At 41.1% G+C, this 144,179-nt stretch overlaps 1 protein-coding gene across 4 annotated transcripts; it reads left to right on the top strand.

The window, feature by feature from the left end:
* Positions 1–10,821: 10,821 nt before the first annotated feature.
* Eea1 (early endosome antigen 1) lies at positions 10,822–108,841 on the top strand. Of its 4 annotated transcripts, none has more exons than XM_038314535.2 (30): positions 10,822–11,065; positions 44,618–44,701; positions 49,370–49,495; positions 52,468–52,595; positions 53,516–53,570; positions 53,661–53,726; positions 57,099–57,138; positions 57,996–58,109; positions 58,678–58,799; positions 59,954–60,109; positions 66,992–67,108; positions 73,328–73,666; positions 74,430–74,579; positions 75,607–75,726; positions 78,084–78,287; positions 79,184–79,384; positions 80,637–80,750; positions 83,568–83,723; positions 85,774–85,913; positions 87,801–88,131; positions 88,298–88,399; positions 89,327–89,521; positions 95,925–96,107; positions 98,926–99,111; positions 99,840–99,971; positions 101,479–101,664; positions 102,502–102,740; positions 103,005–103,125; positions 103,911–104,009; positions 105,020–108,841. In XM_038314535.2, exons 1-30 carry the CDS (start codon positions 11,042–11,044, stop codon positions 105,140–105,142), a joined length of 4,353 nt encoding a protein of 1,450 aa, XP_038170463.1. In that variant the 5' UTR covers positions 10,822–11,041; the 3' UTR covers positions 105,143–108,841. The 4 variants fall into 4 exon arrangements, with proteins under 4 accessions (XP_038170463.1, XP_038170464.1, XP_038170466.1 ...); XM_038314537.2 differs by lacking the exon at positions 10,822–11,065 and adding an exon at positions 43,257–43,310; XM_038314536.2 differs by lacking the exon at positions 49,370–49,495.
* Positions 108,842–144,179: the final 35,338 nt, after the last annotated feature.

The following is a 144,179-nucleotide window of genomic DNA, read 5'->3' on the forward strand; positions in this document are numbered from 1 at the left end:
CAGATTACAGGCCTTTGCTTGGCCCTCATGTGGTAACAGAGGCCACAGACTTCATCTCAGGCCCCCTTGGTTGTTTCATGGCCTCAGCCCAAGACTTGGCTCTTGGCTATAATCACCTTGGACTTGGGCAGCAAGCAGGCCGTTCATGTTGGCCCACACATCTTCAGATCTGTCTCTCACCCGAGTCCATGAACTACTCTCTCTTCCACCTCCCGACTCTGTACTCACCATAATGGGGCCTAACTGTCTGGCAGGTACCAGACAGCCTCCTGGTTGGCATGGAGCTGTAGCTGCAATCTGCTCACAGGCCCGGGGCAGCAAGTGTTCTTAGCCACTGAGCCAACTCTCCAGTCCTCCACGCATGCATTCTTACATTCTCTCCTTGGGTTCAGTTTGCTATAATAAACTCTACTCCTCATCCAGGTCTCTGGTCATTTATCCAAGCATATTGTTTCATCACTATTGGCTTATTGTCTCCTCCCCCTCTGGCTGAGGACCAAATAATTTTTTTTTCTGACAGCTCTTCAGTAAACCCATAGAGCCTCTTGGTTTCCTTACTCTGGTTCTCCTTAAGGCCCCGGCAAGCAGATCTTTACTCAGTAATTTTAGTTAAAGCCATTAATTAGAGAACACACACAGAGATCTTAACACATCAATTACAATTCTTTGAGGTTGTAGCCAATAAAACACAGAAGCAAACAAGTTTGCAGTCTTACGCACAAATCTGGAATGTTAAAGAACACAGTGATCTTCTCGTTTCACCCACGTTTGGAAGACATCAGTTGCTATGTCATGGTGGCCTGCTTCTTTATCTTGTTTTGGGAAGTGTTTTCTATTCCTTGCTTCTGTTGGCGGTAGAATTTGCTAGGGCCAGGTAGGCAGTCTTGAGGAAGAACAGAAGACGAGAATCTGTTAGCTGAAATCCCACCGGATACTTGGCAAAGCCTCCTAGGGAGTCTTGTGTCAGTTGGACTTTCTCTGAGCTCTTCACTTGAAAACCAGCCAGGAAATTTTGTATGATTTTCCAAACTGAGGAGTGAAGTCACTGTTGTTTGGGGTGCTGGGGATTGAAGGCAGGGCCTTGCCCATGCCAATCATTCTATTTCAATCATTCTCCCTCAGCTACTAGAGGCCCCAGGTCTTTCTTACTAGACTTACGTAGATATAGATGAGGGTTTTCCCATTTTCCAAGACTTTAGACTCCACTCCGGTCATGGATAACGATGTGCAAGAATTAACCCATGTTCCAAAGAGGGATACCTTCTGGGCTGCATTTGGATTACTAGAGGAGGCAAGAGAGTCTGGGGAAGAAGTGGGAAAGGATTCCCTGGACTTTAACGGCTCTAGAGAAACTTGAAGAACAGGTTGGAGCTTCTGCTGCTAGGGTGGGACAAGGGGTTGACATGCAGGTCATGCCACCTCCAGGCAGAACAGATGCAGTGGGCTCTGTGGCTCAAGAAGACGTCATAAGGACTGCTGGAATAAATGCAGGCAGTTTCTTTCCTTCATTCTGACCTCTGCCTACGAACTGCAGTAGGAGAACAGAGGAGGACAATGTGAGCTGGGTGAGAAATTAAAGTTTAATTGGGACAGAACAGAAGCGTTCCTCAGCTGAAAGTGAGAGTCTTCTCACAGTGGAGAGCTACACCGCAGTGGAAGGATGGGTCTGAAACACCATCCAGGAGTTCTAAAGGGAGCCCTGCTCGTTAGAAGGAAGACGGGGGAAGAGAAGCGGTGGCTTGTCTGCTCAGGTTCGGCATGTCTAACAAACCAGCACAACTAAGCTGTTAAACTGGCGGTAGTGGCACACACCTTTAATCCCAGCACTCGGGAGGCAGAGGCAGGCGGATCTCTGTGAGTTCGAGGCCAGCCTGGCCTACAAGAGCTAGTTCCAGGACAGGCTCCAAAGCTACAGAGAAACCCTATCTCAAAAAACCAAAACCAACCAACCAAACAAACAACCAAAGAAAAACCCAAAGAACTAGCTGTTAAACCAACCCTAGTCCCAACTTGCCCTCCCCGAAAAGGTGGCAGTAGCTTGAGGCAGCTAGTCACATTGTTGTGTGTAGACTACAAATACACAAGGAACAAACTGGACATAGAGCCAAGGCCAGGCTCTAAACCAGTGGTCCTCAACCTTTCCAATGCCATTAATATAGTTTCTAATGTTGTGGTGACCGCCCTCTCCCCCAACCTAATGTAAATATATGCAGGTGAAAGACTTTGCTAATGGTCCCTCGGAGATGCTATCAGAATAATACAGACTCCGAGATACTCCACAGAGACATGACCAGAGTTCTTAAAAAAAAAAATGAGGTTTATTATAAAGCTAATTCACGATGTCAGATTTAAAAACAAGAGAGAGAGAGTAAACGAAGGAAAAGTATCATTTCTTCTCTCATTCCTGTGATGATGTATCACATGAAACCAATGTATTTGCCTCATAGTTTGAGAAGAGAGATGGTCCATCATAACCTGGCAGGGGATTGAGGCAGTTAGTTACACTGTTGTGTGTAAACAAGAAACAACTATACAAAGAGCAAACTGGAAGTGGAGCCAGGGCCATGCTCTAAACCAGTGGTTCTTATCCTTCCTAAGGCCACTACCCTTTAACACAAGTCTTCATGTTGTGGTGACCCCCAACCATACAATTATTTCCATTGCTACTTAGTAACCGTAATTTTGCTACTGTTATGAGTCATAATGTAAATACCTGATATGCAAATGGTCTTAGGCAACCCTTGTATAAGGGTCATTTGACCAATCAAGGGGTTGTCACCCATAGGTTGAGAACCAATGTTCTAAACACTTACAGCCTTGTGATCCACTTCTGCTGCAGGAGCTCCCTCTGCTCCTTCAGCCAATAGCCTTTAAGATACAAGCCCACTTGGGCGTGGTCTCTTTTGCTTTGCTTCTGCTTCTGGCTGTTAGACTTCATTCCTGATAGCTCAGAGGGCTGTTGTCTGAGACGGTGATCTGTAAGTTTTTCCCCCTTAAATAAATAACCCTTTTATTAATCATAATTCCAAACTGTGGTGGGACTGTTTTGTGACTTACGCCTTCACACTTCCTCCCACAAGGCTTCACTGCTAAAGGGTCCATAATCTTCCAAAACAGTGCCATCCTCCGGGAAACAAGTGTTCAAGTACTGGTGTCTATTGACTCTTACAGCCTACATTACTGTCCTGCCCGGTCCCGCAGCTGTTCAACCTCAAAGAAACACACAGAGGTATACATTAATTATAAACTGGTTGGCCTATTAGCTCAGGCTTCTTATTGACTCTTACAGCCTACATTAACCCATAATTCTTGTCTGTGTTAGCTACATGGCTTAGTACCTTTTATCAGTAAGGCATTCTCATCTTGCTTCTTCTGTGTCTGGGTGAAGCCTGCAGACTGAGTCTTTCCTCTTCCCAGGATTCTCCTGTTCTCATTGCCCTGCCTCTACTTCCTACCTGGTTGTCCAACCTATACTTCCTGCCTGGCTACTAGCCAATCAGTGTTTTATTAAAGCAATACAACTGACAAATCTTTACAGGGCACAAGATCATTGTCCCACAGCAGGAGCCTAGGGGAAACATTTTGCATACAATCACAACTGATGACTTGATGACTTCTATTTTGAAACATATACACCATTTTTTTTATTTGAACAACTCTAATATGATACATTTGCAATAATCAAGGAAAGTTGAAAGTCAAGTGCATTCAAGAGGCAAGCTTGGGCTACACAGTGAGATTCTCTCTCAAACAATTAAAAAAATTCATGAAAAGGAAAGAAAAGTTGAACTTGAATTAGATATTAAATATACTAAAGATCTGTTCATTTTTAGAGGCATGATCTTATTATTGTCATGTTTTCTTCAAATTTGTATGCATTAGAGAAACATTGGATTTTTTATTTATAACTAATAAAATACATCTGGCTTTAAAGAAAACCTCCAGGGCAAAAAAATATAAATTTCAGGGAAGAATTTATGAAAAGAAAATAGCAAAGTGTAAATAATTACTGAAGCAAGACTGCAGGCATATGAATTTTTGTTTTATAATTTTTCTATTTTTCCCTGTGGAAATTGCCACAGTGACAAGTTAAAGAGGCGTGGAAATGGGGAGAGCTGTTCAGATCCTGGATATCTTTGTTTACCTTTTGAGAGAGTTGGGTATGATGCAGCATGACACTGTCAAGCTGTCTTCATCATTTGCCACTTATGTAACCCTAGGAAACTCATCTATTCCATATCTCCAACGGAGCTAGTAACAAGAATGGCTTCCACTGTTATGAGGAGGAGCTCAGGTGACAGGTGGAGATGCTTAGCAAGGCATGTGGCTCAAATACATGAGAGAGCCCATTTGAATCCAACTTTCTTTCCTTTTGCTATTCCCATTTCAAGTAATTATTTTTGATGTCAGTTTGTCTTAAGTTTTAAATCTATAATTCAGAAGGAAAAATATACTGTGTTAAGAATATTACAATTTTGTCAGGTCCATATTTTATAGCCATTTCTCACATTTGCGTGCATCTGTCTTTTGTCTTTTCATAGTTCTTTTAAATACACTGAATTTTTCCTATTCCTGGGAAAGCAAGTGCACCAGCTTTTCCTATGAACATATTTTAATAAGATATGATAAAGAAAATAAAAATCTTAAATATTTGTATACCCACTCTTCCTTTGAAAATAGTTGATAACATTTTAATGAGTCATTAAACAAATGTATCGATGATCAATATATCTTCTGTTGCCTCCTGTTTTCAGAGTCAGATGTCAGGCAGTTTATCACCAGCACATTTGAACACAGTACAATTTGAGGAAAAGTTTCCAGGTAACAATCATTCCCGTTCCAGGTTTCCAGACAATAATCCTTCCCATTTCAGGTGCTCAGCAATACATAGAAACTCCTTCTCAAAGCACATGTGACCACAGAGGTGGGATCAATAGCTAAAAGGCCTAGCATGTCATATGGTCTCTGACTAAGACAGCATAGAGGTCAGCAGGCTATAAAGTCCATGTGACATATTCCCTAAGGATGGGTTCTGTGAACTGAGAGCTAAAGGTCTAGGAAGGGAAGAGACTGGAATAAACATTCTGGGGGATTTGGGTGAGGTCTTCCTTCACAGGTAAGAAAAGGTCATTGGAGCTGGGCGGTGGTGGCGCACGCCTTTAATCCCAGCATTCAGGAGGCAGAGGCAGGTGGATCTCTGAGTTCCATGCCAGAATGCTCTACAAATGCTATTTCCATGACAGGCTCCAAAGCCACAAAGAAGCCCTGTCTTGAAGAGAGAAAAGGTCACTGGGTCACTAATCATATCCACTCCTAGCCTTCTGGGCAGGAAGCCGATATTTCATCTTTTGAGGAGACAACCCTGTGTGACTATCATTCCTGGTTTCTCTAGTGACCTGTGTGATCCTAACAAATCATTCATTTTCTGGGAGGTCACACTATGTCTCATAACCTGTGAAGAAAGGCTCCAAGGAAGAAGGGAAAAGGCAGGCTGCATATCCCAAAGTTGTTCTTTAATTGCTTCCCCAAATTAACGTTTTATTTTATGTCAAATGTCCACCTTACATATTAACCTCAAGCCTGTCAATTAACTGCATTTTTTTGGATCCCATTTTTAGTCAAGTCTTTAATAGAATTTATCCAAAAGGTTTTAAAAATGTATCTAGTGCTATTTTTGACACCTTCCAAATGAATTAATTTTTGTGTGTGTGTGTCAGTCCCAGGAGTGTTTTTTTCCCAAGTCCCAAAAATCTTTGCTGCAAATCTGAGAGACAGTCCAACTGTTTGATTGTGGGTAAAACCTTCGGCTAGAGGCTACTTTTCTGACAAATGAAAAGACCCCAAAATTTTCCTGGTTATTTATAGGTCTGTGTCTCATCATCAGAAATGACGGTGGCTTTCAGTTTAGGCTTGAGGAGCTTGAGGCAATAAAGCATGACCAAGAATGAGTGTGTTTCTGCCTCCTTTCCTTGTGGTACGGGGTTGGGGTTGTTCATAGAATCACCAGTCTGACCACAAAGCAAATTTTAACAAAGGAGAGTCTTTATTCAGATATCGGTGCCAGGACTACAACCTGAGATTTGGGGTTTTCAAGATGTAATCCCAAATCACATTAGTCAGGCGTTTATAAATACGAAGACCACAGGGTTCCATCCTGACTGCCTGTGAGCCACACCTTGCCTAGAGGCAAGCATCCTGTGTATGTAAGCAGGAGCTCAATTTAGCAAACTTGGTTCTCCTGAACAAGAAAAGCTGGTTTACAGAAGTAGCAAGCATTGTGGTTTACAGAATGTGGTAAGCATTGTGATTTGATACCTTGCAAGAACAATAGTTTCTGTTAAAATGTACAAGATCAAGCAACTTTAGGAATAGCCCATAACATTCTGGGACGTTACTTGTTTTTGAGCAAGCTGGCTGAGTACAGACAGGTTCTACAGGCTAGAGGCTGGCAGGTTGGAGGTATTTGTCAAATCTCTTAAGCACAGTAACAAAACATAAAGCCATCACAAACTCTTGACCCTGTGGTGTGTACCTGTTCATATTGGGATCTAATGTACATAGTTAAGACATTACTGATGCATTCAGGCACAAGTAGGAAAGAGTGGATCATAGTCCCAAGTCCACAGTTCACTTAGAGGTCCAGGAGTAGATCTGTGAGCCAGCAGCTCCTTTCATCAGTCTGTTTCTTTAGGGGGCCTTTAAGACTCCCTTTCAGGGTTCAATTAAAGATGCCATGGATAGCTAAAGGGGGACTAGAAATCTGAGGCTAAAGATTTGAGGGGTAAGAAAATCTCAAACAGGAATTGTCCATCCATATTTCTTTATTCTTCTTCCTTCAATCCATCATTTCTCATGGTTCCACCAATTACTTGTTCTCCTTGTTCTTAGTTCTCCATTGTTCTACCTTCTCCTTAGTTCTCCCCATTACAAACACTCCCAGTCATATACACCCTTAAAACCAGTAATTCCCCAGCCCTAGCAGGTTCCAGGTCCGGAGTTCTTTTGCACCATAGGAAATCAGGTAAGAGTTTTCTCTGTCTCTGTGGTAAGAGTTTTCTCTCTCTGTCTCTCTTTCTCATAAGAGTTTTCTCTCTGTCTCTCTCTCACACACACACACACACACACACACACACACACACACACACACACACACAGATCCACAGGAGTAGCTAGTACATGTCCGGTTAACTCCTTAATGGAGAAAGTTAGTTTTAAAAAAGGAATCGAATCATCATGGAATTCTAGAGGGGATGGTTAGTGTGCTACACTTCACCTTTAGGTGGTTAGTAAAGAGCTAAGGAGTTTATTTTCAGTAAAATTATAAATAGGGCATGGATTGTTTAAATCAGAGCACCAATTCTTTTCTCCCAGCATGCACAGGGGCTGTGATATAACTAGGCAACCTAGGGGAAACTGGTGGCTCTTGATCAGATAGCACATGCACTGGACACTGTAATTTCTATGGACCTAGGTCTGGAGTTAGATTTACTGCTCTAAGTAAAGAAGACCCAGGCCTCTAAATGATCAGTTCCAGGCTATGCTGTTATCAGCTGTTCTGATCGTGGGTATTGTGGGGTAAAACCAGAGCAGCAGCTTGGACAGGGAGTAATTCTATATCCTTGGAGATCTTAGATGGGATGCGCTATGCCTGGTCCTTCAGCACTGACCAAATGCCTGCTGATAAAGATAATTACAGGAAGGCGGATCTCTGTGCTTACCTAGGAGAGAGGAACAAGGCCTGGCCAGTGGGAAACTGTTTTCATGAAATAGTTCTGAGCTGTGGGAATCAATCCCCAAATATGTAAAGGTAGTTAGCTACACAGATAACTCTATAGCAAAGGACAGCTACTTTATCTACAAAGAAGTAACGCCAAAAGCTTTGCCTCTTGTTTTAGCCTTTAACAGATCCCTTGGTTCCAAGTTGCTCATGAAAAGATGGCTGAGCAATTACTGTATAATGTTGCGGCTTGCAGCGTGTTTCTTACCCAGTGGCCCATCTGTCTGATTCAAAACTAGGTGGCCTTGTAACCATGAGGGAATTGATGGGAGACCCCTTTTCCCTTTCAGAGTTATCCTGGGCTGGGTGATGCCTGAGCTCAGACCCCATCTGCCTGTATCTACTTGGAGCAATGATGCAGCCTCAGGTCTTTTGGTTTGGTATTCATCTTTCCAATGGCACACTGATCTTTTCTTGGACATTTGTCTCTCCAATGGCAGTCACTTTACAGTGGGCGCATTAATCTTTTCACTGGAGGGTCTTTTTTTGATACCCATGTTTCTCGGCTTCTTTTATAGATGGCTCTTCCTGAAAGGTTGCCACCATTATCTTAGCTAACTTCCTGGTCTGCCTATCCTCTGGGGTATTCCTATTGTACACTTGGGAAGTAATTTCAACTTCAGTCTTCTATTTTTCTAGCTTTCGTCTCCAGATTGATCGGAGTATAAGTCTGAGAAGCTTCCTGAAGGCATTCCAGGAAAGCAGACGGGACTGACTTGAGCCCTGGATCACCTCTTAACCTTACTCAGGAAAATTTGTAGGGCACTCAGTGGCAGCCAGAAGACCTCCCAAGAGTCTGGAGAAAGAGGTTAAGAGACTCCCTACCTTGTACTGGCTTCCAAGAAGGAATTACCTTCTCAACCAGTGCAGGGTTACTGTCGGCCTCCTGTCTTCCCCCAAGACCAGCTTTTGGTCTTCCTGTCGGACTCTCTTCGATGGTGAAGAGGGTCGGAAATAGCGTCTGTCATCTGCCCAAATTGGTTGGTGTGTATAAAACAGCATTTCTACTAGAGATTAAACTCTGTGGCTTCTTTGAGAAAGAGGGGTTCTGGAATCTCCAATTATACAAATGAAGAGTGGAGACTGGAACATAAACCATCACAAATTGAGGTTATTCTTTCTGCCTCTCCTATTCTGGGAGGGCCCCATACTAGGGGCCTCACTCAAGGAGAGAATGCCCAGAGATGAGGCCCCTGAGGAGGATCATGAAGGGGAGGGGGCAGGGAAAGTGTCAGGCACCTTGCAGGAGGCCTGGTGTGCCCTTAGAAGAGGAGCAGGTGGGGATGAGATCTCCATTAGGGAGTCAGAAGGGCGTAGGGGGTCAGAGTCAGGGTGACCAGTTGGTTGGGGTTGGTGAGAGGAGTATCTCCAGTGCCATAAACCATTGCCCCAGATGTACAGGGTGGCAGTATGTCTTCTTCTGAGGGGGACTGCTAGGACCAGAAGCCAAGTTTCATTTACTTCCTCTGAAACAAAAATGGTGGTGTTTGGGAAAGGGTCAGGTCAGCAATTCTTTTTTTAAAATTTTTTCTGGTTTGGGACTCTTCCACTAAGAACCTCCAGATCAGGATGATGGCTAAAGTCTCCATGCTGCACTTAGTGTGGAAGAGAAAGATTTAAGGATGCTTAGGTTGGCAAGCCCATCTGAAATGAAGACCAATCAAGGGAACAAAAACTAGGTAATTTTTTCCATTCTCTGAACCCGTGGGGCTTTTCTTCAGGAAGCCTTAAACTGAGACTTCATCGGGTTCAGGGGCGTTGTTTGGGTAGAATAATTGTGACCCATCGTTTCACTTTTCTCAAGAATGATAAACAATGTGCATAATACAAAAAAGACAAAGTTCTACCATCTGATAGCCACCCAGAATCCTGAGCAAACAGAGACAGCTGCAAGTATCCCTGAAGTGCTAACTCTGAAATTGACACTGTGTTCAGTTTTTTCACAAGTCCCCAGTTTTGTGAGCTACAGAGAAACCCTACCTCCCGAAATAAGATACCTCTTTTTTTGCACAAGCTAGGCATTGGGAACCTGCTGCACGCATGCAACTCTCAGCTCCCAGGTCACCAGGCACCCTCAGGATCCCAAGGCTCCGTCGTGCAAGCTAGGCATTGAGAGCCTCTCTCAGAGACCTCCCAGGCACTGGGATTGGCTGGACTTATAACAACAACCTTGAATGTATATTACAGGGAGTTAAAAGACAAATACAGAAAAGCTATATCCCCCGTTAACAGTTGCATGGGGAAGCAAGCAAGCAGTTTAACAGAAGCCAAGAAACACTGTTAGTGGGGGCATTTGGGCCACAAGTTTCTACAACCCGGTTGGGCGCTTTCCCACCGGAAAGAGTAGAAAAGGGGGTTGGGTCAGTTTCAGTTTAAACCAAAGATGGCTCCAGCTTTAAAAAGATGAAGAAACCTTTGCCCCCTCACAAAAGGGTAAACCCAAACCCTCTAGCTAATTCAAAACCCAGCCTCCTTCCATGCTTTATTGTGGCTCTAGGTGCCATTAGAAGCAGGAAGGATGCTGATAACCTGGGACTGGCAAAGCAGAGGGAAGCCTAACACAGTGAAGGAAGCCTTGGTTTCTCTGACCCACGTTGGCGCTTAGCGATCGAAATCAGCCTTTCCAGCCAAGATCAGGATCCGGCTCCGGGTCAGCACAGTGTCTATTTAGAGCGCAAGCAAACTTCCACCTCAGGCTGGCGCTCGTCCGAAGGTGGCTCTGCAGCCCGTTTCAGCAGCCCCGGGTAGGGACGCCTCCAGGCGGGACGCAGGAATCGCCACCCAGCTCCTCCGTCGGAACTCAGCCCTCTAACGTCCCGAACACGGTCCAGAGCCCGGACGCCCAAGCGCTCTCCGGAAGAAGCCGAGGGCCCAGCTTCCTGCCACCCGTCCGTCACGCTATCCCCGCTCGCAATTGGTCAGAGCTCCGGCCCGGCCCCGCCCACCCCGCCGCTGGCCAGGCCGAGGAGGCGGGGCGGCCGCGACTCCGCCCCCTGGCCACGGGCGGGCCCGCCCAGCTGTCAGTTACGGGGGCGGCCCGGCAGGCGGGCGCTCGCTGGCTGGGTCCTCGCTGGCTCGTGCTCGTCCGCAGCCTCTCGCCGCCCGTGGGGAAGTCGGGGCCGCCAAAGCAGCGTCCACCGCCGCCTCGCCCCCGCCCTCCTCCCGGCTCGGCTGGTGGCCCCCCTCGCGCCCTCCGATCCTGAGTAACCCGCACAGGGCGCGGAGCGTCCCCGCGGCGGCGGCGGCGGCGGCGCCGGCCAAACCATGTTTAGGAGGATCTTGCAGAGGGTAAGAGTGAAAGCGTCCTTCCGGCAGCACGTGAGCGCGAGCGTCCGAGCCCGACCCCGGGCAGCCGAGGCGGGCATGGTGGACTCCGGGCTCCGCTAGGCCCGGGAGTGGCGGCTGCCGAGGCCTGCTTGTCCTGCCGGAGCCGGGCCGCGCGTGGGGCGGGGCGCAGGCTGGAGCCCGGAGCCCTGAGGCCCCGGGGCCGGCTCCGGCTTCGGGCTGTCACCGCGGGCTGGAGGGTGTGGTGTCCGTGCGTCCCACCCGGCTCCTCGCCTATAGCTGCGTGGCTGCGGGGGGTCTGCGGGAGGCTGTGGGGGGACTGTGGGGCCCTTCCCTGTCCCATCGTGCCTCCACCTCCCCACGACACGCACCTGCCTCTCCTTCCTCATCTGCACAGCACAGCCGGGTAGTGGGAGTCCCTGCCTAGCGCGGGGCCCTAGTCCTGAGACTGAAGATGCTTAACTGACAAAGTCAGCGGAGAAGGAAGGAAGATCTTACTCACTGTTGGAAACTTTGAAAGAATTACAAGTGCATTTTCCTCTCCAAGCCCCAGAAAAAAAAAAAAAAGAAGAAGAAGAAAACCAAAAACCTTATTTTAGTTTTCCAAGAATAAATGGATCGAACGGCAAATGCACTCCCGTTTAGTTCCTACCAGCGACATCTCAATTTAAAATCTGGGAAATGTTGAGGGTAAAAAAAGGTTAAGAGCATTGGAAAGCTGTAGGTGTTTTGTTTAGGTACCAGTTCCTAGAATAACATAATTAAAATCTCTTCTAATAAGAGTTGCCTACTCAAGTTTTTTTTGTTTTGGATAGCTTCCATTAGCTGCCTTCTGAGACTAGGACACGTGAAGAGATGTTACTCAGAAGGTAGGAGAAGTAGTTCAAAGGACAAGAACTTAGTGCATTTGTAGAATTTGGTTAAGGAATGTGCCAAAGAGTGTTGAGTCACCCAGTGTACAGGAAGGGAAGGTTCCTGCTTAGACAGCTGCCATCAGAAGTTGAAGTCTTCTGAAACTCCGTCCTCTATTAGAGGAGAAATGGTTAACTCACATTTCTGACCCTCTGTATTGACATTTGATCCGCCCCCCCCAATTGTTTAGTCAGTTTTTTGTTTTTTGTTTTGATTATCGGTGATTTGGCAGCAAGGAAGGTCATGCCCTTTTTGACTCTCCTCATCGGTTGATTGATTCCTTGATTTACTTAAGGGCCTTTTATCAGTCTCGGAGGCACTGATTCCCTCGTGCCTCAGGCTGTATTTTTGTCATAGTTACCCCAGAAACAGGAGTCTGCCTGTGGTTTGCTTTAAAGTTTTATAAACAGCGGTTTCTGATTGGGGAGTTGTTCCTGGCAGCTTCAGTGTGGCTTTGCGAAACTATGGGATGCTTTGCAGTACTCTTGATGCTGTCAAGCACTGGGTTTATGTGAAGGTTGTTTTTACCGCTGTTGTGTGTCTATCTATCCAAGAAGTTTCTGCCAAAACTTAAAGAATGGTATTGACTGCGGCTATTGTTGAGATGTGTTATTGACCCATTGTATTTGAGTAAGTCAGATAACAACTGGGCTTCCCAGCCTTGGACTGAGAGATTCTTGTGAGCAGCCCTACTCTTTGTTGTAGGGGTGCATTTGTCGATGGCTAACATTTTCCCTGGCTTCTAGTGTGTAAATGATAGTCACATTCCTTCCAATATTGTACCTGCTTTGAGGCAACCAAATGTATCTCCAGACTTTACTAAATGTCCTCTAGGAGCTAAATTGCTACTGAATGAGATCCACCATGTGAAATGTATATATATATATATATATATATATATATATATATATATATATATATATATTTTCTTCAATAGAAAATTTTGAAATATGTCTCATACTTACCTTTGTCTACTACAGTTTAAATGTTGAGCTTCAGAAGAATCCAGGCGTTATAGTGGGAGCTGGGATATGGTTTAATAAGATGTGGCCCTCCCTGTAGAACTCAGAACCTGGTTGGGGAGGTGAACATCAAAAAGTAATTGCTGTGCTGCGAACAAGAAGAAGGAGGAGCGCTCCAGGAGCCCCTTCGGAGGGCGTCAGGCAGTCACGATAAGCTTCAGGAAGGAGGGTGTATTTATAGCGTGAGAGGGAAGGACGTGTCAGGCAGAGGGAATAGCCTTTCTGAAAGTATGGAGTCGTAAAAGGAGCAAGTGATGGGGGGGAGATGAAGAGTGAAGTTTAAGAAGTGAGAGGAATTCAGGGAAGGGCGGAAGGTGAAGCTACTCTAGTGGGCAGTGACCTCATGACGAGAGGTCCTGTCTCTCTGAAGGGGTTCAGATGCTTACCATTTCATAGCGGTATTTTGATGAATCTTAAAGTTTGTGATTTATATTACTAATATAGATCCTAGAAAGTATGTTTTTTATTAACTCTACAGGTGGTTTTTGCTAACAGATATAACATGAAGCTTTAAATTATATAAATATCAATTCTTTTATTTATCTTACCCTGACAGCCTTTTTTTTTCTCAGCACTGATATTAAGATATAAAATTAAAACTACTGATTTTTATGTCTTAAAATCTTTAAAAGTGGCTGATTTAGAGGTTTGTTTGGAATGGTCTCCATGCTTTGAGCTATAGTTTACGTCTCTAACATTCTGTTTGTAGAAGATCTTTCATTTTGGCAATTATAATTTTCTTCTGATTCGGTTTGGATAGCATCGTAAGAAAGAAGAAAAGGGCATTGCACGTATACTCAGGTGTAACTCCGTCTTTGAACGTTACCAGCCAGGCTTCAGGACCCTTCACATAATTTTACTCCTCCTCTTCCGTTTCTCTCTACGTTTCCTTCTTATCTTTCTTTAGCTTACTAAAATACAGGTGTCATTGAGACTTAGAAAGGTCTGGGAAGACAATAACTGTAATGAAGGTGCTCTGATATGTATGTATTGAGTGTTTTGTTTTATGGTATTAGCTAGGATCTCATTTACATACAGGTGGTTGTGAGCTGCTGTGTGCTTGCAGTCAGGGCTCTTAGCTGCTGAGCCATCTCTCCAGCACCTAGCTTAGTTACAGTTCTGTTGCTGCGATAAAATACCATGAGCGAGAAAACTTAAAAAAGAAGGCATTTATTTAATTTGGGTCTTACGGTTTCAGAAGTTAGAGTCCACGATGGTGGAGCATGACAGCAGGAACAGCTGAGAACTCAATCTTGATGAACTGTTTGCAGGCGGAGAGGGAGACACTGGGGATGGCTGAGTCTTTTGAAACCTTTAAGCCCAGCCCCAGTGACACACCTCCTCCAACAAGGCCACATCCCAAACAGTTTCATCAGCCAGGGACCAAGTATTCAAACCTATGAGTCTGTGGGGGCATATTCTTATTCAAAGCATCATGGGTACTTTGAGAAATACTTGAACTTAAGGCTCTCAGTGGCCAGAAAGATGATCAGCATTTACGACATTAGGCAGTTTGCAAACTCTGTGCCATTTCTTTCTTAAAGAATATAGAATCATTTAGTAAAAGAGCATTTGATTTTCTTTTACTGATAAATATGAAAACATTTCTAAGGAAACAGTGGATTTAATTCAGAATTGTATAAAAAGAAGGGCTGCCTTGCTGGTGATTGGGTTTATCTCTTTGGTTTTACAAACCAGAAAGTAGAAAGTGAATGAGATGCCGTGATTTCTCTACATCAGTGAAGTTGGTAGATTCCAAAGACTACTAGAGATTAGAACCAAATTTAAAAAAAATATTTACTTTATTTGTATGTATTCTACCTGCATGTATGGCTGAGTACCACATTCACAGCTGGTGCCAGTGGAGGCCAAAACTAGGCAGTGAATCCCCTGGAACTAGAGTTCATAGCCAGTTGTAAGCTGTCTCGTAGGTATAGCAAGAGAACTCTAATCCTGTTTAACATCAGCAAGTGCTCTTAACTACTGAGCCATCTCTCCAGCTCTTATAGCCAAATTTTTCAAGTTCCCAGTCCTTTTCCTGGAACTTTGCTTCCTTCCACTCCTTAGTGCTCATTGGGTATGGTTAGCACTGTGTAAGACACAGGATAAATGTGAGACCCAATCTCTCCTTCAGGGACTGTCGGTGTGAAGTGCTAAAGTAAATGATAGAGTTATTAAGGGCTCTGAAGTAGTACAGAGGAAGGTCACCTTGGAAAACACTGTCTTTAGAGGGCGCCTTGACGAATGCTCATAGGGAGGGAAAGCTTCATGGCAGGAAAGGAGTTAGCACATAAGCAAAGTTTTAGAAAGGGTGACGATTCAATGCCCTCTTGTTGGCATTTCTCCCTCCTACTAATATCTTTTAACACAGTAAGTAGCCGTACTTATAACACATAGACACTCCTCCATCAACTAGCTGTGTCCTAGATACTCAAGGCAGCATCTGTAAGTTGCTTGAAACCAGTTGCTTAGAGATAGAGGTGTATTTAAAGCAGAAAGGTACTGAGAAAGTTGTAATGTAAAACCCAACACTTTGGGTTGACAGCTCAGTACAAATTTGAGTCATTTGTAAGCCAAGATTGGTAGTAGTCATATAAGTTGAAAGTATTCTTTTAAGCTAGTATATTTAAACTATTTTTTCGATGTGTAAACCATATAAAATTAAGATTTTGCATTTTTCATTCTTAAGTCTTTGAAATGTTGTATGTACTTAACTCTAATGGTGTGTTTTAACTTGAACTAACCACATGTCAGCCATTTAGGGGTCTCATGTAGCTAGGGGCACTATTTTGAACAGAACAGGTAGTTGAATGTCTGCATACTACTACTGGAACTAATTTTGAGCTTAGATAAAGCTGGGAGAATAAAGTAATACAAAGAACACTCTTTCATTCTTTGCCCCTGTAGTGGTGTGAATGAGAATGGCCCCCACAAGCTACTCTGTTTGAGTGTTTGGTTCCCAGTTGGTAGAGTGCATGGGAAGGACTAGGGGGTGTGGCCTTTGGAGGAGACATGTCACTGGAGGTGGACTTTGAGGTTTCAGAAGCCAACACCAGGCCCAGGCTCTCTGCTCTCTGCCTGCAGCTTGCTGAACAAATGTAATCTCAGCTATTGCTTTAGTGACTTGCCTACCTGCCTGCTGCTGTACCCCCATCATGATGGTCAGGGACTAGCCCTCTGAAATTGTAAGCAGGCCCCCATGAAATGTTTTTTTTTTTTAAAAAAATAAATTGCATTGGCTGTGGTGTCTCTTCACAGCAATAGAACAGTAACTAAGACAACCTGTATCTGACTGTTGCTGATATTTTACTCTGTTTGCTTGAACATTTGCTTGCTTCTCTTACTTTTTCTTTTCCCTCTATTTTTCTCCTACTGTTTTTTTTTTTTGAGTCAGTTGAGGATCATTCTTGTCTCATTGACTTTTAAAACTTCAGTGAAGAAAATGAATATTTTCTAATATTGATTCTCCTACTCTTGTTACTGAAACTGGAGTTAGATTTTATGTTTTAATGATTTAAAAATTTTGTCACATTACTTTGATCTCTTTTATTTAATTGTTATATTTATTTAGTGTGCCTTCTGTGGAGGCCAGAAGGACAACTTGTGTGGGTCTCAGTGTGGGAACTCAGGTGATTAGGGTTGGTGGCAGGTGTCTTTACTGAACCATCTTTGCTGACTCTACTTTGATTTCTTTTAATCTGGGGTATTTCCACAGTGTTTATTTGTAAAGTGCTTTAAAAACACGTTTCCCCATTTTAGTTGTTTTGTGTTGCTGTAATGAAACAGTTTATTATAAAGAGAAATTTACTGGAAGAAATCCTTAAAGTTCTGTAGACTGGGAACCCAGGATGGAGAGACTCAGCATCTGGTGAGGGCTTGAGTTCTGTGCTGTCCCATGCGGATGTGGAAAAGAAAGAGAATGAAAGAGTGAAGGTGTGTGTGTGTGTGATCATACATTCCCTGGCAGTAATGACATCAGTTCCGTCCATGGAGACAGAGCCCTCCTGATGTATGGCCTCACCTTCAAGGATTGTTGCACTGGGAATGAAGTTTCTTTGTCGCCTTTGGGGAACACATTCAAGCCATAGTACCTTCCTGCATGTTTTTCTTTTCTTTTTTTCCTCTTTAAAACTGGAATGCTTCCGTGTTGCATTTAACGTTTGCTTGTGCTTCCATTAAAGTTTTGCATTCTTGGCAAGGATGTTGTTATGCTAAGGAATGTTATGTCCTTAAGTTATCACATTGGAGGTTCATAATGTCGCTTTGACATTCATAGATGATGCTAAATTCTTTTTTTTTTAAACAAAAGTATTTATTTATTTGATGTTAAGGATTCAACCTAGGGGCAAGTATTTTACTGAGCTACATCTCAGACCTGATTTTTAATTTGGTTTACTTGTCCAAAGTGTTGCTTAGTTTCTCCACTATACAACACGTATTATTTTTTCTTCTTTTGCAACCAATAAGTAGTTTGAGGAGATACTTTAAGACTTTGAAAGTATTCTCCTCCTAATCAGAAAATTTCCTCTAGACTTAGATTGTTGATTCTTGCATAATCTAGTCAAGCGGGTGGCTACAAACTAGTGATTCTCTCCTCCCCAGCTCTCCCACATTTGTCAGCTTCTGCCTCCTTTCCTTCCTTCATCTCCTTCCTCCCTCTTTCCTTCGGGTCTGAACCACTGCACTTAGCATTGTAGCACTTGCTACGCCCTCAGTGTCTGTCTGGGTGTTTGCCCTGCTTTCGATGTGAACATACAGGGTTTCCTTGCAGTGGTCCCTGTGCACCCATAACACATGTTCTGAGTACTATGACTTTGTGGCATAGAAAGTATCACATCTTTCCTGTACCTATATTTTCTGCCTACTGAAATCAGTGCTGTCTCTGAGTATACTTATTTTTGTAAATGGGGACTTTTCTTTGAGTTCAAGGTCTTGAGTTTCTTTGCTTGTTTCTTCCAGCATACAATTCTAACTGAAACCTTCAGCTTCATTCTGCAAGAAGAGGAAGTCAATATCCTAGTAAATGAAAAAGTATACTTGGGATATAGTAGGAAATTAGTAATTGTTGAATAAGCAGTGAGAGAATTATTTTAGGAACATGAACTTGCCAGTGTTGTATATATTTAAAGCTATAGGAAAACAAAGCAGAAAACAGGAGTGATCTCTAGCATTTCAGGCAATAAGTAGTTACCATTGCTTTAGGGTGATCCCTGAAGAGAAGAGGAGAGGTGATGAACGGGGAGGCCTTCATTCAAGTGACGCAGTTTCTGTACATCTACTGTAGACTGCTATGTGTGCCAGACATAGTGATGATTAAAGCAGACACAAACCTTATGGCATTTGTTGTGCACTGGAAGAGAGGGTTGCTTGAAGAATCCCTAGCTGTGATATGACGTACTTGGATAGGTACAAGGAGGGAGCACATGGGGAGCCCTAGGAGTACCCATTTGGGGGAACCATATTTAAAGTGATATACTGGGAGGAGTTTCTCAGGTCCCGTGAGGGCTCAAGTCTGATGAAGTTATTACTAATTTATTGAAGTGAATTTTAAAAAAAGCAATAACTATGGGGTTGTTTTCTTGTGTAGATTTTGGTTTTGTATGTGTACCATGTGGTTGTTCTTTGGCTTTGAGAGAGGGTCTTGGTCTGTGTCTCAGACTGGTCATGGGCTCTTGCTCCTTCCTTACATGTTCCTCCTCCTGCCCCTGCAACTTAACTGCATGATTTGGGGCAAGCAGCTTTTTCACGATTTTTCTGGAGCTCTTTGTAAATATTAACTATTGATAATAAAATAGTTGTTTTGTTGTTGTAATTATACATTCTGGATTTCTTGAGGAACTCTTAAAAAATTCTTCTGTCCATCCCCAAACTCAGTTTGAAATTTGATTCTTGCGGTGTTGGTGTTAGGAGGTGGAGCTTTGGGAGGTGATTCTTGCTGTGTTGGTGTTGGAAGGTGTGGTTTTGGGAGGTGACTCAGTATGTTGGTGTTAGGAGGTGGGGTTTTGGGAGGTGACTCTTAGTATGCTGGTGTTAGGAGGTGGGGTTTTGGGAGGTGACTCTTAGTATGTTGGTGTTAGTAGGTATGATTTTGGGAGGTGACTCTTAGTGTGTTGGTTTTAGGAGGTGGGGTTTTGGGAGGTGACTCTTAGTGTGTTGGTGTTAGGAGGTGGGGCCTTGGAGGATGATTAGGTCACAGGAGTACTGCCACCAGGAGTAGGTAAATGGCTTTCTCAAGAGGCTGGGTTAGGCTGTGCTTGCACACCCAGGTAGGAGGATTGAATTTCAGGTCAGCCTTGGCTAAATACTGAGTTAGAGGATAGCCCTATGTTACCTACCAGAGCACACCTCCAGCAATGTATTTCTGTCAGGTAGGGTCCCCCTCCTGATAGATCATTCAGCTGTCAGTTAATCCATTTATGATGTTAGTGACTTTATAGTTACCTCTAAATACCACCACCAACTGGGGACAAAATTGTCAATACATGCATCTTTTTGCAATATACTTCATATCCCGATCCATAGCATTCTAAAGGAGATGTCTACATTTAGTCTTGGACACAGGACCCTAATGCTCTGGTCCCATCATATCGCTTTGGACCTCTTGACTGTACACGTACAGACCTGACCGTCTCTCACTAATCATGCTTCTCACAGCTTACATGCTTTCTCAGATATTCTTTTTTCCAGTCAAGTAATGCAGGAGTTATTTGCTTTTTGTTTTATTCTCCCAAAGCATCTCATAGTACTTAACTATTATCATGGTAATAATTTAATTTTGGGGTTGCTTCTCATGAGAGTAAGCTTGGTATAAAAGTTCAGACACTCTGATAGCTAGTTCATGTATCTGTGAGCTTGAACATAATATCTACTTACACTTTATGTTGCACTAGATGAAACAGTGTTCATGAAGTGCTCACCACACTGACGGTTTGACAGATGTTAAAGAGTCTTAATTATATTATGTATCTTCAGCAAATACATTTCTCCTTTCACTTTCCTTCTCTCCTTTTCTTCTCCCACACTCCCTTCCTTCTTTCCTGTGCGGTTTATATAGCCGAGTCTGGCTTTCTTCTTCAGGTCTTTCTGCCTCACCTGCTTACGAGCCGGATCAGGGCTCATCCTGGAGCTACTGCACTGTCTTTGCGATCTGTTTATTTCATCTCTCCCTTCCTAGAGTTTGGAGAGCCTCAGTCTGGAGATTTTTCTTTCCGAGTTCACACAGAGTCTAACAGAGTGCTTGACTGTGCGTAGTGGTCCAGTAATATGACGTGAAGATTTGTTGGTTGTGTAGAGAGGATGATTTCGTTAAGGGAAGGCCAGCAAGAATGTTATAATATTTCCTAAAATGGGAATCACTTGTATTCTTAAGAAATTCTTTCCCTTTCCTCTTTCATTTCCTTCCCTACTTCTCTCCATCCCCCCTTCCTGATTTTGTAATTCTAGGATCAAATTTCAGATTTTGTTCATGGTAAGCAAATACTTGCCTACCACTGAGCTATACACTTGCCAAAAGATTCCAGAGTTTCTCCATTGAGTAAGAACTTATGGACTTGTAAGTCTAGTAAGTGATGAGAGCTTTGGATAGAGAAAGATTGACTTTTCAAGAAAATTAAGCAATAGAATTGATAGTGCTTTAATATTGTATTTTATTATTACTTTAATTATATGTATATGTCTGTGTGGGTTTGTTGCTTGTGAGTGCAGTAGTCACACCCAGACCAGGGGAGCATGGAATTGCCCCCTGTAGCTGCTGTTGTGAGCACCCTACATGAGTGCTGAACTCAGGGCCTCTGCAAGAGGAGAACACACTTTTAACCACTGACCCCTCTCTCCAGCCCTGGTAGACTTCTTGACTTGAAAGTAGTTTGAATAATTGAGATGATGGTTGAGTAGGCACAGGTTGAGGTTAAAAAGTAGGGAGAAAGATTTGAGAGGAAGATGAGTGTGAATTAAGTCTAGACATACTTGTGGAAAGATGACCTGTGGACAGCTGGAAATACGTATCTTGCATTTTGGAGACAATTGGAGGCATGAATTAGATGTGTATGAATGTTGAAGAGAAATCAGTAAAGTATTTTTTTAAAGAACTTTAGAAAGAATTTATTTGTATGTGTGTGTATGTGCATACGTGTGTATGATTTGTCCGTGTGAATGTATAAGGCTGTGATCCAGGGGAGGATGTTGGATCTCTTGGATCTGAGTTAACAACTGTTTGTGAACTGCTCAGTATGGGTGCTAGGATCTGAACTCTAGGCTTGGTGATTGAGCAGCTAGTGCACCTCACTGCTGAGACTTTTCTTCTGCCTTTTTATTTTTTATTTACATCTTTGAAAATTTATTTAGAGTGGTGTGTGTGTGTGTGTGTGTGCGCGCGCGCGCACGCACACCTTGCTGTGGTGTGCACATGGAGGGCCGACGACAACCTGGAGTCACTCATCTCCCTCTACCCTATGGGGTCAGGGGATCAAACCCAGGCTGGCTGTTTTGGTGACAAGTGACTTTACCCACTGAGCCTTACTTCTGGCCCACCTTGTTAACAAAAGATTGTTAAGTGTGATGGTTAGTATTGTCAGCTGACACCTAGGAGGCGAGGCTCCCAGCCCAGCTTTGAGGAGCTGTTTGGAATGTCTGTCAGGGACAGTCTTGACTCAGCTAACTGATGCAGGAGGACCGGTCCTGGGCAGGGGCCCCTGGACTGAGTACAATGGAGAAGGGAAGTGGTGCTCTCTAGCATCATGTGTTCATCTCATACGAGCCGTACCGGGAGGCGCAGTTCAGCAGAGTCACACTCTACTCTTTCCTCGTCTCAGATGGAATTTCAGACCGTGGTTCAGTTTTATATAGTATGCAAATGTGTAAAGTCTCCGGCTTCTCCGGTACTTGCTTTGAGCTAAGTATTTAACCTATGAAATATTTTAAGGACTCACAGCTTTATATCATTCTACGCCAAACCACATTTAAGTGGAGATCACATTATTAATTAATTTTGGGGAACAACAATTTTGTAGCCTAAGGAGGCTTGGACCTCACCATGTGGTCTAAGCAGCATCAAGGCTCCCAGCAGTCCTCCTGGCTTGGATGCTGAGGGCTGGGATTACAGTTGTCAGCCCTCATGCTGGTTGCCAAGATTATTTTAAATAATAAATTACAAGAATAAATGATAGGAATCATTGAAAAGCTCAAAAAACTTTAGAAGTAGCGTAGGAGTGTGATGTACAGGATATTTAATGTTTAAAATGCAAACATTGAAGCCAAGTGGAATCTCAACCCTGCTTATTATTACATTTGTGCTCGTTATGTTCCTGGGAGAGTCGATGGATACCTTGCGTCCACCTGTGAGTTACAGTCACCATGTGATTGAACTCAGGTCAGCAAGCTCGGCAGTGTGCATCTGTATCAACTGGGTCACCTCTGGCCCTGTACTTGTGGTCGTAACAGTTGAGTTAGCTTCTCCGGCCCTTTGTCTTTATTTAGCATTGTGAAAATTCATTGCTACCAAAGTATTTGGAATTGTGATTGCTATAAACTTGCTGTGTTAGCTGTTATTATTATTAGTTTAATACAAAATACTCCCTCCAGTCAACTACCTCTGACACTTTAGTGTAAAACTCAGTTTTTTTTTATGTAAATAAGTTCTGAAAATGCAGATGATATAGAGGAAGTTGATATGCTGTGCATTGTAATAAGAATATTGCTTCAAAGTTACTTTGATTTTGTTAAGCTTTGATTTCAGATCTCAGAGAAAGCAGAGTAATCACCAAGTTCTGGTTTTAACCTTGTTACTAATATGATATTAGAAAAATTTTCATCCTTTTTCTTCTTTGAAGGTCCTGCCTAGCAGAGCTCTAAAGTAGTTTTCAGGCTAAAGGTTTTATTTGAAAACCAAGGAAGAACAAGGCTTTTCACAGGTCATTTGCAAAGCTCCCAACATAGAATCTTTTGTATGTTATATATAAAAATCTTGACATGTTTTGTTCTTTTCTGCCTCCTTTACTGAGAAAAGACAACTGTCTTCAGAAAGCAAGGCTTTACTGAAAAAAACCTGATAACTAATGCAAGCTGACTGTCAGTCACCACACTTGTCCCATAGTAAACTCCAGAAGGTATGGGCTCCCCCACCCCAGTCTAGCTCTCTGTGGTACCCCACACAGTAGTGTGACACCCACCTCTCCATTTAGGGTAAAGACACACCCTGGTTGCCCAGAGTTATGGCTGCTAGTGACTCATAACTGTCTCACCCCTTACCCCCAGGGTCTGTCAAAGCAAACGGAAAGCTGCCCTCCCACCCACCCCTACCAAGATCATATCCTCTTTCTTGAAGCAGCCTCCATCTTGTTATTGTCTGATGTGGAGGACGTAGAGGAATATCCCTACTGGATCGTGCAGCAGCTGCCATTGCGGTTCCGTCGCTGGTCAGTACTGCTCAGCCTCTCCCTTCCCCAGTCACACTCGGCCTCTGTGTACACACAGGTGTAGCCCTCAAGATCACGTCCCCACTAACTTCCTGCGTGTAGAGTTTACTCCAACTCTGTTCCCCTGGGAACTGGAATTGTGACAGCCACCTACAATTTGGGTAGATGTTGATTTTATTGAGTTTTTTGTTTTACTTTTTGAGTTTTGTCTTTTTTTTTAATTGGCGATCAGGAATTGCCCAGGCGTCATGGATTTGCAGAGGGTGTTCCGCCACTGAGCACCTCACTCCTTTGTTGAAACTGATGGTCTGTGTGTCTTTATACAGGGTCTACAGCCAGTAGATTGGAATTTGTTAGTTATAAAGCATTGCATAATAGTTTTCCAGTTCTGCTCACGGGGACTTTAAACAGACACACGCATGTTGTGTTCTGAAATTTTTATTGTCAGGATCTTTCTCGGTTTAGTCCCTTATATTTCTGAAAAGTATTTAGACAGGATCTTACAGAGGAATCGAGGTTAACCTGGGACTTATGAGTGCTGGTGGTATGCACCACTTGCCTGAGCCTTAGTACATTGAAGGCTTTTTAAAAACGAGGTCTCTCAGAACTGGACTCTGAGTCCTTATTTTGGCTGCTGTGTGTCAGTCTCTACATACTTGCCTGCTTCGTTTACTGCACAACACTGAGTAGGTAATTGCTCTCCTGTAACTCTTAATAACCACTAACTTGTTTTAAAGATTTGAAAATGACACTAAGAAACTAAGCCTGAATAGAGACTGGGCATATATTTAGACTTAGCTTCTGTGAGCATATGTGTAAATTAACTAAGAGCTCAAACGAGTCCTGAAATGAGGCTTTTGAAGCTGGGAGGTCTTAAGAGCGTGCCCCGTCTTTAGCTTATTAATGAAGGAGCTAAGATCACAAATTAGATGTTCCAGTTGCTGTGTTAGGTGAGCCATGAGAAATGGAAGGCTATGGGAGTTAGAAGCCCAAGTTTCAGCTGCAACCCCACCATTAGGCATCAGGAGGCATTCTTTCTAGGAGACTTAGTTATTCTTTCTAGGGCATAGTTTCTCGTCTAGCTAGTGATAACCAGCAGGTGATTTTTGCTCCAGCCCCCAAGTTTGAGACTTTATTTTACTGTTGAGATGTGCCATGTACCCTAGACTGGAGTCAAACTCACAGTGATCCTCCTGCTTCAGCCTTCTCCAAACCAGATTATTTCTAAGTACCTTTCTAACTTTATAATTTAATGGTAGGTATTTTGGGAAGGAGAGGTGTACTTCATAGTAAGTGTTTACTATGTGCAATTTATCTATCACAGTTAACCAACCAGGTGCTAACTTAAACATCTTATATCTTATTGTATACTTACTTGCTTATTTGTTTGTTTATTTATTTTTGAGGCAAGATCTCATGTATAAATAACTTTGCCTAGGCTCATCTAGAACTCATTATGTAGTCAAGATTGGCCTTGAATTCCTGATCTTCCTGCTTCTAACTCCCAAGTGCTGGGATTGCAACTGTGTACCCCCATACTCATTTAACACTTTATATTCACTTTTTTATGTGTGTGTGCACCTGAGTACCTGTATGAGCACCATTCACATGCAGGTGCCCTTGGAGGCCAGAGGAAGGTGTCAGATGCCCTGAACTGGAGGCCAGAGGAAGGTGTCAGATGCCCTGAACTGGAGGCCAGAGGAAGGTGTCAGATGCCCTGAACTGGAGGCCAGAGGAAGGTGTCAGAAGCCCTGGAACATTAATCAATTTACAGTATTGGTGGCACTGATAGATTATTGTTGAAGTTGTAGATGACTCTTAGGTTAAGTACAGTTAAGTACAGTAAAACAGTAGAGATTATATTTAAATGAGAGTGGATAGAGGTGAGTTGGAGTTAAACGCAGTGAAATTGCGCAGACGCTTACTGTCCATGCTTTATAGTGAGCTGTGGACGCAGCTGTGCAGTTACGGTGCTGTTAAGGTTTCCACATCAGGCCATATTGTAACAGAAGTCTGAATAAGCCTACGTGAGGATTCAGTGTTGATCAGGATATAGTTAGCTTTAAGAAGAGAGAGATGAAGGTGCTTTCTATAAAAAGTAATGATTAAACAAGTTCTAGAGTGCTATGAATTAATGATGATTAGCACTTGAAGAAGGTTAGTTTCTAAGGGGGAAATTAGAATAGAAACTAAAGGACTTAAGCTTATAGACATGCGACACTTGATGCTGAAATCCAGGGAAGTGCGGGTCATTGCTAAGTCATTGCTAATGTCTTACATATTTTCCATAATTGCTATTGCTAGTGATCCAGTAACATTATATAAACAATCATGTTGTTGTATATGAGATTTTTCATTTTCCCACTTGTTTGAAGATCTTTCAGTGTCAGTGCTTTCACTGATAGCTGTACTGTTTTATTTTAATAATGATATTATATTATATTGTAGCGATCATTGGTTCTCAACCTTCCCGATGTGGTGACACTTTAATACAATTCTTTATGTTATGGTGATCCCCAGCCATAAAATTATTTTTGTTGCTACTTTATAACTGTAATTCTGTTACTATCATGAATCATAATGCAAATATCTGTGTTTTCTCATGGTTTTAGGCGGCCACTGTGAAAGAGTCATGGAGCCCCAAAGGGGTTGTGACCCACAGATTGGAAACCACTGGTATAGATTATCAAAGAACACTTAATTCATTCCCAGTTTCTGGTTATAAATAACTTTGCAAATAACATGCTTGTTCATACGTGAGTTTATCATTATGTAACTGAATAGCAGACAGGATTCAAAGTACTTTGTGTGTGTGTGTGTGTGTGTGTGTGTGTGTTTGGTTATACTCTCACTAGAGAATTAATTTCAGCAGCCCAATGAGCACAGATACTTGGAGGCTGAAGTAGTAATGGGGCCTCTGCCCCTAGGCCCTGGAGGAAGCTCCCTAACCAGGGCAGAAGCTTTAGGCTCAGGGATCCTTCAACATGTCTGCCCCATGCCAGACTTTAAGGCAGTCATTCTCTGATGAGCAGGCCTGGTGGGAAGTGGACTCTGCTTCTTCCAAAGAAGGGAGGACTGTCTAGGGTGGAGCTCGTGGATGCAGCCAAGAGAGCTTGGTTTCCCTTCCTTCTTTTCCTCTATTGGCCCCTGTAGCAATTCTGGCTCTAGCTCTGGAAGGTCCAAATTTATGGCATTACCAGATTGCTAGCCAGGCCTTATTTGCTTGAATGTGGGTATGCAAATGTGAAAAAGTAGGACCCAGCAGGGAAGAGTTGTCAAGCCTGATGGGGGAGGGAAAGAACACTGAGTTGGCCCACAGTTGCTAAGCATTCATAATCAGTCACTGAGTTTTGTCTCTGCAGAGGTAGAGAAACTGTAACTTGTTAGAAAGTTTTAGACTGTTCTTGTCTAGTGACTTGCAGGCTGCCAGTTGCTTCCCTGCTTTCTTCATCTAGAGGAGAGAGAGAGACAGAGACAGAGACAGACAGAGATATTGATTGAGAGAGAGAGACAGAGATATTGATTGAGAGAGAAAAGAGAGAGAGAGACAGACAGAGAGAGAGAGAGAGCGAGCGCGAGCCTGCACCTGTGCACATGCGCCTGTGCTCTTGTGGCTGCTGCTACTGCACTAACATTTATCAGCACTCTGCTTTCTCTAGCTGCTTCGCCCTCAGAACTTGAACCTGCTAGTTATCAGAAAGAAAGCTCTGACAGACAGATAGGCAGACAGACAGACAGACACACACACAGACACACACACACACACACACCAGCCTATGAATATACATATGAAGTCTTCTGTATCTCATTGGCTGTGCTATTGTAAGCTGAAGAAAATTGCATGGACAGCTTTGAACTGATAAGAGAGCATTGCATATGAGAGTTACAGGGCATTAAAACACACATGAGATCTGAATCTAACACCACTTCGGCTTTGTATTCTAAGTATGTCTGCCAAGAAAGATAAATAAACTACATAGTGGAATTTAAAGAATTTAATGAAAGTGCTTCTTTTTCAACTTATTTTATATACATAAGTATTTTGCCTGCATGTGTATGTGGCATTTGTGATGGTGTCGGATGCCCTGCAGATGGAGTTAAAAGATGGTTGTGAGCTGCCATGTGAGCCCTCTTGAAGAGAAGCTGGTGCTCTTAACCACTGAGCCATCTCTCCAGCCCCTGGAAGTATTTCTTATTGAAAGGAGAGAATCAGAGATTTTTTTATGTCATTTGGGTCAGAAAGACTGATTTCACCATAGCGAAATAGCAGTGAGTTTTCTAAGTTTTCATTCCTTCTATACATGTCAGTTGAAAACTTTCTGTAAAGAAATCTTTAGCACTTAGGACACTAAGGCAGGAGTGTCATACATTTAAGGCCAATCTGAACTATACCATGAGACTAGCCTCAAAACAAACAAACAAACAAACAAATAATGATATGACTTTTATCAAATGACAGAGCTGCTTGTTTATCTTGAATTTTACTGTATCCCAGGAAGACAGAACAAATGAGTAAATTTCTTTTAATTATTAAATTTTGGATAAGAATTGGTATACTAGCCCTTTAGTGCTGATCACTTACTTTTCTATTCTGAAGAGAACTCATGTAGTTTTAGAATAGAATACTGAATGCTGTATCTGCATGTACGGATTTATGTTAAAAGAGGGCATCTGATCCTACTATAGATAGTTGTGAGCCACCATTTGGTTACTGGGAATAAAACTCAGGACCTCTGGAAGAGCAGCCAGTGCTCTTCAACCACTGAGCCATCTCTCCAGACCCAACCTCTCTATTCAATGGGTTGTATGGATGTTGTCCTTGGCAATGGGTCCCTGCTGTCAGTTTTCAGAGAATGACCTTTGGCTCTAGCATCAGCCTGGGCTTGGGATTCTCCACAGGATGCCCTCAGCCAGCTATTCAACTTAATGCAACTCTGGCCCAGCCTTGCCTTTCCACAGAAGATATCCAGTTCAAACTTTGTTTCCGCTATGACTAGGGGTCTTCTCACTAGGGTCACCCTCCCCTCATAGATTCCAGGAGGTTTCCACTGCACCAGGCTTCCACAATATCCCTTCCCATACACCATCCCCCTCAATTCCAGCTTTCTCTCCCTGCACTCTTCCCCCTCCTTCAGTCTGACCCTCACCTGGTCTCCTGCTCCCATTTCTACCCCTGCATCCTTCCACAAAATCTGTTCTGTTTCTCCTTCCCAGGGAGATCCATGTGTTCCTCCACCCCCACCCCTTCTCTTTACCTAACCTCTCTGGATGTGTGGATTATAGCGTGATTATCATTTACTTAACAGCTAATATTCACTTATAAGTGAGTACATACCATATTTATGTTTTTGGGTTTGAGTTACCTCACTCAGAATGATTCTATCTAGTTCCATCCATTTGCCTGCAATTTCTTGATGTCATTTTTTTAAAGGAACTGAGTAATACTCCATTGTATAATGTTCCACATTTTCTTTATTCATTTTTCTGCTGAGGTTCATTTAGTTTGTTTTCAGGCTCTGGCTATTATGAATAAAGCTGCAATGAACATAGTTGACCAAGTATCCTTATAGAGTCTTTTGGGCATATACCCAAGAGTGGTATACCTGGATCTTGAGGTAGATCAATTCCCAGTTTGCTAAGGAGCCACCATATTGATTCCCAGTGACTGTGAAAGTTTGCACTCCTACCAGCAATGGAGGAGAATTTCCCTTGCTCTACGTTCTTTCCAGGATGAACTGTCACTTGTGTTATTGATCTTAGCCATTCTGACAGATGTAAGATGGAATCAGAGTCGTTTTGATTTCCTTTTCCCTGTTGGCTAAGGATGTTGAACATTTCTTTACATGTTTCTTGGCCATTTGAGATTCCTCTGTTGAGAATTCCCTGTTTAGATCTGTACTCCATTTTAATTGGATTACTTGTTTTAGAATATCTGGTTTCTTGAATTCTTTGTGTATTTTGGATATTAGTCTTCTATCTGATATGGAGTTGAAAGTCTTTCCCATTCTTTAGACTGCCTCTTTGTCTGATTGATGGTATCCTTTGCCTTACAAAAGCATCTCAGTTTCATGAGGTCCCATTTATTGGTTGTTAATCTTACTATCTGCGCTGTGTTCTGTTCAAAAAATCTTCTCCTGCACCAATGAGTTCAAAGCATTTCTCTACTTTCTCTTCTTTCAAGTTCAGTGTATGTGATTTCATGTTGAGATCATTGATCCACTTGGTCTTGAGTTTTGTGCAGGGTGATAGATCTATCTGCAGTCTTCTATATGCCAGCATCCAGTTTTACTAGCATATTTGTTGTAGATACTTTCTTTTTTTCCAGTGTGTATTTCTGGTTTCTTTATTAAAAAAAAAATCAAGAGTCCATATGTGTATGGATTTACATCTGGGTCTTCAATTATATTCCATTGATAATTTGTTTGTTCTTATACCAATATCTTGCAGGTTTATTACTATAGCCTGTGGTAGTTTGAAATCAGGGATGGTGACACCTCCAGCAGTTCTTTCATTGTTCAGGATTGTTTTTAGTTAGCCTACTTTTGTTTGTTTGTTTTTTCCATATGAAGTTGAGAATTGTCCTTTAAAGGTCTGTAAAGATTTGTGTTGGAATTTTGATGGGGATTGCATTGAATCTGTAGATTGCTTTTGGTAGGATGGCCATTTTTACTGTGTTCAAATTCTACCAATCCATGAGCACAGGTGATCTTTCCATCTTCTGATATCTTCATTTCTTTCTAAAAGACTTGAAGGTTTTATCATATCGGTCTTTAACTTGCTTGGTTAGAGTTTCCCCAAGATATTTTATATTATTTGAGGCTGTTGTGAAGCTTAATGCTTCCTTGATTGTTTCTCAGTCTGTTTGTCATTTGTCTGCAGGAGGGCTATTGATTTTTTAAAGTTAATCTTGTATCCAGCTACTTTGAAAGTGTTTATTAGCTTTAAGAGTTCCCTGGTGGAGCTTTTAGGATCACTTGTGTATACTATTATATCATCTGCAAAGAAAGGTACTTTGCCTTCTTCCTTTCCAGTTTGTATCCCTTGATGTCCTTGAGTGTCTTATTGTTCTAGCTAGAACTTCAAACACTATATTGAATAGCTATGGAGAGAATGGATAACTTTGTCTTGTTCCTTGATTTTAGCTGAATTGCTTTGATCTTCTCTTCATTTAATTTTATGTTGGTAATAGGCTTGCTTTAAATTGCCTTTATTATATTTAGGTATGTCCCTTGTATCCCTAATCTCTCCAGGATTTTTATCATAAACGGGTGTTGGATTTTGTCAAAAGCTTTTTCAGCATCTAATGAGATGATCATTTGGTTTTTCTTTCAGTTTATTTATATGGTCAGTTATATTTGCTGATTTTTGTATATTGAATCATCCCTACATCTCTGGCATGAAGCCAACTTGATCATGTTAGATGATCTTTTTGATTGTTCATGGATTCATTTTGTAAGTAATTTTGAATCTGTGTTCATAAGCGAAATTGGTCCGTAATTCTCTTTCTTTGTTGTGTCTTTATGTGGTTTGGGTGTCAGTATAATTGTGATGTCATCAAATGAACTGAGAAATGTTCCTTCTGTTTCTATTTTGTGGAATAATTGAAGAGTATTGGCATTAACTTTTCTTTGAATATTGGACAGAATTCTGCACTAAAACCATCTAACCCTGGGCTCCTTTTGGGGTTGGGAGACTTGTAATGACTGCTTATATTTTACTAGGGGTTATAGGTCTATTTAAATCATTGATTATCTTGACTTAACTTTTCTAAGTGGTACCTATCAAGAAAATCGTCCATTCCTTTTAGATTTTCTTGGTGGAGTATAGGTTTTTAATGTATGTACTTAGGATTCTCTATATTTCCTTGATGTGTGTTGTTATGTCACCCTTTTTGTTTCTGATTTGTTAATTTGGATATGTTCTCTCCATGTTTTAGTTAATTTGGATAAGGGCTTGTCTATATTGTTGATTCTCTCAAAGAATCAACTCTTTGTTGTAGAAGGAGCTGCGGGTTGCGTTCCCGCCCGGTTTCTGAACGGCTAGCTTAGCCCCAGAAATAACAACACACAAACTGTATTCATTTAAACACTGCTTGGCCCATTAGCTCTAGCCTCTTACTGGCTAACTCTCACATCTTGATTAACCCATTTCTATTAATGTGTGTAGCACCACGAGGTGGTGGCTTACCCGGAAAGATCTTAACCTGCGTCCATCTCGGAGAGGAGAGCTATGGCATCTGCCTCAGGTGTCTGCCTGACTCTGCTTTCTTTCTCCCACAATTCTGTTCTGTCTACTCCACCCACCTATGTTCTGACCTATCAGGCCAAGCAGCTTCTTTATTAATTAACCAATGAAAGCAACAGATAGATAGAAGACACTCCTACATCACTTTGTTATATTGATATTGATATTGATTCTTTATATTGTTGTATTTTATTGAAACAGAAACAGACATCCCTGGGTTTGCTTATTTCTTGCTCTCTACTCCTCTTGGGTATGCTGCTTTCTTTTTCCTGAGTTTTCAGGTCTGGCACTCAGTGCTCTGAACTCTCCTCCTAGCACCGCTCTCATTGCTTCCCAAAGGTTTGGGTATGTTTTGTATTCATTTGCATTAAATTCTAAAGTGTTTAACTTATCATTATTTCTGCCTTGACCCATTTTTCATTCAGTAGAGAGTTGTTTAGCTTTCATAAGTTTTTAAACTTTCTGTTGTTGATAATCCAGCTTTAAGGTGGTCTCATAGGACTCAGGGAGTTATTGCAACTTTCTTGTATGTATTGAGATTTGCCTTGTGTCAAAATATGTGGTCAGTTTTGGAGATAATTCCATGAGGTGAGGTGAGGTGGAGTTGATTCCTGGAGCTCATTGGCCAGTCGTCTAGTTGAATCGTTGAGCTCCAGATTCAGTGAGAGAACATGTTTTAAAAAGTAAGATGGAGAATGAGTGATGGAAGACACCTGATGTTGACTTCCACCATCTCTGCACTCAATGTGTACACACACGTTAACACACACACACACGATTTAGAGTCCTCCGTCCTTGCCTTTCCAGTCAGGCACAAACAGCTATGAACTCTCATAAAGGAAAAAATTATAAAGGGCAAAATAATGAAAAATCAATTTAAAAAGAATAACTATAAAATTTGTAATTTTTGTTATTTTACATATAAGACTCAGTGGCATTAATTAAATTTACATTGTTGTATAATAATTCCAGTTATTATTTCATCTTTATGTGAAACTTGGTCCTGATTACACAGTAACTTCCCAGTCCTCTCTGCTTCCCAAGCACTGGCAACCGGTACTCCACTATCACTAATGAATGACTAGTGTTCTCAGTTGTCCCACATCAGCACAGGCATGTAATATCGTCCTCTGTGTCTGACTCATTTCATGCAGCATGATGCCTTTTAGCTTCATGTTGAATATTTCAGAGCTTCCTTCCACATAAAGCCTGAATAATCTCTCAAAGTGTTGGCTGTATTTTGTTTCTTTACCCACCTTTTATTGCTTCTGCCTTTTAGCTATTTCCTGTGCTGCTGCTGCAGTGAATCCTGGCACATAAAAACCTGTGTTGCAGAATGTGTAACTATCCAAAGATGTGCTGTGTTTTTTTAATTATGTGCAAAGATGTGTTGCTGTTTTACCTTGTCTGCCTAAGGCCCTGCTAGTCCAGGGCCCAGTTAAACCTCTCACATTTGGTTCATCCGACTGAGTAGCAGCATCTCTGACTCAGGGCGATGACGACGCTCTTCACATGTGCCGGTGCCCCTCACTGTTTTGTTCTTGTCATGAAGACACGTGTGTGTTATTCACATTCTACCCTCTACTTATCCCCATTTGCCAAGCTTTTGGCTCTTAACAAATAGGAAGGGAATCATGCTGATTACATGATATACTCAGATAATGTATTTAACGTTGTCTTAGGGTTTCTAGTGTGAAGGGACTACATGACCACAGTAACTTTTTTTTCAAAACTTTATTATTTATGAATTTCACATCATGTACCCCAATTCCTCTCATCTCCTCATCCCTCCATATCACCCTCTTCTTTGGCAACTTCCCCCCACCCAAAAAAATAAAATAAATAAAAAGTAAAAAGAAACAAATCTGGCCATGGAAGCTGCAGTGTTACGGTGTGTCACCTAGTGTACCCTTGTGCCCACACAGCTCCGATTGCAGATGCTTATTGCAGCGTTGTTTCTGCAGGACCCGCCCTGTCGTGTGCTCCAGCAGTTCTTAGATAGGTAGACCTTGGGGTGGGCCAACTCAAAGACCTGAATCTGGTCCTGGGTGGTGGTTGAGTTGGTCAACCTGCCTGCTCTCCTGCACCCACGCTGCCAGGGTCAGCTCTCCCTCTCCACTCGGGTGGGACGAGCTCTCCTGCCTGTGGCAGTTGGCAAGGGGCAGAAGCATCTCTCCCATGCTAACATCACCAGGCAGGGCGGGGCCAGCTCTCTTGCATCCGCACCACCAAGGCCCATGCTGCAAAGGCAGGGTATGGAGCCAGTTTCTCCACACTCACACCACCACAGGGCTGGGAAAGGGTGGGGCTAGCTCTCCCGTGCTCACACTCTGGCAGGCCCATCATGGGCAGCGACTGTGCTGCTCTAGCTAAGGTGAAGCCTTCTCTCCTGCTCTCAGGGCCAGCTCTCCCACTGCTCTGACCCCAGATTTGGGAAAGGATGGGTTTGTCTGCCAGATAACTCAGCTGCTGGTCTGTCTTCATGAGGGAGGTAGTGTCAGATGGTACACTGACCCAGGGCGGCTGCCTGGATAGACAGATCTCCGCACTGGGGAGCAGGGGCTGGTTGTGTACCCTTCCCATCTCTGGGCTTGCCTAGCTGTCTCCCAAAAGTCATCAGAAAAGGAGTTTGGCAAGAGAGGGAGCAGTACCCTGTGCTGGCCAGAAAGGGTTCTTGGGCTTTAGGTGACCAAATGGTTAGGACTGAAGGAAGGTGGTTTTAAGGTCAACCAGGGGCCTGTATGAGGGCCGGGGGTGGGGTGGGATGGGGTGGGGCATCTCTCTTGTACTCACGTCAGGGTCTGCTCACCTATAGCACACCACCAGGTCTTCCGTGCTGCACAAATAGAGTGCTTCTGTCAGTAGGGGGCGGGTCAGCTCACCTGCTCTCTCGCTGACCATGGCAACTCTTATAAAGGAAAACATTTAATTGGGGTTGGCTTACAGCTTAAGAGGTTTAGTGCATTATCATCATGTCAGGAAATGTGGCCACAAACAGGCAGAAATGGTGCTGGAGAGGTAGCTGGAAGATTTGTGTCTGGATCTGAGGCAGCAGGGAGGGAGGGAGGGAGAGAGGGAGGGAGAGAGACAGACAGACAGAGAGACAGAGAGAGACACACAGAGAGACACACAGAGAGAGACAGAGAGACAGACAGACAGACACACAGAGAGAGACAGAGAGACACACACAGAGAGAGACACAGAGAGAGACAGAGACACACACAGAGAGAGAGAGACAGACAGACACAGAGAGAGAGAGAGAGAGAGAGAGAGAGAGAGAGAGAGAGAGAGAGAGAGAGAGAGAGAGAGAGAGAGAGAGAGAGACTGACTAGGCTTAGGTTGAGCATTTGAAATCTCAAAGTCCATCCCCAGTGACACACTTCTTTCATCAAGGGCACATCTCCTAACTCTTTCAAATAATGAGCCTATGGGGCTGTTTTATCCAAACCACCACAAATGTTCTTCCCAAGGTCTGTGTATAGTAAGTAGATGGCTTTTCAAGCTTTTTGAAAGTGTGAACTCTTTCTTAAAGATTTATTTATTTTTATTTTATGTGTGTATTTTGCTTGCATGTATGTGTGTGTGTGCTGAGTGTCTGGTGCCTGAGGGTGTCAGAAGGGGGTGTCCAATCACCTGGAACTAGAGTGAACTGCCATGTGGGTGCCTGGGGTTAGTCCTGGGTCCTCCAAAAGAGCAGAGGCTTCAAGATACAAGTTTTTAGTCTTTCTAGAACTCTCAACTCAGGTATTTGTTACAGCTCAGGTTACCAATTCATCCATAAGACCACCGTCATGGCTTGGTCAGCCCCTGAAGGTCCTGACTTTTAACCTCATCATAAGTGTCAACATACAAATTCTCAGCTTATCCGTTTAGACCTCAGCAATATCTGATCGTGTGTTTTTCAAAGAACTTGTTTTCAAAATTGAAAACTTATTTTTAGCATACTTACCATTTTCTGTGAGGTTAGTCTCATTAACTTGGCTGTTTTTGCTTTTTCCCTTGTTCCTTCAGACGATACGGGCTGTGAATTGCTAACTCATCTTTCTGCATGATAAACACTGTTCTAGTTACCGTCTCAGTCACTTTCATTGCTTTCAAAGGGGAGGTTTCCCTAGGCAGCTCTGTATGTTTCTAGCAATTAGACTGTGAAAGTGACTCGAGAATAATTTCCCACCGAAGAGCTTGCGTTTCTCTGCTTGGTCTTTTCCAGAGTCACATGCAGAGTTAGGGGTACCTGGGACAACTGGGAAAATGTGACTCAACGAGAGTCACCATATAGTTGGAAAGCTTCCATTATCGTATATAGAATATTTGTGTCCTATACTCACATATGACTAGATGTTTGCTTTGTTTCTGCTAACTCTCTGTTATTAGATGAAGATTTGCAGTTATGTTTGGAAGCTGACGCTGTTGGTTTCTTCTTATTTTTTATGATAACTGTCAACCTACACAGCAGGCAGAGAAGAGTCTCCACAGAATCCTCATCTTTGCTGTGGGAGTAGATTCCCATTGCGGTGGGAATACATGTGCTGTAGTAAGCTATAATACGCTCGCTCGCAGAGGCTGAGACAAAGGAAGCGTTTTAAAGGCAAAGGCATTGGGACTATTGACATTACCTGGCGCGAGTGCGAGGGAAACGCGGAACACGCGACAAACCCGCTTAGGAGTTTATGGGGTGTGTGTGTGAAGGCTGGCGGCGGGGGAAGGGACAGAGGGAGAGAGGGAGCTGAAGATGGTATCTCCAGCTTTTAGGCTGCCTAGTGCATGTGCACAGGGGAATGACGTGGCTGTGTCATACGCAGATGTTGGGAGCTCACACATGCGTGCAAGGGCTCACACAGCTAAGTCATACATAGGTGATGCAACCACGCTGCACGTGGGTCATGCCTGAGGGCTTGTCCATACATGCGTGGCCTGGAAGCTGGAAGTGTCAACCATATTGTGGCTGAAATCATAACAAATATAACATAATATATTTTGAAATAAGAATTCGTGGCTACAAAGATTAATCCCAAGGGTGATTTCAGTCCAAGTTGCCAGGCAGATGTTCTTGCAGGAGTATTTTGTGTTTGTTTGTTTGTGTAAAGTTGTGCTGATCTTTGTGCAAAGTTGTGGTTCTTCTCGCACCCTTTTGTGTAATTACCACCAGGTGTGGGAGAATCCTTTAATAACCCCACAGCTTTATTTTTCTAGGGTTGATAGAAGTGACTTCATTTTGGTTCCGACAACTTTCTCATAGTGGTGTAGTGTGATTCTGACATGGAGATTATGTGTGTATGTATTTTGCAGTGTTGGGCTCTAGAACATGCTTAAGCAGTGACTATTGAGTGATGTTCCTAGCCCAGATTATAAACAGTTGTAAACATGCAGTAAACAACTAAGCTGAAGCAGATCAACAATTTGTTTCAAAGAAAACCTCTGCTTTAACTTTTCAGGGCTGTGGTCACCTTTTAGGTGTTTCTACAGCAGGTAATGATGACAGCCGTGTTTCTTTTTGGCTAAAAGTGTTGTGTTATGTTTGCTTGCTTGCTTTTGTTTTTCAAGCTTGTGTTTCACTGACAGCAGTCTTATAGAGATTAATGCTACATTATCTTAGTTTTTATTAATATCAGCCAATTGTATATTACTAACAGTCTAGGGTATTCTGCGTATTGTAATCACTTGTTATTTATTTGACTAGCGTAAATGTTTTTGTTTCCTAATTACCGTTACTGATGTGATGTTATTTTTAAGAAATGTAGGGTTGAGTCTGTCCTAGTGGATGGCACAGACTATTAAAATCTTTGGGATTCCCTATAATAGGAGGAAAAGTAGCTTGCTTTTTCCCTGAGTTATAGGAAGCCCTTCCCAACTTCACCTTTAGTTCACTTTAATGATTTGAAATCCCTCTGTGTGTGTGTGTGCTGGGAATTGAACCCCAGGCCTGCACACTAAGATACATCTTCAAACCCTGCCTTTCTGTTTTAATTTTTATTTGAAGACAAGGTTTTGCCTAATAGCTCAAGCTGGCCTTGAACTTGGGACAGCCCTGCCTTTTTATCAGGTCTTCCCTTATGCATCAGACATTATCTGTTACTGGAATGAGTCTGGCTGCTGGACCCAGAGAGGCTGGGTGGTAAAGTGAAATAAGTGTGGAGAGGAAGGCAGCTTGAGTGGAAAACTGCTCAAGGAGAAGACAGGCTCTCGTTAGACTCTTGTTACTAAAACCTTGCTACAAGTTTAGCCGAGACACTGATTTAGGGATGGTTTGCATGGGATAGTTAATTACTTCTCTTGGCAGATGGACCAGGTGAGGCAAGTCTGATCCCTATCACCTAGTTAAGAAAAGTTTCTGTTTTGCAGATGTCAAGAACAAAGATCATTATCCCCCCCCCCCCCCGCCATTCCTATCACTGGTTAGTGTGCCCACTGTGCAGTGACACATTACACAAGGGGTAGACTAGAGTGGGTAGTTGTCCTGAGGATCTCTTGCTGCAACTATACCCATAATTCTCTGCTTCAGTTGCCAGTGGAGCTAACCAAAGCTTCTAATTTGGAACTGTGAACTTATCCTCAAGATGAAGAGGGGTTAGAGGCTGAGTTAATCAACAATGGTGCTGATTTAATCAATCACGCTTAAATAATGGAGCTTCCATAAAAATCTTAAATTTGGAAGTCTGGAGTTACTGAACGCTTCCATTGCTTGGTAAGGAGGCATGTTCCAAATGCCACTGGTACAGGATTGCCTTTGCTCAGGACTCCTCCAGATCTGGCCTTAAACCCCTCTTCGTCTGGCTTTTTATTTGTATCCTTTATCGCGAAATGTTTCTCTGGAGTCTTTGAGCCTTTACAACAAGTTACTGAATCAGATGGTTGTGGGAACCCTTGACTTAGGGGTCAGTGACAGATGTTTGGATAACTTAGGTATCTGTTCCTTAGTGATGGCCTCTGAAGGGATGGGAAGTCCTATGACGCTTTAGTCCTACGACGCTTAAGTCTGTGTGATTTTCAGAATGTCTCAGCAGCACCAGAATTTAGTAAACTCTAGGGCAGGGCATTTGCTCCGAGAGAGAATTGAAGTTTGGTGTGGACAACCCACCCATTTGGCTCCGACCAATAGTGAATAGGGGGAGAGTTTTGTTTTAGTTTTTTTTCTTAGTCTATTTGATATTAATGATAGATGTTTGTTAACTATACTTGTCTGAATCTTTTTATCAGGCTCATTTTTTTGGGGAAATTATTTTTAATAGACTTTCAAAACTATTATAATAATACTAATTAATAACTTGTTGGTAAAAGGTAGTTAAATGGTTAATAAAAACATATTAACCCATTCTTTGGGTAAAATGGGGAATAGAAAATAACACCCTAACATGAAGATCATTGTCTTACATGACTACCTTTTGTTTGTGTTTACATTTTCATATCATACAAACTTTGTACTTCATATGCCTTCTATAAATTCAGGGTTGTATTATCCATTTTTATATAATCTTTATCTTTATTTTAAAAATCTTAATCATATCTTTGTTTTGAACATAACAATGAAAAACAAAAGTTTTATTTTTTTTTAGATAATTCACTGTTTAGAATGCTCTTTCTGTCGTTCCTGGAAAAGTTTTGTCTTCAAGCCCAAACCCATTGGTAGTGGATTACAGTGTTTAAAGAGTGTCTGTTTATGGCAAAGAGCAGGAGCACTGTCCACTTCCTGAGTCCCCAGTGGGTCTGACTTCTGTCTACCACCTCGCCTGACACTTTTGGTCCCTAATATAGATTATGATTACTGTTACCTGGTTTTTGTTCCTAGAGCCCTATATACTTGCTATTTGTGTATTGTTTTTGGTGAGCTGTATTCTTGTTTTGAAAATAGTTTTGCCTTTTTAATATTTAAAAATCTTATAGACCTATATTTGGAACAGAATTATCTGGTTTTGTATCAACTTTAAGTGCTATTTGGATCATAGTCTGAACGAGCTCTCTCTCTCCTGTGGTTCTTTTATTGGCTTTAACCCTCTTTGTTCCATGCCTCATACTCCCAAAATGCTAGAATGACAGGCGTGCATGCGTGTGTTACCAAACCTTTTGATTATATCATTTTTTGAGTATATCATTTTGGGAAAGAAACTTGTATTAGTTTTTGGATCAGTAATATTGAAGAAACATTAAACACTCATAAATTATAAGTTAAATATAAATATTTCATGGACATTCAGTGAATACAGTAAAGATATACTATGAGTAAGTTTGGAAAGTTAGGTTTAGGAATCTTAAAGGTGCTGTGGAAATCCAGACCTGTTCTCCATAGTACCAGTAAATCAGAGATTCCCCAAAGCCCAGGGCTAGTCCTGCCAGGTGAGAATAAGACCACTGCCACATTTGCCAAATGTGAAGCAAGCTTTATTAAATACTGGCCAGGATGATGGATAGTGACCAGGTCCATACCTGCGATTCCCAGAGAATGGTCGTGAATTATGTTAGTCAGGGGCTTATAAAGGCAAAACCCACAAGGCTATATACTTCCTGCCCTCATCCAGTCAGGACAAGCATATATCTTGATGTACCTCCTGCCTGTGTGTGATCAGGTACACCCTGTGTAGCTGTGGCAACCAACCTTATTCACAGAAGTGAAATATTTGGCTTCTTATATGAACAACAGCCCCCATCATCCCAGGACGTTCTCTCTCCTTGGACAGTGGGGCTTACAGGTTAGAGACATTTGTTTTATAGATGTCTTATGCATTAAAGCACAATTTTAGCCCTTTTACAAGAAGAGCAATCTGAGGATTCTACTTCTGAAGGACATCTAACTCCTTTATATAAGTCCACCTTAGAAGAAATATTAGAAAAATATACCATTGTGTCTACAATAATTGAAGATAGGTCATTGGGTCATTGGAAAGGAGTCAGGGCAATGATTGTTTTACATTTGACTTTTGATCCTGTTTTAACTCCTAAATTTTCTCTTTCTGTAAAGCTGTTTGAGATAAAAACCAAAATCCCAAACCCAAAACAAAACCCTCAGTGACAAAGCCTAGTAACTACCAGTCTCCTTCCCCGGACATATCACCGAAGATTTGAGCTGTCATCAGATACTGAAGACATAGAGGATAAATTTCATCAATGGGAGGATGATCCCCTGAAGAGAAACTTGGGATCATCATTAGCACCATTTGGAAAATCACCAGACAGTCATGTGGCTGAGGTTTCACAAGACCTGCTGTGTCTTAGCCAGACAAAAAAGCTTGGCCCATCCCTCTACATAACACAGGCATCTCAGAAAGGTCATAGGACAAACAAAATGGATGAGCAAGAAGAAGGAACAGGTGCATTCCTACTGCCCCCATCACTTCAGCACCTTCTTTATTTAAAGGTGAAGACTATAGATTCAAAACCTGGTCTGCTCCAAGGACAGATTGCAGAGCCATGATGATGGAGTGTCAGCGTGACACATCAGAAATGCCACTCTGAGCCATGTGGACGTTCAAGAGTCGTAGGTCCTCTTCTTCAAAGTGACATCATTGCCGTCAGTGGCACTCTGCTTTGGTTAGTTCCTAAACTATAAATAGCTGACTTTCTCGGGGTAGTTTCCCTGTAGAAAGGACAGCCACAGGCCTGAGGATAGAAAGTGATCCTCGGGTTCCCAGACCTGGCCTGCTGAGCCGTGTGGGCAGAAAGAGCCCGTAGTAACTAGAGTAGATACAACTGGCTTTTGTGTTTAATTTTACAGTTTTTTCCAGTATGTTATTATTTTTATAACAGTTCAGTTCTTTTCTGTCAAAGGGACAGCTGTTTTTATTCTGAGAAATCCAAGCCTGAAGAGAAGTGAGAGCACAGTAACCTGGATCCCTTTAACTCTACCCTGCGGTTGGAGTCGGCGCTGCCTCCTCCGTGTATACCTCACTTGCCCTGTTTGCCAGGTTGTCATTTCGGGTAGTGTGTCTTGGTCCTGTGACTAGCTGGGTACTCCTTACATCTGCCTCCTCTCATTTTCTTCTATCTTTGACAGAGATTAGCTTTCACTTACTCCACCTTCAACATTTTTTTAGAATTCTGTTTTCCATCAGTCGGTTGGCTAGGTCTCAGGGTACAGTAGCTGCTGCTGTTTCCTACCTCTGCCCCTCTCGCTGGAAAGAACTCTGCCTGCATCCCTTATGCCACACTCACAGCGTTCCTCTGAATTGTGCTTCTGGTATTCTGTAGCTTTCTGTGTTAAAACAATAGTTATACACAAGATAAAGTTTCTCTCTTGTCATTCTTTAGCTAGACTGTCACAGAACCTGGAATTTTTTCTGAGGACACTAATGAGTATAAGTACAGGTTGAATATTATCTCCTTTTGAAAGTGCTTGGGACTAGAAGTATCTTAAGTTTCAGATTTGCTTGTATGCAAATGAAGTATCTCAGAGCAGAACAAAGCCTAAACATGAATTTTTAATTTCATATACACATTATACATTTAAGCTAAAGGTAGTTTTATATAGTTTCTTAAATAATTTTGTGCATGGGACAGTTTGTTGTGAAAGTTCACATTTTTCTTTAGACACAGGATCTTCTATAGCTCAAGCAGGTCTCAGACTCATGATCCTCCTGCCTCTGCCTCCCCATTGCTGGGACTGCACCCAGCTTGGTGAATGTTTACAGTTGTATCATGTTGGCACTCAGCCTCCCCATTGCTGGGATTGCACCAGGCTTGGTGGATTTTTACAACCGTGTCAGGTTGGCACTCAGAAAGTGTCAGATTGTGGGACATGGTAGGTTTTAAAATTGGGGTGTTTCGTTTGTGTTCTTTACAATCCAAAGCCATCCAGTTTCCTCACTGTTTATTATGTTTATTTTATGTGTATGAATGTCTGTGTGTGTGCATTTGCACTATTTGTGTGCTTGATGCCCATGGAGTTACACACGGCTCTGAGTTGCCATGTAGGGACTGGGAACTGAGCCCTGTTTCTCTGCATGAGTAGCAAGCGCTCTTATCTGCTGAGCTTCTCCACAGCCCCTCTTTCCTCATTGCTATGCTGCTATGTTTGATTAATCTCTTTCCAGCATAGAAAGTAAAATTCTAATCTTATATACTCTGAGTGACTATGTTTAAGAAGAGTTTGGGAATTTCCTTCTAACTTTAATTACCTCTCTTGATTTCCTATTTGTCCCAACTTCCCAATTTATATAAGAGCAAAAACTATAAATGTGTACAGTATATAAATAAGGAAATAAAAAGAAATGTGGACTACTTGGTCAGTCTAAATATTTTTACTTGATCAGCATAAATATTTTAAATATAAAAGTAATGAAAGCATGATTAAAATTGTGAGGAGCAGAATAGCAATAGCAAAAACTGAAGAAAACTAAAACCCAAGCCCCTGTAATTGTGTCTTGCTATAGTAATCATTATTTGCATTTTGAAATATTTCTTTTTAATGTTTTATATATTATAATGCATATAGGTATTGATTTATAAGGGAACAATACACACACACACACATACACACACATGTGGTGATATCTTATATGTACAGATAAAGCTTGCCTGAAGAGCAGAGGGCAGAGCTAGTCACTAGTTAACCATAGAGGTCTAGAGATCTGAAAGACAAACAGGAAGTGATGTGGCTGGACGGAGAGAAGAGATAAGGTGGAAAGAGACAGGAACTCAGTCTCTCTTTTGGCTGGGAAAGTTGAGTAGGTAAGGTGGCTGTGGTTTTGCTCCTTCATCTTTCTGATATCCCAGCGTTTTCCCCTATGTCTGATTTTATTAGAACTCGTGCTACACACACACACACACACACACACACACACACACATATGCATGCATGCACGTGCACATGAAATGGATCTCAGTATATAACTGAGGCTGATCTGTAACTTGCAGTAACCCTGCCTCAGCCTCTTGTGTGCTGTGATTTCAGCTATTTTATGTTTTCTAATATAATTTTAGTGTTTTAATTGGTGAATTCAGATAAGCAGGACTTCATTTTTGATTTAGTACTTAGATAAAATATATACTGATCATGTTCAGTACATAAATAAGGTAATAAAAAGAGATGTGGATTGTCTGATTTGTCTTATTTTAAGTATATTTTAAAGTATAAAAGTATTTTTGTGTGTTGAAGCAAAGTTGTATGAGTTGTTCTCAGTCTTGGGTACTTGTACATTTCCACAGTGATTTCTAACAGAGAAGCAGTATTGAACAGCGACTTAGAGCCACATAATTCCAATGAAACTCTTTCCCTCTATTTATTAGTCATATGTCCTTGGCAGGGTTTTTAGCCTCTGTGCCTCAAATACATGTATTTGAGGACAATTATTGAGTTAGTTCGTGTCCTTTGAATCTCTTTTTAGTGTTTTGCTGGATTTCACATTAATTTATAAATTTATAAATTACACGTAGGTATTAATAAACAGTGTTCGGGGACAATTGCTGCTGGAGCTGAGAAGACATTGACCTTGTGCGCTTGTGCTTGCTGGTGCAGCAGGGGTCGCAGATGGACTGACAGCGGTGGGCTGGTGGCGGGTGATGGGATGGCGAGCAGACGCTGTGGGTGGTGTTTCCCTCCACGCCTGCACTGACAGGCTGTGCAGTAAAGAGAGCAATGCTAGAGGGGTCAGAGACGAGCATCTCGGCTGTGCTTCTGTTTTCTTCTGTTTGTCGCTGTAGTCTTGGTCGTGGCTGTTAACCATCAAAAGCAAGTGTCACAGGCAAGTCAGTCGCTTTAGATAGTTTCTCTGTCTACCTGTCTCAGAGATATCATTGTGATTAAATAAGTTTTATGAAAGTGGATTGAAGGTTATGAAACATTGTATTTAGAAGCTTTATTTAAGAGAATGAGAATTGATCCTGCAGGCACAGAATGAAGGTCAGTCCCCAGAAGGGATGCTGTTGCTACTGTAGCCTGTTATGAAGACGCTTAATTTTCTTGCTTGACATTCTTTATTTTGTTGTACAGCTTATGAATGTATTCACACATACTTTGATTTTTTTTTCTGTTTCAGACTCCTGGGAGAGTTGGCTCTCAAGGCTCCGATTTAGATTCATCAGCAACTCCTATAGATGTCAACAATGAAAGTTCCTCAGAGGTATGGAAAAATAATAGAGAATAAAATTCACTATTATTTAAGGGAAAATTAGCAAATACTTATAGTAATGATTGAAAACTTAAATTATGTTCATAGGGAAAATTCTCATAAGTTGTATTATTAGAATGTGACTTTTGGGTTATGTTTATACAAATATACTAATGTTTGGTTGTAATAATGAAAAACTGTCTATTAAGACTGAAAATTGAAATATTACTAGTTTGTCTTTTTATGTTGTCATCTCAATTTAATGAAGCATATTTTAGTCTTTTAATAAAGAACTTAACACTTAATGTGTATGTGTATACCATCATAAACTGGGTTAATTAGATTATGTATCACATTTTTTTTATTTTCTGTTTATTAATGACCTGTTAAATTTTATTTTATTTTTGTTAGCTTAGTAAAAACTAGTGAAAATGTAAATGAGCTTAATTTCAATTACGAAGCCTTCTAAGTTGTATTACTATTTTTAATTTTAAGAAGAAAGTGATACTTGTTCATTATAGAAAAAAGAGATAAAGAAAATCCATGTTTGTTATCACTTAAATGTTAAGGTAAAAGCTCTAAATGTTAGGTTAATCTTCCAAGTCCAAGAATAAAGCAAGGTACCTGCTGACCACAATTCTGCTAGATATCACAATAGTGTATATGCTGCCTGCTGTCTGCCCCTCCCTTCTCCCTCCCTTTTTCCCTTTGAATGGATCTTGCCTGTGCAGGATCTTTTTCCACATGTACTGACATGTTGGTGCAAGTCTTTCCTTTTGTTCTGTAATGAAGTACATACATTTAAAATAGTATTGGCATACCCTTGTATTCCTAGGGTAATTGTAATCTCACTTGACAATTTTGTGTTGTTATCACTATTTTAATACGTTGTTTGTAAAAAGCCGAACAGGCCCGTAGCGCCCGTGCCACTACAAGACAGTATGCAAGCTGGGAACTAAGCTGGAGTCTTAAAAACACATAGAGACACACTGAGAGAGACAGGGACACGGGTCATCCTTGATACAGAATGCCAAGTTTATTGTGCTCAGGGGAAACTTAGATAGGGATTTTTAGCCATGCCCAACTCTCAGGATCTTTCAGCTGCCAGAACCCTCTCCCCTGCTATCAAGGTCTTGTGCTCAGAGCAGCTGCAGGCACAGGTGTTTTGCCCTGTTCACTTCGGCAGGCAAAGGGTCTAAAGCAAGCAAAGAAAGTCAAGGGGTCAGGGGTCTGCAGCTCCCAACAGTTGTTGGATTATATTTTTTAATTTTTCAAGGTGTTCACATATGTTCATGATAATGATTTACTATTTTTTTGGGGGGGGGATACATACAGCCCTCACTCTGCTCCTGGCTAGCCTGGTACTTGCTATGTAATCTTCTAAAAATGTACCAGGATAGATAAATTGGTGTTTATTTATCTACAGAAATATAGTAGGCAGGAAGGTGTAGAACATCTTTTGTGTAGCTGTCGTTTTATGTAGTTTTCACTGTGGAGTTCTCCAGTGGAAAAAGGGGGTGGTGGCTTGCCTCAGAACTGAAGAAGGTGAAGAAACGAGCCAAGGACAAGGGATGAGGCAAGCGATGTCCTTGACATGAAGGACACACGGTAACTCTTAGAGCTAAGAGCGTGTCTGGCACGGTGTAGACCAGCTAGGATGGTAGTGTGGCTCTAGAATACCGAGTGGGCACAGGTTGGCTCAGGGAGGCCCGCCTCTTGCAGGCCTTGTGGACCTTATACTCACTGAGTGGCTGAGTCTCTGGGAGGTAGAGAAGCCACGCTGCTGGAATCTTGAGCATGGAAATGGTAAGATTGGCTCATATGCCTGTCATAGAACACTCTGTGTAGCTGCTGTGTTGAAAATAAACTTGGTGGTGTAAAGGGTGGGAGCACAGGGGCCACCTGTGTGCAGTGTGATTGTTGTGGCATCAGGGTGTGACAGTGGAGGGGCTGAGCCTGTGGCTTTGTTCTGAGTGCAGGTGAGGAGAGTTCTGGTTTTGTGAAGTCTAACAGAATTTGGTTTTGGTAACTTTCTGCAGAAGTCTGTGAGTTTCTTGATGTTGGAGAGCTTGCCAACTCCCCAACACTGTTTTCAGCACCGCATCTAATAGTGCGAGCTCAACAGTCGCGCAGATTAGATGACTGGGCGAGACGTTTGCCGTTGACGGCTGTGAGTAGAGGACACTAAACCTTTAGTGGCTGGAGAAAGCGGAGCAGGTAGGAGTCACCCTGCAGAGAAGTGCTGTCCCCAGTTCTAGTACTCGGGCCATGGGGTCTGGAAGGGAACTCCTTGACCAAATAAAAAAGGTGAATTCATGTTTCTTGCTTTTACCCCCTAGATAATTAGCTTTTAAGGGATATAAACAAAGGAATAATGAAATATGTAGAGATAGCTAAGCTGGTAAAGTACTGGACCTGAGTTCCATCATCAGAATGCTAAATTAAATGGTAGTGATGTGTGCTTGTAATTCTAGCAGTAGGGAGAGAAGACAGGCGGTCTGTGGAATATGCCGGAGAGCCAGTGTAGTCTGAGTCTGCATGTGAGTGCTAGGCTTGTGAGAGAACTTGTCTCAAAAAAGAAAAAAAAAATTCTCTTTTAACTTCCACATGTACTTGCATATACATGTATGTATGCCCCCATAAAATACCACACATGCCCCCTTACACATATACTCGTGCTCATAACACACGCATGTACACATGCATGCACGCACACGCACACAGAATAATGATGGTGGAACTAGGTAATGTTTACCAAAGAGTTCCTTTGTACTGGGTGATATGTGTGCTTTACGTGTTGTGTTAGCTTTTCATTACCTGAAATTAAACAACAAAAGAGAAATGTCTTCATTGGTGTTCTATTGCTGTGAACAGACACCACGATCAAGGCAACTCTTACAAAAGAAAGCATTTAATTAGAACTTGCTTATAGTTTCAGAGGTTTTAGTCCATTATCATCATGTAGGGAGCATGGCGGCATGTAGGTAGTCATGGTAGCTGAGAGCTTTACATCCAGATCTACAGGAAGCAGAGAGAGACAGAGACAGAGACAGAGACAGACACAGAGAGAGACACAGAGACAGAGACTGACAGACCTGACTTGGGCCATTGAAACTTCAAAGCCCACTCCTAGTGACACACCTCCTTCAACAAGGCCACACCTACTTTCACAAGACCACGCCTCCTAATTTCTCTCAAGCAGTGCCATTCCCTGGTGTTCAAATATGAGCCAGTGGGGAACCATTCTTATTCAAACGGTCACAAGGGAGATTTGTTTTCTTTTCTTTCTTTTTTTTTTTCTTCTTGGCTTATAGTTTTAGTGATCTCAGACCATGATTGGTTAGCTCCTTATTGGGCTTGTGTTGGGTAGAATATTGATCAGAGAGAGCATTACTGAGCAAAGTTAATTAATTATCTCATGGTGTTGAGAAGTGGAGAGAAAGACAAAGACAGAAAAACAGGATGGTGCCAAAGACAAGGCATACCCGTCCGAGACATGCCCCCACTGACCTCACACTCCAGCTACGCCCCAGGGCTCCAGGTCTTCATTTGTTCTTACACAGAAGGTTACAAACCTTTGTTCCTGCTGCTGTGTTCTCCTTACTTTGCCTATCACATTCTCAACTCCTTTATGTTCTTATCTTTTCATTATTGTACGACATGACCGCAAACTCTACACCAGTGAGATAGCCCACATTTTAAAATGTGCTATTGTTAGGGATAGTTGTTGTCTTAGTTACTGTTCTGTTGCTGTGAAGAGACACCATGACCAAGGCAACTCTCATCAAGGAAAGCGTTTAATTGGGGGTTTGCTTACAGTTTCAGAGTGTCAGTCCATGGTTATGGAAGGCAGCATGGTGGCACACAGGCAGACACTGGAGCAGTAGCTGAGAGCTGCATCCTGGTCTATGGGCAGAGAGAAAGAGACTGTGGCTGGCATGGGCTTTTGAAACCTTAGAGCCCACCACCAGTGGCATACTTCCTTCAACAAGGCCACACCTTTAATTCTAATCCTTCCCAAATAGTGCCACTCTCTGGTGACTGAGCATTCAAGTGTATGAGCCTGTGGGCCCATTCTCATCAAACCACCACAGACTCACTTAGCCCAAGAATCAGAAAGAAGCATCCTGCACTGGGGATTATTGAGATGGGAAGATGTGATCTTTGGTGAGTGGAACATAAAGACTAAAATCACTTTGATTAAGATAATTTCTTTGTTGAGACTATCACATAAAGGTATTTTCTGTACTGGCTGGAACTTCTCGATCTAAAATAAAACCTAACTTGCCAATACTGGGGTTCAGGTAACTAAGGACAGAGTGCTTCAACAAAAACAAAATGCGTAAACCAGAGTATTTGAGTCAAACCAGCTGGGTACCACACTGAGCAAATGGCCAGGGGAAATTTGTAATGTGAAGATGGGCACTAACTTTTAAAGTTCTGTTTTAGAGACACCTTTCGTCGTTTGCAGCTGCACCGTGAACTCTCCCTGATCCATACCCAAGAACGATTGTTTAATCTCTTCTTATACATATTTAATCTCTTCTTATACATGTTTAATCTCTTCTCATACATGTTTAATCTCTTCTCATACATGTTTAATCTCTTCTCATACATGTTTGTAGTTTGCATGCTCATGTTTTGTTTTACTAAAGACAAACTAAAGTTGTTATTTCACAGGGTTTCATCTGCCCATTGTGTATGAAAAGATGTGTGACTGCTATTGACTTGTCGGAACATTACCAGGAAGTGCACACTGAACACGAGGCGAGAGGACAGGAGCTTCTTAGTGACTCCAGTGTGATTGTGGGTCCTTACATTTTGCTTTGACACCTTGGCTCTGGGTTGCTCAGTATCGCTTTGTTCCCCTGCCTTGGTGTTGGTTCCCTTCTGTGCTCTAAGGAATGCGGATGGTTTTAGTTATACGTGCTTGAGAAGAATCAGTAAGGAAGAGGCTCTTGGGTCATCTGCTTGGTTTCTTCTATTGTTTCCAGCTATCTTCTTGTGAACTTGGAAATAAATGTAAATGCTTAATATGTATACATATAAAGTGGTATTTCAATATTTGTAGGATTATCTATTCATGCTTTATTAATGAATTATTAAAGCACTTACGTTAAAATGATTCTTGCATAGAAACATTTTGTGTCTGAATAGCATTAGAACCTGAATCTAAGACTGGTTTCATCTTTGTTGCGCTTCACTGGAGGTGATGCATTGCGCATCCTCACCCATGGTGATGTGGCAAACCTTCCTGTGCAGCAGTGGTCCTCATCCTCCTAGTGCTAAGACCCTTTAGTACAGTTCCTCATGTTGTGACCCTCATAACATTGTCATCACTACTTCATGACTGTATTTGTTGTTACTGCTATGCATTGCAATGTGAATATTTGCATTTTCCAGTGTTCTTAGGCGACCCCTGTGAAAGGGTTGTGTGACCCCCACAGGGTCACGGCCCACAGGCTGAGAATCACTGCTCTGTAGGGTAGGCCTGCTGCATATCTAAGGCTGGGTGGGCACAGTATCAGGGGAAATTATTTTTAGATAGGAAAGAATTTCTCTGATGATCTTGCTAATATGTTTCTTGGTATTAAAAATTTGGTATTAAAAAGCAAAAACGCGTAACTTTTTAGTTCTTTCACAAATCTCATAAAAGAATGACACTGGGACTGGTTGAGACTGGGAGTGGTTTCTGCACTGACATCCTGTGGTAGTTCTCATGAGTAAGACGGCCTCAGGACTCTTGTGGGGTGTACGTGGGAGTGCAGAGGGCGGGGACCTATTTCTTCATTGTTCATAGAAACTTTTGAGTGCAAAAATTTCAGAGATTAAAAGTTGAGTGAGACTTATTTTGTATATTGGTTAATTATGCTAAAATAAAATAAAATTTAATACTTTGAATGCTACTAATAATTTATGTACCTCTTAGACAATTCTCAGAGAACCATGAGACTATTTCTGAGAGTTTTTGTAGCTTTTAACTTGCTAATATAGTTTGCAGTTAGATAGCCATACAGTGGTAAATTTAATGCCATTTGGTTAATCATTGATTCAGTTCCATGAAAAGATACTTTCCCATATGTCCTTGATTCTTTGGGGGGGGGGGTTGGAACAGTATTTTACAATTTGTATCTTCCATAAAACTATTATTATTACACTCAAATAATAATGAATACCTGTTGAATTAGGTCATTGTGAAGTTAGAGATAAAGGGCTTGTTTAAAGGGTTAGGTCATCGAGTTCAGGAGATAGTATAATATTTTGGAAACATGGTAAATGTCCAACAGATTTATAGCTATCTTAGTCATTTGTGACATCAGGAAATTCATTTAGTTTTTTTTGAGTTTCCTGTTCTATAAAATAGGGGTAGTAACATTAAATAAATAGGAATGAGTTTTAAATTAGATTGTGTAGGGTAAATATCTGGTACATAGTATGGATCCAATAGAAAACAATTTTTCTTATTCTAGCTTCCTCTAATAGTTAATCTGTAAGGATGCTGCTTCTTAAATGTTTTTGATGATACCTACTGTAATAGATATCCCTTTTTTGGTCATTGTTCAAAAAATTTAATTAAATGCTGTTTACTGTTAGTAAAATAACTCTATTGTATTCTACTGTGGAAAATTAAAGTTAGAACCGAATATGTCGATTTCACTCTTTATTCCCGAACTGTAACCCCAAACATTGACAGCCTGGGTCTGCAGCAGCATCTTTAGCACTGTTGGTGATGATTGATTGATAATCATATATTAATTCTAGGATCAACAGGTTTTATGTTATATTAGGCTTTACATTAGCTTTAGACTTTTATCATGTTAGTCTCCGGCTAGCAATTTTTATTTTATTTATTTATTTCGAGGCAGGGTCTCATGTAGCCAGTGCTGGTCTTAAATGCACTGTGTAGCTGAGGATGACTTGAAACTCCTGATCCTCTGCTCTGCTTCCAAAGTGCTGAGATTACAAGTGTGCACATCACAGTTAACTATACTTTCTGATTAGAGCACTTCTCTAGCAGAGCTTTGTGTGAGACACTGACAGTCTTGATTCTTTCCTTTTAGTGACAAGAATATTCCATCATTTTACTTTTTTTTCTATTTCTGTGAACTAGATTAGAACAAATGTTGCTTTACTAATGGGAATCTATAGAGAAGAAAGATTGATGAAAAGTCTTCTCAACTAATCTAGACAACGTTTTAGCTGTCTGTGATGGCACGAGTCTTTAGTTTTTAGTCCCAACGCTCTGCAGGCAGAGGCAGACTGATCTCTGTGAGTCCAAGGCCTATCTGATTTACATAATGAATTCCAGGCCAGCCAAGGCTACCTAGTGAGACCCTGTCTATAAAAAAAGAAGAAGAAGAAGAAGAGAAAGAAAGCACTGTTATCTCGTACTAGAATTCATTTCTTTTTCTTTCTTTTTTTTTGGTTTTTCGAGACAGGGTTTCTCTGCAGCTTTAGAGCCTGTCCTGGAGCTAGCTCTTGTAGACCAGGCTGGTCTTGAACTCACAGAGATCTGCCTGCCTCTGCCTCTGCCTCCCGAGTGCTGGGATTAAAGGCGTGTGCCACCACCGCCCGGCTTAGAATTCATTTCTTTAGCTATTAGGTGCAGCCTAAACAATGGCTATGGTTTGTGAAATAGCTTTGATTGATATAAGAACTGGGGCTTAACATTATAAATTACACTTTATTTAATGACATTTGATCATATTTCATAAATACAAAGTGTTATTCTTCAAAATGAAATATTTTAAAATCGTTTTTTGTGCTTATTTTTATAGGGTTTCATATGTCCCCAGTGTATGAAATCTCTTGGCTCTGCCGATGAACTTTTCAAACACTATCAGGCAGTTCACGATGCCGGTAATGATTCGGGCCTCGGTGGAGAGGCCAATCTTGCTTTGACACGGTACAGTATTCTAGTTTCGAAATGTAATATTGTCACAGAATGTGCATGTGTTATAAGATTTATTACTTTCTGAAAATTGTAATGTTTTCATATTACTTAATTTAAAGCCATCTGTAACACAAACTCTGCTCTGCGTACTATGCACTATAGTTTGCGTGTCAGATAAGGGGCTGGAGATTGAAACATACACACACAGACACACAGAGACAGAGACACGGGTCACTCTTGAAACAAGAACGCCAGGAATGCCCCCTGGAATTAAGAATGCCAACTTTATTGTGTTCCAGGGCAGCTTATATAGGGTCTCCTTGACCAATGGTCATGCCCTAAGTCACAGCTGCAAGCCCACCAGAAACCACTTCCCTGTCTTGTGCTCAAAGCAGCTGCAAGCACAGGAAAACAAGTTGTTTACAGGAAATTCAGGGTCTGGGGGTCCATAGTCCCCAACAGCCATCCTCATTTAGCATGGCCTTCCTTCCATTTCTAGCCCATCTTGCTTGCCTTGTCAGTTTGAGTCTTAGGTAGGAGTAGCAGAATGGGAGAAGGAGCAGAAGCAAGTCAGTGTTGCTGCAGCCAAGTGAACGAGGGGAGAGACAGGCCAGGCTAGACTGCACACCAGAGTCCTGCTGACAGCATTGGGCTTTGTGCTAACTGCGTTAGCAAGCCATTCATGCTATTGTTGGTAAACAAGAAGAGAGTTTGTTTCTGATCCAGGCACTTGACAATTATCTGATTATTTTCATGAGAATTGTGTCATTAATGTGCTATAAGAATAAAATTATTTTTATGAAGGCTTTTATACATAAAGCATTCAGTGTTTTTAAAGTACTCGGGAAAGCTATGACATTAATAGGTAGGTGCTGGTTCTCACCTGTGGGGCTTGTAAAGGAGGCTGTTTCCTCTCTCCCATGCACCTGCAGAGATGACATAACACTACTCAGACAAGAGGTCCAAGACCTACAGGCCTCTCTGAAGGTAAGAAGAAACATGGGGATGCTTGTTTATTTTCAAAGTTTCAGATTAAAAACTGTTTTCACATTTACTAATTAAAATCTTTTTTATTAGGAAGAAAAATGGTACTCAGAAGAATTAAAGAAAGAACTAGAAAAATATCAAGGGCTACAGCAGCAAGTAATTGCATTTTAAATTCTTGAAGCATGTTTATTAGTTGTTTATTTTCATTCTTGAAAATTAAGCATTACATTCTTTTGTAAGGGTCTTGATATAAATGATTTCCTAATTTATTTCCTTGTTTAATAGTCTATTGGATAGTCTGTATAATTTTAATGAATGGAAGCAAATATGGGAGGTAAAGATAAAGCATTTTCCTTAAGAATTTGTTATGTCATATGTGATAGTGCATGTCTGTAATCCCAGCACTTGGAAGGCTGAGGCCAGACAGAGAATGAGTTCAAGGACAGCCTAAGGTATATAGCAATACCCTGACTCAAAAAGGTGTCAAGAAGTGTGTGTGTGTGTGTGTGGAGATGGCTCAGCAATTAGATGTGCTTGGTGCATTTGTAGAGGATCCAGGCTCAGTTTCTAGCATCCACATTAGGCAGCTCACAAGTGCCTGTGACTCCAGGTTCAGGGGATCCAATGCCCTTTTCTGCACACATGTGGTTGTGCATTATATAATTTAAAAACATATCTGTCTGTCTGTCTGTCTGTCTACCCATCCATCTACCTAAAGCCATATAAATTACTTTAAAAAAGAAGCAGTTAGCAGCTTTTTAAACATCAAGCTATGTTCTTCTATTTTTCTGACAATATACTTAAATGACTAAAAAAGTTAGCTCAAACCAAATACAGGCCTCCCCTTTCACGTCCGTGTCACGGAAGTGCGGTGGACTGTAGGAGCGGAGCGCCCGTTTCCTGTGACGACAAGGCTGTCCTCTGGGAATGTCCTTCAGAACTTGCCTGGTGATTTTCACTCTAAACTTTGTTTTGATTAGACAGTATATTCTGAAATACCAATAAAATATAATAAACCCATATTCTAGCCACAGTGGCTTATAAAATTATCAAATCTTAAGTACTACACAGAATCGTATGCCAGTGGTAGCATGGTAGGTTTGCTTTACCAGGATCACAAGCAAGCGTGGACAGTCATGTCACCAGGACGATCAGGGTCACAAGCAAGCGTGGGCAGTCACGTCACCAGGATGCTGCTTTGTCACTGGGCCCTAGAACAGGTTCAGTTCCGTTGTCTTTCACACAGTCAGCAGCCGACTGAAATGATATGTGGTGTGGGACTGTTGTGTTCTGGACAGGTTTATCTGCATAAAAATTCTTAATGAAAAGTCGATAGAAGGGATTATCTGTGGGTTCTAGGTACCCTATCAAAATGTGATTTTATGAAAAATTTCTATCAGTTATATTTTAGAAAGAAAAAGAATAATAAATTTTTATAAATCCAGAGATAGCCTGTTTTTTTTTTTAAATAAAGTAGATGCCCCTCAACAGCCTTTATAAAGTAATTAGTACTCTGCTTACATATTATCTCAGCACACTGTAACTTTCAGTTAGGACTTTTCTTCTTTAATCTTTGTACCAAAAATTATTGTCTGGATTGAAAACTGTAGACGCAAGTCTGTGAATAAAAAGATAGCAGTCTTATTTCTGTTCAAAGATTTCAGTGTTAGTCAGTTGTAGTTCACTGGCCTATCTAACATGGAAACTACTGCATTAGAGATTGTGTGTGTGCCTGTCTGTTAAACAAGGTCTCAGTCATTTAGCCCACCTGAGACTAGCCTTAAACTCCTGATCCTTCTGCCTCCATCTCCAGAGTGCTGGGATTATAGGCATGTGCCAGTGAGTCATATTTCACAAACATAAATAAATTATCATTACTGTAAGTTCTAACTTGCCTTTCAGTTTCTAACAGTGACTTTCATTTGGAAGCAGATACATTTTAAATTTTGATTATTATTAGCAGCCAATATGTCTAAATCTAGTGTGTACTAAAACTTTATTGGGAAATCCTTTATTCTTTGAGATAGGTTTAACCCTTTAAAATAGGAAAACAATGTAAGAGATATTCATTTTTGTTTCCAGTTCCTGGATGACTTTAACCTTAAGGGTTACAGTCTTTTTTGCTGTTTGTTTTCTAGTTTTTGTTTGTTTGTTTTTGAGACAAGCTCTGGTTTTCCCGGAACTCACTATTCAGATCAAGCTAGCCTCAAACTCTCAGAGACCTGTCTGCCTCTGCTGGGATTAAAGGCATGTACCACCATGCCAGGTTTTCTAAGGGCTAAAGTCTTTATTTCTATGTTTTACATTTATTTAGGGTATATATATATATACATATACATACATACATACATACATACATACATGTGGGTAGCTTCTTACATGCGGAGTAACTTGTGAGAGTAGATTTCTTTTTTGGGCCCTGGAAATTGATTTCAGGTTTTAGTGACAGGTGTCTTCACCCAATGAGCAATCATGTCAGCCCTTTATTTCCTTTTACAGCTGACTGATGATTTGAATTTAGAAAATTATCTTTAATTAAAAATTTAAAGTGCTGGGGATGGAGCTCGGGGGCCTTTTATGTTCTGCAAGTCTGTAACACTGACCTGTGCTCCCATGTCTAACTGCCACCCCAAACCACACACACCCTCTTTGATTGTGATAGTTGATGGCACCTATAAAGTTATTAATTTTGAATTATTCTAGGTGTTGTGTGTGCTGATAGTAAGGGTATGATTGGGGCAATAATCTCTTAAATCACGTAGTGTATTTCTATGTATTTTTCCCTTTAAGTTCACAGTGCTTAAAAGAGAGAATACTTTGAACAAATCTCACAGGGAATGCACTCAATAGATGAACATTAGCCATGTAGTGAATGCCACATTATTAGAGTCCTTTAATAATTTCTCAGTGGTCGTAGAATCAGGCTCCATGGTAAGGAAAATCTCATTAAAATTTGAGGTATACTTTTTGAGTGGTTTCCTAAGAATGACGCTTTCCAAAGAGAGCAGTAATGACTAGGACCTCTTTCTGATTGACAGGGGCCCCTTTCTGATAGTCCTTCAGGGTTAGAGCAGAGATAACAGGGACCCCTTCCTGATTGACAGGGGCCCCTTTCTGATAGTCCTTCAGGTGTTGGTGGGCAAGACTAAAAGGCTAAGTGAGTGTGATGCGGTCACATGGTTAGGCTTGTGTATTTGCAGGCTAGCAACTGATGCTAGTAGCTTACATATGGAATGGGAGAGAGCTCATACTGCGTTCTGGAGGTGGGGGGCTTTCTGTTATTCATTTACTACTGAATTTATAAAATTCTGCATGTCACCTAATGCACAACACTAAATAGTTTTATGCAGACATAAAAAGTTCTTGGGACTGGCCAGCTGCAGTGAAGTCATGCTCGCCCTCTAATGGCACCCTGTAGATCCGAAAGTAGAAGAACTACCAGATCTGAGTTTTACCCAAATCCTGCTGCTTACCTTGACAGACATGGCAATTGTCTGGTATTTATTTATGTGTTCTGTTTTAATTAAGGAGGCCAAACCTGATGTATTGATGACTGATTCATCAGCAGGTAATTAAGATTTTTTTCAGTTGTCTTTTTCTTCCTTCTCATCCTGCTTTTTATTGAATACCCCAATAAAGGAATTTTGTTTATGCTTACACTTGATGTTTATGAAACAGTAAAAATATTGTTTATGCTTTGGGTTTAGATACCTGTGTCATAATTTAGTCAGTTAACTAGTTCATTATATTCTGAAGTTATGGATAAGCTGGTATATGACTACAGTATGATTGCTTAAAAAAATTCAAGTTTATATTGGGAATACATCTGTACCTCTTGAAGGAACTGATGAGATTAGCATCTTGGTAGCTGCTTTTAAGTGGATGGATGCTCAGTGAACAGTCCAGGTTAGATGCAGAGATTACCTGTTATAGTTAAGGGTTTATGGAAGAATGAAGCGGTAGTAATAGGCATTGACTGCACATTTTGATTAATAAGTTTTAAGGCCATCATTGTTCTTAGTTACTTGAAGATTCACTTTCTGCCTTTGTCTGAAGAACGTAATATATTTTAAAGTGGGTTTGATGGTACATGTCTGTAATCCTAGCACTTGGGAGGCTGAGTTTCCACTTTATCCTTTAGCTGGAAAGTAAGATCTTAATTTTAAAAAAGCAAAAGCAAACTTCTAATAAATATTTATAGATATTTGAGGCTATCCTAATTACTTTTCATTTATAAATGGTTTTTTACTTGTACTCTAGATGAATTGCATATGCTCCATATTTTGAAATGTAAAAGTATTCTTATAAAATTAGAATTGGATTTATATTGATTGTCTTTACCACTACATGATTATGATATAAGTACTGAAAATTTAGCATATGTAACTGACATTACATTTAACACATTGCTATGGTCTTTTTTAGAGCTACAGTCTTTAGAACAACAATTAGAAGAAGCCCAAACAGAAAATTTTAATATTAAGCAGATGAAAGATCTATTTGAACAGAAAGCAGCCCAACTTGCTACTGAAATTGCAGGTATATTAAATCTGAACTTTTTTTTAGCCAATAAATAATCCTTACTACCGTTTCCTCCTCAATGCCCTAGAAAAACCATTGACTATTTTAAGTGTAGTGAAACATTTGTTGTGGGCTATGGTAGTGATAAATAGACTTTGATAATATGAGTTTATGTGTAAATTATTTTGTTTGTCCTTCAATTTTTTTGATATATTCTTCTTGAGATTTAAAGAAGATAAATTTTCTATTTTGATATGCTTGATGATTAAAAAGTAACATTTTAAATAAATTGATCATATAATCTTTAGATTTAATGCTTGGTTATGCTATCAATTATTTTCTCTGTATTATTTTTTAAAATTATGTGCTGTTTGTAAGATATTGCATGTATGTACATTAAAATGCTTAGTAGTATAGTGTTCCGTAGAATTTAACATCATACTTTTTGGATATATTTGTCGGTACTTAAGGAATGTAAATTGGACTTAAGTTTGTTAAAGCTTACAGATTAATATATGGGAATTTAAAAGATCGCCTTCAGAGTTAATATTATGAAACTAATATTTGTGTTGCTATCTTTAATTAGATATAAAGTCGAAACATGACGAGGAGAAGAGCCTGCGAGAAGCTGCTGAGCAGAAGCTGGCACACGCGACAGAAGAGCTGAGCAAACAGACAGCTGTCATTCAAGACCTGAAAACCGAGCTGGTAATTTAGGAACATTTGTTACCATGTTAGTTGATAGCTTCCTAATTAAAATGCCATCTATATGATGCTGGGCTTACAGATAGGTGATAGAGTGCGTGCCTAGGACATGTAAAGCTCTGAGTTGAATATCCAAGGGAAGAAATGTTTAAAAAATAGTTTAATGAACTGGAGGCAATAAAAACTTCCTTATACCCTTCTACCTACATTTATACTGTATATGTTTTAAAGAGAAAACAGTTGTTATGGAGCTGTGTCATTGACCTCCTTTACCCATTATCGTTTCTGTCCAATTGTAGCTGTTCTCTTCCTTAAGCATCTCCTGCATCCGCACCCCTGCTGCTGTCCTTTCCTCTCGCCGGCTTTGTTGTATTTGAGACAGGATCTCAGTATGCAGCCATGGTTGGCCTGGAACTTGCCGTGTAGGCAAGGCTGGCCTCCGACTCATAGAGATCCTCTTGTCTCTGCTCCCTGAGTGCCGGGACTAAAGGCTTATGTTGCCATACCAGACATTTCCTCACACTTCAGTTTTATAAATCCAGCTGGTTTTAGGATTGCCTCCAGTTGGATTTCTTGCTTTCATTTCAAATTCTACAAGTATAAAATTCAGGTTGCCATATTTCTTCCATGACTGTATTTGTCATTGGTACCATGACAGTGTCCATGGCTCAGTGCTCTCCTAGGGCTTTGCAACCTTGGACCTGTCTTTGGCATCTTTCTATAGCACTCAGTCAACGTATGGATGAATTATTTATTGCACCACAAGCAATCAGCTGGAAACCCTAAGCAGGCTTACGCCTGTCTTTTCTTCTTCTTTAAACTGTTGTGATAGCAGTGCACAGGGCTGTCCCCGTGGTCCATGCTGGGCAGGAGCCCCGCCAGCATAGCGCTCTTTATTTTCATTGTCAGTACCATTTATCCAGTCACTGATTAATACGCACAGTGTGTGGAGGAAAGCAAATGTGGAATGGTAAGGATCCTTGTTCATTTGCTAGAGTGCAGCTTGATGATTCTGTTAAATAGAATGGAAAGCGGGGGCTGACTTATTGGCAGAAGGTATCATTGTTTGATGTTTGGAGTCTAAAAGTTGTTCATAATGATTGTTTTGATTTCTTTTTAGTGAGTTATTCTAAAGTGTATATTGTATGGTTTCACAGCTTCAGAGACCTGGCATAGAAGATGTTGCTGTGCTCAAGAAAGAACTGGTCCAGGTCCAAACACTAATGGATAATATGACTTTGGAGCGCGAGAGAGAATCGGAAAAACTCAAAGATGAATGCAAAAAGTTACAGTCAGACTGTGCTAATTCAGAGGTAATGAACCCTCAGAGAGGAATGCTTACATTATAGATCACTATTTTGCCTAATAAATGATATATATAGAGTTAAATATTGAAGGCTAGATGGTAACTGATGATTGACTTCTTCTTAATTTGGTCAAAATTAAGATAAAACAAACGAGATGTCATTTTCTACAAGTACAGTAACAATTTTGTTTTGGAAAACTATTTAGAAATAATTTCTTTTCTTTCTTTCTTTTTTTTTTAAAACTGTTTTGACATGTGATCTCTCCAGGCTCAAGGCTCAAGTCAGACTCGGTCACCTGAGTAGCTGAGTTGACAGGAGTGTACCATGATCCCTGGGAAAAGATTTCTTTTTAAGTAGTCTTATTTCTAGTTGATAGACATTGAATGGTATGGATGAAATAATCTCTAGTGTTCTCACTGGGACTGGAGCGATGCCTCAGCATCTAAAGCACACACCGCTCTTGCAGAGGACCAGGATTTGGTTCCCAGTACCCACATGGTGACTCACGACTCTCTGTAACTTCACTTCTAGGGATCTGATGTTCTCTTCCTAACTCTGGGGGCATCTGGCACATGTGGTGCACACACATACATGTAGGCAAAACACTTAAACAAGGAAAATTAGAGTAAATAAATCTTTAAAAAATATCCCAGTCTAGGTGGACAGTGATGTCCCACGCCTTTAATCCCAGCACTCAGGAATCAGAGACAGGTGGATCTCCGAGTTCAGGCCAGCCTGGTCTAGAGAGTTCCAGAGCAACTAGGTCCACACAAAGAAACTCTTCAAAAAAAAAAACAAAACAACAACAAAAAGAATATTAGCAAAGAAAAGAAATTGTTATTTATATTTGATATATATATATATATATACACACACACACACACACACACACACACACACACAGGAACATGCTACAGCTTGATAATGGGAAATATTTCTGACTAATATTTATAAATTACTGTAAACTTAAGGGGTTTTTGTAAATTCATACTTTATTCACTTAGATTAAAGTGATTTGGAAGACAATCAAGAGAGATACTGCAGTTGAAAGACCTGGAGCGGAGGACTCCAGTCCTTTCCTCGTGTAAACAGGGATAATTGCAGGAACCAATGAAAGTATTTTCTAGGAAAAATGTGCCTGGGTGTGAGGAGACTGGAACTGGGGGAGAGGATGTACGTGGCTGAGGCATATGCCTGAGCACTAGAAGGCAGGCACAGGTGGAGCCCTGACTGCGAGGTCAGCCCAGTCCACACAGTAAGCTCCAGATCAGTCAGGGCTGTAGAGCGAGACCCTGTCTGCATAAAGACAAACTTAAAAAAATGAGGAGGAGGAGGAGAAAAATGACTTTTAATTTAGTTCTTTGCACTCAACTTTGCTCATCTTTGTACAAAAACTATGTCAGGCATTTTGAAACAAATTTAGAAAAGCATTTATTGTTTTTGATTAATTGAAGTTATTTCCTACTTCGACTGTATGTTTAGAGAATCAAGTTTACACTTACTTAGTTCACAGATACATAGTGGTGAGTAGCACGCCCAGGCACACCAGATTTCTTAATAACTTGAGTCAGACTGATCCTGCCGTCAGACATGGAGGTTCTAGACACCACTAGATTCCGTGTACCCCACTAGGTCATTTCGGATACTGTGTTAGCTTTAAAACTATCTAATTTGATCCTATAACGTTATTCGATCTTTTTACATGTTAGGAACGTGAGGTTCAATGAGGTGTAACACACACCTAAAATAAAGAGCCTCGGACCTCAAGTCCAGCCTCCTCCTGTAGCACCCTGTCTTCCCTTTCGTCTCGTAATCGCCTCATAAGTGACTTTGTGCTGCTGATCTTTTTGTTTGCTTGGTTTTTGTTTTTATTTTGAGACAGGATCTTAATCTGGAACTTACTGTGTAGCCCTGGCTGGCCTCAATCTCATGTGTGTCTCCCTGCCTCAGCCTCCCAAGATGGAATTAGAGTGAGCCACCATGCCAAGCTTTCTGTGCTACTAATCGTATCCTAATGTTCATTATTACAGTAGTGTTTTATCAAAATTGTGTGTTGTTTTGTATTGAGTTACAGCTGAGAATCTATCATTTATATGCATATGTTTGTTTTGCCCTTTTTTTTTTTGAGAAAGGGTTTGGCTGTCCTGGAACTCACTCTGTAGGTCTGGCTGACCTCGAACTCACAGAGATCCGACCACCTCTACCTCCCGAGTGCTGGCATTAAAGTTGTGCACCACTACTGCCTAGCTAGCTGAAAATATTTTGAAGTTGTATCCAATACTGTTACCATATGAAAACAATCAGTTTAATTATTTCATCTCATATGTTTGTTTTTAACTTCATTTGCTTTTTTTGTGTGTCTGCTTACTATGAATATGTGGCATGTTTTATTAAAATTCTGTTCTATTTATTCTCAGCTAAGTATTATACCAGGCTTTTTCCTTTAGGCACCAACCAGCTCCCACATCATGACCCAGAGACTTAGTTGTGAATGCTTGGCCTAGCTTAGGCTCATTTCTGGCTAGGTCTTTATCTTAAATTAACCTGTTTCTCTTTGTCTACCTTTGGCTTTGAGGCTCTTTTACCTTTTCTTCCATGTTTTCTCTCTATCTGGCTCCTGACCTTGGGTGTTGTTTCTTCCACTCTTTTCTCTTTACTCTTTTGGGGGCCCCCACCCAGCTCCCAAATAAATCATACACAGAGGTTTATTCTTCGTTATAAATGCCTGGCCTTAGCTTGGCTTGTTTTTAGTCAGCTTTCTTTAACTTAAATTGTCCCATTTACCTTTCACCTCCGGCCCTTTTCCTTTTCTTCTGTGTATTTTACTTTCTCTCTTTCTCCGTGGCTGGCTGTGTGGCTGGGTGGCTGTGTAGCTGGGTGGCTGGGTAGCTGGGTGGCTGTGTGGCTGGGTGGCTGGGTAGCTGGGTGGCTGGGTAGCTGGGTGGCTGGGTAGCTGGGTGGCTGGGTGGCTGGGTGGCTGGGTGGCTGGGTGGCTGGGTAGCTGGGTGGCTGTGTAGCTGGGTAGCTTAGCTGGGTGGCTGTGTAGCTGGGTGGCTGGGTGGCTGGATGTGTGGCTGGATGTGTAGCTGGGTGGCTGGGCGGCTGTGTAGCTAGATGTCGTTGTGTAGCTGGATGTGTGGCTATGTAGCTGGGTAGCTGGGTGGCTGGGTAGCTGGTGGCTGGCCCGTAGCATTCTCCTCTCTCTGTTCTCTCACTCTTTCCTCTTCTTGCTCCACATTTCTCCTTCCATTTATTCTCCTTGCTCCTGCCTCCCTAGTGGCCGTTCAGCTCGTCATTAGACAGCAGGTGCTTTAGACGGCACAGTAACACAGCTTCACAGAGCTAGACAGATGCAGCGCATCATTAAATAAATGTTCCACAACATAAACAAAAGTAACACACCTTAAAATAACATTCTACAATACCTGGGCACGTCCCCCATTCTCTTCTTCTCCTTCTTCTCTCATCTTTTTTCTCCAGTTTAGATTCCTCCTCCTATTTATTCTCTCTCCCTGACACCCTGTCTATCCTTTCTCTGCCCAGCTATTGGCATTCAGCTCTTTATCAGACCAATCATGTGCCTTAAGACAGGCAATGAAGACAGCTTTTTATAGTTATACAAATCCATCATAAAAGTAACACACCTTTACCTAGTTAAAGTAATATTCTGCAGCAAAAAGTATAACACATCTTTGCCTAGTTAAAATATTCTATAACAAAATATATTAATGAGTTATTGCATTTAAAAACTTATTAGAAAAATATAGATGTGGTTACTTTAAGTCAGAATAAAGGCATATTAAAAAGCCATTAAAGAAATTAGACATAGATTTATCAAATATCTGGGATTGACTCTCTGTAATCTAAAATACATTATTATTATTTTTGCATTATTATATATACCTTTGGTTTATTTCTATTGAAACTTACATACCTTATGAACTCAATAAATTTTTGTCTATATGTTTATGAAAGTATATTTTTTTATTCTAAAGCATTTGAAGTACTTATAAATGGTTGGCTGTTTTATAGATAAAGGTTTAAGGATTTAAAAATTTTTCCTAAAAGCCTTCATTGAGGTAAATACCAAAGAAAGCTGCAGTGATCTTAGATATGGAAGTGATTTTTAAAGAATCTTATTTGTATTCCAAATTATCTTACATTTTTGCTCAAAAATTAGGATTCAAGTATCTGCAGGTATGGAATAAGTGTGATTATAATCATACATAGCTATTTAAGAGTACATTTTAATATTAAATGTGTTAGTCTGAGAGAGAGCATTTGTGTGTTTAAACATTTCATTGTGCTCTCAGTGTGCATGTTTGTCAGTACTGCCTTCCATCTTTCATCCGTCATTTTATTATTTTTTTCTGCTTTCTAACGGAGACGCTTGAATGTGAGGTAATGTGCTTTCGGAGACATGCGCGTTTGTGATTTTCTCATGGCATTTCCTGTTGTCAGTTGCGATCCTAGACACGCTCATTTTGTTAATCAAACAAGTTTTTATTCTTTTTAAATGATTATTTCTTGATAGTAGTAGAATATTTAAGCAATAATTATAATTCCTTAGCACTAGCAGAATGTCTGGTCAAAATATTGTTCCTTAATTGTTTGTAACTTAAAGGTTCTACTAAAAATACTGTGTTAAGTTCAGTAACATAGCATGAAGGAAAATAAAAATTCTTTTAGGGTCCCATATATTGTTCTAATGGGAATAAATATCTCTTGAATCTTTCAGGGGATGATCACTCATTAGGGAATATATTCTGAATAAATACTAAGCAGCAGAAACAATTTTAGTTATTAGGAGTACACCACTAAGTCAGTACCTGCTCTCATGAGGCTCATAGTCCTTTGTGGGAATCAAATAATGCATAGCAAAACCAATCTAAATTTGTGTTAGATATTTATTCTGTGAAAGCCACCCAAGAGAAACAATTTTACAGGAGGGCTCATAAATTTAGTCCAGTTTTTGCTTGATCCTTTGCTTTAGAATATCATGGCAGCTGGGGTCTATGGCAAAGGCTGCTTCCTTCTGGTAGCCAGGACGCACAGAGAGTAACTGGGTCAAGATGCCCTGGTGACGACTTCCTGAGCCATGCTTTACCTCTGACAGTTCGCATCAGCTCCTACATTGTAATCAAATCATGAATTGACCAATGCATTAATCATTTGATTAGGGCAGAGTCCTTATGATCCAATGACCTCTCAATGATTAGATGCGCTGGCTTAAACAAGGCTTAACCACATGCACCTTTGACATGTTTAGATGCTGTTTACAATCAAACCACACCACAGTAGGAAGTGAGAATAAGTTCTATGAGGCAGGAAAGAGAAGGTGTGTGCTGTGGTAGAGCCAGGAATGACGTGGGGCAGTTTTAGCTAGCATGGTTGAGGAAGATCTTGAGGCTGTGAGTAAGGAGAGTATAGTGGGGGGAATCCACATGAAGTCCCGTGCAGAGGAAGCCTGGACCTATTGCAGCGGGGGCTAAACTGCACCCTAGATACGCTTGAGCTCTCGAATGGCAAGGAAGGTCAGCACAGGCAGAGAAAGACCTTGGCGTGACAACTCTGGTCCTCTCTGCAGAGAAAACACATTTATGTCCTTTGAGTTTCTCTTTAATCATTATTTCCCCCAAATCAGAACAATGCATTATCATTTTAAAAGGTAGAAATGTGATATTGTGGACAAGGGAAGGGGAAAGTCTCATAACATCCTCCTTCCCTCTGTTTCCTTACAGCGAATGTCTCCCTTTTGGTATATACTCTTCCCACGTGGTTTTTCTTAGTGATCACATTTAAACATTATTCTAAACCAAATGTGTTTTCTTAATTTATGGTTATTATAATAAGTCCCAGTGCTTAATCATCCAATATAGTCATTAGTGTGCTTAATTAACTTCTGAAATTTGAAACTATTGTTTTCTAAATGAAGATACAGCACCACTGAAAATACTTCAGGAAATAAGTCTGTGGACTCTGGGTCTGTAAGAAAGTAGTGGAAGGGTCTGAGCAGAGCTATTACCACCTCAGCAAACCAGATCCCTCCAAAGTTATGTCTAGGAGCAAAAATTACGATTACACATATTATAAAGTCTTTTCATCATAAAGAACATACAATGGAAATTACTAATTTTAAGTATGTATAAAGTAGAACCAACAAGAAATATTAGAAACAAACTTGATTTGTTAATATCACCTGTAGTAGCATTCTGATATTTGAGCTTTTGTGTATTACAGGTGTGGCTTTCCAAGATATTTGCCCATCTGACTTTTTTTTTAACTGTTTTTAAGTGATCAAGCTATCTGAACAATAAACATTAATTGATTTGATATGAAAATGTTTAAATTCACTAAGACAGGTTTCTTTTCCTCTGTTACACTTGACTGTAAGGTCCTGGTAGCTTGTTTGGATAAATACACTCAGTATAATCGTAGAGGTGATTCACCCAAATCAAACCATATTGTATGTTTCAATATGTGTGTCTTAAAATGAAAGGAAAAGTTTTTGCTGTGGAAGCTTGGAGAAATTCTAGACATAATTGTTTTTCCTTTTTAAATTTGGGGAGTTCAAAGTATAGATTTAAAACCATGAAATTAAAAATGCAGTTTGATGTTAGTTCAGGCAGATAAAAATGCCAGCATTTCTCGATATATTATTAAATAAATGAACGTATGCATCTTGGCTGTATTTGTAAAATTAATTTTAAGCAAAACGTTTTAGGTGGGCGTATTAATGGTATTAGAATCGAGTTTTATTAGAATAATGGTGTTAGAAAAGTTTCAAGTATTACTTCAAGTTAACTGCACCAGCGAAAGAAAGCAGACTGTCTTCAAATCTTCATTCACCTCCATTTTGTTTGCATTAATTTTTATTTTACTTTTCAGGCTACAATAAACCAGCTAAGAACTGAACTTGCCAAAGGCCCCCAAGAAGTTGCAGTATATGTTCAGGAAATACAAAAACTTAAAGGTTCAATTAATGAATTAACACAAAAAAACCAGGTAAGAGTTTTAAAGCTGCGTATAGTGGTGAATAGATTTTATCTTCACTGTTTTATTTATACCATAGGACAAGATCTCTCTCTCTCTCTCTCTCTCTCTCTCTCTCTCTCTCTCTCTCTCATAAACATTCAAGAGCTCTTCATATTGCAAAAGTGCATCTTATACCAAAAGAAGGACACTCCCCACTGTCCCTTTCCTGAGCTCCAGGCAACCACCATTCTCTTGTATTTTCTATGATGTTTACAATCCTAGGCCCCTATCTGAGTCAATTCATAAGTATTTGTGTTTCTGTAGCTGACACTGTGTAACATAATACCCTGCAGGGTTCATCTGTGTGCCTGATGTTTCTCTATGACTGAATGATACTGCAGGTTAATTTGATGATATATTATACATTCATTCGTCTGTCAGTAGATACTTTGGATACTTTCATTTTTCTGGTTATCATAAATAATATGGCTTAGAACATGGATGTACAAATGTATTTATAACCCTGTCTTTAATCCTCTTGGCTATATATCCAGATATTAAGGTACTGGGTCATATAGTAATTTTATTACATATCTGTACTTACATTTACACATTTATAAGGTTTATTTAAAAAACAGACCTTACAAATGAATAAAAATATCACACATCAAAATCAGCTAGTCCCAAAGTTCATACAACTGAACAAACTATAAAGTTAGAATAAGCATTCAGAATGTAAGCTGTGGAGCCTCATATTAAATTTTATATGTTCAATATCAAATAAATTTTATCCATGACAGAATTAGAACTAGAAAAACAATTATCTTTATATCCCCTTTTATAACTTGCATTCCCTTTCATATGTTGAATTTAGCCAATAATACATGTGTTTGTGTGTGTATGTGTGTGTGTGTACGCGCATGGGATGCAGTATAACATGGAGACAAGGAGAAAGGCTAAAGGTTAGAGGATGAAGATAGACTGAATGCAAATACATATGTATTTGTGATGATGGGGATCAAATCCAGGTCCTCATGAGTACAGTATTAGATAAATATTTGACCACATAGCTGTATCCTAGCCTTATATCTGCCCTCCCTCCCTCCCTAGAACTACTATATTGATTGTAGTTGGCTTGCGAGTGTCCTTTCCCATTCCCATCTGCAGGTCACACGGTCTCCCCACAGCCTCCCCAACACTTGTTCAGGTTTTGCCCTTTTACTTTTTTTTGCCTATGCTTTAGGTAACAAATGGAAGAGATTTACTGACAAATTCAATTTCATGATTTTTTGCCTCTTTATTTCCTTTAAGAATTTTATCATCTTAGGTGTTATATTTATGTCTTAGCTTTGGGATAATCCTGTGCACACATATGACAAAAGTCTGGTTTCATCCTGTTGCATGTGGGTACTCACTTTTCCTGATGCCATTTCTTTAGACTCCTTTCCCTGTTGTATGGTCATGGACCTCTTAAGTCATTTGATTACTGCCTTAGTCTGTTTTAGCTCCTATAACAGCACCATAAACCGAAGAACTTAGAATTAGCAGACATGGATTTCTCGCTGTTATTTATTCTAAGACATCCAAATTTAGGACAAGATCTTCTGTCTTGGTAGACTGCTGTCTGGTCCATAGACGGTGCCTGCTTGCTGTGTCCTTGCATGAGAAGGAACGAGGGATCTTTTTGAGGCCTTTTTTTTTTTCTTTTTAATAAGGACACTAATCTCATTCATGAGGCTTTGGTCTAAAGTCTAATAACCTCTCAAACACAAAATCTCCTAATTCCTTTGCCTTGCTTAGGATTTGAAAATGTGATTTTGGAATCACAGGGGACACAAAGCTTGTGACCATAGCAGCCGTATATGTGAATGTATTTCTGGGCCCTCGGCTCCCCTCATCTTTGTTTCTCTTTATGCCAGCATCGCTGTGTGATTATTAGCTTTGTAGTAAGTTTTGGAATCGGGAAGTGTAAAACTGTTGGGTTTTTTCTTTTTATTTTGAGGCAGGTTCTTGTTTTGTGGCTGATGCTGTCCTAGAACATGCTACGTAGCCCAGGCTGGCCTCAAACTCATAATATTCTGCATTAGTCTCTCAAGTGCTAAAATTATAGGCATGTGCCATTATACCAGGAATTGGTGTATGTGTGTGTGTGTGTGTGTGTATAGGTGTAGATGTGTATGCCTTTGTAGGTATGTACTGAGGCCAGAGATTGTCATAGTTGTCTTCCTCAAATATAGTCCACTTTTTTGCGGGGCGTGGGGCAGGGTTTCTCTGTGTAGCCCTGGCTGTCCTGAAACTCACTCTGTAGACCAGGCTGTGCTCAAACTCAGATTTGCCTGTTGTAGGATTAAAGGTGCACACCACCCACACTCAACTTTGTTGTACACCTTTTAAAAATACTTCATTTGGCCGGGCGGTGGTGGCGCACGCCTTTAATCCCAGCACTCGGGAGGCAGAGGCAGGCGGATCTCTGTGAGTTCGAGACCAGCCTGGTCTACAAGAGCTAGTTCCAGGACAGGCTCCAAAGCCACAGAGAAACCCTGTCTCGAAAAAACAAAACAAAACAAAACAAAAAAATTAAAAAAAAATACTTCATTTATGTGTTTTGTAGTTAGGTACTTATTACAGGTAGTTCATTTTAAATATTAACTTTTGGTTTTTGGAAGTTTTATGCATTCATGCCCTATATATTGATGATACCCATTATTATAAGTAGACACTGTGAAGGCAAATTTTTCTCCAGCCTTTACTTGTAAAGGTATAATGAAGAAACAATCTTTTAAATAAATAATAAGAGGCCATCCTTTTGGCAATAGAGAGGGCAGATTGTAGAGGTCCCATAGGTTGACTTACCTTGTTGACAGCTTTTAGATCTGTCACCATTCTCCATTTACCAGATTTCTTTTTAACAACAAATTCAGGAGAATTCTAAGAGCTTGTTGATTCTTCAGTATGATGAGCATCTAGTTGCTCCTGTACCAGGCTACTTTGTGGTATAGGGACAAGATTTGTTCATTGTAAAGAGCTCGAGCCTGTGGGTCAGCATAAGTGCCCTCGCCAAGGATTTGATCTTGGGAAGTCTCAAGTCCTTTTGCTTTTCCCTGTTCTAAAATTTTAGCCTCTTCTCTGAAATAACATTTATCCATCAGTTGAAGCCCATCATTCAGGACTGCTGAAACTAACTGAAACCAGTCGTGTGGTGTTGTTTTAATGCTAGAAGCCCATGTCTTTATCATCTCCTTAAAAAATGTGGAATGCAAGCCATAAATTATGACAGATTGCTTAGTTTCTTTTAAATCATTCATTCCTATAGGTGTCCATCTACCTTCTTTGGGTCTTTTGGGGTATTTAGAACTTGATGTTTTGTCAGTGTATATTACAGGATAGGAAGCTAAAACCCTTGGTAAGTCATCTTTGGCAACTACTGGTATATTAAATCCTGTCCTTGTACCTTCTTTCCCCGCTCATCAGCTCCAATAAGTTTCTCAGTTGTTTTGAATCTTTTTACTACTGTCTTTCGTAAAGCTTGAATCTCCTGGACTGTCTGTATTTCTAGTGATTTAATTGAGGCACCTAGCCTCTGGTTCTCATTCTGCACATGTGATTCCAAGGTCTGAAGTTTTTCTTTTCAAGATAACATCTCATCCTTGGACATTATTTGGATAACGTGCAAATTGCCATCCTGTAGAGATACTCTATCTGCTATCCTATCATACATAACTTTTAAACAAATTTTGATTGTCAAATTCAATAGTATGATGTCTTTCAGATAATTTCTCAGTATTGATTGATATGGATTCAATTTGTCAAATTAACATTACGCTTTTCAATAGTATTAATTTTTTCAGGTAACTTGATTTTCGATGGTATTTATTGTGTCAGCTAGCTGTTCATTATTCGCCTGTATCATTTCTAAAAGTGCCTCATTCTTGGCTCTGTTATCAAACCATTCTCTTAAGGATATAATATGAAGAAAAAAAACTGAGTCCCAATATCCAATAAATGGATGTATCACCATAACCATATAAGCCTTGCAGAATACAATCCATAGTCTTAGCAAAAAAGTTACTAAAAGTTTCAATAGTAATGTTGTCTGCCATTATATAACTTTCAGGTTTATTGATTTATTAACTTATGAAATCCAGTAAATTGTTTTAGGTGTAAAATCTTTATTGTCCAGCAGGTGTCGTGGTTGCAGAGTCGTGCCTAGAGGCACAACCTGGTGCCAGGAATAGTCCTGAGCTGCTTAGGTTTCCCTGCCTTGGTGCTGGTTAAATACTGAGAAATATGCTTTGCTTGACAGATTAAAAGCAATTAAATCAATTCTGTACATGGAGCAAGAATCCCAGAACTCAGGAGCCGGGAGTACAAACCAGAAGTTGCAGCAGGGAACTTGCCACAGAGGGGGTGGCGCTTGGGAAATTTCCAAGTTGCCGTAGGCAGTTAGTTCCACTGTGGTGGGGGTTTTACAAAAAAACCACTTAGTAGGTAAAAAGTCAAGCCAGTGGGGGTGTAAAAAGTCAAGCTAGTGGGGGTGAGAGACTTACTGAGCTATGACTGTTTAGGCCTTTAAGCTGATCCACCCGGTAAGTGTAGAGTTCAGATCCACGTGGGTGCTAGATGAAGAAGGACATTTAAAAGAAATCCCACACTAGCTCAGAATTGAGAATGATAGAGGGTTATTTATTTAGGGGTAGACTCACAGATCACAATCCTCTGCTGGAACCGGGAACAGCGACCAAATCCAGCAGCTAGAAAAGAGGCCACACCCAAGTGGGCGTGTAACTTAAAGGCTATGGGTGGTAGGAATTCCCACAGCAAAGAAGAGACTGAACTTGAAAGGGAGTGGGGAAGACTTTGAAGGAGCTGGGGGAGAATGTGGGTCAGAAATAAGTGATGGAAACAGTTCCATGCAGTGAGTTCTCAAAAGTTGTAAAACTTTTTTTCTTCTTTTTGTAAAACAAAAATTCTTCTCTTCCTCTTCCCCTCTCCCCGTGTTTATCTGCTCTCACACTCAGCTTTCTGCATGTTAAAAAGGTGTTAGGCTGCTGCTGATGACATGCCCAGTTCTTTTAGATCTCTGCAAATTACTTTACCTAGTTTAAAAAGGTTTTTTTAAACACACTGTCTTATTTGTACAATAGTCTCTAAGCTATGGAGGGTCAGGTTGTCCGTATTCCTGCGCCGTCCCTTCTTGCACGGTGCATAGCAAATGTCCAGTGTCCAATGACAGATGAGGCAGAGCCTGTAAGTTAAAATTTTGTTCTTAATTTACTTGTTTAAAAATATTCCAGCCTGGTCTACAAGAGCTAGTTCCAGGACAGGCTCTAGAAACTACAGGGAAACCCTGTCTCGAAAAACCAAAAAAAATAAATAAATAAATAAAAAATTTCATGTCAGTTGTAACAGCAGTACTGAGAACAGTCTTTGAATTCAAGTTGGTTGATACAGATCTGTGATTGATGGTGGTATTTTATTTTGCTAGTTCAAGTAAAAAAGTGTGAGGCGGAGAAATATTATCTTTAGGGCATTAGTTTATAAACCCAGAAATTTGAATTCATTTTTGCTTGTAACTCTAAAAATAAAAAAATGGGGGCTGGAGAGATGGCTCAGAGGTTAAGAGCATTGCCTGCTCTCCCAAAGGTCCTGAGTTTAATTCTCGGCAACCTCATGGTGGCTCACAACCATCTGTAATGAGATCTGGCGCCCCCTTCTGGCCTGCAGGCACACAGGCAGAAAGAATATTGTATATATAATAAATAAATAAATTTTAAAAAATGGTCTTTATCAGAAGAGACAATAAATGCAGCAGTGGATCAGACACTGGCAGGGCACAAGGCCCTCCCTGCTGTGCTGAAACTGCCCCTGCCCAGGAAGCGGCAGAGCCCAAGTCAGAGCATTTCAGTTCCCCAGTATTCAGAATAATTTTTACTAAAGGAAAAGTAGTTTCAACTTTTTAACTTAAGTAGGAACATTAACATGTTACATCTCCCCCAAAGAATACAATATATATGTTTTCAGGTTACGACAATATTTTCTTGGTAATTTTTTTGACTTGTATCAGTATATTTTAATCATGATGACTAGTAAATAAAGTTATGTCATCATGTCATAATTTTTTCCAAAAGTGTTTTCAGTTTTACACTGTAATACTGACTGCTGCTATTATATATATATAATCTGTTCCAGATAGAGAAACTGGAACAGGGAAAAAGAATTAAAAGGTAAATTTTTCAATTGCTCTTTCAGAACTTGACTGAGAAGCTGCTGAAGAAAGACGCGGACTACACGCACTTAGAGGAGAAGCACAATGAGGAGTTGGCGAGTAGGAAGACTGTCCAGGCAGCCCTGCATCAGAAGGACCTGGACTGTCAGCAGCTGCAGGCAAGGCTGGCTGCCTCCGAGGGCTCCCTACAGAGGGTCCAGGCCGAGCTCAGTGAGAGAGCAGAGGCTGCTCAGAAGCTCAGAGAGGAGCTGCGGGAAGTGGAGAGCAAGCAGCAGCATCTTAAGGCGGAGTGTAAGCAGCTGCAGCAGCAGCGTGAAGAGAAGGAGCAGCATGGGCTGCAGCTGCAAGGGGAAGTCAGTCAGGTAAGCACCGCGGCAGGCGGCAGCCGCAGCTCCTCGTGCTGTTTCTCGCCGAGTCTGATGGTCATGTGATAGTAATTTGTTCATGCTAGAAAAATATGGCCACCTCCACAGTTTGGCTTTACAACCTGTCATGTTAGATCTTTTTCATTTTAATTTCCCTTAAGGAAAAAAAAAAAAAGGTACCATTCACATATAACACCATTGTGAAGCATTTTTTAACAAAAATTGCTTAGATGGTCCCCAGTAAAGGGGATTAATGGGTTTTAGCTGTTACAGTTAGTTCAAATGTTCACTATTCTCTACTTAAAAATTCTTAGAATGCTTGAAGCTTTATTGTGTGTGGTGTTTTGCTGGCACATGCATGCCTGTTACCTGCAGAGGTCAGAAGAGGGAGTCAAATCCCACAGACCTGGAGTTAGAGATGGCTGTGAGCTGCTGCTGGGAATCAAACCCGCGTCCTCTGGATGAGCAGCCAGTGCTCTTAAACTGCAGAGCCATCTCTCCAGCTCGAGTCTCCTGTGCTTTTTAAGGGAAAATAAAATAGGCACAAAATATGCAATGCTTACAGTTTTATTTGATTTATTGTAGTTTGTGATTAAGATTCCGTTGTAGTTGAAGTTATTCTGTAGTATAAGGTGTGAAGGGACGTAAAATGAAAAGGTGGCCTGCGGTTAACGGGTGGAAAACACAGTGTAGTAATGTAGGTGGCACGGTGTGCGTTTACACGTACATACACAGGCTTGCTTTCGCTTCTCTTTTAAAGTTACATAGCCGACTTCTGGAGACGGAGCGCCAACTAGGGGAAGCGCACGGTAGGCTGAAGGAACAGAGGCAGCTCTCAAGTGAAAAGCTGATGGATAAAGAACAGCAAGTGGCTGACTTACAGCTCAAGCTCTCTCGGTTAGAAGAGCAGGTAAGCCAGCACAGTAAATGCGTTGATACTAGGGCGGTTTTAGGCTTGATGCGGCTTACACATAGTAACAGCTAGCTTTGTGTCAAGAACTTTAACTATAATTGTTATTTGCCATTGAAACATTTCTTTCTCCCCAGTTAGAATATCCTACTTATTCACGACATTTTAAATTTACTATGTCTTATCATTACTGTGTTCCTCAAAGTTCCCAATGGAAATGCACAATGTCCATTTTAGCTTTCATCAGGAAGCCTTCTTGGCCTGGTCCTCCCCAAGGCTGCTGTGCTCCTCCTCCCCAGGAAGAACGACTTCCTAACCGACCAGCACACAGCTGGTGCAGATCATGAGCAGCCTGTACACACTTAAGACTTCAGTTTTCATAACTAACCCCATAGGGCATGTAGTGTAGCTCAGTGGAACAGCTTGCCTAGCTGCATCAGGCCCTAAGTTCAAGTTCTAGTACCACAAACACGTGCCACCAAGCCATCTCATTGGCTGTTAGCCCAGAGGACGCCGTGGCTGTTCAAGCGGCACCTTATGTGGTTCAAGTAAATGCTGAGATTGAATCGTGACTTTTACTTGAATTGAACAAATACTCTGATTAAAATCTGAATTCAGCTGTAGGCTTTTCTTTTAGAGGTAATGTTTTAAATGTGGTAGCAGATTAGATTCCTTCCTAGTATGCCATAAATGTAACTATTAAAAGTAAAGGAAATGCAGACACTGTGGTTTAGATCATCATTACACATAAATTGTATATTAATTGCTTTAACATATAGGGATGCTGAACTAATGCCAGTCTGGAGAAAGATTTGTTTTCTTTTTAAGATGAGATTTAATGGGTAGAGGATGGCTTCTTAAACCATGAAATTAAGTTTCTATAAGTAATTGAGAAACTGCGGTAAAGCTATTTCCCATATTGTTTGAATTTATTTTTCCCCCGATTTGAGAATTGGTGTAATGCCAGCTGTTTATGGGTGATCGCATTATGTCTCCAGTTCTCAACTAACCGTCCACATTTTCTAAGTTGAAGGAAAAGGTAACAAATTCCACTGAACTGCAGCATCAGTTAGAAAAATCAAAGCAGCAGCATCAAGAGCAGCAAGCTCTTCAGCAAAGCACCACAGCCAAACTCCGAGAAGCTCAGGTGAGTGTGCTATAAGCCTGAGCTTGGTCAGCCAAAGTGGAAGAGATCAGCATTCTTTGTTGTGGTAGAACTGCGTAATGCAAATACTTGGTGATGACTGCTTTCGATTATCAGAAAAGTCTTACCTCTGATTTCTGTGAGAACAGTTCAGAACTTTGAAACTTATTGCAGGCATATTTGTTTTATATGATTCATAAAATATTCAAACATATTTATCAGATTTATCTATTAAATGGCCTAGTTAGATATAAAGATGGGGAAATGGCTCAAGTGGTAAAGTGCTGGCTGCACAAGCATGGAGCAACTCATAAAACTTGAGTTCATATCTGTGCTGTCCATGTGACAAGCTATGCACGGTAGCATGCAGTCACCCGTCCTCCCAGCGCTGAAGAGGAGGAACATGCTGGCCTGCCAGTCATTAGTCAAGAGAGATCCTGTCTCACAAACTTAAGTGAAGTAATAGAGGAAGACTCCCAGTGTTGCTTTCTGGCCTCCACATGCGTGTGTAAACACATGAACATGCATACTCATACACATAGTATTTAGTACTTGTATAATATAATTAACATTGCCTGAATACTAAAATTATGGGTACAGAAAATATAATTGGGTTAAATTAATATAGATTCTGTTATTACATGGCTTAGAGGGTAAGAGAAATTAGTTTTGTTACATAAAAGCAGGATACATGTTTGAAGTGAATTTGCCTTTCGTATTCATTTATTCCTCCTTTTGTCATTTATTGGCTATTACTGGGTGTGGTATAGCCCTGGGCGTCAGGCCCTGCTCCACACTGAACATGAAGCATCACAGTGCCCACCCTCTGGAAAGCACAGCCTCGTGGTGTGTACATAGGAATTCTGTGGTGTCTGTGGGGGACAGTGAGTCATTTCTGCAGTATGTTGTCTTTCCTTCTGACACAGGAGTCAGACACAGAGATAAAAATACTAGATTTATTATCACTTCTTTTGTTCAATAAGTGAACATCATTATGTCTAGTCTCAGCCAAGGAACTAATTCTGTATCTATTTGTGGCAGTAAGTGAAACACACAAACATGTCTGCTGTCATGGAGTGCTAGCTGAGGGAGACAAGCGATAGGCGTGGTAAATAGGCAAAGCTCACAGTTACCCAAGTGCTGTCGTCGTGTACAAAAGGAAGGCCAAGCCGGGAAGTATGCATAGTGTTGGAAGGGTTGAGGTTGCTAGGGGAGGCTTTTGTGAGACCAGAGGCCTGAGGGAGGATGGGAGCTATGGTGCATCAGGGAGATTCATGAGAGAAGAGAGAAGCTAGATCATGTGAATGTGGGTTATGCTGGGACTTCACTGTTAGGAGTGGGAGAGAAAGGGAGCATGAAAACTTTCGGAGAGGTCAGCAGCTAAGAGGGCTTTCTATAGTTCCTCCAAATTAGCTTATTCATCTAGGTGTGTAGACCCTGCTGGAAATGGCAGCCGACTCTGAGGGGAGAACAAGGGCTTGGGTGAATATGCTCAGTTCCTCATTCCCTACTCATAGTATGGGTCAAGAAACGTCTCGTGGAAACGGGGAAAGCCTGAAGAACTAAAAACAGTAAATACAGTTCTAGTCTTTCATACATTTAAAAAGTAACTATGGGAACCTAGATGACAGTTACCTGGCCCAAACAGTCTGGTAAAGTTAAGTTGCAGGAGACTTCTTAGAAATGGCAGCCCGAGTCACTGAGTCTGTTATTTCTGGGGTAGATAGATGTAGAGATGATGATAGAATAGATCCCAGGTAAAAGTTGCATGGACACAGGGCTGGGGAGGTGGTCAGTGGTTAAGAGCACTGACTGCTCTTTCAGAGGACCGGGGTTCAATTCCCGTACCCAGATGGCAGCTCACAACTGCCTATAAATCCAGTTGCAGGGGATCCAGCACCCTCATACAGACATGCATGTGAGCAGAACACTAATGCACGTAAAATAAAAATAATTACTTTAAAATTGCATGGTCAAGGATACTGAAGCTAGTATAAATTAAACCTTCAGGCTTTGCTGAAGCTTAAAATCTAAAAACTAATGTAGATGAGTAGAGATATCTATTATATAAGCTTAAAATAAACTGAGAATCTTTCTTAGTATAATTTTAACAAAGTGATTGAAATGAAATATGATATATAACTGATAAGTGAGAGATGTGTGGGAGCTAGGAAAATAATGTAGAGTTATTAAATATGTGATTTTGATTGATTTACCACAATAAAGTGTAATAGTTTAAGATGTAGGACCAACATGATTATTAAACAACAGGATGATTAAAATTATTGTCAATCTTTTCATGTTTCAGGAATAACTTATTAAACTTTTCATCCTTAAAATAGTAGTTTAATTCTTTACAGAATGATTTGGAACAAGTGTTACGTCAGATTGGTGATAAGGACCAAAAGATCCAGAACCTTGAAGCTTTACTGCAGAAGAGTAAAGAAAATATTTCCCTGCTGGAAAAGGAAAGAGAGGATCTTTATGCAAAAATCCAAGCTGGCGAAGGAGAGACTGCCGTTCTTAAGCAGTTGCAAGAGAAAAACCACACACTGCAAGAGCAGGTGCGTGTGCAAACTGAGCTTTGCTCAAATCTCTGAATTATATTGAATGTTTTATAAAAACAGTTCATGATCCTGGCTTTTCTTGTTTTAAAATATTTTTTGTACCATCATATTTGACATCAAGGTAGGTCTCTGTGTACTGAAGGCTGCTACCATGCTCTGACAACAGATGTCCCTAGGAGGTAATCTATTACCTGTGAGACAGCAGGTAAATTACTAGGTCTCTGGAAGAGTGGAGATGTGACTGATGGAACATATGTGTCCTCGGCCTTTGTGATGTTTTAAAAAGAAATTAGCAACAAATCAATAAGTTAAATGTAGTAATCAAGTGTTAGCTACTACTGAGTATTGCATAATATTTCAAACTCAACAGTTGTTTATATTTTGATAATGTATTTGTCTTTAGATAATATATAGCTTCATAGTAGTTTTAATAAATTATTACTCTAAAATTCATATGCAGTTGAAGAGAAATGTACAAACATTTTAACTGAGGCTGGTTGCAGTAGTGCACGCCATTAATCCTAGCACTCAGGAGGCAGTGGGAGAACTGGGGAATAAGAATAACAAGGTGCTTGTGAAAATAGTTTTACCTTGGTTGTGTCAGTAATGGGTGTATACCTTTATCAAATCTCAGATTTTATATATAAGGTAGGTTAATTTTATTGTATATAAGTTTTAGTTGAATAGAGATGATTTAAAAATATAACTGAATTTGATAGTCTAAGGATTTGGAATACTAGATTGAGTTGTTATGGAAGATAGGAATATTTTAATGGAAAAAGCTTGATATTACCTAGTATAGAGCAGTTCCGTCCTCTGATGCTGCTTCAGTGTGAGTCTTCATTTCGCTGTGGTGTGCATACTGTGTAATTAGACTCTCGCATGTGCAATAGCTGGCTCAGCTAGTGGAGAAGCTGAAGAATCAGTCGGAGAGCCATAAACAGGCCGAGGAGAATTTGCATGACCAGGTCCAGGAGCAGAAGGCACATCTCCGGGCTGCACAAGACCGTGTTCTTTCCCTAGAAGCCAGCATTAATGAACTAAGCAGTCAGCTAAATGAAAGCAAGGAGAAGGTCTCTCAGCTTGACATACAAGTAAGTATGCTGTCTAATGAGTGTGCATGCATTAAGCGTCAGTTTTAGATTTTACACGTTGCACGTTCTTTCCACTTTACCTGTTAGTGGAAAATGAGACTACAAATTATTTAGTCCCTTGAGGTTTCCTATGTCCACAGATATTTTTGTTCTTTCTCCCTATGCAAAGGTGATTTCTGTAACGTAACTTTTGATTCCTCCTTCCAAGGTACTTCCTAGTAGGATGGTCTGCACAGTGCGAAGGTAAATTAGCACATTCGGTGAGCCTGCTCTTAGTGCCTTACTAAGTGAGGGCTTCAGAGCGCAAGTTGCAACAGTGTAAATTGCAGCAATGGCAGGATCTCTGATCTTCATGCATTTGATACCTTATCAAACATTATTTCTGTGAAGATCAAGTATCGAGTTATTGAGAAATCATTATTTGGAGTTTTTCTGCTAAAAATTACAATTACTATGTACATTTTAGATTTTTGTGTTTGCTGATCTTTTGTTATTTAATTTCAAATGTGTTATATTTTTCTAGTCTTTGCTTTTCTTACTAGTGGTGGATTTTGCTCAAGTTATTTCAATACTTACGTCACTTTTGATAAAGAAGGCACAAGTTTTAGCTCATTTGATTCTTTCAGAACTTATTGTGGAAAACCTGAGCTTTTAAATGTGTAATTTCTGGGCTTTTTATGAGCATCAAAAATAAAACTTTTTATATGAGAAATTACCTGGAAAGAGTGAATTTTAAACATGCTAGTTTGTTTTATTTTTGGACTCCATACTGATGTCCAGATCTGTGGCGCCATCATTTTCTATGGCATAGTTCAGATTGTTGTGATCCTGGGGAACTCTGACATTTCTTCCTGAATACAGTGGCCTAACCCCCGAAAAAGAGTACAATTTATTTGTCTTTCTAAGACAGGGTCTAAGCATGTAGCATGAACTAGAACTCACAGCTCTTTCACCTTTGCCTCTTACACGTCAGGTCACAGACCTGTGTCCCCAGTCCTGGGACCATTTTTCCACAAAGGGGCCACCATGATGGTGTGCTGGTGTCATAGAGGGACAGCTTCTCGTTGTCACCTGACCAGCACCAGGAGTCTCCTCCTGTACCTGCTTCTCTTGGGGAGACTTTCACATATAAGTTTTTCAGTGTTGTAGTTACGTCAATTTTGGATAGTTTTGTGACAGAACTAATGTGTCTTAAGAGAGGGAAGGACAACAATCAAATACGGGGCTCAGTAATCTGTAAATTTTGTTTCAGATTAAAGCCAAAACTGAATTATTACTGTCAGCAGAAGCAGCAAAAACTGCACAGAGAGCTGATCTGCAGAATCATCTGGATACAGCTCAAAATGCGTTACAAGACAAACAGCAGGTGGGGGTCTGGTAAATGGCACAGTGTAGCCTTGTGTTTCATGGTTAGATTAATTGCTGATTGTTAAAACAATAACCCACTTTATAATCTTGTAACAATCTTTCATACCCTCTTTTTTAAGAGTTTTTAGAACCAGTTGGGCAGGTACTACAGGGGCCAGAGGAACGGATATAAAAATATTATGTTTTTTTATAAGACTAGTGTGCAGGTGTGGTTGGGCTTCCTAAGATTGTTTTGTGTATCCTAGCTGACCTAGGCCATAGTAGAAGATGAGTATTACTTCCAAATGTGGGATTGTTGCCTTTTCACCTCAAGAACCAGTGGCTGGGATGTGAGGTAGGCCACCGTACTTACTTTCAGCAGACAGACCGCCTGGGGCCCAGATGTGCTTGCCCCTGAAATCGAGGAAAATGGTACCATTTCCATCCCCGTCCTAAGAGTCCTCATTTTCTTGGCAGCAGGGGGGAGTGAGGACTGTTAGGTGACAATTTCTCTGGTCAGTGTCAAGTGCTAGTGGCCTTTCTCAGCTTTTGCTAGGGAGGAGTTTTTAGACTATGCTTACTAAGAAATAATACTGAAGTTTTAAGCCCATTTTAAAGAGAAATTCAGAAGTGTATCAAATTCTAAAAGCAAATTGGTTTCCTGTATTGACCCTCCACTCTAATTCAGTCTTTCCCCTCAGGTAGAAATGTTTTCTGTAAGTCCTGAAAACGTATAATTATGGGTTTGGTTGTTGCACATACACTGAAATACATACACATGAAATCTCACACAGTGGTTATGGTGCTTGAATGTACTTACATCTGGAAAAGTGTTTTGTCAGGTATGTAACCAGAGTTGGAAATGATAAAGTAGAAATATTTATATAAGAGTGACCATATAACAGTGTAGTCTTTATCTGAATATTACCAAAGCCATTGGTGAGCAAGAAGAAAAAGATATAACAGTAGCAGTTTCTGGCACATGCTTGATGAGGTGTTAATATCCTTGTTATTTAAAACATTGCAAGAAGGAAGTGAGCCTCTAGGGAAATTCAGGCTGACCATTGCTTATATAAAAATACCCCCAATACAAAAATTTTGGAGCAACAATGATAGATTTGGAGCAAGTAGAATTTTAAGTTTCTTACTAAGGATTATTAATCTGTAAAATCTATATTCCAAACCTGAAGTCTCAAAAATTCTGGTTCTGAGCATTTCATCTGTAAGGAATACTCTACTTGTGTACAAATATAAATCTGTATTATAAAATATTCAGGTTTCTTAAGAATGAGTTACAAGCTGAGGCAATAATGAGATAGATACATTTGTCACTATAGAAACTCGTGTGTGTGTGTCTGCACAGAGATATACAGACAGACAGGCACATACAGTATGAATATCTTTGCATGAAAGTGTGTGTGTGTGCGCGCGCGTGTGTGTATGTATATTGTGTGTGTGTTATGTATGTATGTATGTATGTGTATATGTATATCTCTGTGTGTGTGTTTCAAGAACTTGAGAATTGGGTGAAGAATGGGGAGCAAGTCTGGAAGGATGATCAAGCAAAGTATTTAAGAAAATGCCATAATGAAACTATTACTTTGCCAATTAAAAGTAAAATAAAATAACTAAAAAAAACTTCAGAATTTCCATATTTTGTAGCCTTTCATCATAAGGGAGTAATAGCTATAAAGATTCTATTTGTATCTCTGGTAGTAAATACAGAAAGTGTGGTAGTAATCTAAGAATTCAAACTAGATTAGTAAGAAGTAGATTGGCTAAAAAATGAGTCATACCAATAAGATGGAAATTTATGCACTTATAATGTAGAAAACAATATCAGAAAGTTAGATGGTAAATTATTGTGATAAAAATAAGGACTTTTAAAAGCATTCAAGGTAGGATTCTATTTTTACTTAATGTATATAGTTATTCATTTATTGTAGTGTTGGATATTGAACTGAGGGCCTCACACTTGCTGGGAAAGCTACCTACTACTGAACTACCTCCTCAGCCTGTTCTTATAAGCTCATAAAATAAGTAGAAAACAAATTGATATGCAGACAAGACAAGAAGGGTTATCAGCATATTGACAGTGATTACCCATGAGTGGACTTACTATAATCTCTATTGTATTCTTTCTGTGAAACTGTATATTCTCGTGATTTTGGTAAGTGTTACAGATGTAACAACTATAATATTTTTAGAATATAATTTCTAAATAGTGTTTTGGAAATTGAAAATATTTAACTACAGTATAGTAGTCACCGTTATTAACTTATTCAATGATCTGTCATATGTTTTAGCTGAAAATTATTAAATTATTAAATTTTTATTATTAAAATTATTATTATTATTAAATTATTAAAACATTGTTAACTGACTAGAGAAGTAGCCCAGTGGCATAGCACCTACATAGCATGTATGAGGCCCTGGGTTTGATCTAGTTGAGCCTTTGTTGCTCTTGTATAGGACCTGGGTTCAATTCTCAGTACCCACATGGCAGCTCACAACTGTCCGCAACTCCAGTTTCAGTACATTCGATACCCTCTTCTGGCACCAGGTGTGCATGTAATGCTTTCAGGCAAAAAAATCTCATGTACATAAAATAATCTAAAAATGTTTGAGTTATTTAACTATTACACAAATAAGCTTGGAACCTTACATTATATACAACTTAATTTTTTTTTTTTGTTAGTGGGCATGGATAACGTCTGATAAGTCATTGGATGTATCTGAAGTCTTACTCTGGATATTTGCCTATATAAAATTACATTTTTCAGTTTCACTTTGAACATTGGGGTGCTCCGGCTTTTCTTCCGTGTGTTTTCTGCAGGAGTTGAATAAGGTTGCTATGCAGCTGGAGCAGGTCACGGCGAAGTTCGAGGAGAAGCAGGAGCACTGCAGTCAGCTGGAGAGCCGTCTAAAGGAGTACAGAGAGAAGAACCTCTCTTTAGAACAGAAGGCAGAAGACTTAGAAGGCCAAATTAGGGTTTGTATACAAACAGCTGAATTTGTCGTGGTTCCTACTCAGCCGCTGTGGAGTCTGATGAGCTCCACAGAATCAGAGACTTACGTAACAGAGAAAGGTGAAGTGGTATCAAATTTCCAAATTGCTGTATATCAATAATCTTGAATTCCATCTTCATTTTCTATTCCTTCATTAATTGGTGACTTTTCTAAATAAACATTAACATAGTGCTGTTTTTATTGTAAAGGGAGAACTATTTTCAGGAGACACCAAATAGTATAATTCTGTTGGCCCAGACTCTCCTTTTTGATATTTTCTATTTCCTTACATCTTATTCCAAAATAATACTATGTATAGTGACTTTTTTCCCTTTTAAAACTTACTTTTTGGACTTTGCTTCTAATTTAGTAATGTATTTAAACTATTATAAGCTGAACCTTACCTTCGGATGATTCTAAATGAGGTGTTGATTTACTAAAAAGATGAGATAATTAGGCATATCAGAGAAAAATCTGAGTTTAGAATTGCCAACAGTTAAAATATTCTTAGGTTTGTTAACCTGCCCTTCCATAATCAGTTGAAGCATGATGTATGACTACAGAATTATAAGGATTACAGAATTATTATTACATGGATATCTATACCAGTATAATATGAGGGAATTCTGTTTATGGGATTTTTTAATGCCAACAGTAGTCATAACGACAAATTAGATATGGTTGAAAAGAATAGGTAATGATATGTTATATAAAAATGAGCAGAGAGAACTCTTATTTGGGAACTTTTCTCAAATAGCTGTAATTGGGGCGAGAATCTCTGGGGTACCGTCACATGATTAGTGGTTATAGATAACATCTTATACTTCACATTTCAAAAACCTAGAAAAATGAATTTTTAAAGTTTCAGCAGAGAGAAAAGGCAAACAAAGATATGTCTAACTCGATTTAAGTATAACATCAGTAGGTTCCCAGTTGGCATGTATAATATCTATGTTTTGTGTTTCATTTAGGAAAATAATTAAATGAGGGCTAGGGAGATTGCTCAGTTAAGGCCTGCCATGCAAGCATAAGGACCTAAGTTTGGAGACTTGACATCCAAGTAACATGCCAGGCATGTTAGTAAGGGCAGACAGAAAAAGAAGGGTCCCTGGACTTACTGCTTGGCCAGGCTAGCTGTGTCTACAAGCTTCAGGTTTAATGAGAGATCCTGTCTCAGAAATAAGGTGCAGAGTTATTGAAAAAGACATCCAGGTTTTTTGTTTAAGATTTATCTATTTATTATGTATACAACATTCTGCCTCAATGTATGCCTGCACGGCAGAGGAGGGTGCCAGATCTCAGTACAGATGGTTGTGAGCCACCATGTGGTTGCTGGAAGTTGAACTCGGGGCCAGTGCTCTTAACTCTGAGCCATCTCTCCAGCCCCAAGACACCCAGTTTTGACATTTGTCTTTCACCCCGTGAAGGCACGCAGACACATACACACACACACACAATGATAGAAAGCACATTGCTTTTATTTAAACCTGTTTTATTTTTATAAATTTGAAAAATTAGACACATGGTAATATGTATGAACTGCCTAGTAGTACACTATAAAGATAAAATCTAAACTAAGATACTAATTAAGCAAAGTCAGGAATTTTGAATGCTGTCTAATTAGGGTAAGTGGATGTCAGTTCGAGGACTACATGGCAAATCTGTTTATTTTTATGTTAAGCATCTTGCTATTCCATGGTTGATAGTTGGATATGCATAGATCATATATTTTAAGTAGGCATAGGAATGACCTGTGGAGTTTTGTTCAAACTTGAATGAACAGACTTTTGCTTTTTTAATAAATATGTTTAAGTTGATTCTTTATCACTAATTTTAAAAATAACCACTGACATGTAAAAAACCTAATCTAGATTCTCTGACAGATTCTAAGCAGAATAATTTCCTCATTCAGTAGTGGTTTCAGAAAGTGTTTCTGTAAATATAGTTAGTTTATTTTATCAATAACAATTTGAATGCAGACTAAATAGATTAGTTATTGTCAAATTCAAGTAGATGCTGTACTTCACCCACAGAAACTAGAAGCTGATGCTCTTGAACTTAAAGCAAGCAAGGAGCAAGCTTTGCAGAGTCTACAGCAGCAGAGGCAGCTGAACACTGACCTGGAGCTCAGGACTGCAGAGCTGGGTAAACAGCTCGAAGAGGAGAAGGAAATGTAAGCTGACTGTCCACTTTATTGTAACATGGGAGCCTGCTTGTTGGGGTTTCTGTCCTGCCCAGTTCCCACAGCCAGTAAGCCCCCAAAGAAAATCACACCGAAGACTACATTAGATATAAAATGATTGGCCCATTAGCTCAGGCTTTTTGTTAACTCTTGTAACTTATATTAACCCATTGTTTTTATCTATGTTAGCCACATGGCTCAGTACCTTTTTAAGGGAGGCAGGTCACATCCTGCTTCTTCAGTGATCTGGGCAGGACAGTGAAGGGAGCTTCCTTTTTCCCAGAATACTCCTGTTCTCATCGCCCCTCTACTTCCTGTCTGGTTGACTCACCGATACTTCCTGCCTGGCCAATGAGCATTTATTTAACACATGATTGACAGAATACAGACAATTCTCCAGCACCACTTTATCTCCTACAATTCTGTGTGTTCTCACTGTTCTGAGAGACAGTCCTGCTTTGGTGTGTGTGTGTGTCTGTGTGTGTGTGTCTGTGAGCGCACACATCTGCTGGTTTTATATACTTCTGATGTTAATGTAATTGAAACAAAGTCATTGTTACTTAAAGTTAATTTCATTTTTCATTATTCACTTAGTTCTGTAAAATTTGGTTTAGTCATTTTTCAGCAGTAATATGGTACCTGTTTTTCTTGAGCATTCATTTCGAGTTGTTAGCCAGTTTGAAGTAGTTGATATAAAATTTTGAAATACTGGAATGTGTATATGTGTCACTTAAGAACAGTCAAGTTTCTGCTCTGAGATACTAAGTACAGAATGGGCTCTCATTAGGAATGTTTTCAACTCTGTAGTAAATTTTTTACAGCTTTGATGTTATTGAGTACTTAATTTGCTTTCTCTTGCTGTGCCGAAACACTGAAGAATTTGGAGAGGAAAAGGTTTAATACCTCTTACAGGTTAGAGTCATCATAGTGGAAGCCAGAACTGGAGGTCAAGGCAGGAGCCAGGAGGAAGGAGCTGAAGCAGAGGCCATGGAGGAGTGCTGCTTCCTGGCTTGCTCCCCATAACTTGCTCAGCCTACCTTCTAATACTGCTAAGAACCACCTGCCCAGGGCTAGCACTGCTCACCGTGGGCTAGGCCTTCATACATCAAAGGCGTGCGCCATAGGCTTGCCCACTAGTCAGCTTGTGTCACGTTGACAATACGTAATAGCCAGTACTTTGAGTGTAAGGAAAACTCCAGAACCAATGTTCGTTCTTAAAGTTGGGTTTTCACTTCCTCATTCATGGAGCTCATTCATACTTGCATTAAAAACCTGTATTAAAGGATCAGTGCTAGCAGATCCTTTATATATATAAATATAAAATAAATATATATATAATTGGATATATTTGAGTTAGATAAACAATTTGTCTTTATTTTTTAATTAAAATGATTCCTTTAAAAATATCTTACTATATTATGGTAAATGCTTTGATATTCGGATTCATCAACATAAATGTTTCATATTTTTAAGGGAACAGGCAGAGTTCTGTGTATGCTTAGGTAATAGCACACTGACTAGGTACTTTAGGGGGATGGAGAGCCTTTGCTGGTTGTTGTCGACTTTGTAGGATTGTTAGCTGAATTTCTCTGATGACTTACTATTAACAACAGGACTGGATTAAGTTAGAAAGGGAAAAGTTATTTATACTTTCTAAGGAAATCGTGTATCTAATGTGATGTTTCAAGGCAATTTTCAGTGGTTTAAATTTTGTTAGTGGTAAATAGAACACAAATAACAATTTTAAAATAGACATATGAGCCATTACATTTTAGAGAAAAACATTTCATTGATTTCCTGGTTCTTTAAATTATTTCTTCATGGGACATATTTCATTGGTAAATTTTACATTAATTTAAATTTTTTTTTAATATCCAGAGTGTCCAGTACAAAATTGGATCTGCAGAATAAATCTGAAGCCCTTGAAAACATTACACAAACTCTCACCAAGAAAGAGGAAGAAAAGGTGATCTTGAAACAAGAATTTGAAAAGTTAAGTCAAGATGCTAAGAAACAGCACAAGGAGCTGAGTGACAGACTCCAGGTGGCAGGCTCAGAACTGAAAGCGGTGGAGGCCCAGAAAGCAGCTCTGATGGCGGAGCTTTCCACAGCGAAAGAAAAACTCACACAGGCTTCTGACTCTTTAAAGAACTCCAAAAGTGAATTTGAGAAAGAGAATCAGAAAGGAAAAGCTGCTATCTTGGATTTGGTTAGTGGTTTGCGATTATTTTCTTATGCAGAAGTCATTTTCTTATTAAAATGCCCAGCTGGCATGCGAGCTGGTGGGGGGCTTATTTCCTTCTATTTTTCTTTCTAAGCCGATAAACCACTTGTAAGTTCTTACTGACATTTTCTGTGTAATGTTCCTTTATTAGGAAAAGGTTTGTAAAGAATTAAAGCATCAACTTCAAGTACAGACAGAAAGTACACTCAAGGAGCAGGATGAGCTGAAAAAGTCACTTGAAAAAGAGAAAGAGGTAGTTTTCTTTTCTTTACTATGAATATGTAGAGTGGAATAGGTCTTTGTACTTTCTAATTGCTTTCATCCTGAGATGAACATCAAGGGAATGCTTATTTCTCTAAAATGTAATAGCTCACATGTTTATTTTAAAATTGTTATTTGTGATCTATTTACCACTAACAAAATTTAAACTTGTTTAAAATATAAGAGCCAAATTAAGGAATATAAGAAAAGGAGGAAATTGAATCAACTAACCATGAGAATTTTAATTAGATAGGGTTAAAGAACATTATAGTTGAAAAACTTAATAGCTTCTTAAACATGACTTATTTTATAGCTTTCCCTAGTTTTCATTTTTAATGCTGTGATAAACACTGACCAAAAACAGGGTGGGAAGGAAAAGATTGTGGCTTACATATCCTGAACACAGCCCATCCTTAAGAAAGCCAAGGCAGGGACTCAAGCAGAGACTATGGAGAAATGCTGGTTACCAGTCTGTTCCACAAAGTTTGCTCAGTTAGTTTCTTATATACCAAGGACCACTTGTCCAGGGGTGGCAGCACCCACAGTGGGCTGGGTCCACACACATCAGTCCTGTACCAAAATGCCCACAGATTTGCCCACAGCCCAGACTGGACGCAGGTCCTCAGATGAAGCTCTTTACAGATTACTCCAGTTTAGGTCAAATTACTCCAGTTTAGGACAGAAAGCCATGTAGACAATGATAATATTTGATGATGACTATATAGCAACAAAAAGATATTTCTGTACACTTAATACACAGTTTCCAGCTATTTCCTATTGTTGTTTGTAAAATAAGTCATGTTTGGAAGGTGACCAACAGGTTCAGTGATACCTGCCCAGAGCAGTGTGTTCCTTTAGCAGATCCTCAGAAGATGCACTTGAGTGAGTGCATGAGTCAGAGAGGTTTCATTTCCTTTAGACTTCTCAGCAGTTGAAGGTGGAGCTCAATTCACTCAAGGAAGAAGTCACACGGGCTCAGAATACATTAAAACAAAAGGAAGACGAAGAGCAGCAGCTTCAGGGCAACATAAATCAGCTAAAGCAGTCGGCCGAACAGAAGAAAAAACAAATTGAAGCACTTCAAGGAGAAGTTAAAAATGCTGTTTCACAAAAGGTATTGATGAAAATTTGTTTATCTTTTTAGTAGGAAGAAAAAATTGGAAGTGAAGGTAAAAATTGAGAGATTATAAATAAGTTAGTATATATTTAAATTGTTAAATATATTGCTTATGTTTGATATATGATTTAAGTCTACCTGTTCATTCATTGAAAATAGCTAATTTATTATTTAAAATTTTGATACTAGTCATTTGTCTAATAATTGATGTCTTTGTATAAAAGTACATAGAAGTAATATTTGACATGGGTTAATTATTTATGCAACACTTTACTGTCTTAGGAAAAAAAAATCAAAGGAATTCACAATAAATCATCTTTACTATGGGAAAGTAATGTCAGAAATCATGATGTGAAATTTATTTTAGAAATTTAGCAATGTGAGATTTTGTATAGTATAGCTGACATTTTATATTATACCAGAATGTTTTTATTTCCTAGAATAAGGAAACAGTTTAATTGCTAACGTGGTTTACACTCTGAAACACATTCTCATCTTGTCCAGAATGAGTTGTAAGACAGACCGTGTTTAGTGTAACATACTGTAGCCACACAAGCTCTTTCCTCAGTGTTAGGTTTTGCATATTAATTGAGAAAGAGGGTACAATCTTAGAAAGAGGGTAAATATGTCCTAGAGGAAAAGAATACAAATACGTATTTAGCTTTATGTTTACTAGTTTTTCTGCTATGCTATATTACATAAAATTTTCTAAAAATATAGGCAAGTATAGAAACATTTGTTCTTTTGTGCTTTCACATGTAATCAGAAATTAGGATATAATTGTATTTTTGAACTGTTTTTCTTTATTTTTTTAAAAAAAGTCTTTCCTTATTTAATATACCAATCCTAGTTCCTACTCCTTCCCCTCCTCCCGCTCCCTCCTCCTTCCTCCCACCCCACATTCATTCAGTCTTCCCATGGGGAGTCAACAAAGTCTAGCGCATCACTTTGAGGCAGGACCAACGCCCTGCCCTCCCCCTATATCTAGGCTGAGCAAAGTATCCCTCCAAAGAGAATGGGCTCCAAAAAGCCAGTTCAAGCAGTAGGGATTAATCCTGGTCCCACTGCCAGTGGCCCAGAGACTGCCCCAGACACACAACTGTCACCCACATTCAGAAGGCCTGGTTTGGTCCTAGGCTTGTTTTTCCTCTCTCAGTCCAGAATTAGTGAGCTCCCCTTAGTTAGCTCAGGTAAGCTGTTTAAGGTGGGTGTCCCCATCATGGTCTTGACCCCTTTTGCTCATTTTACCTCTCCTCCCTCTCTTGGACTGAACTCTGGGAGCTCAGCCCAGTGCTTTGCTATGGATCTCTATATCAGTTGCTAGTTGAAGGTTCTATGATGACAATTAAGATAGTTATCAGTCTGATTGCAGGGAAGGCCAGTTCAAGCACCCTCTTCACTATTGCTTAGGGTCTTAGCTGGGATCATCCTTGTAGATTCCTGGGAATTTCCCTAGTGCCAGGTTTCTTGCTAGCTCCCTCAATCAAGGTATCTCTTTCCTTGCTCTCCCCTCTCTCTCCTTCTCCCATCTTGACCATCCCATTCCCTCATGTTCTCCTCCTCCCCACTTCCCCTCCTTCTCCTTCTCTTCCCTCCCCTTCTTCCCAAACACCCATGCTCCCAATTTTCTCAGGAGATCTTGTCTATTTCCCCTTCCCAGGGGGATCCATGTTTGTCTCTCTGTACCTAGCTTCTCTGGGGTCGTGGACTACAGGCTGGTTATCCTTTGCTTTACGTCTAATACCCACTTATGAGTGAGTACTTTTTGTCTTTTTGGGTCCAGATTACCTCAATCAGGGTGGTTTTTTTTTTTTCTAGTTTCATCCATTTGCATGCAGATTTCAAGATGCCATTTTTTTTTTTTACACAGCTCAGTAGTGCTCCATGTGTAAATGTGCCACATTTTCTTTATCCATCCTTCAGTTGAGGAGCATCTAGGTTGTTTCCAGGTTCTGGCTGTTACAAATAATGCTGCTATGAACAGAGCAGAGCAAATGTCCTTTATGTATGATTGAGCATCCTTTGGGTATATGCCCAAGAGTAGCATTTCTGGGTCTTGAGGTAGGTTGATTCCCAATTTTTTGAGAAACTGCCATACTGATTTCCAAAGCAGCTGTACAGGTTTTCATATCCATTCTGTTAGCCTATGTCTTTAGGTGAATTGAGTCCATTGATATTAAGAGATATTAATGGCCAGTGATTGTTAATTCCTGTTATTTTTCAGTGGTAGTGTTTGTATGTCACCCTTCTCTGGGGTTTGCTGGTGTGAGGTTATCTGTTGCCTGTGTTTTCATGGGTGCAGCTAACTTCTTTGGGTTGGAATTTTCCTTCTAGTACATCTTTCCAGGACCTTCTTGCTTTCAGGGTTTCCAATTGAGAAGCCAGGTGTAATTATTGCTGTGTCTGCGTTTATATGTTACTTGGCCTTTTTCCTTTTCAGCTCTTAATATTCTTTATTCTGTATGTTTAGTGTTTTGATTACTATATGATGAGACTTTATTTGGTTCAGGCTATTTGGTGTTCCGTAAGATTCTTGTGCCTTCATAGGCATATCCTTCTTTAGGTTGGGAAAGTTTTCTTCTGTGATTTTTTTTTAATTTATTTTCTGTGCCTTTGAGCTGGAGTTCTCCTATTCCTGTTTTTCTTAGGTTTGGTATTTTCATGGTTCTGGATTTCCTGGATGTTTTAACAATTTGTTGGATTTAATATTTTCTTTGACCTGTGAATCTGTTTGCTCTATCATATCTTCCATGCCTGAGATTCTCCCATCTCTTTTCTGTTGGTTATGCTTGCAGCTGTAGTTCCTGTTCATTTACCCAGATTTTCCATTTCCAGAATTCACTCAATTTGTATTTTCTTTATTGCCTTTATTTCATTTTTCAAGTCTTGAACCCATTGAAGTGTTTGCTTCACTTTTTTTTCTTGGTTTTCTTGGCTTTAAGAGATTTCTTGATTTCCATTTTTTTTGTCTTGTCCTCCATTTCTTTAAGGGAATTTTTCATTTCCTCTTTAAGAGTCTCTGTCATCTTCATAAAAGTTATATTTAAGGTTGTTTTCTGCTTCTTCTGGGTTAGGATGTTCAGGGTTTCCTGTTGTGTTACCACTGGGTTCTGGTGTTGCCATATTGCTTTTAGGGTTGTTGAATGCATTCTTGCATTGGCGCCTACCCATCTCTTCCTACAATTGATGCAAGCAGCGTCTTTGACCCTTGGTCCAGTCTTTATAGTCAGTGTCTCTCTTGGACTGATCATTGCAGTTGCTGTCTGTGTCTCAGGGAGCCGCTGAGGTCTCTCGGGTTTGGGGGTAGAGTGGGACTTGTAGATTACAGGGTCTGATCGATTAGGGATGAGGTGGTGTTGGAGCAGCCTGTCTGCAGAAGGCTTGCCTGCTGGCCGGCCAGTGTAGCTGAGGCTGGGGTTTTGGCCAGGGGTCTAGGGCCTAGAGACTGGGGCAGTCCAGCAGAGTTGGTCACTCACCTCTTGATCCACTCTGTGTAGTCTTTGAACATTTTTTTCTGAATCTTTTTAGTCTTAAACAATTTCACACGTGTATCTCATCTATTTGGTCATGCTTGTATACTCTATTCTCATCTTTCTCCATCTTACCTTTGCCACGTCTTCCTAATAGGTCCCTATACTGCTTTTTTCCTTTTAATTATTTCTTTTTTTGAGCTTAAAGTAACATGATCTTTCCTCTCTATCTCCTTCCCCCAAATCCTCTCATACAACCCTCCATGTTCTTTTTCAAATTTATTCCCTCTTTTTTCATTAATTGTTACATATATAGATGTGTAATAACAGTTAATGAATAAAAGACATGTCCTTTTTTAAAATGCCAACTGAGTTTAATTAGGTTCCTGGCATAAGCATGAGTGTGGGTTACTTACTGAAGCATGGGCCACTCACCAGTGGCTATTCCCCTGAAGAAATATGATTCCCAAGCAGCCATTGCCTGCCAGTGTCTTTTGAGGTAGCGCCAGGGCCTTATGAGCCTGTCCCTACCTATGATGGGATGTTGAAGGAACCTATCTTGTACGGTGTTGTTAGCTACTTTTATGTTTTTATTTTGTTTTGATCCTACACATTGATGTTTAAAGTCTTTTTTTCCACAGAATTTAGTGTCATAGTCAAGTATTTCTGAAACTTCATCTTTATATCATCAGAATCTAATGGATTAAAACTACAACTATTTTGCATGTTTTCTTCTTAAATGATTACAAGATTTCTTTCAGATTTAGGGTTAATATATATTGTATATGCTCTATCAGCTTCACTAGATGATGCCAGAATCAGGTATATGACTAACAGGAAATGCAGGAACGAGGAGAAGGCGCTGGGAATGTGCTGCCGTGACCAGACAGCGCTGTGCTGGCATAAGTGGAGGAGATGGGCCACAGCTGGAGCCTTCCTGGTAGACAGAAGAGTCAAGGGTGGCTCTAGGTTTGAATTGGTGCACGTGGATAGTTGCAGTGCCGTTTATTGGAATGAAATAGTGAGGTTTTTGGTGGCTGCTGTTTTGTTTTGTTTTTGTTGGTTAAGGCTGCTCTCGAGAATCAAGAGTTCAGGTGGAGATAGGTACCTGCCGATGGTTCAAGAGGAGAGGTCATGGAAGTTCCTGGATAATAAAAGTTTGAAGTTTGGGGAGAGAGGTTAAAATTACTTGTTAAATAAAAGGTGTTTAAAGCTATAGTTCTAGAAGAGATCTTTTTAATACATACTAGAATAAGCCAATGCCAGAAGTTTAGAGTTCTACAATATTGAGAGAGAGAGACAGTTAACTAAAAGCAGCCAGTAAAATAATTTGAGGAGAAATGACCAGGAAAATAGGAAGAGAACCTGTAAACATATGTATCCTGGAAATTAGGTGGAAGAAAATCCTTTAGAAAGGGACACAGTTAACTATCAAACACCACTGAGTGACCAGTAAGATGTGGATAATGGCAGGGTTTTGAAACATGGAGGATACTGATGACATCAGCTCCATATTTACTAAACTAACGCATCATTTTTATAGAAGTTTAATTAATGGATGCAGGGATAATTCTATTCTTGTGTATTTTTCTTTCATTGAAAGTAGCTTTTTTTCCTCACATAATATATCCTGATTGCAATTTCCCCTTCTTTCACTCATCCCACTTCCTTCTCACCTCCCCTCCCATCTGGATCCACCCCCTTTCTGTGTCTCATTAGAAAACGAACAGGCTTCTATAGGATAATAATTATAAGATAAAAACTTATGTATAATTTTTAATGTTCAAGTTAGATAAATTAGCATTTCTGTTTCCTTTAAACATCATTTATTCATGTTGAGAACCCCCAAACTCTTACCTGCTAACTCTTTGTAAAATACAGTAAATTACTATAAATCACAGTCTTGGTGTTTGTTTCTTCTAGTAATCCTACTTGGTACCCACCCGTGGGTCTCTTTATTCTCCCAATGCCCCATCCTTGTAAGCCTCTGTCAGAACTGCCTCATTCTATGAAAGATATTTACTTTAAAAGCCAGGCATATTTTTCTAATAGAAATGCAGACATATTTTAAATGCATCATATTTTTATATATCTCCTAAATATTCTTAAACATAAGTTGGTGTCTTAGAGTTTGTATTGCCGTGAAGAAAGACCATGGCTCCAGCAACTCTCATAAAGGAAAACATTGAATGGGCTGGCTTACAGTTCTGAGGTTTTGTCCGTTATCATCATGGCAGGAAACATGGCAACTTGCAGGCAGACATGATGTGGAGAAGGAGCTGAGAGTCCTGCATCTTGATCCACAGGGAACAAGATGTAAACTGTCTCACTGGGTATAGCTTAAGCAAAAGAGACCTCAAAACCCACCCCCATAGTGACACACTTTCTCCAACGAGGACACACCTCCTAATTGGGCCATTTTCTTTCAAGACATCACAATTGGTTTTAGAGTAGTTTGAACTTATGTGAAATTTTCATTTTGTCTTGTTATTAATAATGATGCCTCATAGAAGTTCCCAGAATTACTCTTGAGTTTTCAAGAGTAGAAACTACATACTCATTACAGCATAGTAATGACTTCCTAATTTCTTTCATGCAGAAATTTCTCTTAGTTCAGCCTTAAAATGTCATCCAAGAAATCTAGCGCTGTGTCCCGTGTCACTGCATTGTGTCTGACCCTCAGACCAGCTCCCCCTCTTTACTGGTGGAATCTCTCACTCACTGTGACTGCTGTTACATTTTAAACCGGAAGTTGTTGGTTTTGTAATTCTTTGACTTTATAAATTTAAAGTGCTCTACTCTTTACTAAAATCTAATTTTAGGACATGGATGCCGTTTAACTGGTTTTCCGACATTTTAACTGTACAGATTTTGTTTTCTATGTGACTGGCTTTGCGCTTGCATTCTTTAAACACGGCTGCATGTTTTAGACAGAGCTGGAGAACAAGCTGCGGCAGCAGTCCTCGCGGGCAGCCCAGGAGCGCGCAGCAGAGAGAGAAAAGCTGTCCGCGTTACAAAGCACCTATGACAAATGCCAGGCAAACCTCAAACAGCTTCAGTCTGACCTCTACGGCAAGGAATCTGAACTTCTAGCCACAAGGCAAGACCTTAAGGTATGGAAAACTGGTGTGTTTGAACAAATCCCAGCAAGCTGTTTGTAGATGCCCATTGCACAAGTTCCTGAGGAAGCACAGGTGTCTGTAGGCCAGCAAGAGAGATGCCGTTGACCGTTACTGTCCCTTGCTTCCCTGAGCTGGTCTCCTGTGTGAGAAGAAGGGTGAGAACATTCTATAACGTGGCATTTAACCATGGGAGGGAGTCCTGGTGTAGCTGCCGTCAGTGTATCTCTCAGGGTAACAGTGTGTACTTGGACACCAGTAGGGTTGAAGAAGTCTGGCCTGATCTGCATCGTGAGCCCCATCTGCTGGATCATTTGTGAAATCCTTTGCTCCTTGGGTATTTCTGTTGGCTACACTCTGTGCTATTTGTCCAGAAAGAACAGAAATGGAATTCACTTATAAATTTATGCCCAGGTGAAGTGAAATTGTAGGACTATCCAGAATTAACCTAAATCTTCTCATCCCAGTACTTTCTCTCTTGTGCCACTTCAGACTTCAGAAAAAGAATTAACACTGTAAAGGCTAAGAAATATGGGAAAGCTTACTCAGTAAACAATAGGAACGACAAAGGACCACAATTTATTCCCAGTGGGATGCTATATTTGGTGCAGTCACTCTTAAGGTGGTAGTTGATGCACTCAGTGATTTACCTATTGCCATGGGTGTGGCTAGGTTACAGACAGTAAAAGAACAAAGCAGTAAACCAGGAGGAGCCTTCCAAGGGAAGCAATGCTGAGCAAGTGGGAGTGTTGTAGATGTTCAGACAGAGGGTAGACCATCTTCAAAAAGACTTCCTGACATAGTCTTTCACCTTGACTTCAAAGAATTAAGGGGTTTCATAAATTTAAATTTTTAGAGGCCATGCATTTGAAATCTAATTTGAAACTAATGACACTTGGAGTGTTGTGTGGGCATTTTGACATTATTACAGAATTTCTTAGGGGGCACTACTACTTTTTAGGATTTAGCAAGCCTGTTGGACCAGAATCTCTGTTACCCAATTATAGTTGTATTTATACAGTAGGCTTTGAAATGCACTTGTTTATTTCAGTGCTGAGATCAAACTCATGGTCTTATGTATGTCAGGCAAATATTATACACTAAACCATACCCCCCAACCCAGTAAATTTTATTCTTTTAAAAACCTTTCTTTCCTTGACTAGATGTAAGAGCTAGCTAGCAGTACACTTAAGTGATTGGCCAAGCAGTGATTTAAATATAGTTTCTATGTGAATATAGTGGGTGTCTGAGTGGCTGGAAAAACAAACAAGCGACCTCCTACAGCATAGGCAGTTGCCACACGCCTCACTTTGCACAGAGTCTTACTGTTTTCCTGTGTATCTGGTGGTGAGCATTTGCTCAGTTTCTGCTTTACATGCCCCTCTTCTGTGCTAAGGACCATGTTATGCAGGGTATTCAGTTAATAATTGATTGTTTAATTATTTAAAAAAAAAAACCAAGGTGACTCAGTATTACCTGACTAAATCTGAAAGGGTTTAGACTTCTACTGGCTGTTATTAAAGATGGAGCTTTATACTGAAAGAATTCTGAACTGATTTACTGGTAAGAAGTAACCTTCCTTTTTCAGAAGCATAATCTTCAAATTAGGTATTATTTACTTACTCATTTGTTTGTTTACTTATGTTTGGGTCAGCGTTTCGCCGTGTTTTCTAGGCTGCACTCACTCATGTGCAATCCTCTTGCCTCAGCCTCCCAGTACTGAGATCATAGACATCCATGCCCAGCTTCACTTAGTTTTTTATTAAATATGTGTTAGGTGCAATCCTAGCTGGCAGAGATCCTTTCTTGAGTTGCATCATCTGCCTTGTTTTCAAGGGAAGTGTTTCTTTAGTGAGAACTGGGTGCTTCCATCAGTCAGGTGTGGTGAAGTGTGTTACCTAGTCTTCACTTCCTGCAGATTCTTAGCAGAAGCAGCTGGGGATGGGATTTCACTTCCTAGGACACATCTCCTCCCGAATGTAACTAACCGGCACTTTGACTTTCTTCCACCTCAGCTTCCCAAAGACGAGCCTTAGTCAGTAACTATGATAGAAACAGACCTTACTCCTTATTTGTTATTTTCCTCGTTCTGATATAAAGCAGCTTGAAGAACGGAGGGTTTATTTTGACCCACAGAAGAACACAGTGTCCACCATGATGGGAAGTCCTGGACCCAGGAGCTCAGGCATCAAGTCTCATTGTTTCTGTAGAGACAGATGCGTGCTGCTGCCCAGCCCCCTTGCTTTCGTCCTTGCCATTCAGTCCAGGAGCCCCACCCATGGAATGGTACTGCCCACATTTAGGTGGGTCTCCCTGCCTGAATTAGCCTAATCAGAAACTTCTTCACAACCTGCTCAAAGGTTGGTTTCCATAGTGACTCAGACTATTAACACAACAATATTAACCACCCCATGAGGGACTTAGAGAAGTCAGTGGCTATGACATTAACTATATCCTTGTTACAGCCCAAGAAAGGCAACTCAGCATGGGCCATTGGCAGGTCAGAAAACAGCTTTAAATATAAGACTAAGTCCATTTCTTTAAGTTTGTTGATCAGATTGACAGTTGTGAAATATCCCCTATGACAAAACTCGGTCTTGTTTATCAAGGTGTTTACCAGGCCAGAGGACATCATAGATCCTAGAAAAATGTATGTGTGTAATATATAGCATTCAACTGTATTTCCTTTTAAATTTTCTTTCATGTCTCGTTGACATGTGATTATGTACGGTTTGCTATTATACTTTTATTAACTATTATGCTTGTTTAAATTTACTAATCATATTAATTTGAGGATATAACTTTTTATAAGTCTGTAGAAGAGAAACTCTCTCTGGCACAAGAAGACTTGATTTCAAACAGAAATCAAATTGGAAACCAGAATAAATCAATTCAAGAACTGCAGGCTGCCAAAGCTGCTTTGGAGCAGGACTCAGCAAAGAAAGATCAGCTACTGAAGGAGCAGAGTAAAGCACTGCAGGACGCCCAGAGGGAAAAGGTAAACTCCTGCTCCAGACTGACGGAAGTCAGCTGGTCAACCGCGGCTCCAGCGTGGTGGCTCCCAGCGGGTCAGAGACTCTGAGAGCCTGTGTAATCGGAGCTTCTGTGCTTCGTCGCCTCTTCTTGCGGTGTCTACCCAGTCTTCTGCTTTTTGAGGGCCTATAAACATGTTTTTCACACAATAGAATTTTTGTTATATTCCCCAAATTGAAATTTTCCCTTTAATTATAGAAATCATGAGTGTTTTTAGGAGTGGAGATTGTGAAGCAGGGACAGCATTCAGGATTTATGTCTCAAGTTCTGACAGGCGATACTTAATTGGTGCTTAACTGCACCGATTTTAGCTCAGACACATCTTGTTTTAGTGTTAACTCTATCCCTAGATTTTTTATAAAAATTAGTTTTATTTAAAACCTGAACATAGAAAAGTCTACCCAATTAGAGAACCGTATGTAAAAACAGTGATAGCAATAGCAGTTGTGGAAGTGAGTGGTATCGCTGTATGTCACAGCCTTACTTTGCCTAGGCGCGTTCACGTCACAGGGTTTACTGTAAGTCTTTAACCTCAGTGGTGACATTGCCAGGTTAGGTAGGAGGGGAAGATGCATATTCTGCCCTAGTTAACCTCGGTAGAGAGGTACAAGCTGGGGTCATAAATGTCAACATTTTAGCATACTAATTTTTAAGAAAGTAGATGCTTTAAATTTATTTATAATTTCTCTGCAGTCGGTAAAGGAAAAAGAACTAGTAAGTGAAAAGTCTAAGTTGGCAGAGATGGAGGAAATTAAATGTAGACAAGAAAAGGAAATCACTAAACTCAATGAAGAACTCAAGTCCCACAAACAAGAAAGCATGAAGGTAGGTCACAGTATCTTTTCCTTGTCTAAGCTGTGTGTTTTCCTGTACATTCATCTGTAAGTGTATTAAATTAGAGATTGAGAAAGGACTCACCATGTAATAGACACGTTATTTTATTTACATTCATCTGTAAGTGTATTAAATTGGAGATTGAGAAAAACCTCACCATGTGATAGGCATGTGATTTTATTTACATTTATCTGTAAGTGTATTAAATTAGAGATTGAGAAAGGACTCACCATGTGATGGACAGGTTATTTTATTATACTATGGCAAGAGTTTTCTTTACATGATATGCATATCCATATTGAAACTCCTTATGTACTCTGATTACTGAATAGAGCAAAGCAGATACAGAATAAGTTTAGATCTGAAATGATGAAGTAGAACAATGTTTTAGAAAGTTATGTTTATAATCCCAGCACTCGGGAGCAGAGGCAGGAGGATCTCTGTGAGTCGAGGCCAACCTGGTCTATAAGAGCTAGTTCCAGGACAGGCTCTAGAAACTACAGGGAAACCCTGTCTCGAAAAACAAAACAAAACAATAAAAACCAAAGAAAGTTATGCTTACTAGTAATTTATAAACTTGTAAGACTTTAGATTTAAGAGTCTGGTTTTTAAATTATTTTTCTTCTTTAAATTCCTCAGTAATCTTAGGTTTTAACATTTTATCCCTTAGAAGCTAGGATGCCAGTTGGAGAAACTTTCTACCATTTGCTTTGTGAAGTGTGACACAGTTTTGTGGGAAAGCTCGATACTCTTCTCAGGCTCCCCTCAGCTTTTCCTGTCTTCCAGCGAGTGTGATTTTGTAACTCACAGAGTGGATCTTATTCAGTGTATACTCAGTGTAATGCTATGGTTGCTTACTAAATGATCTGATAAACACATTAAGTTAGCAAACTGAAAGGTGGAGAGATCTGTTTCAGATAACATAATTAACACAAGTGCGTGAAAAGTATCACCCGCGTGAAAGACTAGTGAGTGGGAAGTAAATAATCTTGCCCTTCGAGTCAGTGGTTTCAAATACTGAACTTAAAAGACTTGTGTGTGGTGTTGTGAAAAGTTGCATAGACTTTAGCTGCCATTTGACATGGTGATTAAAAGTTGTCTTAGTGTGCTTTCTGTTGCTGTGATGGACACCATGACCAAAAGCAGCCTGGGGAGGAAGGGCCTCTTTCATTCTATGACTCTTGGTTCACACTCCATCACTGACGGAAGTTAGGGCAGGAACTTGAGGTAGGAACCTGGTGACAGGAACTGAAGCAGAGCCATGGAGGAACGCTGGTCAGTGGCTTGCTCAGCCTGCTGTCTTACAGCACCCAGGGGTGAAACCAGTCAGCTGGGCCTGCCCACACTAGTCAAGAAAATACCTCCCAGGTTTCCCACAGGCCTCCATGTGGCGTTTTCTCTATTGAAATTCCTTCTTCAAGGGATTTTAGCTTGTGTAGACTTAACAGAAAATTAACCTCAGGCTCAGGGATGATTTGTTTCTGGCTCTTTTCAACAGGAAGTATCAAACCTCAAGGATGCCAAACAACTTTTGATTCAGCAGAAGCTAGAACTTCAAGGCAAAGTGGACTCACTGAAGGCGACCCTGGAGCAGGAGGAGGAAAGTCAGAGGCAGTTGCGAGAGCAGGTGAAGAAGGAGGAAGAGAAGCGGAAGGAGGAGTTTTCCGAGAAGGAAGCGAAGCTGGTAGGTGAACCAACTTAATGGCGGGATACGTGCTTTAAAATGGAGCGCTTTGAATCAGTCCAGGAAGATTTTCTACCTAGAGACTATGATTGAAATGATTTTTATACTAAAATTAGAAAAGACATCAATTTCATTCAAATAGCTGCTGTTTTTGGAAAGATTTTATTCTGTAATCACATTTCAGTTTAGATAGGTGAAACTCCAATTAGATATAAATAGCAAAGCATCTTTAGTATAGAAACAAGCAAGCACACAGCCGTAGACATGGAGGTGTGGGAGCGAAACTGGACTTATTGGACACACTCATTCAAAGTAATGTTGCAAACTGGGAGCAGACACTCGGGTTGGAATTACGATGCCTGGAGTCTGGTTTTCCTTCCCTGCATTGCATTTACCTCATAGGAAGCATCTGGCTTTCCTTGACTGAACCGACTCCACATCTCACCAGATAACTTTGCCAAATTTTTTAGTCGATCTGGAGGGTTTGCATTACACCTTTGGTGGGTTGAGAGACAGAAGATGCATTGAGACAGGAGATTGTAGCCTTGTCAACAGGGCCTCTGCTTTCTCTTAGCATGTGCCTATTGCTTTGTTCTGCCTGACTACAGGGTCTCCAGGTGTAGCCCTGCTGATCCCTCATTACTACATAGACATTTGAGCAAACCTGCTTAAGTCACACGTATGTGCAGAGTCAGGATTTAGTGTATGCTGTAATACCTTGTCCTGTCTCCTTTCCAAGCAGTATGATTCGCATTTTTGGTATTTCAATTTCAATACATAGAAATTTTATTTCTCATTACTTATGTAATAGCTCTCCCTCTTCCCCTTTTCCCTCAGCATTCTGAAATAAAAGAAAAGGAAGCAGGAATGAAGAAACATGAAGAGAACGAGGCTAAGCTTACCATGCAGGTCACAACATTAAATGAGAACTTGGGCACCGTGAAGAAGGAGTGGCAGTCCAGTCAACGGAGAGTTAGTGAGCTTGAGAAGCAAACGGACGACTTGCGGGGTGAAATTGCTGTCTTAGAAGCGACGGTCCAGAATAACCAGGATGAGAGAAGAGCGCTGCTGGAAAGGTGATTGACGCCTCGGAAAGTTAGTCTGCCCTATTATAAGTAATAGATTATCTTATGCCACATTTCCCCACTAAACAGCATGGGGGAAAGTGTGTAACCTCTTCAGGTGTATAAGCAGCCATTAAAAAATCAGACTTTGAAATTAAATGGCTGAAATTAATGTATTATATTTAAAATTACCAAAGTAGTCCATTACCTCTATCCCAGAAAGGTCCGTAATGGTTTCTTAAATGTTGATGATCTTTTTGCAATCTGTCCCGTAAGATGCCTTAAAGGAGAAGGTGACATAGAGAAGCTGCAGAGCAGAGTCCTGGAGCTGCAGAGGAAGCTAGACAACACGACCGCAGCCGTGCAGGAGCTGGGCCGGGAGAACCAGTCCCTCCAGGTAAGGTACTGGGCACTGCCCTCCCCTCCTCCCATCTCTCTCAGGGAAAAACTATCCCTGCCTTTAGAAAACAGCCTTCAGGGCTGAGAATGTAGCTCAGGGGTGGAGAATTTGCCTGTCATATGCAAGGACCTGAGTAAAGTCTCCAGTGCTGTAAACCACACAGAAGCCACGATGACAGTAAAACCCATGGTGAAGAAATATTTTCAGATAAATACTATCCATGTAGAGATATCCTATGGATTTTCTGGGTGATTATATGAAATATAAGAGATTCCAGATGTCTCCCACCTGACAGTGACATCATTCATGGATTGTCACAGAGAAGGGAATTGAAAAATTCAGGAATGCAAAGTAACAAGACGGTTGCTAAGTATCTAAAGAGGTGATCTCGAGCAGACTTGCTGGTGCAGACTTTAATCCCAGCACTAACAAGGAAGAGGTAGGGAGATTACTTCGAGGTGGAAGTCAGCCTGGACCGGGTCAAGACCTCGTGTCAAGGGAAAGAACAGAAAACGAAGTGGTTTAGGTTTCTCTCACAATCATGAGGAAACATGATTATTGTAACAAAATGAATGTGAAATTGCCAGAGCTTTGTAATTGTCAGTGTCTGAGGAATAAAACTTTATTAATTTGATTGTCATTCAGATTTAGAAATTAGCTATTTTGACAACTGGAAGTTAATTAAAGCATCTGACTTAAATTTGTTTCAAGAAATTAGAAATAAGCAATTCATCATTCTGTAAAATATTAGTGTTTTAATGTATAAAACTTTTTAAAAACAGATCAAACACACGCAAGCATTGAACAGAAAGTGGGCAGAAGACAACGAAGTGCAGAACTGCATGGCCTGTGGGAAGTGCTTCTCCGTCACAGTGAGACGGGTGAGTGGCCGCTCTACAGAGTGGATCCCGGCTCACGTCCCGAAGCTGTCATCAACTGAAGCTTGCTTCAGAGGACCGAGTCCTTGCTCTGCTGACCCCAATAAACCGAAGAGGTTTTTTTATTGTCAGACTCAGGTGGGGAAAGGGACACGGAGAAAGGAGGAGGTGCTTAGGAGTTTTGCTGGCCCTTTTGGATCTTGGAAAAACAGAAAGGAGGCTCAGCTGGGCTTTTCTGCGTCGCGTTTTGGGTCTACCAGGTTCATGCCCTACTGTCTTGATCCCAAGATTTTATTAATAATTGAATAATTTAGATAACTTTACAATTCCTTTTCTCAGCGACAGATGTTCTAAACAGCAGTCAGTGCTGGCTAGTGTCGGGTTGTCGTATGTGTTTGACTTGAGTTCTCTGCTGTCATCCTCTGGACAGTTGTTTTCTGAGGGAGAGGGCAGAGAGCACACGTGTTTCAGTTAATAGTGAGACTTTTGTTGTTTGTTTGAGACAGGGTTTCTCTGCATAGGCCTGGCTGTCCTAGAACTCATTATGTAGAAGCAGGCTGGCCTCAAACTCAGAGATCTGCCTGCCTCTGCCTCCTGGGTGCTGGGATTAAAGGCGTATGCCACCACCACCCAGCATATGAGTTTTTTTAAAAGAAGCAAAAGCAGAGACTTAATGAAATGTGTATAAACAATTCTCTTATGTTTAATTCCGAGTTACGCTAGAGTCCCGAGACTGTCGGTGACTAGTAGTGTTCCATTTGCTAGGGATGCTCTAGTGCTTTAAAGAAGGGTTTCCTAGAGTTCTTCAGGGAATTCTAGGATATAAGCATTCTAAGGCTACATAGAATGTTACCATAGTGTTTGATCAATTTAAGGTTTAAATTATATAGGAAATAAATTCATGTACTGAAATCTGTTAGCACACTTTGATGGTGTGGTTTGTAAGAGACTTGTATTTAATAATGCTCTTGCTATAACTTGTGTTTGAAATAGTTTAATTTTTGTCTTAACAGCATCACTGCCGACAGTGTGGAAATATCTTCTGCGCTGAGTGCTCAGCCAAAAATGCCTTAACCCCTTCTTCAAAGAAGCCTGTCCGCGTGTGTGATGCATGTTTCAATGACCTGCAAGGCTGACAGGAGTCCCTGCTGCAGGAGTGCACACTAACGCTAGACTTCCAGTACAGTTGGTTTGGACTCTGGGTGCACAGCAGGCCAAATGGGAATGCGTATATTTTGGAATGTTACCAGTATGAAGTAAAGCTCTTCTATTTTTGTGAGACTTTGGTTTTTATTACTTTTCTCCATTTAATCCCTCAGACAGCTTTCATGCCAAGGTCAGAATTAGCCAATGAAATGTAAATAATCTTTGGATGGAAAATAGCAATGTATTTTTTTAAATATAATTTAATTATTCACAAATGATGAACACAATTCCTTAGTTTCTTCCTCTCAAATTATATGTACAAAGTGTATGGATGGTTGTTATTTGTTGTGTTTTCTGTTGCACAATAACACAGCGACTTTATTATGTGTCCTCTTGGTGTTCACGCTTACAGGAGTGTAAGACTTTGTTTTCTCCTTGATGGGTCTGTGGCTCAATGATGGTGTTACTTTACACACTGATTACTTGAGTGTCCTAAATTCAGTTTATGCTAAAATGACGTGCTAACCATGAAGTCAAGCATCGTTTTTGTTTTGGCAGTATCGATTAAATTCTCAAGTGGATTTGATGAACACCTTATGTAAAATTAAATGGTTTACTTTATGGTACTTCTAGGGTTGTATTTCTAAAACTAGAATTTTCCATTTCTTTATCTTATTATAGACACCCACACACTGTCCCCTAAAATATTGTATAAAACTCTCCGCCCCGAGCTGGAGGGTAATAGCACCGTGTGGTGGCCTGGTCTTGTTTCTGCTGGCGGAAGGTCTTCTGAAGTTAGCTCACACTACAGCCTTACTTTGTTCTTCCAGCATCTTCATGAAGTTTGCTTTCTAAATGAATCTTCTGCCCTTTTCCTGGCTCTGTCTTGGTTAGTGTAGCTCAGCTTCACTGTGACTGTGCATGCAGTTTAGCCTTTTTAAAGATGGGGCCGACACTGCTGTTGTCCTGTCTGTGAAGACCCTATGAAGTGCTGAGAACAGATTCGAATTCTTTCCACTTTCTCTGACCAGTAGGAAAGAAAGAGTACTTGGAGAGGCGGAGGCCGACTTCATGTTTCTGCTGAGGGCTCCATGTTAACTGGGAAATCTTTTAACTTTGCCTAACTAGTGCTATGGAATTAGTTGCATCACAGCTAAACAAGATTAAAATAGAAACCAGGTTGTTAGACCCCATCAGGATCATCTCTCTGTCACTATTGGGACTGAGCTTGAGCTTCATGGTCCTGTAACCTGAAGATGGGGAGCATCCGAAGACCGAACCTACCACATATGGTTTTTAGCTTACCCTTCTGGAGAAATACGAAGTTCCACATTCAGTCAGTACAGTCATTTAATAACGATAGCAGAGAAAGATAAGAGCTAATGTTTCATCTGCAAGAGAGAATTTACAATTCACTCTAGCTGTCAGGATTACGCATACTTACAACATATACAAACAAGAAGAGACTAACATGTATCTTTATTAAGCAAAGTTAAACCCTGCCGTCAGTAATTGATAAGGAGACTAAGTCCCAGGACTTGGATAAATATATATCCTTGAGCTTATATAATACAGTGATGCAATGGCTCCTTATTAAAAATAGTTGGATAATATAAACTGAGCCATTCGTGCATTTTATATCATTGTAAATCCTTTCAAGTAGTCCCATGCTTTTTTTTTGCTTATAAGTACTTTGAAGTATGCTTAAAAAATGCAGACATTCACGGCACTGCTTCACGAAAGTTCTGGGTTAAAATTCATCCTTTAGTTGAAGCCACTGAAGCCTTCCCTTTACCTCCACCTCACAAAAGACGGGGCAGGTGGCAGCAAATAAAGCCATGCGTTTTTAGGTAGTCTTCTTGTTTTGCCCCAACTAATCTCATGTTATAGGTTCCAAATAGCTTCCCTCCCACATGCTACAATACAGATGAAGCCAGACCATTGTTTTTTCTTAACTATTACCAATTTAGTATGTATTAGAAACAAACATTTAACATTTTTGTTTAAATAAAAAGTCCTCTTCTGAGTTCCTTTTGGCTGCATACTTTAGATGTTTGCTAGTAGCGTTCTGTTGTCTGTGGGTCAGAACTGGCACATACAGAGTCCCAGTTCTTGGCTACAACACAAAATGTATTGGCATCAGGTTTGCAAGCTGCAAACCCCGGCACGGAAATCAAGATGCGCTGGTTTGTGTCCAATCAACTGTATGTACAGAGCTGTTCTAACAGAAAGCAGGCAAGGCTGCTGATACAGGACGTAGTCCTTCTGAAGAAAGAAAAGGAAACACAAAAACCTCAGTGCAGTGTGCAAATCAACATTTTGTTCAACTACCTCTGAAAGTGGAATTAGCAAGTTTAACAGTTTTCCTTACGGTGACATGAGATAGCAACTGCCAACCTTATGTTCCCACCCCACTTAAAAGTCTTGACGATTATTTTATATAGTTTTGAGGTCTTCCCGGCTACTTTTTTACTCTTGCATTTGCATAAGATGTCTAGCCTAAAGTGGAAGGCAAATGACAGCTGTATATTTTGATATTTGTGACCTGCTTAACTCTAGCAGTTTTTAATGCACTTTGGCTATGAAAATCACAGGTAACTTAATCTGATTTAAATGTGCCATCAATTTAGTATTCCTATACATAAGCTTGACGAATGATCTATCATTATAATGTGCCACATATTGCCGTGTCTTAATTGCCCTTTGCCTGAATTTTAATGATCAAATTGTTCTTGTTGCACATGTGAATACTGTGTATAAACTTTCTGAATTTATGTAAAATTGTATAAAATAGAATTGAAAAACCACTGTGTCTGTAAGAAGCAATGAACTTACTGTAACATGGTCCAGCCACAAGTCTGACATTCTGTGCTTCTCTGAACTGGGTGGGTCATATATCCATAGCCTTTGTACAGACTTTTGCATGAGTATTTTCTCCTTTAGTTTTGGGGTTCATTATTTTATTGTTTATACTTGTGATCATGTAGTTGTGCCTTATTTTCTGAAAGAGTTTGGCTCAGTCAATACTGTAATTTCTAATCCCAGTGATTAGAAAGTTACTGCTTACAACTGGCATATTACAAGACAGCATTTAGGTCTGTGTAAAGCATAGTGGAAGGACCCTTGCCACTTGGGTTTAATATGTCAAAGATGATATTAAAGACCATTTCTTTCTAGTACATGCTATCCTATGACTATGATTGTTTTGCTTGCTTTAAAAGAGAACATGCTGTTAGCTTTTTTTTTTTAACAAATTCACCAAATATTAGGAGTTTGCACTTTGATACGGAGAGTGCCCATGTTTTAATGTTGTCTAACTTAAGATACTAATTAAGTTCCTGATCTCAAGAATTCATTAGTGTCATATTGGTTGAGAAGTTCTCTCTTTATCATTCAGACTAAGTTTGTGAAGAATTAACAAAGCCAAAAAGAAATATTAAAAAATATATTTGATCCTTTTTCACTGTGTATATGCAATTAATAACCACCTAGACATTTCAAGATACTTTTGTGAAGATCCAGTACCCAATTGTTTTGTTACTGTTTTTCCTGTAATCCTACTGTCCCAAAACAAATTATTTATTTCCCTATTTAATTCAAATGTTCGTTAAACTCAGAGGAATATGCACATTTTAAAGCATGTGATCTATCATATATTAAACATTATTTTCTGTGCTGTATAGAATTTATATTTCCACGTGACCAGTCCTTGAGCTATTTTTATCTTTTCTCTATACTTTTATGTTAACTTTCTCCTTAATGATATTCACAGAGAAAACCTGTTTATGTAAATGTGTGGTTTCTGGGCTAAAGTAATCCGGAAAGTTACCTCATATAGTTTATTGCCAAAGCTCCATGAGGAGTAAGCATCAAACTTCCTTCCAAAAGCCAATTTATACAGCCATAAATTCCCTCATAAATCTTACCTTGCAAAAATTGGTTTAACCTCTTCTTGGATGTAATTACTCCAGAAGCTCACTGGATGTGTATTTTCCTCTTTGCCTGTACTCCCCTCAGTTTTCTGTTGGATTTTTTAAAACTCTCATGGAAACGGTGTTTCCGTCCAAACATGTGCTCATACTTTGTTCTCACCCATCTGTTTCCCTCCGCTCCCTTGCTTCCCCCTCACAAGTCACTGTCCCCTTTGTGTTTCTTTGGTTTTCCCAGGACTGACTGGCACTCCCGTAGGGACTGGGACTCCACTGTTGCAGTGCCTGACCCTTGCACAACGGTCTCTCTGCGCTTCTGGTTCAGGTGGTTAACCACGCATGCGTTTTCCTCAGACACCATCACTATCCTTTACTTCAGTTTAATTATAAATAAACCCACTAAGACTTTGGCTGTCCTGCAACCAAATTTGACAAGTTTGTCATTTTCGCTCTGTAAATTACAAAAGGTAGCATGTCTACAATGGAAATGTGTAGACTTTCATTGGTATAGTCTGACCCTAAGACCTACTCCCTTGAATGAAATTAGTAGCATATTCCTTCCTTATAAAAATGAAGTCTAGGAGGCATGAGTGAAGAGGGGCGAATAAAAATGAAGTATCAGGAGGAAACATGATAAATGTATTAGTTCAAGTTTACAACGTCAATTCTAGTGACGTCATAAGTCCTGCCAGACGCTGGGAAGCGACTGCAGTGTTAACACGCATGCATGCGCAACTCCAGTGTGGCACGTCATTTTTCTGACGAATTGAAGTCAAGACATTATTACCTCCCTGTTCCAACTCTGAGAAAGTGCTAACTGGTAAATGGAAAACAAATCCTTTTCTTTAGACAGTTTATTTTCCCCTTGGAGTTCTCCACTTCCAAGTTAGGTATATTTGAAATGTTCTAAGATATACTTGGAGAATATACTTGAATATAGAATATACTTGGAGAATAGGAATTTGAAAACTGATACTAAAGCATATACATTTATTTCTTGGCATATTAAAAGAAATGAAACCTCATTGTGTTGGAGGTAGAACTATAAAACACGCGATTTACAGGTCATGTACAAACCTGGTATCACTGGGGAACATCTGCAGAGGGGGATGGTAGATGTACTGGACACAGCAGTGGGCGTGGCTTTCCTACTGGTATTTCCTATCGTGCCTGGTAGACAATCAGACTGGAGCTTTAAAGACTGTCTGGGTAGCAGTATACATTCACTAAGAGGCGCTAGGCAGAGCTCTCCTTGTGGCGTTATTTCTCTAGACTTAGGACTCTCCTGGCTCAAACTCTCAACTTGTGGAGTGCATTTAGAGTGCATGGGTTTGTTTTTTTTTTCTTGGCATGGTAGATGAGTGTTAAGAAAAGAAAGTTTGAATGAACAAACACCTGAATGCCTAACCTGTAAGAATGTTTACCACTTATTTTTGGTCCCTCAGTTTGACTCTTGGTAAAGCCAGCAGTGCTGCTGTTATTTGGGCCATCATGAAACAAGTATTTGATTTGAATTGTGACTGAAAATTTCTCACATGTTTGTATTGTTGGTACTTTGTTGGTTTTCTTTTGGGCATCTATTCAACACTCTGATCAGACAGGAAATTGCAGATGGGGTAAGTTAGTTTGGTGTGCGAGTTGGACAGACAGACTTGGGCAATTAAGAGCTGCAGTATATCAGAAGTGAGTAATTAGAAAAATTTGTGCTTAAGCCACTGGAAAGCTGAATTTCTTGAATGCCAATAAAAAAGGAGTTTATTTACTAATGCTGTAGTTTTTAAGAACACTCTGGTGCGGGTGAATTAGCAGATTGAATTCTTAGGAATAATGCAAACAAGGAATGATTTTAGCCCTTGGGAGTGAGACTGGAGGATCCTGAGCTTGATGCCAGCTTGGACTATGTAGCAAGTTTCCAATCTCACTTGGGCCACATGGCGAGACTAGATCTTAAAAAACTGTAATAACAATAATAATATATTGCACTTATTATCTGGCCATATTGTTGTCTTGGTGGAAAACTTAGCAAGAAAGACAATGACAGGAACCTTTAAGAGATAACGAAGCCAGGGTCAGTCAAGTGCTCATTTTCTCCATAGCTGTAAAACAATGGTCTGATTTTTGGCATAGCTCCTGGCCGCCTTGGAGCCTCCCATGAACCCATTCCACATGATTTTCCCTTTAGGGTTGATTGTGGCAGCTAAAAGTGAGTTATGTTATCCAAAGCATTTGTGTCCCTTAAGAAAGGAACTGAGGAACTGGGGCAGCAGGTGGTTGTGTGGCAGAAGAGGGTAAGAGCCCATGTGCGCTGCCCATGAGGTTCCCGAGCAGGATATGGACTAGATACCTTCCTCTGCTCCTCCCAGCATCCGCTTTCCCCAGAGCGGGGGGGGGGGGGTGGAGGGGGGTGCACAAGTCCCAGTTCACCATTAAGAATGAAAGCCTTGCAAAGTGAACGCATACTCTGATGCTTTCCATTAGGACTTGTAACAAGAACGTGGCTATATGCTGTCCATACCTGTTTCCATATTGTATAAGTGTTTCTCGGCCCAGACACTAGGAAAAGATACTTAAGACTGGAAAATCATTTGATATGAATGTCAAGCAATTTCTTAGTACAAGAAAGTGGTTTCCCTTTTCTTTGGGTCTTTTTTGTTTTGAGAGTGGGATATCACCCTAGGTTACATAAAGAAATTTGAATGAAATTTATGTCCTGAAGTTCTGTTGAACTTGTCCATGTTGGGTTTCATTATCTAAGTTGACGACTGACCAGTTCTCTCCCTCAAGAGGATACCAGATCTCATTACAGATGGTTGTGAGTCACCATGTGGTTTCTGGGAATTGAACTCAGGACCTTTGGAAGAGCAGGCAATGCTCTTAACCACTGAGCCATCTCTCCAGGTTACCTTTGAATTTGGTATTTGTGCTAATGAGTATAATTCTTGGTAAAGCAATGCAATTAGATACAGTGCTTGAAATGGTCTCATAGAACAAGCTAAGCATGATCAGGTGACTTTCCTGCATAAATTTGCACAGTAGAAGGATGGTTATGTTCCCCAAAATAGGAAAACTACCTTCTGAAAAAAAAAAAAAAAAGGTTTATTTGGTTACATTATTACTTTAAAAAATTACTTTTTTGGTAAGAAATTTGGAATCCCAATCTTAAGTCTCAGGTTTGAGCCAGGAGTCTGCTGCCAGGTGACTTTTCATAATTCGGAGGGGCCCTGAAGCTAATGCTCTTCACCTGCAGGTGATTTTAAACATACCATCTCTGCATTCCTCCCAGGAAGGAGACAGGGATGGAAACTTCTTGGGTAAGAGACACTGAGCCTCTCTGCCCCCTCTGTATTTGACAGCGGTCAGTGCTGTTGTGCTAGCCATCCCCCAAACACAACGGCCTTCAGGGGTCTGTGCTGAAAAAGAAATTACCCTCAGAACCTTTTCGTAGGCTCTCAAATAGGCACCATTGTATCCCCAAATATTTCACTAGTAGGTGCCAAGTAAAGATTTTGTGTAATAGAAAATATGTGTATTACTGACAGGCAGTCCTCTCACCATTATACTGCTTATAGAACACAGACTTTGTATCCATGATTTTATGAAATGCTTAAAATTTTATGCAATTACTCATTCCTCACTACAAAGAGGGAGGCTGAAGCAGGGTAGGCCTGTGATTGGCACAAGGTTAGACCAAAAGAAGACTGGAGTGTGCGTGGGCAGGGCAGGTAGCTGTGCATTCCTGGTCTATGCACTCCGTTAAGAGTCAGTTCTTGGGCCAGGTGGTGGCGACACACACCTTCAATCCCAGCACTCGGGAGGCAGAGGCAGGCGGATCTCTGAGTTCGAGGCCAGCCTGGTCTACAAGAGATAATTCCAGGACAGGCTCCAACACTACAGAGAAACCCTGTCTCGAAAAACCAGAGTCAGTTCTTGGTTGGCATCTGCCTAGCATCAGCTACTGTATTCCTCATCTTCCGGTCTTCTTGTCTTGACCAACCCCATCTTTTTGATCTTCAAAGCTCACCTCTACCCCATGTTTAAGCCTCTGCCAGGCATTTAGAGTAAAGACTCTTGAAGCTGCACTGCAGGCTGATAATTAGGATAGACTTCCCAACCAGAGGGGGCAAGGATCACAGTCATTATATTGTTCAGAGGTTTCTACTCAGTCCAGTGTGTGGTATTTAAAATGTCCTCAGCAAACAATTGGTAGCTGAATTGCCTGTCACAGAATGCAAGTTTACTATATGTCAGACTTGAGGTGAGTTCCTCACGGATGTCCTTCTCTTTCAGCAATGATTTAACAAACCAAATATAATGATCTTGCTTTACAGGGGGAAGTGGAGCGCACATAGTTAGCTACACTGTGACGCCTGTTCAAGCTGGGCAGCGTCCAAGTCATGCCTTTGATCACCTTGGAACAAGGTGTAGATAGTTTCTCCTGCACATCAACCTACAGCCATCAAATAAACTATTAAGGTGGCAAGGATGTTGGCTTTTAAAAGAAACCATTTATTTATCCTTGAGAGTTTGTTTTCCTTTGTAGAGAAGGTGCCTGTTGGTTGACACCAAGAAGTTTTCTGTTGGGCGTTCTTTGAAAATGTGCTTCAACCCCTAGCAAAATAAGGGAGAAAATAAGAGCTTGTTCGTAAATGAAAATGAACGTGTTCAATGAACTGGGACAGTACTCCATCTAGAAAGTCCAAGATACTCGGTTATCCTCCCAGGTAGACATGGGAATGCGATAGAATGGGGGTCGCTCAGTCCCAAGAATGGCATGATGACATCACTGTCCCCACATCTAAGACCACGTGGTCGAAGGCTACCTTGGACGAGTTAGACTGTTCTTAAAGTGGGCAGCTGGTGACTTTCAAAGACTGTTCTCACCCAAGTGTCATACATCAGAAAAAGGACAGGAGTTCTAAGCGATCCTTTTTGTACCTCTGGGATGACAAAATCTTTTATATCTCCATCACGAAGTAGAGGGCATACTGTAATCTCTTGTAGATGTTCAAATTTTTGGAAATTGTCAAGCCACTTCACTCTTCCTTCAAGATCCTCTGAAAGCCAAGACGTTCCGAGTGTATTTTTAAATGCATGTAACATTGGAGCATAAACTCTAACACACATACACTGCTTGCCCCTAGAGACACCATAATTTAGGTTCTTTAGCATAGTCTTTGTTTACGTTTATTTGGAAACTTGCTGAAGTAAATCCAGCTGCTTCTGGAGAAAAGCATTACCAAAATTTTTTTATTGATATTTTTATATACCACATCACAAAAAACCCTCAAGGGTTAAAAGACCAGTGGACAGAGAGACAAGCGTAGTATTCTTAGTCTTGAAGATTCATTCCCTTTATGACAGGTACTCATTCTGGTAAGAACACAAACTTTGCATTTATTTCCCAGAACTTCCTAGCATAACGTTGAGATTTGATTCTGGAAACATAGGAGTAGGCCATCGAGCTGTAGAATCCCATGGGCAGTGGAAGCCTTCAGAATTAAGTCTCACTTAAGACCAGATGCTTAAACTAGGCCACTTGCCGCTTACCCTTCAGCAATGAGAATCTGTCATTGAGAAACATCCAGAGAACTTGCTTTGGTCTGCCTCTCAAACCTAACTAAATGCACGATAGTAACATTATATTTCTAAAAGTATAATTGAATTTGTTTTTACTAAAATGATAAAGTCAATTCCAAATCCCTAGATCACTTTGAAATTTGAATTCAAGATTGGAAAAGAGAAAACAATCCCCTCCCTAAAAAAGAGGTCATTTTACTTTTAAGTTTGCAAAAGAACATAAATAATATCTTCTGTCTTTCTAATATTTGTCAAGTTCCCTTTTGATGCGCGATAAGAACTGTTGCTTTCTGGGTCCAAATCAACAGCTTGTTTTGAGTTTAAATTATGCAGCGATACATAAGTAAGCTCTTCATCCTAGGGCTTGCTCAGTTCTGGTGCCCAGTTTTAGTTCTAAAGCTCGTAGTTGGCATTATTTTTACAATGACCCTTGGTTCTAGAGATTGTTTTAAAAAGTGAGTGGCAGTTTATCATCTGAATGGGCTTCTTATTTATTTATTTATTATGTATACAATATTCTGTGTGTATGCCTGAAGGCCAGAAGAGGGCACCAGGCCTCATTCCAGATGGTTGTGAACCACCATGTGGTTGCTGGGAATTGAACTCAGGACCTTTGGAAGAGCAGGCAATGCTCTTAACCACTGAGCCATCTCTCCAGTCCCCATGAATGGACTTCTTGTGGTGTTTACTCTCATTTGCTTTCTGGGGTGAATGAGCAGCGATGTTAAGGAGAATGCTTTCAGTCATATTAGAGGTACATTTTTTTTCTGTGAACTCACTTGCGAAAGCCTTGGAAATGGAGCTGGGTCCTATATGAACTTGGTAATAGTGTTTCCTCCAATTGCCAAGATGTGATTGGAGCCCCTTGTTGTGATATTTGGTTTATTGTTGTGGGATAATCCTTTTGCACACTGTGAAGATGTGTCTGTGCTAAGGCACCTTTGATTGGTTTAGTGAAGAGCTGAACTGGGCAGGAGAGGATAAGAGCGACTTCAGGCAGAGACAGGAGCTCTGGGAAGAGTCTGAGGTGCACGAGATGCGCCAGCGAGCGGTGGAAGGAGTCGGACATAAAGCATGGAGGAGAGGCACATGGCACATTGTAGATTAATATAAATGGGTTCATTTAAGTTATGAGGGCTAGTTGAGAGCAAGCCTAAGCTAAGGTCAAACTCATAATTAATAAAAAGACTTTCATTATTCGGGAGCTGATGATCCAAAGTCCGACTACAATTTACAATGCACTTAACCCTCAGTCGTGACCTCACATCCATGGAATTACCTTTTAGGATGGAAAGCCACGTGGATTCCGGGAACCACGGAGCACCTGACATTTCCCTCAAGTTCACACGACAGGGACTTCCGATTGACTTCTCCACCCTTTCCTTAACAGAGTAGATCATGATCTCAGTGAATCCGTACTCCTTTTTCAGACATTGCTCATCAGCAAGGGGTGCCAGGTAACCCTGCGCAGTAGAGCCACTAGCAGCTCAGGCAGATAAAGCCATTTGCATCGCTCCTTCTGTTCACACCACTGGGTCTGCAGGCAAAAGCAGGCATCTGAGAATACCACCTCTGCTGTGGAGGCTTTGCGAAGCCTATTCAAGCCTATAACTCTAATCCAGGATCATGTAGCATTTATGTAGACCAACTGGCATTGAATTTAGGACAGTCTTCTCAGCAATACTTTGAGATTGCTGGAGTTCACCACCACACCAGGCCAGGAAAGGATCTCCAGATTTAACAGGATATACCTATGAGCTTGCTGAGAAAATTCCTAAGCCATGGACTCACTTTTTATCTGTCTATCTACCTGCCTACCTACCCACCTATCTACCTGTCTGTCAATTGAGATTTGGTGAAGATTCGGACAGGGTTACCAGAAGCTTTTGGTGTTTTGGAAAAGCCCAAGCACAGGGCAGATAAAGCCGGGTGACAGCTGAGAATGAAGCTGTGTGGCTTCTCTTTTATCTCACTATTGGCTTTATTTCTCAGTTGCAAGATGGAAATCAAAGACCATTTCTATCAAGAGAGATTAGATACAAAAGGCCTTTGCATTGGTGGAATCAATGGAGCCTATTCTTATTTTATAATAAAAATCCAGTGTTAGGGAAACAGTGAAAGAAGTTTAAGAGACATGAAACAAAAATACTTCTATAATAAATTTGTCCTATTGGGACACACCATTGGAGTGGGAGAGCCATTCTGTGGGAAACCTTGGGAAATTTGGTTAACCCTCTTTTCTGCCATGATTGCCAAATGTAGACAATAATAGTGGTCTTGTTAGATGTGAGGTTTTAAATGAGTCACTCCATACCACATTTATATACCTGTAGTGGGCAGATAAAAATCACAAGTGAATGAGTATTATTGACATGAACACAGGCAGCCATGCCAAGGACCCCAATGCCTCAGACCCATGAATGGCAAAGCCTTCCCATGGTCTGAATACCAGTAAATAGGAAGGGCTGACTATTAGTGAGAACTGGTATTTGCAGAAACTATCAAACACAGCTTCCTCCTGAATAACTGCATTCTAAGACTGCTCCCCTACAGAGACCTCCTACTGCCATGAGCTAGCCCTGCCTCCTCCACTTGCTGAATTTCTGGAAGCTGCTGATGGTGTGACAGCTTTCCTGTAGGTGTATCTGTCCTTCATCCATCCCTGTCACCACAGCTGAGTCAATCCCTAAACCATGCCTGCACCAGTGCCCGTGATGTCTCAACTGCTTAGCACCCAGATTCCAAAACTCTGGGGTTCCTGGCTACTGCCAGTTGAGCTGCATATTAAAGGACATGCTACAGAGGTCCCAGCCCTACCCTCTGCACTGTTTTAAATGGTGGGAAGACATACCACCATTACTGTGAGTCAGACTGACATTATAAAGCCCAACTCCACATGCGTGGTAGGAAGTGCGTTCACTCCATCTCAAATTTCAGGCAGGCAGCAATATGACTGGCTGAATATCCTCTAAGAGTGTGTCAGCTTCAGAATTCTTAGAATTCTCCCTGTGCTTCGTATGTCTTATTGTTATCTAACTTCATCTAAGCTTCTGATAACTGAGGAAACAAATTCCACAGAGCTCCCATGTAGACTAAAATAACAGATATTGAGGATTCAGAAAAATGCCCTGCCTATAGTGAGAGCTCAATACTCGTGGAGGCCCCAGAATGTAAGCCTATTTCCACCTTGACCAAAGGTCGGAGAATTCAAGCATACTTCTGCTCCTTCTTTTGAATTAGGAGATTTGATGTAGGGAGAGCAGCTGCCGTCAGGATACTTGGTCTCGGGTGGGTTCACTGCCTTAAGAGGACAATGCTTATGAATTAATGGCTTGATGTCTCAAAGTATTGAAGCAAATAACTGTTCTGGTTGTCCTTTGTATTATGTTAAAACAGTCTTTTTGTCTTTTTGTATTGGGGTATAAAAGTGTATGGAATATTAAACATAGGCCATCTCAGTGTTTACGGGGACTCCTTCCTGATACTGTCCTATGTTTGCTTTATAATTTTCACTTGTGTCTTTGTTCTCAGTTTTTTTTAATCCCCATGCCCCCTACCCTGGTAAGTGGTATACTTGTCGAAGCTGGTTTCCAACAAACACTCAGTCACATTTAGTATGTGTGAGGGTGCTTTTTGTTCCGTGCTATGGGGTGGAAAAGCCAATTTACTTTCAGGCCCTCCAAAGCTGCTTCTTTTTTTGTTTCCCGAGGCTAACAGTTCTCTAGTGACAGGAAATAGTCCTGGGGAGACAGCAGCAGTGTTAGTTAAACTGCAGTAGGGGCCTTGGCAAGGTGACTCGGCAGACTGTGGTGCTTGGGGCCAAACCCGAGGATCTGAGTTTGATCCAAGGACTGATGTGGTGGAGGAAAACTGTCTTCCACAAGTGGTCCTCTAACCTCTCCATGCACATGCAGTAGACGGCCTCCAACACATTCATTTCTATACGCATATAAATTGTTTTGTGACGTGAAATGGGTTTTTAAAAATGTAAACAGAATTTGACTCTCCATTCCATATATTAGAAACATAAAAATTCAAGTCACATTTGTATCTTCTTTAAATGAACCCATTTCTACCACAAACAAATGACTGAGCAAGTAAAATGTTCTTAAATCTTAGCCAAAATCTTTCAACCCCATAATACTGGGATTCCAGATATGCACCAATATAAAATTAGCAGGTGGACAATGGAGATTGCTTTTATGAGGAAAGCGGAATTACAGTTAAAATATACTTCAAATTATTTTTCTACCTGACCTTAACTTGGGTATAATGATTTCCAACATTTGTTAGCCCTCAGAGTTTCAGGAAGATAGAAAAGCCAATCAGCTGGTTCTGTACTTAGAGGAATGCTGAAGTCTTATCGTTGCCTCAGGATCTCCAGGTAAAACACAATAGAATAATCCAGGCAGTTGATCTGGTAGCTCTGTCAGAGGGTTCCCCAGATAAAGTACAGAAGAAGAAGGAATGGAAGTGAAAGACCTGGATAAAACCAGGTCTCCCCAAAGAAAGCCCTGGATAAATCCAGGTCGTCCCCCACCCCCCAAGCAGGAAGAAAATAGCCAAAAATCTAAGCAGGGAGAGAAAAATCAGGAATCTAGGATTAGCCGGTTCAGTGACTGTTTCAGGAAATTAGCTGAAGATAAAGTTAGATTATAATCTTGAGAATAATATCTTGAGAAACGGAGTTTCCCCCTTGTGATTATCATTGATATTTTGGAATACTGTGTTTTAGGAACTAGCTGATTATGACCTTGGGAGTGGTCTTGAGAGGCAGGGAGTTGCCCCCTTGTGATCATCATTGGTATTCTCGGAATTTTCTACACCCTCCCTGCCCCTTTCGGATCACTGGGCTGTGGTTTCTTCCCTTAAAAGCTCCTTCTCCTGGTCACTTGGGGTCGAACTCTTCCCCTGCGTGGGTTATGAGTCTCGGCCCCAGTGCATTGGTTCCCGTCTCATCTCATTAAACCTTGTGTGACTGCAGCAAGGACGGTCTCTTATGAGTTACTGGGGGGTCGTGTTATCCCGAGACTTGAGTGAGAGTCTCCCCAGCACTGGGGGTCTTTCAGAAGCTAAAGAGAGTACTTCCTTTCTGTCTCCCTCTTTGTCATTAATACGACTGGGGAGGAATCACAGGAGTTGCCACGATCACGCAGGGGTCTTTGTGGTCATAAGGATGCTGTGACTGTTTGGACTTAAGTATAATCTCTACAAGAGACATGCTTTTGAAGAACATAGTATTGGGGATGGAAAGATGGCTCAGTGGTTAAGACTAGGGACTGCTATCACCGAGGACTGGGGGTTTGGTTCCCAGCACTCCTGTGGTAGCTCACAATCTGTAGCTCCAGTGGCAGGGGATCCAGTGCCCTCTTCTGGTCTCCTTGGGCATGCATGGATGTGGTGCACATACACAGATACAGGCAAACATATGCTTTGGAACAATCTTTGTACACTGTAGATATATTACTCTCATTGCTTAATAAAGAGCCAACTGGCTTATAGCTGGACAGGAAGAGATTGAGCAGAAGAGCCAGGCTAGGAGGACACAGGGAAGAAGAAGGGCAGACTCTTGGGAACTGCCAACCAGATGCAGAGGAAACAGGACATGTACAAAACGAGGTAACAAGCCATGAGTCACATGGCAGCCAGTAAAGGAATAGAATGGGTTAAATTAAAATGCAAGACCCCATATCTCCATTAATCTGTGCATCACCGCGAGATCCTGGCCTACCAGCAAAGTTTCAGTGCGGCTGCCTCCAGAGGTGCTATGGCTTCTCCCTGACTCCGCCCTTCTTTCTCCCAGCATTCAGCCTAGCTTTCCCTGCCTACCTAAATTCTGCCTTGCTATAGGTCCAAAGCAGTTTATTAAATCAGTGGTACAGAGGAAAATCCCACATCACCCAGTGGGATTTTCAAAACAATTTGACACTTCAAGAACTGAGAGATGCCTAGATTTTTAACTAATTCCCAAAACTGTTGTTTTCCCCAAAACCTTTTCAATTTCTGTTTGCAGAGTTAGCAGAAGGAGCTTGACACTTTTTACCTGGTTTCATGTATACGTGGGCCTTATTAGCACCTCCTCTTCCTCATACTATCCCTTCCGAATCCTTTTACCTCCACCCACCCCACAGAGAAAGATTCTGGTTTGGACTTCACAGTATCAACATTCCTGTTTTCCCTGCAGATCTTATCTCAATCTGACAATGTAATCATTATAGCCTTAGTCTGCAGTATCCATGGGAGACTGTGTTCAAGGGCAGGGTCTTGCCTCATTTCCTACATTGTGTACAGAGTAGCATCCTCCCGTGTAACAGTAAGTGCTCAATAAATATCCAAGTGTGTATTTGATGCAGCATAAAATAGGAACAGATAGGGCCTGGGTTACAAAGCTCCCAGTAAAAGCCCCGAGGGAGGAGGTGCCGGTTGCAAGAACAAATAGCATCCATAAACCAGGGCTGTACGTTTTCCCATTTTCTCCATTCTGTTCGAGGTGGTATCATCAGGTGCTGGTGGATTTCAAAGTTCTGTGACTTTCCGAGGGACCGGCACCTTTTCTAAGAAAGAACCACTGGACCACGTAATTGGTACACTCGAAACTGAGGGCCATAAATATGGCTTTAAATCAAAATCGCTTTAAAAAAAACAGACTGGGAAATGATTTCTCCGCACATGCAGGGTTTTGTGCTAATAAAAAAAAAAAAAAAAACGGAAGCTGTGATGGTTTGGTGTGTAAAGGCACCTGTGGTCAAGCCTGGTGGCAAGAATCCAATCCCAGGCCTATATGGCCGAAGGAGAGAACTGATGGCAACAAATGTTGCCCTCTGACCTCCACATACGGGGTTGTGAAATGTGGGCCATCAATGCCCCAAATAAAGAAGTAAAAACATTTTTTTTCTAAAGCTCACAGGAGATACGACAATGGGATAACAGAATTTGCAGGTTATTTTTGAAAGCACGGATTGGCAGCAGACAGAGGTGATTCTTCTACGGGGAGGGTGTTATGTCACAGCCCAAGGGAGATCTTGGTAGCTCCGACGATGGGGGAGCTCTGGCGGGTGACAGAATGTGCCATGCAGAGAGAGTTTGAGTGTGGGGTTTATTGAGAAAAGGGAAATAAGAGACAGACAGAGAGAGAGAGAGAGAGAGAGAGAGAGAGAGAGAGAGAGAGAGAGAGAGAGAGAGAGAGAGAGAGAGAGACAGGGATGGGGGAGAGGCAGAGACCAGTTTGCCTGGGGGGAAGAGAGAGATCAGAACCTTAAAGGGTCTCTTAAAGGGACCTTTGCACATGTGTACAACAGTCTGGGAACTGCTTGCCACGCCCAGAGGGTGACTGTGTCTGCTTCCCAAAGGGCGGCTGGATACTAACAGAGGCGGTGGCAGAAACTTCCTGGGGATCACAGTAACAAGGGGAATGAAAGCAGCCGTCCAGCTCTGGGGAGTAGAAGATTTCCCTTGTGTAAAGCTGCGGTCTCCTAGGAGGATTTACGTTCGTGAGCACAGCGCAGTACCAGAAGTGCTTACTTAATCATTGATGATGCTGGGAAGGCTGTTCAGGAAGCCAAGGCTTGCCCAAGGGTCGGAGAAGAGAAAACAAGAGGGTGTTCACGTGGGGCCAAGAACCGAAAGTGATAAGATGAGCTGCAAACAGGCCTCTGGCAGATGTTTATTTTCAAGTAAAATTGTTTCAAATTTATCTCCGAGTAAAATGCAAAGGTTTTTTTTTTAACTTCCTCTCTAATGTTGATTTTCTTCTAAACATTTTTTTAAAAAGTTTCTTTTCCTTTCTCCCCTCCTCCTTCTCCCTTTTCTTCTTCTTCTTTTGTAATGGTGTGTGAGATCAGACCCAGGGCATCATGTGTATTAGGAAAGCACACCACCAGTATGCCCAACCCAGAAGAAAGCTCTTGGTTCTTTTAGCTTCTGTTTTCTTTTCTTTTAAAATGGGTGATGTTATGTAGACTAGGTTGGTCTCCAACTCCAGATAAATAAATCTGACCGCTGTCTCACCTTCATTTGAGAAGATATTTATTGGTAATGTATATAAGAAAAGGTCATTCGGTTGAGCTAAACATTTATGAAAGTAACACTGTAGGAATATATTTTTCTCTCTGCCTTTTATACAGTCTCATTATGTAACCAAGGCTGTCCTGGAACTCACTACTTAACTGCCTACAGCTACAGGCTTCCTGCATCATCCCGAGTACTGGGGATACAGGCATAAGTCCCCATTTATCCCCCTGAGTACCGGGGATACAGGCGTAAGTGACCATTCATCCCCCTGAGTACTGGGGATACAAGCATAAGTCACCATTATTCTGGGGATGCAGGCATAAGTCATAGTTCATTCGGGGATGTAGGCATCATAAGTCTCCATGTTCATCTCCCCGAGTATTGGGAATATTAGCATAAGTCCCCACACTAAGCAAACATGGACTTTGAATGAAGGTAACACGTATGTCTTCACTCTGCTGGATAGATGGCATGGATGTGTGCGCATCGCATCCCCTCTTGCAAACCTGCACTGACCACTAGGTTACATGAAGAGAGAAGACTATGAAATAGGTCACAGGTCTGAGCAAGCACAGACCTTCACGGCGAGGCTTCCTAATGACTCTTAACACATTCCTGGGGCCATCAGCTGACCTTGGCTCACCCGACTTCACTCCTCCAGGTTTGCAAAGAGCCTCGGCAAGTCCTCCTCCAACGGATGCTCACAAATGTGCAGGCATTTGAGTGTACTCAGAAAGATCTTTTAAAAACATGAGCAAGCACATTAGTTTGGTTTTAAATTATTGAAGCATGCCCTTTCTGAGAATATTAAGCATAAACCGTTGGGTATAATTTTACAAAACATAGGAACCAGTATTCCCAAGGATTAACCATTTCACTTAATATTTGTGGCATTTAAGTTTCAGCACAGGCTGGAAATGAACTCATTAACACGAGGACAATGCTACGGATAGCAAGCCCAAACAGCATCTCTCGCAAATACTTTCTCCAAATGGGCCGTCTGTGCTTCCGGGTGCCAGAGAAATCCCACAGGTTGCTGCCTGCCAACAACACTAACTTGCGACCAAAACAACACCCATGCTGTGTTTCTCATTGCTGCCTTCTCCTGCAAAGATCCCAAAGCCCTTTACTTCTAGAGAGTCCCAAACAGATTAGTGACTTAACAATAACGCCAATGTTTCATTGTGGATAAAGGTGTCATGAACGCTGAAGGGAGTCTTGGCTGTTAGGGCTTGGTGTCAATGCTTTCTCACATCAGGAGAGCTAGACTGTGAGTTAAGAAAACTACCATCCTCTTGGGTGGCTGGCTCCTCAGTCTATTAATGAGGGGGGGGGGGAGAGAAAGAGAGCAATCAACTGACAGGAAAGGGGACAAAGGGCTGACTCTTCCCAGAGGTTAAGGTGTGAAAAGACTGGACTTCAGGGGTCAAGCCTTCTCCACTTCCTAGTCCCACAGGTATGGAGTGCAAAGATTAGGCAGCTCTTGGTCAGGCCTCAGAATTGCCTGGAGGCCTCGCTCAACCAGAGTCTCAGTTCCCACCGGATAGAGTGGAGCTGCAATTTCAGCTGCTATCGTCTATCTTAGAAGTTCCAAGGGAGTTGGAAGCAGCGGCTTTAAAGGTCCCATGTTGAGAACTGCTGCCTCAGAGCTTCCCAAAGCTGGCAGAGAGCCTTGATGTGCAGGAATCTGTAACATCCAAATTCGTCCAACCGACCATTGTAAAACCACAGCAATGGCCACAAAACAAAAGAGCAACAGTAAACAAAGCAATAACCCTGGGAAGCCTTTGCTGGTACAACTCTCACTTGCAAAGATTTAGAAGAAAAACTCAGCCGGCCAGTGGTGGCGCACGCCTTTAACCCCAGCACTGGTGAGGCAGAGGCTGGCGGCTCTCTGAGTTTGAGGCCAGCCTGCTAATACTCTTGTTGCCCTAAACTGCCTTGTTTTGTAGAAATGTTTGCCATTTTTAAAGAAACTCCGTTCTCTAGCATATTTACTTCACTGTTTGAATGATGAGTGTTCAACAAGCAACGCTGGGAAAACTCGTATCATTTGTGCAAGGAGAGGTAGGTACATTACATACTTAAATCCACTGGAGCATATGAAACAGAATTCAACTTTTGTGAGTTCGAGGACAGACTGGTCTACCGAGGAAGTTCTGGGCAAGCCAGTGTTATATATAATGATCATATTTTTTTAAAAGAAAAACTAAGACAAATAGTGGTAGAAAAAGAACGTCTAAGTAGTGAACAATTCACGTGATACCTGAAGGCTGTAGATTTCATAGCCCAAGAAGTCTGTAATCATCAGGGGAAACAGACAGCTTTCCGGATGAGACATGTGCTTGTGTCCGTCTTTGCTTAAGAGACAGAGCTTTCAAACATGAACTCCTGAATATCATGGGTTCCTTGACCTCCTCTGCCTCTTCTGCTGATCTCTTGCTTTTACCAGAATAAACTGAACCTTGAACATACTAGGCACTTGAAGCCACGGACACTTCCCAGGCCACTTCTGAAGGTGTCCTCTGACACCTCAAATCACAGAGTGCCATAGCTGGAAGGCAGAAGTTGGTGAGAATGCGTACCCGGAACCTCTTGTTTGACTAACCACAGAAAACCAAGCCACAGAACGGTCATGCTGCTGATATGTGGACGTGACCCTGCATCCTTCACGGTATTAGCCCAGTTCCTCCCTTAGTGGATGACTAAGCGAAGCCAACAGTGTGAGAGAGACTTTCTCAACACAATTATCTCTGCCAACAAAGCTAGACTATGCAGCAAACTCGACTTTCCTTAGCATAGAACCACACACTTATTCTTGTCATAATATTAATAATACTCTAAGTTTTTTCATGAGGGGCTGGAAAGATTGCTCAGCAGTCAATAATATGGATTGCTCTTGCTCTTGAGTTTACTGCAACACCCATACCACAGAGTTCACAACCACCTGCAAGTCAATTCCAGGGTGACCCAATGCCTCTGGCCATGGGTACCTGCACACACAAATATACATCCACACAGATGCATACATGCATACACATAATTTTAAAAAGAATCTTTAATATGATTTTCAGATAACATACAATTATTGCTGAAAATCTAAGAAAAAATTCAACAGAACTTAAATATCCTAGTCCTACCACTGACACATTCTGATATAATTGATAATTTTTAATTATGTTTACATAGCCTTCTGCAGTTTGCTTTTTAAACAGCATATTGTGAGTCACATAAAGCTGCATTTAGTCTTCTGTTGCAACAGTGTGATCTGCTTAAGAGCTCATATTGCCAACCATAGCGGGAAGGAGCCATCACATAACAGCGTGTAAGGCTTTCTAAGTCAGCGTGTCAGCATTTCAATCCAATGTTTATCACATTTCCAACACGTTCTGTTGTGTTCAGGGCACATGATGCTGACATGGATCTGAATGGTTTGGACCAAGTTAATCACTGTTGTGGAGATAAACAGAGTCCCAAGACCATCTTCTGTCATGGCTAAGGGATCCCAGGAGGAGAAGATTCTGGAATCGTCTCTGGATGTGTCCTGGTTTTCCTGTTAGGATTGATGGACCGAAAGAGGAAGCCTATTGTTGGAGGAGCCTTCGCAACAGCAAAGGAATCTTGGAGCCAGTTGGGAACCTCCTACAGAAATTGGGACATATGCCTTTTGTTGATGACTGAAACCATAGCAACTGCCAGGAAAATAGTAAGCAGCCAGCGGGGAAAGAGAATAAGAACGGAGGCAATGTTGGAGTGTTGGGGAAAGGGCGTGCCAAATTTGCAACCCAAAGCGTTCACACACGGGTTGATCAACCTCCTCCTCAGAGCCGGGTGGATGTTCCGGGAAGAAACATCCTGGAACATAGGACCCTGGGGATCATGTTAACCCTTTGAATTAATTAACAGACTGGGGTACAGTACTTTCCCATAAGCCCTGGTGGTGTGTATATATTACAAGTGGTATCACACAGGTGGAACATAGCACCTGTAAGTGGAGACTGCACATTCATTTCCTGGCCACCCTGAACCAAATAATCACACAGAAACTATATTAATTACAACACTGTTTGGCCTATTAGCTCAGGCTTCTTAATGGCTAGTTCTTACATCTTAAATTAACCCATTTCGATTAATCTATGTACCGCCACAAGGCTGTGGTTTACAGGTAAGGTTTTCCGGCATCTTTCTCCTTCAGCAGTTGCATGACATCTTCCTGACTCTGCCTACTCTCTCCATCTCTCTTTCAGCCTGGCTCTATTCTGTCGTCATAGGCTGAAGCAGCTTTATTCATTAACCAATAAGAGCAACACATACAGAAGGACTTCCCACATCAAGTACCAGCCCTTCTCTTGTCTTCAGAAAACAAGAGTATGGAATCCAGCTGCGAATCTGCACTCTCCTCCCTTCTGCCCACAATGTACAAGGAGGAGATGTTTGATTTGTTCCAATTCGCTCGGGTCCTCCACCATAAAGACTTGGGGGGGGGGGATCACCGATTTAGACCGATTAATCTTCCCTAAGTGACAGCATCATGAAAAAAAATTATAAAATCCACTAGGACAAATCTGACTGCCTCAGAAATGCACATGCACTTGTAAAATCTGCTTTCGTAATACCTCTTTAATTTTTAATGTTCACCACATGCATGGGACTGATTGCAACCGGGGGTGTATACACTTATACAAGCTTACTTCAGGAGGTGCTTTCTGAGCTACGTTATATCAAGTTGTAAGTTTCATGCTGCAAACCATCACTATGTGAAAATTGCTTTTTTTTTTTTTGCAGAACTCATTACCCATTGGCAATTAGTCCTGTTTGGCTGCATGAAATGGCATTATTCAGCATGTTCTGGAACTGGTGCTGTGGATAGGACGATGCCGTTTATATTTTCCCTGCCTTCATACTACGATAAAGCTGAGGGAAGAGGTGCCTCAGCAGCTCTTACTGTCTTAGTAACGAGACGCATAATTAAAAACAGAATGACAACATGTGAAACTTACCACGCCTCTGTTGGAGAAAGGCCAGCTTGTTTTTTGTATATTGATGGGCCACAGGGAAGAAAATATATCATTACTCACAGTGACTGGAGAAGGACCACTGCAGGTCTTACCGAAGCTCCCTTTGGAAAGGAGCTGGGTGGAATTTACCCCTCCCGCTTCTCCCCTTTTCCCGAGAATTCCAGAATGAACGTTTACACCGATCAGTGATGCGGTGCCACAGGCTAATGACGTCTTGTGGTCCTCCACCTTCAGGGAACATGATCTCGTGTCTTTATTGGACTTCTGCTTAGCTTGCTTCTCCATCAGTGGGCGAGAAGTCTATGAACTGTAGGAACTATCTGAATCCTTCATTTCAGACAAAGAATTGCAGTAGGGTGGGCCTGAATGGACCGACCTACGTTGTCACACCATCCTACCATGAACCACCAAATCCCTGGCCATGGCAATAGCGTGACCACACTTAGTCATCCCCAGATGTGGTTACACAATACTCCTGGAACAGGAGACATCGACGCACCAATCGCCTTCATGTTGTGGCCGCTACTGGCCACCTTGCCAATGTCCTGAGGTATTTCTATAAGTTGAGGAGAAATCCAGTCTTCAATCATTCATTCTCTCAATGACCAGGAAATAGAGATTCCATGCTGGCCTTTTAGTTTTTGTGTCAAATATGCTTCCGATAAAAAGCTCGGCAGAGCCTCTTAGCATCATTTTCAGATCGCTCAACATACAAAACCTATGTCTTCTCGTCTGACGGTTGGCTTCAGCAGGAATCACTGCACAAGACTTCACTCAGAAGTAATTAACTGGGAAGTGTTCCTTGCAAAGGATGTGCTAGACAGAGCCACATCCTGCCTTCCGAGGACCAGTGGTCAATCATCTCCTCCGATTTGAACTGCAGTGATGGGATACCCTGACCCTTGGTAAGATTCTTCCTGTGCTTCTAAAACTTTAAGTGTAACTTAGCCTTGAGAAATCTCTTAAGTATTGAGAAGATTTAAAGGAGTCCTAATTGTTTGTACACCCTGTCTTAGTCTGTTTTGTGCAATGAGCAGTGTCTGCATAGCCACACTACATAGGCACACCCACGCTTGAGAGGCTCTGCTTCAGACCATGACTCTGGGATCTGAGACCTCAGTCTACATGTCTTTGAAGAGGACATGGCGGGCTGTGGTGTGTGGTGGAGGAGGTTGTACATCATTTAGTATCTTCTACTACAACCCTAGGCAGCTAGTATCGCATAAGGAGGCCCCACACAGGATCTGCGTGACCTTGTCCCTTAGAGTATGGTGGGTCTGAGACTTCTAGCATGGGAATCACCTACAGAATATGTTAGGTCATCCCTTGTCCAGAAACACAAGCCAGTTGCTGGACACCAACCCTGTCTGGAGTTTCCAATTCTGAAAGAATGTGATGGGGCTGTAGAAGCTACCTTCCTGAAAAGTTCTCTAGTGATGCAGAAGCTGATGATCTGAGACCAGCTCTTGGGAACTACTGCTCTGGTTGTGAATAAGATCATTGTGTGTAGTTTTTTTTTTCTTACTCTTTACCCATTTGGATCTTTGGAGCAGGGGGTTGGGGGGTTGCCTCCCAGCTCCCAAATCAATCACACAGAGTGTTATTACTTAATCCCCAGCCTTAGCTTGGCTTATTTCTAGCCAGATTTTCTTAATTTAAATTATCCCATCTATCTTTATACCTTTCTTTACTTCTTACTTCGTGGTTTGTTGTGTAGCTGGGAGGCTAGCCCCTGACATCCTCCTCACCTTCTCTTCTCCATTTTTCTAGGTTTCTCCTCCTAGTTATACCTTCTGCCTGCCAGCCCCGCCTATCCTTCTGTCTAGCTAGTGGCTGTTCAGCTCTTTATTAGACCATCAGGTATTTTAGACAGGCAAAGTAACCCAGCTTCACAGAGTTAGACAAATACAACATGAAAGAATGAAGTACATCTTTGCATCATTAAACACATGTAGCACATCTTCAACTAATACTCCGCACGATAGTAAAGCAGCAAAGGAAATGTTTGAACCTTGGGATTCAATGCAGATTCAATCAGTTTACCTAAGTCTACTTTGTACATTGGGTTTCCATGTAAGAATTATTTTATGCAATTAGATCCACCAAGAGCAAAACTGGCTTAAAACCCACCAACATGGATACATTCTCAGTCTCCTAAGTTCTTAAGGGCTTTGGTGTGCCTGCTGCTAGAGCCGTGAGGAACGCCTCCCAAAAACGGTTTTATATCCTTCCACAACCAACGACCCACCACCATGGCTGCATCTATGATACATCTGTCTGAGAGCCTCCACATGTCGTCATCCTGGTTGGAAGACACTGTCGTGGGGCCGAATATCAGGAATGGGCAATTTTAAGTCTTTTAGCAACTATAGATAAACTACCAACCAGCCCAACAAGGTTCTTCTGATCCCAAACGGTCATCTTTCCTCCTGGTGTACCTGTTATAAGGTGCTGCTGGAAGGCAGCTATGCTCACCACTATACCACCAACGCAGATAAGGTGCTGCTGGACTTGGGATGGATAATTTGACGAGAGAACATTCTGAGGGGAGACCCGGGCCTTATCTTTGCAAATGAATCACTTATGAAAGACTACTAGTCAACTGGCCATAGTAACTCTTGTTTTATGACTATGCTAGGTGAGACAACAATTCAAATGGGTCTATATCTGAGTCCTACCAGGCCTTAACATTTGGAAATGCTTTATTTATAATAATATCTGCCTCACATGCAATGAACGTAGAGAGAATGAATAAGACCTAGACTCAGCAGCAGCAGTGGGCGATAGTCAGAGGCTCCATTGGACGCTATAGGGTCCCCGGGGAACACTTCAAGTCCAGGCAGATTCAATACCACAGTACCATCGGCACTCATGGGTCCTGTGCTCCAGAGAGGAAGGGCAAGAAGTGAGAGCCAGGGTGCAGGCAAGTCATTTTTCAGACCCCTCTGGTCACATAGGGGTGGCTCTCTACCTGTTCTCTCAGGAAAGGTCAGGCGACTTTTCTTGAGGCCTAGGGAGGGCGTGAGAACACAAGCATAGGCTCTTTTCATTCTTAATCATGTATAATTTCAACTCAACCAGAGCAAAGGAGGAATTGTGGAAATGTCAACACAATTCGTTTTTGCAAAGGTGTGTATGCTACCTCAGAAGTGAGCAGAAAAGCACGGAGGGTGGGGTGATTTTTACCCCATTGCAGCCAACAATCCAAAGCTGATTGTTTGAAATCAGCAACTTTATTTTACAGAAAGATGAGAAGAAGTGCTAGAAAAGTTGAGGCTCTTCAGGGGCTCTTTCTTTTTATAGAAATAAGTAAAAGTCTAAGCCATATATTCAGGTCTTGCATGATCCAGTCCCATGTGCCTTCTGGTATTGTTACTTTGGAGTTGATTTCCTGAGACCAGTGACTGGCCTATGATTTATGGTGTTTCATACCTCCATGCCTGGGCTGAGGGCCACTGACCTTATTTTCCTCAACCTCAACCACTGTTTATCCTGGAGATACAAAACCCCATGTGTTGCCAATGCTAAGGAGCTTAAGTGGAGACTAAGCAAATACAATTAGGCTCACATTTGTTCAATTAGCTCCACTCCCCAGAGCTTTAGAATCTGTTTTTACCTGCCCTTTTCTCTGTGTCTCTCAAGCCGATGGCTAGGAATAAATGAAATAATCCTCTCATATTTCTCTCCCTTGTGGGAAGCGATTTGCTTTCGAAGGCCATTTTGTAGATTCCTGCCTCAATTCTGCATTATCCTAACCAGCCGGCTTCCTAAATCCTTCCGTTCAGTAAGGGCTTAATAAAACATTTGTTAAGTAAAGGAAACAATAACCAAGCCTGCACTTCGGACCCTGATGCTAGTTAGCTGCTCCCTGCTGGTCTCCAAACTCACTTGCTATTTTCCGTGTTCACTCCTGTCCTCTACTGCCTGGTAGCAATTCTGCTCTCAACTCCGGCCCGGGCTTTTCCTTTAGAAGTCTCCCTATTCAAGCCCCACACCCCTATCTCCTACACCATCTGTTTCTTTTATAAATACTTCTCAGGAGACTGTACTAGAATTGACACAGTACCGAGAGTTTAATCACTTAGCACGGACAGCAGAAGTCCTCACGTGAGCTCCTCGGGTAAATAGAAATGCCAGTCTGCGCAATAAAAGGCTGTCAAGTCTTCCGAGGAGTTTGGTTTTCCATTCTGGCTCCTAAATGAATAATTATATGTATATTCAAAACCAGAATTCATTTTGATGTTTCTTCCACCCACTTCTCCCCTCTGTGGAGTTATTTCTAATGCAAGATATCCATTTAGAGTGACATGGGTCATGATTGAATTGATTCGTCCAGATGGAGCAGAAAGGGGACATCTGGCTTACGCAGGCTTTGAGCGGCTACTTTGGCTTTTCATCCTATGGTCAAAGCACAGTGGTACTCATTCTGGGACAATGGGGATGACTTGAACAGAAAACATTACGTGGGGATGTGAATTGTTTTGAACATCAAAACAAAAAAACCAAAACAACGAAGATGGACAAATAAAAATATCACCACTGTTGTAACCAAATAATGATGTCGGAAAGCAATGAGAAAGAATACTTGTGTCCAGGAACATGAAGACACAGACTGGCACAGAAAATACTCCTTTTCTTCCCTCAAGCTTGGCAGTTAATTAGATTTCTGGGCACTCTGGAAAGGATGGGGGGTGGGGGAGGGAGTGTCCTGTTTTCTTAACGCATACCGCTGCAGTGAGGTCAATGAGTTTAAGGTCAAGTGTGTGTCACTGTTGGCTTGAGATTGGTTACTTTTGCTGACCTGAACTAGAATTTCTTCTTTCAGAAGGCAACATGATGCTGCCACATGGGCCATGTTGATGAGAATGGCCTGCCCTGCCACCCGAGGCCATGTTGATACAGTTTGTGCTGCTGCAGAGGGCCGTGATGGGGGCCACGGGGGCCCTGGGGGCAGAGCGCAGGGTTCATGGTTCTGCCACAGCAGGCAGCGGTTTGTGTTGATGTCTGTGGCCCATGCTACCAACAAAGGCCAGGCAGATGTCCGTGGCCTGTGCTCTCACCAGAAGCCATGTGGAAGCCCACGCTCCATGCTCCTGCTGACTGTAAAGGGCAAGGGAGTTGCTCTTGAAGTGTCATCGATACTGCAGACTCACAGTTGAGAAAGAAGGACATAGATGGCTTCTGTGATGACTTCTACCCCCCATAAAAGTAACAGCCTAGACAGAAGGCCATCAAAGGCTCAGAGGTTAAGAGCATTGCCTGCTCTTCCAAAAGGTCCTGAGTTTAATTCCCAGCAACCACATGGTGGCTCACAGCCATCTGTAATGGGGTCTGGTGCCCTCTTCTGGCCTGCAGGCATACACACAGACAGAATATTGTATACATAATACATATTTTTTTTTAAAAAAAAAAAAAAAGAACTTTTAAAAGCTGTGGTAAGGATCCTGAAGTGTAGTGGTCCACAACTAATGGCTTCTGGTGGGGGTGGAGGTGGGGAAGGACTGTTTTCTGGAAGGAGCCGGCCACTGGGAGTTTGAGAGTTTGACCATGCTCCGGTGAATATACAGACAACACGAATTGGACATGTATTTTTTTTTTCTTTTCTACTTTTTTGGTGGGGAGGTCACAAGGATGTGGGGGTGGACTTGGGAGGACTTGGAAGTAAGTGTGATAGGAATTCACGATGTGAAATTCTCAAATAATCAATAATCAATAAAAATACTTTTGTAAAGTGGCGTGGATGTGCTTGGGTCTTGGTTGATTACTCATTAAAATGAACTCCAAATCTGTGCCCACTTCCTTCCAACAAGCCAAGTGTATAAAGAGGTAGGAAACCATAATTTTAGACATCTGATTTTTTTGTGATAAGATTTAGCTCGGAAATAAGCTAATTAATAAACACAAAATATGAGGACTAGCAAACAAAGTTGTATTACAATATAATTTTGTTGTTTGGAAAAATGCAACCAGTTATTTTTGAGAAACCCATTCTGTTGTTCCATCAGACAGTTGGTTGTTCTGATTCTTTGCTTGAGGACGAGCTTTTGGATCCAGAGAGTTGCATAACCAGGTGCCTCACCCAAACTTGACAATGCAATGGGCCTTAACATCTCTTCAGGGTCCCCGCTTCCTTCCACACCTAGAAACCCCAATTTATCTACACATATACTAACCCTGAGTTTTCATGCCCCAAGGTGGTCAGATCTGAAAGTTCTAGTTCCATGGCTGCTGGGGTAATCTTGTCTCTTTTCTGGTACTAGGACATCTCCTTTGTCTTACACTGCAGATGGAAAGATTCGTGGTGTGGATGGAGAAGCAGCAATTCAGAGAATCCCAGGAATTTCCCACACTGCCCGCAGCCAGGCCCTGCACCCACGAGTCAGCAGTCAACAGGAGAATTGCTCTTGTATTTCAGTACTAGAAAAGTTTCTGGCCACTAGAATTTGTGGTCCCCATGTGGACACCAATCACATGCACGTTTTGTAAACAGTAGATCATTCCTGGGGAATAGTTTTCTAGTTTAACTATCTGGTCTTACGGACCCTGGCTCTCCACAAAAATGCGGCTAACATCTTGAATGTATGGTCATATTGATTTCCATAAGTGCCCTCACATTTTAGGTTAGTAGAAACCCTCAAATTACCATACCCACCGTTTAGGCTTGTGGAAACTGAAGCTTAGAAAGACAGATAAAGTTTCTCACTAGTGATTGACAGAGCCAGAACTCAGAATTCAAGTACATAGGTTGGATTTCTATACACTCAGTAAAGAGAAAAAGATTGCCAGTCATTATAATGGAGAAAATGTTTTTGGGTTTTTTTGTTTTTTAATGGATGCAGCTCCTTATGCCCACAGATACATGTCAGTCTTCACCCCTGATCAAGGAAAGTTCTCTTTGCCACAGATGGATACCATTACAGGAAACTACAAACTGACCAAAACGCAGAGTTGCAGGGTCCAGTGCAAATATCACCTCTGCAGAACAACTCCTGTCCCCAAGGCTCAGGGAACAGACCAGAAGAGGGGCAGGAAATAATTGTGAGAGCCAGACATCAGGGAGTTGGCTGTGAGACTGTCTCCTGGGAATGTCAGGAGCTACAGCCACCAAGTTTCACCCAGATAACAACCTAAACATGGGCTAGACAAGGGCAAGGGCAATAGACGTGCTAAAGCAGACAGGGAAAGGCCACAAGGCTTCAACCCCCGCAAAAAACTCCAGGCACCTAAGAAATGCCAGGAGTCAGGGAAGCAGTGAATGTCAAGAGTGGGTGATGTCATCTTGTCTGTGACAGCTAAACAAGAAAGTCCCCTTGATTCCTCTGGGATTTTCCAAATGAAATGGGGGCATTCTTTCCAATCTGATCAGGCACAGAGCTGTCCTTTCCTGTCACAGGAACTCTTTCTCCTCAGGTGGGAAGACAGAGCAACGGGGGACACGCTGCAAGTTCAGAGCTGGCTGCTCCACCTGCATGGTAATTGTAGGTGAGGGCCCAGTGTGGTAGGAGGTATTTTAAAGGTCATGCTCATTTAAATGGAGCATCTTGTTCTTTTTATCCCGAGTCCTTTGAATTTCCTTTTGAAAGGCTAGTGAATATTTTTGGCCTTTCTATTTCCTCTTCCAGATAAAACCACGACCTAAAAGATATGTTAATTAAGTCACAGGGCCAACACATTGACTATTCAAGATGAAAACCATGAGCTCTTGTGACCATGAAACCTTGTCCCCTGCAAGCTTGGAGAAAGGCTGTGCTCTTAAAGGGAACTCCAAAGGTAAAGATTTGTACAGCCACAAAGGTAGAGTGGTTGTGTTGACAGAAGTTTCTGTCCCACCCAGTCCTGCAGCTATTCAGTCCCAAAGAAACACACAGAGGCCTACATTAATTATAAACTGGTTGGCCTTGCAGCTCAGGCTTTCTTATTAACTAAGTCTTATGTTAACCCATAATTCTTGTCTGTGTTAGCCATGCGGCTTAGTACCTTTTATCAGTGAGGCATTCTCATATTGCTTCCTCTGTGTCTGGGTTACAACTACAGCCTTCCTTTCCTCTTCCCAAAATTCTCCTGTTCTGGTTGCCCCGCCTACACTTCCTCTGCCTGGCTACTGGCCAATCAGCATTTTATTAAACCAATACAAGTAACACATCTTTACAGAGTACAAACAAGACCATTGTCCCATAGAAGTGGTTGCCCTGGTTTGCTTTGGGTTTTGGAACAATGGCAACAGCCTTGCATGTGGGAGCATAAACAGAGACAGAAGCCTAAACAACCAATACCGTCACAGCACTAAAAATAATGGTGTGTGCACACCTGGACTGATGGAGCTCTTCTCCCGGAAAGAAATTTTAAAAATAACTGCTTTTGTCTTGCTCAGACTCATCCAGAATTCCAAAGCAGACAGTGAGAGCAGAATCATTTCAGTCTAGAAGCTAAAATGCTCTAGATTAGTTTGGGGTAAAGGTGGGTTTGGGGAATAAGAACTTTGAACAATGGATTCTTTCTCCTCTATGCCACCAGATTATCTTTTAGTGGTGTCTGCTTGCAAGATGACCATTCATTGCTATCCAGTGCCTTAGACACCATCAGTGGCCTTACTCAGTGTCTTCAAGGACACGGAGAGAGTGAACTAGATTTGACCTGTCTTCATTCTACCTGAAATGCTATTTTACTGGAGGGAGCAGCACTGCTAAAGGGTGGGTGTGTCCTGACACCCACATCTTTCTGTGCTCTCCCATGGCAGGATTTCCCGTCTTTGGATGTTGGAGCAACCATGAGGTCAAGAGGCTTGGCCTGAGAACCTGTGTATTATAATGTAAGGCTGGGCTGTGTGGTTTCTACCTCCTTGGGAGAAGAAGCCCGATGGAGGGACACCTTACTCATGGGCTGAGGGGCAGGAAGGCATATTCATCAGTGGGTTTTGTTAGTGGCCAGATTGTGTTGGCTACATTGATGGTTCCTTCAGGGTTTGAAGGCCACCTTGCTTTGGGTCTCAAGGGTAAGTGAGAAGTATCCTCTGGACGTCCAGGTTGACTCTTGGGAAGGCAACTTGAGGAGCTTGCAAGCTACCCCTAGTGGACATGTCCAAGGGGTTTTGTTGAAGCGACAAGTGTGAAATCTCTCAGTCTTCTCGGAGCAGGGTAGGTGGAAATGCAACCTGGGGCTAGGCTGTAAAACGGGAGAAGTCTGGCTTTTACAGGGCTTCTTTGACAGGATCCAGGGAACTGTGCCCCAGACAGGGTGACTCCATCCTTCCCATGAGGCTAGGGGACCCATTTCCAGAAGCCTTCAGAAGATGCTATCCATGTGGCTGTCCTGTAGGTCACAAGTTGTTTTCCCGATGTCAGTGTTCAAAGGCCACCCATCCTGTAACTTTTCTTTGCCCTTTTCCAAATGGAGATTATAAGCAGGTTGTTATGAGCATCCCTGTCCGATGTGAGGGACAAGGAGACCAAGGGGTGGAAAGGTATCTGAAATGTCAACGGGAAGCTTTTAATTCGGAGGACACAGGGAGAACTTAATTTTCATTAGTGCCCTTGACATTTTGAAGATAATTTACACCCGTGCGACTTTGGTATAGTGAGCATGTTAAATCCATCTAAATAGATTAATATTCACTTACTGTCTAGCTGTTATTCCTCCCCCCCCCCCCCAAAAAAAAAGACCTGTAAGAACTTGGGCAAGGGCTGGAGAGATGGCTCAGAGGTTAAGAGCTCTGACTGCTCTTCCAAAGGTCCTGAGTTCAATTCCCAGCAACCATATGGTGGCTCACAACCTCCCTAATGAGACCTGGTGCCCTCTTCTGGCCTGCAGGCAGAACACTGTATACATAATAAATAAATAAATCTTAAAAAAAAAAGAACTTGGGCAAGAGACTTCAAAGCCACATCACTAACCTCCCTTTGATGTTTCTGTTTGAAGAGATTCAAACGTGCATTAAATTCCTCTTAGATCCTGCTGATATGCATGTGCTTGCACATGCATGCATATATTTAGTGCATTCCAGGTGTTCCTGAACAAAGGCCCTTCCCTTCAAGGCTTACATAGTGAGACATGCATTCAAAGTTAATTTATGTGATATCTGGATAGTGACACACATCTATGCTCCCAGGAGTATTGCAGACTCACAGTCAGCCAAGCCTGGGCTGCTTAAGAAAGAACCTAAAAGACATCTTAGAAAAAAAAAAATGACTCTGGAAAGAAAACTAATATCATTAGGTGCCCTGTTTCTCTTGATGAGAGGTGATCCTTAGGATTCGCCCATGCAGAGTTCCCGTCCCACAAATCCCTTTCTATTGCAGGAAAGCCGATTCTGCCATTTGGCAACATGGCTCATGGGGCTATGGAAATGACCTGTGGCATTGGGGCATTCCTCTCAACTACCACATCAAAGCCAGGTCTTGATCATTCATAGGGAGGGGACTCTGGAATAGAAGCTGACATTGTGGCCCATCCCCCACCCCCAGGCCACCCTCCACTCCTGCCATGGGAAACGGGAAGGTGGGTGGAGACGATACATGGGTTGTTTGTGGATGAGCATCAGCAGTTAATCCCACGTTCTGAGAGGCTCAAGAGTTTTAGTGCCGCCATCTGGAACCCCCTAGAAACCCATATGTTTGGACGTGACACATTTTATAGCGGTTAATCATTCATTTTTAGTGCGCTGTAATTTTAATTTCATTAATAGCACTTTTTAACCACTTTCCCAGCACATTATTTACTTCCTTGGCTTAGTAATAGAGATTGCTAAAAAACCAACAAGTGTTTTTCACGACTTGACCCTCATGCTGACCGTGGCTCAGCCCTGGCTGAAATGTTACGGCTATGCCTGTGTTCACTGTTATCACGCGTGAGTACCTCCCCACTTTTATATCATAGTGTACATGTGTGCTTGCCCATGGCAAGCCTATGTTCCCCTTTGTTTCATATAATTGCTTTCAGACATCAAAGTCCAATAACCGTGGAGCAAGAATTAATATTCCCTTGGGTTTGTTCTTATCTGCAAGGAGGAGGGACCACCCAGTGTTAGGATGTTGTTGCCATGGCAGTATTATGGATATTGACCCCGCGAACCTCATGATCTCTTAATTGACTCTGACTCTCATTTAGTTAAAGGTCAAATGAAGCAAACAGATCCCGGAGCACTGTTTAAGGAGAGCTGCTGAGTTATCAACCCGAATCAACTCGATTCAAGCTTCCAAAGAAATCGGAAGTTATGGGGGACTTTGCTCTCAGTCTCAGAGCTGAGGGGCCAGGCATCATGGAACTTCACATGTCAAAACAGAATGTGTGCAGTGTATTTTCTGAAGGGTGAAAGACCGCTAAAGGCGGAGCTAGCCTTCTTTGATTTTTGAGACTCTTCCCTGCCTAATTGCTATTCTAGAAATTGATGTTACCTTCCCTGGAGAATAATGAAAAAAAAAAAAAACAAAAAACTTCTTCTGACCATTGACAGGGACACTCGTCCACACCATGTTTGGTTTTTATTTTGGCAGCAGGAGTTCTGGGATTGAACGCTCAGCTGCTTACAAGGCTGTCTCTGTTTTCTTGATGTTACCATATCGACGACAAACTTAATGTAGCCGAGCAAATCAGGACAGCAGACTACAGCTCAGAACTCCTGGGTGCAAAGGGGTCCCTCCGGCCTCAGTTTCTGTGTATCTGAGACTGCAGGCGTCACCACTGCGCCTCGCTCGAATATTCCAAACACTACCTTCGTAAGGTGCCTGCCTGCTGGAACTATAACAGGCACTTACCTGTGATGTGCTCGTGACTCGGTGGTTCTCAAATGAGGATTCCACCAAAGATCTCCCAGTGTGCCCAGGTTTCTGGGTGATAAAACGGCCTTCGCTTGTGCTTTTGTAACCTGGGTCAAAATCTGAGACCCACAGCCTTAGGGAGAAACAATGAAATTACAGATGATAGCCTTGTCTCGTTCTCTGTATTAGCCTTTAATTCCCTCGCTTCAGTGTTGGTAGAAGGACATTCACCATATCGAGTTTGCACTTTGAAAGGCGACTTGACCTCCTCTCCTTATGTCATGGCTGCCACCCCAACCCCTGAGCCTACTGTGGAGTGTCAAGGACTCTCCATTTTGCTAACGGAGCTGGTATAAAGCGGTCTGGGTTCCTGCCAAGGCTGTCTAGAAGCGAATTGCTTCACTTCCGGAAAAAAGAAAACTGAATAAAGTTTTGCAGCTTTGGGTTTGCAGAAAGAAGGTCATACTTCATTTGTGAGTGCCCTCCTGCTCAAACACGTGAGTGTAAAACTGCCTCAACTCGGGGATAATGGTAATGGGATGCTTCTTTTGACGTAAAAAAAAATAAAAATTGTCCAACCTCTGATTGTAACTTAAGAAAATTAAAGGGCTAGAGAAAAGTCACAAAGAATGATAAGGGGGAAAATTGTGCCCTCTCTGCGTGATTGGTCAAGGAGACTGGGCCAAGGAAGGCTGTAGGGGCAGGAGAGGGACACCCAGGAGGGTGCACAATTTCAGGGCCAGCTTCTCCATGAAGAGCTTGGGGAATCAGACAATGAAAGTGGTCCTTTGTCTCTCAGTGTGACCCACAAGACAATCTCCATCCTCAAGAGGGAAATGCTTGCTCCAGCCTGTTAGCCTGGCCTCTGGCTTCTTGCCTGGAATGTTTGAGTTCGGTTGGCTAACTTTTGTTGTTATGGATAAGTAGTTCCGAGACCAGAATCTGTGCATGTGTTCAGAAAAGAAAGCAGCAATTTAGGTTCACATGAGAAAGACTTTCCATTTTTTGTTTTGTTTTGTTTTTTTCCCTCTCTCTTTTTTTTTTTTTTTTTTTTTTTTTTGGTTTTTCGAGACAGGGTTTCTCTGCAGCTTTTTTAGAGCCTGTCCTGGAACTAGCTCTTGTAGACCAGGCTGGCCTCGAACTCACAGAGATCCGCCTGCCTCTGCCTCCCAAGTGCTGGGATTAAAGGCGTGCGCCACCACCGCCCGGCTTTTTTCTTTTTTCTTGATGTTGCAGCTGAACTGCTAGATTACTGTTATTTGATAATGTTCCCTGCCTGGAGAGAATGTTGTGGCTCCCATAATTTGTGGATGCCTTGCTCCTATAAATATGAATCATATTGAAATACTGAATTCATATATATCTAACATGTTTAAAATTTGGTAGGTTGTTCAAACGAATGGATACGCCAAATACTTTTTGGTGTTTTTAACTTTCCCTTTGGACCATTCCAAGGCAGATTACAAAAACAACACGAGGGCTAGAAAGACAGTATTTTCCTTTTGTAGAGGACCAGAGTTTGATTCCCAGCATCCACATCAGTCAACTTACAAGGCTTAGGATTCCAGCTCCACGGACTCTGGTGCCCTCTTCTGGTCTCCACTGGAACCACACCCAAGTTAACATACCCACGGGGCACACTTGCTTGCATACGCTTAAAAGTGCAAAACTAAACCTTAAAATCTCGTCAGCCGCTTTATTTAGCATATACCATATTTTAGGCAATGCCCCTTTAAGCCCTTTCTCGGGAGGCCCAAGATGGTAACAGTATTTTTTTTGTATGGATATGGAAGTTAGTTTCCAAAGAATAGGATTCAAATAACTAATGACATGTGTAGCAAGATCTAAGTTTACCTGAGTTCCCATTGCTCTCAATTATTTGACTAAAAGCATCTGTCCAAAGGAGAATAGAGGCAATGAATCAGGATACGTAATGTATACGTAATGTTATGCCTGTCCTATGCATAACAGCCTGCCCATGCTGAGATTCTGATGTGCTCTAATGACTATTTGATATCACACAGCCCCTCACTTATACATGCACAGGGAAGAACACAAAGATGCTCTAACACTTATTAGGACAGATCATTTGCATTTCTGGTACTGCTTCTTCCAAACTATTTGACGTCAAAGTGTTTAAGCCCAATGTATACACATCAAGCTAACGTTCCTCATACTTTCTCACCAACAGACTTATCTGAGATTTTTTGTTTGTTTACTTTGTATTATTTTGTTTGCCTGAGTCAGGGTTTCCCTGTGTAGCCCTGGTTGTCCCAGAACTCTCTCTGTAGACCAGGCTGGCCTCAAACTCAGATCTGCCTGCCTCTGCCTCCTGAGTGCTGGGATTAAAAGTGTGCACCACCACACCTGGCTTTGTTTGTGTTTTAAAGGAAGATTTAAAAACAAATTTTAGGTCAGAACAGCTTTAAGAATTAATTGAACTTTGCTAAAGCTTGTGTTACCTTAAGACTTTTTTCCCGTTATGAGTATGACACAGTGATTAGGCAAAGGGAAGCATTTCTTCTCGTTATTTCTACATGTTTTTATTCCAGGCCCTGAAATGTGGTTTTATTTCACTACTTCCCAGACACAAGTGTCTAATTAGAAGGCCCATGAGGGTGTTATGTTGTACTGTTTACCTGTGTGTTTTTCTCTTATTTAATTTTAGCTTTGGGAAGGTTTAAACTCTCATGGTACTGTCTTCTTCCACATGGTCTCTGCTTGCAGCAGAATTAGTCCCAAGAGTTCCCAACTAAGCAGAGACAAAGCAAACTCACAGAAAACACAGGGACACATTAGCTGCTGCTCCTGGTACAAAGCTTCTCACTGGGAATTAATGGTTTAGGCTCTGTCAGAAAACAATGTTACACAGAGAAATCCTTTCTGGAAAACAAAACACAAAGAAGGAAGGAAGGAAAGAAAGAAGGAAGGCAGGAAGGAAGAAAGAAAAAAGAAAGAAAGAAAGAAAAAGAAAATTAAAAATACAAACAGTAAACCTAGGAAGCTGATAAGGGGTCATCATTCCAAACACCTCAATTTTTCTGTTACAAACCAAAGCCACAAAATTGAAATGATTGGCCCAAGATTATTTATCTTTCAGTGAATTTAAAAATAACCCTGGAACAGAGTGGTGTAAAAATTCAGAAATGCCGAACTAGGTCCAGGACAGGCTCTAAAAAAGCTGCAGAGAAACCCCGTCTTGAAAAACCAAAAAAAAAAAAAAAAAAAAAAAAAAAAAAAAAAAAAAAAAAAAAATTCAGAAATGCCATCCCGTGCTTCAGTGTTGTCTTCAAAGCCCTCTCTAAAGACCATCCCGGTGGCCCTCGTAGCCATTCCACGTGAGGCTAAGGAGGTGACAACACTGTCCCTTCACGAACACTTCAGGAACCCTCGTTTTTACCTCCCTGGAGCCAAGAGGAGACCATAGAGGTGTTATAACCATCATCTCTGATACCTGGGGCCTGAGGGGCAATGTTTACACCTGATATAAATATTTAAAAAGAATTTCACAGCATGTGGGGGTTTGAGCAAAAAGTTCATGAAAGAGGAAACTTTCTAGTCAGGTGTTGGGACTGCTGCCCCAATCTCCAGGCTTGAGTAAGTCATTGGCACCTGCTGGGTGACGCATGCACACCGTACAATCCTGACAAAAAGGGGTGAGCAATTCATGAAGACAGCGTGGTGGGCTAACAGCGGAGTTCTGATTGAAATCTAGAATAAGCAAAAGTTCAGAGAAAGGTAAGGTTGCCTCTCTGGAGGAGGCCCAGGTGGCATTCTGAAACACATTTCACAGCCACGAAAGTCCAGATTTGTGCGAACATTTCCACGATGGTTGACCTTGACCCCCCTGGTGTAATGTTACACTGTGCTGACGTGGAGAGGGAGTCACATTACTGGCTTTCTGTTGCTTGTACAAGCTGACTATAGCACTTGCATGAGGGTCAGCATGTCCTTCAGGCAACTTGAAGATTTCATGTGGAATACACGAGCACACACACACACACACACAAACCAGAAATTCACCAGGTAATCTAAATGTAGTAGGACATTCTAAGAGAAAAATCACAATGGCATGGACATAAATGTTATGTACTAAAAATATGAAAGACACGTCCCTATCTTTTAAATTACCCTAAATGCAAATGAATTTACATAACGCCAATCAAACACACAAGCAATAGCATCCTTTTCATATAGACCTTCTATATGGTTGAGATTCTCTATCAGCACTCAAGGCAAATGCATAGCATATAGCAGTTGATAAAACTTTAATGACTTCCTGCAGGCACTTGATTTTATAAAATATCTTCAGGATGAAAAGAAACAATATTTGCAGCCTTAAGTTGTTGATGTTTATTGACTGATAAGTTCAGAATTTTGTGAAGATGTTAGGATAGTATAATGTAGGACTATTAGTCTCTCAGTTTTCTCTTGCTATAAACAAAAGAATTTATGTAGACATATTTGAAGATTGTTATAAAAGTTTGGTAGAAGCCTAGGAGTTTAAGATTATGTAATGGTTTAGTAAACTCTATACTCACACATTTAAATATATTATACTACATTAAATGGCCATGTAATAATATGAAAGGTGTTATTAAACAAGACATAAGTTTTCTTATACTTTTGACTTGTTGGGAAGGAGTAAATTATTTGCTCAATTATTACCATGCTTCCATTTAAGTAGATGCCTAATAGATTTAGAGATTTCAAGCTAAAAATTTGAAAGTGTGAAATGAC

This window comes from Arvicola amphibius, chromosome 17 (genome assembly GCF_903992535.2).
Source record: "Arvicola amphibius chromosome 17, mArvAmp1.2, whole genome shotgun sequence".
Taxonomy (NCBI): domain Eukaryota; kingdom Metazoa; phylum Chordata; class Mammalia; order Rodentia; family Cricetidae; genus Arvicola; species Arvicola amphibius.

What these genes read in the sequence shown, in the direction of transcription:
- Eea1 (XM_038314535.2), top strand. Translation starts at nt 11,042, where the DNA reads ATGTTTAGGAGGATCTTGCAGAGG. An exon ending in ACAATGAAAGTTCCTCAGAG is followed by an intron (nt 44,702 to 49,369) that starts GTATGGAAAAAT and finishes GTTATTTCACAG; the next exon opens with GGTTTCATCTGCCCATTGTG. An exon ending in AAGCTGCTATCTTGGATTTG is followed by an intron (nt 88,132 to 88,297) that starts GTTAGTGGTTTG and finishes TTCCTTTATTAG; the next exon opens with GAAAAGGTTTGTAAAGAATT.